This window comes from Marmota flaviventris, chromosome 17 (genome assembly GCF_047511675.1).
Source record: "Marmota flaviventris isolate mMarFla1 chromosome 17, mMarFla1.hap1, whole genome shotgun sequence".
NCBI classification, from domain to species: domain Eukaryota; kingdom Metazoa; phylum Chordata; class Mammalia; order Rodentia; family Sciuridae; genus Marmota; species Marmota flaviventris.
Genome location: NC_092514.1, coordinates 13,419,636 through 13,563,814, shown reverse-complemented (window position 1 = coordinate 13,563,814; position 144,179 = coordinate 13,419,636). Strand labels below are relative to the sequence as shown.

General features: G+C 41.3%; 1 long non-coding RNA gene across 3 annotated transcripts; it reads right to left on the bottom strand.

Moving 5' to 3' along the window:
• Positions 1-61,776: 61,776 nt before the first annotated feature.
• On the bottom strand, positions 61,777-129,801 carry LOC114084573 (uncharacterized). 3 transcript variants are annotated; one of them, XR_011704975.1, is made up of 5 exons: positions 129,712-129,801; positions 124,383-124,553; positions 122,410-122,478; positions 108,733-108,788; positions 61,777-62,014 (listed from the first exon to the last, which is right to left on the bottom strand). It is a non-coding gene; the product is annotated as an uncharacterized lncRNA (long non-coding RNA). The 3 variants fall into 3 exon arrangements; XR_011704976.1 differs by lacking the exon at positions 108,733-108,788 and having other exon boundaries at positions 61,778-62,014; XR_011704977.1 differs by lacking the exons at positions 61,777-62,014; positions 108,733-108,788 and adding an exon at positions 74,272-77,327.
• Positions 129,802-144,179: the final 14,378 nt, after the last annotated feature.

The window sequence follows — 144,179 nt, the reverse complement described above, 5'->3', positions numbered from 1 at the left end:
TTTTCCTGTGGTGCTGCTAAAAGGACTGTAGTGGGGAAATGAAGTCCAGGTCCTCCAGACTTGAAAGACTGAATGCTGTGGTAACCGTCTTTATCTGGACTGTGGCACAGACCCAGCTCCTGCCTTTGGATCTCTGGGTTTGTTCATTGAGATGGCAGTAGCAGAGAAATGCACAGGGTGACAAGAGACTCCTGATGTTTTCACAAAACACAGCCCTAATAATTCTGATGATGTGAGACCTGGTGGTCATGGAAATGATACTAGTCTTGGAGATAAGGAAGAGATTCTCGTTCCCCTGGTGCTGAGAATTAAACACCCGAGAAACATTGAAGCAAGCATAGAAAGCAAGTTTCATTTAAGAAAAAGATAGATACAGAGATAACAGGTTTCTCCAAAGATAAGGGGTCCCAGTGCTGGGTGTCCCTGGGAGTAGGTGTTTCTTGCTCTTTTATAGACCCTAGAATGCACGCCCTTCTCTTTATTCTCCTTGTATGTGCCTAAGGGCAGGAAGGAGCAGCCCAGGAGGTAATCCTTAGCAACTCCTTGGGCAGGAGGTGCTATACTGGTTTCTTTGATAACCAACCCTCAACTTCTCAGCCCCCATCATAACATGTTGAGAAACCATACACTCCTACACTGACTGCTGGACCTTCTGCCCCCTGCCTCAGTTTGTTAAAGAATGCGACATTTCCTGTCCCCTCAGGCTCAGCAGGGCTGCAGGCAGATTGATATTTGGCAAAGAAATCATGTGGGGTGTCAGCACAGTAAGCTCACTTTACAAGTGTCCATGGAGCATTTACAGAAGGACAGTCAGGTAAATGCTCCATGGACACTTGGATCCAGTTTTAATAAGCTGAATGTCAGAATGCAAAATTATCACAGGAAGTGAAGTGAAATATGTCAATATTATTTTCTAATGTTCCCATCAACGTGTGGACAGGTCAAGGTATTGCAGTGAAGTATTTCTGGGCTCTAGGTCCTTCTCTGTCTGTGGAGTCCCCTCTATGCCCACTCACCCTGAAGCTGAGCTGGTGCCTGCTGGTGGTTTCTGGCCCTAGTTCCTCATTCAGGATATGGAGCTGATGCTCCTCCTATTGAGCAACTCTTCAATTACATCCTGTGCAGAGCATGTGAAGACAGTTCCTGGCAGCCGGCAGCAAGCCCCAGGCCTTTCCTGACAGATACTCAGGCTGTTTGTACCTCTTGTGTCCAATTGCTCCCCAGATCTCCTATAGACCCTGTGTCACAGGCTTCTACCCCATGGCAGGAGATGACACTGGGATGCCAGGCTGAATCCAACCTGCCAGCCCAGTCTTGTGGTTGACCATGCTGAGAAACTGATGTGACTCCATTTTTGAGAAACCAGTCTCTACCTCAGAGCAAAACCTGTCCAAAGGATGGGGGCGTGATCCTTGTCCTTGGAAAAACCCACAGAGCACTCCTAGGCAGATAGTCACCCTGCTGAGTTGTTTATCTGCAAGTAACAGGAGAGATCTGTGGCGCCAGGTGTCTCTGACTCAGTTAGGCTAGGTGAGGACCCATAGCAACCCCCTAGCAACCTCCAATCAGCATGAGACAGGGAAAATACCTAGGATGCCAGATGACCCCCCAAGTAGTTTATGGTGGTTGATAACATGTTGAGAAACCATACACTCCTCATGGCCTAAACCAATCAGTTCAAAGGAATCCTCCTCTTGAACTAGCCAATCACCCCTACCCAACTTGTTCCCACAAGTGAATGTGCTAATCAATGTTAAGAGCTGTTGTTTGACTTTCCCTCTGTGTGAAATGATTTGCTGTTTGATGTTGTGACACATAGAGTATCCCCCCAAACCTATAAAATCTCACTAAACAAAGGACCAGGACTCACTCCCAAACCACTCTGTGTGTAAATGTATTTCCCTATTCTGGACATTTCATATATGACCTGCCCTGAGTGATTTCTTTCACTTAGCATCATGTTTCTGAGGTTCTTTTGTTGTACAATAAATTAGTGTTTTATTTCTTTTCATGGATGAATAATTTTCCATTGTGCGGACAGACACATTTTGTGTATTCATTCATTGGTTAATGGACATTTGGGTGAATAATTCTGCTATCTACATTCATCTACACATATTGATTTATGTTTTCACTCCTTTGAGGCATGTAACTAGGAGTGGAGTGGATGAGTTATGTGCTAACTCTAGGTCTGATTTTTCAAGAAACTCCCCAACTGTTGTGGTTTCAATATTAGGTGTCCCCTGAAAGTTCATGTGTGCAGACAATGCAAGACAGTTTAGTATTGGGACCTGACCTGGATGAACTCGTCTTCAAGTGCTGATGTCCCAGGGCTTTGGCTAATTACTACATTTTGTAGTGAGTTGGGCATTGTCCCAGCTCAGGTAGCAAGTTGTGGCTCCAGGTGTAGGTGTCACCCAAGGGGGTTGAGCTACACTCACCTGTTCCTTTGTAATCCTACCCCTTGCCTCATTTGAACAGCTTCTCCCCAATAAAAGGGTTCAGCACGTGCTCCTCTCTATCTTTCTTGCCTGCCTTGCCCCCCTTGTGGGAGCTGCAGCTGAGAAGCGGTCACTGAACCCAAAGAAAAGGTACTTTCTGTGTCTGTGTCTTTATTTATTCCCCAAATTCACTTGGAGTGACCCTGACTGGTTTAGTCGCGAGATGTGACAGTTTAATGGTAAAATAATTGGGTTGTGAGAGCTTTAACCTAATCAGTGCGTTAATTCTCTGATATGGATAAACTGGGTGATAACTGTACACACACAGGGTGTGTCTGGAGGGTGAGACACATAGGGTGTGTCCCTGGAGGCATGCCTTGGGGTCTATATTTTGTCCTCATTGAGTGGAGCTCACTCTCTGCTTCTTGATTATCATGTCTGAGCTGCTTTCCTCACCACCCTCTTCTGCCATGAGGTTCTGCCTCACCTCAAGCCACAAAGAATGGAGCTGGCTGTCTATCGTCTGAATCCATGAGCCCCAAATAAGCTTTTCCTTCTCTAAAATTGTTCTTGTCAGGTTGCAGCAATGGAAACGATGATGAAAACACTGATTGTCTCCCACAGTGAATGCACCACTTTTACATTCCCATCAGCAATGTTAAGTGTTCCGGTTTCTCCATATCCTAAAAACACTTGTTATTTTCTGTTTTTTTTTTTAATATTATGAACTATTTAGTGTGCATGCAGTAAACCTTACTGTTGATTCTTTAAGTCTTTCATCTATTCTGGGTAGAGCTTGGCTGAGGATAAAACCACAACAAGAAAAAAGCAGATAGAACTTGCAGAGAAACATAAAACCCTGGGGATAATTGAGTGTTGGATATAGCCACACCTAAAACTGTCTTCTGGCCTTCTTTGCTATAAAAATGAAGCAACCTCCCCGTGACAACTCTTTTTTAAACTAAATTTTGTTTCATTGCAATATTCCTGATTAATACAAACACTTTTGATAGAATGGGAATGGGGAAAAATCTTTCTCTTGTAAGGGTAAAAGAAATTGAAGTTAAAGTGTAAAAGACCGGGCATTGTAAAGTTTCTAAGCTGCAAGGCCTGAGTTAAAATGTAAAGGACCAGGTATTGATAAGTTCCTATGCTACATGCAAAACCTGAAATTCCTGTAGCTGTTAAGACAATACTCGAACTGCCCAGTAGATATTCCCCCTGATTGCCTGGTTGTTTAATAACTTAAGGGCCCTGTGTGGCCTTGCACGTAGGCATCACAGGGCCTGGACCAATCAGTTTGAATGTGTACCCCGCTTTAGAACTGACCTATCACCCCCGCCCGACCTGTTCCCGCCAATGAATGAACTAATCATGTCTCAGAATTGTTGTTTGATTTTCCCGTGGTGTATGATGATTTGTTAAAGGAGACTGTGATGTATGTAAAGTCCTGCCCTCCCCAAGAAGTGTACTTAAGCAGTGCTCAGCCCCTGCTCTGGGCTCTGGGCTGCTCTCCTTTCTTGAGTGGGCACAGAGCCCCAGCATGCTGGATCAATAAATCCCCTTCTGCCAATTGCATGAGTGGTCTCTTGGTGGTCTCTTTCTCCGACGCTTCGCCGGACCCTTACACTCTTTGCTACTATCTCAAGCAAAAACAAAATATGAGTGAGTAGTGAAATTCTCTGAAGGAGGTACATCGAATCTACTCCTTGGAGGCCCTAAGAAGCAAAGTCAAGGCTTCATTCTTTGGCTTCTCTGGGAGTAACTTCCAATGAAGGAGGAAGGAGAAATGGCCTGAAGGGTGGTAGCAAAGGGCTCTCTACTTAGGACAGTGGCAGAGCAGGTGAAGGAGCAGATCAGTAAGTCCAAAGGACTCCAGCTCAAGATTATGGATTTAGAGTAACCAAGCCAGAGAAATATTGTTTGGGAGAAGGGAGTGTTTGCTGTGATGCTGGATTCTGGCAGGGAGGGACCCCACAGAGTTGAATTGGGGTGCCGCATGGGGAATCCTCACCCTTTGACTAGTCACTTTCCAGTTATGGAAACAAAGTCCTAGCAGGTGGGCTGCTGCTGTGGTTCTGCACAGCGTGGCCAACAGTGCAAGGAGAATAGCTGCAGTGAGAACAATTCCTGCAAAAGGCTCGAAGCCCAGATGTTCACTGAGTCTATCAGAAGAAGGCTGCCACAGGGGGCTGTGTGTGACCTGTCTCAACTTCACTGTGGTTTGGTTTGTTGCCAGGTACAGTGAATACATGGCTCCACTCCATACTCTTAATAGTGCCTGGAGGTAAGAGCATTAGCCTATTCATAGATGAGGAAACTGAGGGTCAGAGAGGAAAAGTGACTTATAAGGTCTATAGCTTAAAAATGGTAATGACAATATGTAATATATATATGTGTAATGATAATGAATGCCATATGTGATGATGATAATACCTATGTAATGTATTTAGAAAATGAAAACAAACATTTGAAAATACTGTAGATTACTGGGCATTAAAGCAGGACCTTGCTGAACACTTGACATGAAATGGCTCATCTACTGTGGCCACCTTATAAAGTAGGCGTTTTGATGTTTCCTGCTGTAGCCCCAGGTCTTGGCATTGTGCCTGACATGTGGAAAGTCCTCAATCAACGTGTAGAGTGAATGAACAGAGATGGAGTTCAAGCAGCAGGATGGCCAGCACAGCTACAGGCAGCTTGATTTGGGCAAGTGATTTTTAAAGTCCAGGAAACATTGACATCCACTCTGCCAAGTTAAAACATGGATAGTGCCTGGTGTTGGTGAGGGTGAGGGACACACATGCTTTTCTACCTTCCTGGTGAGAACATAAATCAGTACATACTTCTGGGAAACAAAATGTAGAAAGGGTGTCACCTTTCAAGTAAGCACACGGCTAGCCATTTGACATGAGGCAATAATTGGGCAATGGTACAGATACAGATTGTATACAATAGTAAAAAGTGGCCATAATTAGGGGTTGGTTTAACAGAACCATGATCCATTCATACCACAATAGCTCCCAAGTATAGCTAATAGAGAATGGTTGTCATCTGTGTGCTGATTAATAACTCACCTGGTCACCACAACCCCCCATGAGGTAGAAGCTGTTAGCATTCCCATTTTATAGATGAGGAAATGGGTGCAGAGAGCTAAATGGACTTGCTTGAGATCACACAGCTGGGGAGACAGGAGAAAGAATTTGGACCCTGGCTGCTGGTTCCCAGTCTGGGCTATTTTGTCCATGGTTCACATGATGATGAATGACATCCACCTAAATTCATCAACCTGGGATCTCGTGCACAATAAACTGTCAAATTAAAAATGGAGTCAAAAATATCAAAGGTGATTATCTACATAATATAAAGGCAGATATATAATTTTTTCTCCTTGTTTTTTTGGTGGCATGTAAATATTTTAATCACAAAAGAAATTGAAGTTCTTTTCATTTAAGGGCAAAAAGGAAAAGGAGAAAAGCTGGAGGATAGAGGAAGGGATCCAATGATAGAAACTTCCAAGGATCCCCTGACTGGGGACCTGGTCTTGGCCTCTGCTGTCTCCCACAGCCAGATTAGCTGCAGTCCCACTCCACCTTGGAGGCCGCATGACCAGGGACTCAAGAGTGAAGAGGCAAAACAGCTTCCTCTGGTGACCTCTTACTCCATGGACTCCATGTATATGTCATTGCTCACCCAACCCCTAAACAGCTGCTGACGTAATGGGGCCACTCCATGCCTTGAACACAACCTTTGCTGCTTTGCCATCCGTAGCTTATTTAAAAGGTGGTAAATTTTTTTCCCTTCCTCTTCTCCCTCTCCCCTTCTTTAATCATGAGGGAAGGAAACAAAATTAACCTTCTTCCTGTCCTAGGCAGAGTTATTTGTTCTTCAGCTCAATGACCACAGGAATGAAGGCTCCAGACTTCAGGGCTGGTACAAGTGGGTCAGAGAAGTAGCTCTCTCTTGAGGCTACAAATAAATTACGAGTGCTGATAGGGTCTTTGTATTCCCTTTTTAAAAGCCAGTTGCTCCCCCTGGCAGTTAGAATCACAGCCTCTGGGACAGGAATCCACTGTATCTCCTTTGTTAACAAAGCAATAAAACTTTTTCATTATTCTCAAAACCTCCTCAATATTGGCTTTACTTCAGGCACTGGGACCAAACTTTCCATGTCACCAACATGAGTGACCATTTTTCAGGTGAAGAAACTGAAAGCTCGGAGAAACAATGGTATCTCTAGGAGGTCATTTCTGCAATGGAGAGGAGAGAGGATGCGGAACCTAGTCCTAGTGTTTGACATCCACGTCTCTGTTTCCTTAATTTCAACAATCATTTGAAAGAGAAGAATCATTCTGTCCCTTTACACCATGAACAACTTCTATTAAACTATAGCAAAGATTCTTTTCCTTCCATTCCCCCAATCCCTGCCCAGTACTTGGGATTGAACCCAGGGCTTCATACTTGCTAGGCAAGTGCTGTACCACTGAGCTATAACTCAACTATTATTGTTTTTATTATTTTAATTTTTTTCAGCCTTTTAACATATTAAGATTTTTATTACCATTGTCTATAGAAATTTAAGACCAGCATCTGTGCTATACTCCTCTCGGGCAGAGGGAGAACACCATACACAAATATTACACACCAAGAACAGTGCCACATTGACAAGACTGTTTCTTTTTCTTTTTTTAAAAAGAGAGAGAGAGAGAGAGAGAGAGAGAGAGAATTTTTAATATTTATTTTATTTTAGTTTTCAGCGGACACAACATCTTTGTTTGTATGTGGTGCTGAGGATTGAACCCAGGCCGCTCGCATGCCAGGCGAGCGTGCTACCGCTTGAGCCACATCCCCAGCCCAAGACTGTTTTTTGTCAATGAATCAGTAAACCAAGCTTGACAAACAAGCCAACTCAAGGTGACTGAGTCCAGTTGAAGGACATACATGAACTTACTACTTGGTGAACATGAGAAATAATATCAAAGTGTTACACAGACTTACATACGTTCATAATTTCCCCCTCAGACTATATATGTAGAGAGACAGGTTCACAGTATGGAAATCTGTACCTTAACAGTACTGTGAGGTTTTAGCAAAGCATACTTTATAGAAACATTTGCCAAATGATGTAACAGTGCATTAACATCCAAGAGTCACATTCAAATACATCAAGAGCATGGTCCAAATACCAGGCTTCATCTTTAAAAAGAAAGGCAATGAGACCCTACCTCTAATCAGGCCTCAAAGTTCAAAGGAACATTTTAAAATTCTCTCTATGGGATTTTCATTATCCTTGCAAGTTTGCTCAAAAATCACTTTAAAATTCTGCTTTGATAGCATAGTTTTTCTTAGAAATAAAATATATTTATAAATTATTATAACTCATATATGTTAATACATGAGTTATTATAATTTATATATAACTCATCAATAAAATATTATTTTTGAGTTATTTAAAGGCATGGATTTTATTATTTCTGCTTTTCTTCCCATTTAATATTAAAAACAAAACTTTTAATCAAATAATTACCAGAAGGTTTCTTATATAACCAAGTAATTATATTCTTCTGATTTTCAAAAAATTATTAGATTAAATCTCAGGATCCTTGGTGTTGCTGAAAAAGGGTTGTGGTCCTTCATATTTTTGAAAATGGTCTTTGGGGGTACCTGCTTTAGGAAACATTCCCCAACTGTAAACCAACCTTTGCTACAAATGAACAGAGATGACTGTTATCATCTCTGTTATAACAGAGATGTTATACACAAACTGATCCCCTCTCACTTGATTGCAATTTGCTCCTATAAGGCATCTGCCTGCTTACTAACTCTGTCACCAACCTTTTCATTAAAGTTCTTAAAGCCACATTCATCCAGACCTAATGCTTAACAAGTATTTTTTCATGGGTATATCCATTGTTATTTATTCTCCTCACCTGAGGGAGGTAACTTAATAGTATTGCTAGAAACAGTGTTCAAACTATAGTGACAATACACTTGTTCTTTTACAAAATTTTTTTTCTTTTAGTTGTCAATGGACTTTTATTTATTTAATTAATTTATTTATATGTGGTGTTGAGAATTGAACCCAGCGCTTCACACATGCTAGGCAAACACTCTACCACTGAGCTATGACCCCAACTCAATGCACTTGTTCTTCACAGGGTTCTTGAGTTTGGGGAAACTATAATATTTACATTATTAAATAACCCTTTTGAAAGTGCACTGAGACCAAAGTTTATTTTTTACAACTTGAAAACAGATTTGAGGTTTGGTTAATTCCTATTTATAAGTTAACATTAAAACACAAATATGTCTATAATTCCATTGGCTGGAAAGGCAGAGGCAGGAGAATGATGAGTAAAAAGCCAGCCTCAGCAAAAGTGAGGCAATAAGCAACTCAGCAAGATCCTGTCTCTAAATGAAATACAAAATAGGGCTGGGGATGTGGCTCAGGGGTTGAATGCCCCTGAGTTCAATATCCTGCACTGCCTCCCCCCAAATAAAACCTACAAACTTGTCAAAACAGTGATGACTGCTGTCTCAAAGGAGAAAGAAAAAGAAATTGGAAATACTAGGCTATTACTGTCTCTGGTTCACAAATCAAGTATTCATCAGAAGACAGGTGTCAACTGATGGCTCACAAGTTTCCCACGATCAAGCCTAACAACAACTCCCTTCCAAGTTTCCATCCGTGAAAGCCCTGAAGCTGATCAGCATAAGCAGTGGAAGTTGCTTCTAAAGAACCAAGGAAATCTCCAGATGATTCTCCTTATCATCCCATTAGTTGAGAAGAAAAGGGCTCTTTTTTTCATATGTAGCCTTGAGATAAAAATAAGGGAAAACAAAAAGGTCAGCTGCCCAAACCAACACAAAAAATTCTGAGGATCTATCAAAAAGTGAGGCTGTTTTTTTTTTCTTTTTCAAAACGAAGACATTTCATACTACATGGAGATATGGACAGCAAGGGGGAACGCCTCCTTTGGCTCTTGCTTGCTGAGTCACATTTAGACTTGAGTATCAATGATGTAGCCATGCTTTCTGCCCTGAAGGTAGCATGAACCATCACCTCCTCTTCCTTGCACCTTCCCCCATTTGTGCCAGTGAGTGGCTAACCATTTCACATAATTACCATTCGATTTTTAAAAACGAGAAAGCTGAATACTGGAAAGTACCCTGCATGTCGAAATGTAGCTACCTTTGTAAGTTTCATCATCAATGGATTTGGGCACTATGACAACTGGTGGATAACAAGGGCTGATTGACATAGCTTAGCCTTCACTCACTGGTAGCTGAAGAATAGGGTTCAAACTCTTGCTCAAGAAGGAAGGAAGGAATGCCAGCCCTCTTGTATCACCTCAAACGTGGACCCGTAGAAGAAAGGTACATCGGAGTCCAAGGGTACATCGGAGTCCAAGGTAGATAATGCCTCAGTGGAACTGGCTATATTTAAACATTCCTCCATTCCAGGACTTTGCAACTAAATAATTGGAAAATCTTTATGTTTTATGGTGATGGTACCCAGAGATCCAACAATTCGCTTGTCGACAGTGAGGATGTTTGAAAGGAGGAGCTGTGAGGAGTCACAGCTGCTCTGCGTTGTCATGAGAGGACAGATGAGGTGATGGCCTGTCAGACACAGGCACCCTTCAATCGCCAGATAGAAGGGCCGGTGCAGCACCACTTTGTCCACCGATTTTTTTTTTTTTAATATATATATAACAGCGGAATGCATTACAATTCTTATGAGCTCCGCATACTCCTTGTTTCCCCAGCGTCTGGGGTCCGATGCCCGCTGAGCCCAGGGCCATGGGACGTTTAACCCGCGGCTGGAGAGAATGACAGGAGCTGGGCTGGCGGGTGGGGGAGCCGCACCCCGCCCCGACCCTTGACCTGTTAGCGAGGCCCGCGGGTTCCGCACTGGCCAGGCCCTGCTGATCCTCCTCATCAACCAGGCCCGGTGCTGGACCACTGGGAGCGCCACCGCCGCCTGGAGTGAGGTCCCGGTTCTTGTTCTCATTTCCTTCCCCGCGAGTCCCGCTACCTGGTCCCACCCCTGCCGACTGGACCCTCAGATCCGCTCCTCCCCTCGGGTAGGCCACGCCCCAAGCCCGAGCCACGTGAGTCCTCTGGCCCCGCCCCACGAAATCCGGGCCTCTCAAGCGCTGCGGTTGCGGTTTTGGGGGTGGAGCTACCGATTTGGTCCTAGAGACGCCGCCTGGGGGTCCGCGGTTTCTTCCTCCCACAGCGGAGGGTGAGTTGGGGCTGGGGCCCGGGCTGGGGCCGGGGCTGGGACTGGGGTTGGGGGCAGGCAGGCGGGCGGGAGCCAGCGGCGAGTGGCGGTGCGGATTGGCGGGCTCTGGCGTTACCGGCAGGTGCACGCGGTGGGAAGCGCCGCGGCTTGAAGGGTCCGGGACCCGCGGGGGAGGCCGCGGGTACCGAGGGAGACTCCAGCCTCGCGCCCCCAGAGAGCCCCTCTCTCTCTCCCTCCTTCCTTCTCGAGTGGGCTGGCGGGGACCGGGACCTACCGCGTGGCCCCGGGGTCCCCGCCCGCTGTAGGCGCCTGGGAGAGACAATTTCTGATTGTGGGACCTGCGGCAGAGCCCTTCAGAAAGCAAGTCCCCAGCCAGCAGGGGATCTCATCTCCCATCCCTAATGTATGCGCAGCCCTGAGTTTTAATTTGCTTGGTCTTGCTAGTCGTGGACGTTTACCTACAAAAGAGTGGTTTTATTCCACTCCATACTCAACCCCGCAGAGGTTGAGGGAGCGCCTAGATGTGCTTTCTAAACTACTGTTCTACTTGTTTTACCCCCGAATATGGTATATTGATGATAAGGATTTATTTTTTTATTTTAATGTTGGCTCAATTTTGGTGATTAGAGTGTGTAAACGAATATGGAAATGTGGAATGGGACTTTGGGGCATTAGGAAGCATGAGCTGTAATTTTTTAAAAAGAATTTAAATACCCAAATAAAAATAATTTACATACATTATTGACCCTCCCCCCCCCACCCCCGCAAAAGAATACCTTTTTTGGCCTTATTCTTTCCCTGCCCTGGTCTGTACCTTTGTTACCCAGCTTTGCTTATATAGTATTGAATATTTATTATGTTAAGAGTATAGTCTCAATTGTACTTGATGACCCCAGTGTGGAACCTTCGCATATATATCCAGAATTTCTGCTCTTAAAAAAAAAAAAATCTTGCAGTTACCATCACTAAGCATAGAGTTTTGTCCTTGTTTCCTTGGGGTAAATTCCAAGAGTTGGAAATACTACATCAAAGTTTTGTATTCCTTCTTTAGCATTTGATAAGAAGTATCTTCTAAACAAGGCATGTTTGCAATACTCATTTTTCAAAATTTGGGTATTTGTCCATTTCTGCTCACTGTAGGTGGAATTCAGCAGGGATGTACAACTAGTGTTGTATACTACCGGTTCCTAGAAATTAAGCCAAGACCAGATTCTGTCTGCTGCTGAGATGCCAAGCAACCTTCATTAAGTTTGTTCATCTGTAAACTTCCCCCATTTCTAAATTGGGCTTAATTCTCCTACCTGCTTCAATGGGTTGTCATAAAAGTTTAGATCAAGTGTTAGAATAGACACTTCAAATGATGACAGAATCCATGAAGTTCCTAATAGTCCATAGTCAGGATTGTGTAAGGCCTGCAGGGAAGCATTTCTACTCTAGCTTCTCAAAGAAACAAAAAACAAACAAACAAAACAGGCTATAGGAAGGGAATTTTCTTAAAAACTTTATTGCAGATAATTTAAACATGGTCCCCACTTATAAGGTAAAGGAGCTAAGAAGATTAAAGACTATACTGAAAGAGCATATATCCCAACCTAGTGTAACATTTGACACACATATGTTCTAGAAATTGTGGAGGTCAGCGATGTGTAAGCTGGTTGTACAGAATTCAGTGTAATGAGGGTTTCTGTGCCATTCTGAATGAAGAGCCATTGTGGAAGAGAGGATGATCACATGAAGACCTGCTTTCTACTGTGCATTTGTCCCCAGATGTCCCTAGATACCTCTCTGAATGGAAATTTTCCACTCAGAATGATTATTTTTTCCTTTTTCTTTTAAATCCCTGGCTAGTCCTTCAGTCCTAGGCTTCCCAGCCCAATAGTAGCCCCCCATTCCAGCTAAGTTGCCCTAGAATAAGGTCCCCCTGGGGTAGCCTGTAGCAACCACACTGTCCTGGGTAGGAGGGGAGAGGTGCGATGGCTCCAGGTTATTCGTTCCGAACTCTGATAAGGAGCAGGGGCCCCAAATGTCTCAGCTTTGCCAGGCAGAGTGGGCTAGAGAGTGGCAGGTCCCTCCAGCTTGAAGCTGCCATTGTTAGTCCTACCCAGTCCTGTCCCTATAAGGGATAGAAGATATCCCACAATGGCATAGGGATTATTTTGATCTGAGGACATTTGAGAAATAGTAAATAAAGGAGGAGAACTTTTTCTCAATTCTCCTTATCTGCATAAAAGCAAAACTTCACAAAAGAATTCACATGTCATAAATGTCTTTCCTAGAGTTTGGGAGTTCCAACCAGGGAGGTTGACTTCTGTCTTGAGGCTACAGAAGAAATCTCACCAAGATAAGAAGTCATACTAATTGTCACAAAACTATATCCTATCCCCGTCCGTTCTCTAGAGGGACTGCTTATCTTTCCTAAAAGTCATTTCTTTTAAGAGTTCTTTGTCGTCTTCCCCTTCCCCTGCTAAGATGGGATATAAGCCCTAAATTTTAACCACTTCTTAATGCCACATTTTCTGAGTTTCTCTCTCTCCTTTTTAAAAATTTGTTTAGTTGTTGATAGAACTTTATTTACTTATATGTGGTGCTGAGAATCGAACCCATGCTAGGCAAGCACTCTTCCACTGAGCTACAACCCCAGCCCTGAGTTCCTGCTTTTTAACACAGGAACTGAGGCCTCAGACATTTTTTAATGTCTAGAAATCAGTTTGGATAGTGCATCATTTTTTAGCTCAGAGTCTGAAAATTGATGCCTATCAAATTTAGTAATAGATATAGGTATATACATACACATACACATACACGTATAAAATAAATATGATAAACAGCAAAGAAAGGGAAGAAAAGCCAAATTTCCCAAGAATTTAGTTGTGGAACACACATACTTTCATCTAGACTTTTAATATCTCTGCCTTGATTTTTGCTTCCTCAGGATGGTGTCACAAAACTCTTATGTGCTCCAGAAAGAGGAGTGGCAAGGAAATGCCATTGCTTCCCAAATCAGGGAGAGTGTATATGCTATGAGAAACAGAGAGTGTGGCTGTGGCTGGCCTTTATCAGGTGCCCTTGCTTCCTCTTCTGCAGGGACCTTCATGGTCCCCAGTAGAGCTGGGCATGAGGGCACCAAGTCTTGGTAGCATGTGCCACTCTCCTCTTCCCAGGGCTGTCCTGTGCCAGGGTGCTAGTGGCCCACTGTGAGACCTTGGGCTTTGGCCATGGGCAGAAGAGGAGGCTATCTCATGGTCTTGAGCAGAGGCCTATGCCGTCTAACTTCACTTGAAGGGCAGGTTTCTCTGCATGGAGCATGGACTTCAGGGATATTCCAGGAGGGTCAGGCCATTATAATCTAATGGGGTGACATCACCCAGATGTAGGGGCAGTTGTGAGATGCAAAAACCATCTGGAAAAGAAGAGAGCTCTAAGAAGTTCTGTCCTGAATTACCCAGAGGAAGAGTGTTGCCAGTAATTGAGCTGGCACAGGTTTTCTGGTGAAGTAGGTTTTTATTTTTGGGAAAAAGAACAGTTCCATTTAGGGTAGGTTAAGTCCTGAGATGCCTTGATACACATTCCAGTGGAACCATCAAGCACCTGTGGGACTTTCAGATCTGAGTTCAGAGGTGCATGGCTGGAGGTAGGAATGTGAGAGTCACCAACATTTATAAAGCCATGAAATCGGATGAGAAGCTCAAGGGATGAGGGGAGACAGGAAAAGACAAATGAAAGTCTTAGGTGGAGGTCAGGCAAAGGGAAACCAGCAGAAGAAACAAGGAAGGCATGGGGAGACCAGAGAGGGGTGTCCTGGAAGTGGTTGCATTAAGCATCTGAAGGGACAGGGGTGAGCAGCTGCAGCAGATTCTGCTGAGGGGCCCAGAAATAGGACTGAGTGTTGACTGGTGCATTTAACCACTTAGAGGCCATCGATCTTGGTGAGAATGTTACAGTTAAAGCTTCGACCCGGGGTTTCATAAACTGACTTCCAGACTACTCACATATAATCGAATCAAGCCTTTATTGAAGCACAGTGGTGGCGACTGACCAGAACATAAAGCTGTTCCCCCGATCAGCCCCGAACAATTGCAAGGGCGCTCCTTATAAGCCTGAAAACCGCAAAAGGGATGTTCGGGGGTCTAGCCAATGCAAGCAAGCCAGGTTACAGAAGCGGGATAGTGCAGTCAAGCGGTGGGAAACCTAACCAATCACAGTTAGCCCAATCACCCCCGTTACAGAAACAGAGCCCCATTACCCTAGTTACAGAAACAATGCCCCGTTAGGTAGTTCTGTGTTCTTAAAGGTTTCTATAGCAAAAGGAAAAGAACATCTTGCCCCAGTCATGACCCTTCTACTTGGCATGGTTGTTTTACAGGATGAAGTCATAAAAGAAAATGGAGTCACATTTGCTTCTATTATCACAAGAAGAGTTTTGGGGACCAAAGCTTCTTTGGAATGTGTTTGGAAGAGAATGAGAATGTCTGAGTCAGAGACAGTGAGGGTAGACACTGCAAAGGGGAGCAAAGAGATGGGGCTTCAGAGAAGGTGGTTATGGATCGTAGTTTTTAATGGAAGAAGGATCTGAATATTTACAAGCTGATGAGTATGAGCCAGGGGAGTGTGACAGATGATGGTGCAAGCAGGGAGGGAGGATTGTTGGAGCAAGATCTTCCAGGCAGCAGGAGTAGGTGGGGAGTAATGTGTAAGAGATTTTTGAGAAATCTCTGAGACCAGTACTATGTCAGAAGACAGCTTCCATGGGAGCCTACCACCAGGAGCATCTGCACCCTGCATTCGGCCTGTGTTATGCCATTAGTCAGAGAGGAACTTTGCACACCAGAAATACTCCAAAATTGACTCTAATCCCCATTGCCACTTTCCTGCTGAACAACACTGGTCTCCAGGGGAAAAAGAAACTAGAGTCATCAATTCAGAGGAAATGTGGGGAGGGCTCATGGAGATATGAGAAGAGAAGACATCACTGGTTTCTGCAACTTGCACCTTAGTCTTGGAACATGGAGACAATAATGTTATTATTTTGGTGTTGGGGATGGAACCCAGGGCCTCAAGCCCGTTAAGCATGCTCTACTAGTGAGCTACACCCCCAGGTCAGGAAGGAAATCTTTAGTCTCACACCCCTCAATGGGATTTTCTGTGCCTGGATTACAGGGATGTGAACACCTGCTTCGTGGAGCTCCTGATTATGGTGTACACATGGAAGACCTCTTGTGCCAAGAGCATCATCGGCGTGATTCCCTGCTTTCCTTACAGCAAATGGTGCAAACTGAGGAAGAGGCTCAGTCATCTCTAAATTATTTGATTCCATGATATACAAAGCTGGTAAGAAAGGCAGATCATTGACAACTAATCGGGAGCTTGGGAGTTTTATTTTTACAGAAAAAATTTCAAAGCATTCTCTTAAGCAAATGAGAATGCTGAACAGAGGAAAAATAGTGCAGTCCATCCTTCTCCACAAGAGAGATGTGCATGACCCCCAGTGATACCTGAAACAGTGAGTGCTACTAAACTCTGTAGGCGCACTGCAGTACTGGGACAGCAGATCTCACAACTGAGATGGCTACTAAGTGACTTCAGGTGGATAACATAGATAGCATAGATACACTGGATAATGGTATGATGTACCTCCTTAGAAGGACAAAACAGGATATCATGAGATTTCATAGTGCTACTCAGAATGATGTGCAGTTTAAAATTTATTAATTGTTTATTTTTGGAATTTTCCATATAATCTTTTTGAACCATGGGTAACTAAAATCACACAAAGCAAAGCCACAGGTAAGGGGTAGAATTTGGGAATTAGAATATTGAGAAATTCTGCAGAGAATTTTGTATCCAACTCCCTCAACATGTGGGTAATGAGAATGACTTTTGTTTTTATTTTTTCCTAAACACTTTTTTCAAATTTATATTGAAATGACAGTATACAATCCCACCAAAGTTGTTTTGAAAGATAACAGTCATTCTGAACCCTCCTATTTCTCTAACACAGCAACTTTTTGTATTTTAGCCTCTTCTATTTCCAGGATAGAGAGACATATTTTGTAACTATATGTATTGTTTTGTGTTATGCTTTCTCAGGTAGCATCCTCAGTATGTTCCCTTGTTTCTAAATGTGCTACATAGTTTTCATTGTGAATGAGTGTTTGTATGTATGCAAACACTCATATATGTCTGTATGTGCATGCTTATAAGGTACATATCACAGAGCATTTGCACAAAGAGAAGGTAGTTAAAAATCTCCATATCACTGCATTTAAAACAAACACGTTAGAATTCATTTTCCAGTGTACTAGACCAAAGAAGACAAAAGTAAAACTCCAGAGACCTCAGCAGCATCTCTCCTTGACAACACTGTGACAGGCACTGAAAAGGGGGGCGGGGGCTCCCCACTGAGTCTTTTGGAAAATTTCCATCCTTCTTTTCCAACGTTCCACAGGCTCACTTTTTTGGGTAAGGATTGCTTTATGAATTTTTTCTATCGAATTTTCCCTACACTTGCTAATGGTCATTTCAGATATTCTTTAAAGATGTAGTGAAGGTTTTTAATTTGCTTCATTTCCAACTTGATACAGTTTCTCTGTTGGCTTTGTTATTAAGGAAACTTCAAGGAGATAGAATCCACTCTAATAGAATTTTTAAGAGACATTTCTATGTTACTGTCATCTTTGTTATTTTAAACTTTGTTAATTAAAAAATATGCATTTCATAGTGCCAAGGAATCTGAACCATAAAAGTGCTAGGGTTTTTTAATAGGAAAGTAATTTTTTCATAGTATCTTATTACATGAATATTTTCATTTACTTTGTACTAATTTCCTGTGGTGCATCTTGTTTTACAGCTATTTATGTGCTTATCTCTGCTTAATTTTGAAGGTCTAACACTCCTCATTAGTATGGTTTTACACTAGAAGGAAATTCCAAGTTTCTTCAATATTCCATGAATAATTTAAGAGCATCTCCCTTACTATTACTGTATATTCAAGAAGAGGTTAGGCAGCTTGAACTTTTTAAAATTTTAATATTCTGGTGAAGGTATAGTTCCATTTCTTTGAGATGTCCCTAAAGAATTAAAATTTGATGTATCCTGCTTAATGATCTGTTGTGTTTTATAAATGCAATTCTGTATATTTTAAATGTCTTAATCAGTAATTCATCTTTTTTTTTTTTTTTGAGAGAGAGAGAGAGAGAGAGAATCTTTAAAAAAAAATTTTTTTTGTAGATGGACACAACACAATGCCTTTATTTTTATGTGGTGCTGAGAATCGAACCCATGACCCACCTGTGCTAGGTAAGCGCTCTACCGCTGAGCCACAATCCCAGCCCAGTAATTCATCTTTTTTAATCATCTCTTAAAATTGCTTTTTATTTTGAACCTCAAGTATGCAGAATTGGACTAGTCATTGATTATAACAAAAAGTTTGTCACATCATTGGTTCATGTGTGGTCTTGGCCCTTTCTAATATCTGCATCTCTATTCTGTCTCTGTTCATCCCTCTATGGTTGTTGACACCCATCATCCTAAATCTGTCACCTGACAAGAAAATAAGAATCAGCTAAGTGCAGTGGCACCCATCTGTAATCCCAGGACTTGGGAGTCTGAGGCAGGTGGATTGCAAATTCAACTCATCTAGACCCTGTCTCAAAATTTTTAAAAAGGGATGGGGGTATAGCTTGGTGGTAAAGCATCCCTGGGTACACACAAAAAAAAGAGTAAGAGAACCATCCCATCCACTGCCTTCTCCCACCCAGGAACCACTGTCCTGAATCTGCTGACATTTTCCCTTTAATTTCCTTTTTAGATAGTTTCAGAGCACATATTTAATGGTAAATTATATATATATGTGTGTGTGTGTGTGTGTGTGTATGTATGTGTATGAATGTCACATTCCTTACTACTAAAACACTCAGGGTCACTCCAGGTGAACTGGGTTGCACAAAATAACTATACAAGAGACAGAGATACCTTTATCTTTGGGGTCCTGTGACGGCTCCTCTGACCTTAAGGATCCGCAGAAAGAGAATGAGCAAGTGCTGAACCCTTTTATTGAAGAGAACCATTCAAATGAGGCAAAGGGTCAGGTTTCAGGGGGTGGAGTCTAGCGTTATGATGTCTGCTGTCAGCAGGTTGACTGACATCTAGGAAGTCCACACCCAAAGACAGAGCAAGAGAAGGGGACACACAAAGGGCTTTTCCATAGAATATTCTATCCCAAACTGGGATAGAAAACACACACACACACACACACACACACACACACACACACACTTGCTAAGAAAAAAACCATAATATTTTGAGTGTTTCACTTGGTGTTATGTAGTAAGTATGTACACAACTGGAATTCATCCCTATTGTTGTACGTGCAGTTATCCATTTGACTACTGAGAAGTGCTCTTTGTGTAGCTGTATCTCAGCTTCTTCATCCTGCATTCATATGAATTGTTTGTCGGCTTTCCCTATCATAATAGCTCTTCTGTGAACACATTCATTGTATCTCCAGTGGTACACAAGCCAGTATATATCTTAGTGAAATTGCAAAATTGCATGGTGTGTGGATGTTTAATTTTTCCAGAGCGGTTAGATCAGTTTATATTCCCACTAATAATGAGATTGATACCCTGGGTCAATGCTTATGCTACCAAATGTTAAAATTCTGGTCAGTTGAATGCCTGTGATATGGTATCCTGCCACTTTGATGGATTGCCGCAGCCTGGCTGCAGCAAAATAACCGGAGGGTGACGAGGAACTTGTGTAGATTGATAGAGCAACAGTGGGAGCCATTTATTGTAGGACAGGAAGGGTATATATACATTCCACACAGCTTATCTTAATTAACATAAACTAGATACAGCAGTCAACCAATAAGGAATCTCCACACTTAATGGCTCGCTGGCATTACTTCACAAACCACTCCCTCTGGGAAAATGCCAGGCGCCATCTTGACTTGTTTACCGACCCTAACAATGGATGGATCTGATGACTAGTGAGGTTGAACATATCTTCAAATATTCTTCCTTTTCATTGAAAATGTGTTATGTCCTTTCTGTCTGTTCTATAGTGATTTCATTTGTGTGGTTCTTACTGAGCTGATTTGTCGGTATTTGTTTCACTTAGATTTGTCAGTTTGTAACTTATCCATCTTTTAGTTGTGTTTGGGGAATGTTGGAAGCAAACGTATTAAGTATTTGTCTCACAAAGTGAAATTCACACAACATAAAATCAACCATTTAAACATAAAAATTCAGTAGCATTTAGTTCATTCACAATGTTGACCAGCCACTATCTGTGTCTAGTCCCACAACTTCTTCATCACCCCAGAACACCCTGAACCCATTAAGTAATGACTCTGCATTCCTCCCACCCCTCTGCCCGCATTGCCTGGCAATCACTAATCTGCTTCCTGTCTCCAGGGATTTGCCTGTTTTAGAGATTTATACAAATGGAATTATAGAATTTATTCTTTTTTTGTGTCCAAATACATTTTTTTATTAGTTGTTCAAAACATTACATAGCTCTTGATATATCATATTTCATACATTTGATTCAAGAGGGTTATGAACTCCCATTTTTCCCCTGTACACAGATTGCAGAATCACATCGGTTACACATCCACGTTTTTACATACTAAAAACATCTGTTGTATTCTGTTGCCTTTCCTATTCTCTACTATCCCCCCACCCCTCCACTCCCCTCCCATCTTCTCTCTCTACCCCATCTACTGTACTTCATTTCTCTCCCTTGTTTTTTCCCCCTTTCCCTTTTATATGTAATTCTGTATAATGATGAGGGTCTCCTTCCATTTCCATGCAATTTCCCTTCTCTCTCCTTTTCCCTCCCACCTCTCGTCCCTGTTTAATGTTAATCTTCTTCTCATGCTCTTCCTCCCTGCTCTGTTCTTAGTTGCTCTCCTTATAGCAAAGATGACATTTGGCATTTGTTTTTTAGGGATTGGCTAGCTTCACTTAGCATAATCTGCTCTAGTGCCATCCATTTCCCTGAAAATGCCATGATTTTGTCATTTTTTAGTGCTGAGTAGTACTCCATTGTGTATAAATGCCACATTTTTTAAATCCATTCATCTATTGAAGGACATCTAGGTTGGTTCCACAGTCTAGCTATTGTGAATTGTGCTGCTATGAACATCGATGTGGCAGTTTCCCTATAGTACGCTCTTTTAAGGTCTTCAGGGAATAGTCCAAGAAGGGCAATAGCTTGGTCAAATGGTGGTTCCATTCCCAGCTTTCCCAGGAATCTCCATACTGCTTTCCAAATTGGCTACACCAATTTGCAGTCTCACCAGCAATGTACAAGTGTACTCTTTTCCCCACATCCTCGCCAGCACTTGTTGTTTGACTTCATAATGGCTGCCAATCTTACTGGAGTGAGATGGTATCTTAGGGTGGTTTTGATTTGCATTTCTCTGACTGCTAGAGATGGTGAGCATTTTTTCATGTACTTGTTGATTGATTGTGTGTCCTCCTCTGAGAAGTGTCTGTTCAGGTCCTTGGCCCATTTGTTGATTGGGTTATTTTTTATCTTATTGTTTAGTTTTTTGAGTTCTTTGTATACTCTGGATATTAGGGCTCTATCTGAAGTGTGAGGAGTAAAAATTTGTTCCCAGGATGTAGGCTCCCTATTTACTTCTCTTATTGTTTCTCTTGCTGAGAAAAAACTTTTTAGTTTAAATAAGTCCCATTTGATGATTCTTGTTATTAACTCTTGTGCTATGGGTGTCCTATTAAGGAACTTGGAGCCCGACCTCACAGTATGTAGATCGGAGCCAACTTTTTCTTCTATCAGATGCAGAGTCTCTGATTTGATATCAAGCTCCTTGATCCATTTTGAGTTAACTTTTGGGCATGGCGAGCGAAAGGGATTCAGTTTCATTTTGTTGCATATGGATTTCCAGTTTTCCCAGCACCATTTGTTGAAGATGCTATCCTTCCTCCATTGCATGCTTTTAGCACCTTTATCAAATATAAGATAGTTGTAATTTTGTGGATTGGTCTCTGTGTCCTCTATTCTGTACCATTGGTCCACCCGCCTGTTTTGGTACCAGTACCATGCTGTTTTTGTTACTATTGCTCTGTAGTATAGTTTGAAGTCTGGTATTGCTATACCGCCTGATTCATACTTCCTGCTTAGAATTGCTTTTGCTATTCTGGGTCTTTTATTTTTCCATATGAATTTCATGATTGTTTTCTCTATTTCTACAAGAAATGCCATTGGGATTTTAATTGGCATTGCATTAAACCTATAGAGAACTTTTGGTAATATCACCATTTTGATGATGTTAGTTTTGCCTATCTATGAACAGGGTATATTTTTCCATCTTCTAAGATCTTCTTCTATTTCTCTCTTTAGGGTTCTGTAGTTTTCATTGTATAAGTCTTTCACCTCTTTTGTTAGGTTGATTCCCAAGTATTTTACTTTTTTTTTTTTTTTTTTGAGGATATTGTGAATGGGGTGTTTTTCCTCATTTCCATTTCAGAAGTTTTGTCGCTGATATACAGAAATGCCTTTGATTTATGCGTGTTGATTTTATATCCTGCCACTTTGCTGAATTCATTTATTAGTTCTAGTAGTTTCTTTGTAGACCCTTTTGGGTCTTCTAGGTATAGAATCATGTCTTCTGCAAATAGTGATAATTTAAGTTCTTCTTTTCCTATTTTTATGCCTTTAATTTCTTTTGTCTGTCTAATTGCTCTGGCCAGTATTTTGAGAACTATGTTGAATAGACGTGGTGAGAGAGGGCATCCCTGTCTTGTTCCAGATTTCAGAGGGAATGCCTTCAGTTTTTCTCCATTTAGAATGATGCTAGCCTGAGGCTTAGCATAGATAGCTTTTACAATGTTGAGGTAAGTTCCTGTTATCCCTAGTTTTTCTGGTGTTTTGAACATAAAGGGATGCTGTACTTTGTCGAATGCTTTTTCTGCGTCTATTGAGATGATCATGTGGTTCTTATCTTTAAGTCTATTGATGTGGTGAATAACATTTATTGATTTCCGTATATTGATCCAGCCTTGCATCCCAGGGATGAATCCTACTTGATCATGGTGCACAATTTTTTTAATATGCTTTTGTATCCGATTCGCCAGAATTTTATTGAGGATTTTTGCATCTATGCTCATTAGAGATATTGGTCTGTAGTTTTCTTTCTTTGAAGTGTCTTTGTCTGGTTTTGGAATCAGTGTGATGTTGGTCTCATAGAATGAATTTGGAAGAGCTCCTTCTTTTTCTATTTCCTGAAATAACTTGAAAAGTATTGGTATTAATTCTTCTTCAAAGGTTTTGTAAAACTCTGCTGTATACCCATCCAGTCCAGGGCTTTTCTTAGTTGGTAGTCTTTTGATGGCTTCTTCTATTTCCTCCTTTGTTATTGGTCTGTTTAAATTGTGTGTATCTTCCTGACTCAATCTGGGCAAATCATATGATTTAAGAAATTTATTGATATCTTCACTATCTTCTATTTTATTGGAATATAGGGTTTCAAAATAATTTCTAAGTATCTTCTGAATTTCTGTAGTGTCTGTTGTGACTTTGCCTTTTTCATCCCGTATGTTAGTAATTTGAGTTCTCTCTCTTCTTCTCTTCGTTAGCATGGCTAAGGGTCTGTGGATCTTATTTATTTTTTCGAAGAACCAACTTTTAGTTTTATCAATTTTTTCAATGGTTTCTTTTGTTTCAATTTGGTTGATTTCTGCTCTGATTTTAATTATTTCTTGCCTTCTGCTACATTTGCTGTTGTTTTGCTCTTCCTTTTCTAGGGTTTTGAGATGAAGTGTGAGCTCATTTATTTGTTGGTTTTTTTCTTTTTTTGAGGAATGAACTCCAGGCAATGAATTTCCCTCTTTAAACTGCTTTCATTGTGTCCCATAGATTCCGATATGTTGTGTCTGTATTTTCATTTCTCTCTAAGAATTTTTTGATTTCCTCCTTTATGTCTTCTGTAACCCATTGATCATTCAGTAACATATTGTTCATTTTCCAGGTGATGCAGGATTTTTCCTTCCTTCTTTTATCATTGATTTCCAGTTTCATTCCATTATGATCATTTAAGATACATGGTATTATCTCCACACCTTTATATTTACTAAGGGTTGCCCTATGGCATAATGTATGGTCTATCTTTGAGAAGGATCCATGTGCTGCTGAGAAGAACGTGTATCCACATGATGATGGTTGATATATTCTATATATGTCAGTTAAGTCTAGGTTATTGATTGTGTTATTGATTTCTATAGTTTCTTTATTCAACTTTTGTCTGGAGGATCTGTCCAATGATGAGAGCGGTGTGTTGAAGTCACCCATAATTATTGTGTTGTGATCTATTTGATTCTTGAACTTGAGGAGAATTTGTTTTATGAACGTTGCAGCACCATTATTTGGTGCATACATATTGATAATTGTTATGTCTTGTTGGTGAATGGTTCCTTTTAACAGTATATAGTGTCCTTCTTTTTCCCTTTTGATTAACTTAGGTTTGAAGTTGATTTTATTCGATATGGGTATAGCCACTCCTGCTTGCTTCCGAGGACCATATGAGTGGTATGATTTTTCCCAACCTTTCACCCTCAGCCTGTGTATGTCTTTTCCTATCATATGAGTCTCCTGAAGGCAGCATATTGTTGGGTCTGTTTTTTTTTAATCCAAGTTACTAGCCTATGTTGCTTGATTGGTGAGTTTAAGCCATTAACATTTAGGGTTACTATTGATATATGGTTTGTACTTCCAGTCATGTTCATTTATTTATTTATTTATTTATTTTAATTTGGCTTGTTTTTCCTCTTTGGTTATTTTTTCCCCCCTTTACTGAGTTACCTCCCACTGTTAGTTTTGGGTGCTGTTTTTCATTTCCTCTTCTTGTAGTGTTTTGCTCAAAATGCTTTGCAGTGCTGGTTTTCTGGCTGTGAATTCTTTAAACTTTTGTTTATTGTGAAATATTTTAATTTCATTGTCAAACCTGAAGCTTAATTTTGCTGGATTCAGTATTCTTGGTTGGAATCCATTATTTTTCAGCGTTTGAAATACGTTGTTCCAGGATCTTCTCGCTTTCAACGTCTGTGATGAAAAATCAGTCGTTAACCTAATTGGTTTACCCCTGAATGTAATCTGCCTCCTTTCTCTTGTAGCTTTTAATATTCTCTCCTTGTTCTGTATGTTGGATATCTTCATAATAATGTGTCTTGGAGTTGGTCTATTATGGTTTTGTATGTTTGGGGTCCTGTAGGCTTCCAGGATTTGGCATTCCATTCCATCTTTCATATCTGGAAAGTTTTCTAAGATTATTTCATTCAACAGATTGTTCATTCATTTGGTTTGGACCTCTATACCTTCCTCTATCACAATGACTCTTAAGTTTGGTTTTTTTATGACATCCCATATCTCTTGGATGTTTTGCGCGTGGTTTCTTACCAGCCTTTCTGCGTTGACTATATTCTTTTTGAGTTGATAAACTTTGTCTTCATTATCTGATGTTCTGACTTCTATTTGATCTAGTCTATTTGTAATATTCTCATTTAAGTTTTTGATTTGGTTTATGGTTTCCTGCATTTCTAGGATTACTGTTTGGTTTTTTAAAAAATCTCTATCTCCTGGTAGAGTTCATTTTTTGCTTTTTGAATCTGCTTATGCAATTCATTTTCAAAGTATTCTTTCATTGTTTGGACTTGCTGTCTAATGACTTCTTTAAGATTCCATTCCATCTGAGTCAGGTATGCCTTGACTTCTTTCCGTGTCCATTTTTCTGATGCCTCTAGGTTCTCCTGTAAATTTAAGTTGTCCTGCATTGTTTGTAATCCTTTTCTCCCTTGTTTTTTCATGGTGTTCATGTTACTTTCCAACTCTGTTTAACTGCTGTGTTTCTGTTTTCTCCTATAAATTTGTTTTGGTTTTGTATATCTCTGTGGTCTCTCCTTTGTGGTGGGAGACTATGCCTAGAGATGTTGGGCTTTATTGTAATTTAAAGCTGATTCATTCGATTCATAAAAGGCTTACGGATTTTGTAGGCATATAGTGATCTGTTGTTTGGTCTAAGGACTTTATGTTTAGGTTAGGTGCTATGATGGTATGAAGGATAGTATGTCTTGGCTGCTTTGGAAGATTTCTCTACTGAAGGGGGATATTAACAGGCGAATGGATCAGGGTATTTGGTAATAGCCAGGTATTTAGGATCCCTCGAAACAATCACCTATTTGCATTTAGAAAATTACACATAATGAAAGTCGTAAATGCTTGGGATGAAAGTTAGGGGGAAGGGGAAGGAAGGAGTCCTTAGAGAGAAAGAGGGAGAAAAACATAGGTAGAATAGAGGAGAATGGAAAGAACAATAAAAATTGAAAAGGGAAAGAAAAAAAAAAAAGATAAATGAAGTCTTAGAGTTCTTCCAGTAGGCAGAGCTGTGCCCTCTGAGACGATCTTCTGCCCTCTATGTGTGCCGGCAGCAATCCCTGTAAGGTGACTCCTCTTCCCCTACTGGGCGTCTCTCCAGTCCTGTTAGTCCAGAGCCGTTTCTCTTCTCCGGCCCCTCCCTCCCTTCCTCCTGCCAGCCAGCCAGACTCCGCTCACCGGAGGCGATCCCCAAGGATCTGGTTACACTTGCAGCCCCACTGCGTGCTCTATTTCCCGAATGACTGAGCACTCTCTCTGTCATTCATCCAGACCCCAGGGTTGTGGAGCGGTGATCTGGGAACCGACAGTTTAATTTGTCTGGACCCCTTTGGTGGCCACGCCCCCAGGAACTGGCGGCTAAGGCCTTGGGTTTCGCAGCTGGTGGTAGGGGGAGTTGGGGTTTGGGAGTCCCCTCTGCTTCCCTCGGCCCCTACAGTCACGCCCACGAAGCTCTGGGGCGAGATTTTTGAGGTTTCCCAGCTGTATGTATCTGGTGGGGGTGGGAGTCACACACCTGCTAAAGCCAATTCCGCTGGGAAGGGATCCCATCCGCCGAACTCTGGTGACGTCAGCTCTCTGCTATGGCGGGCCCCAGACTCCTTGCCGGATTGTCCGATGGGAGGGGTGGGTCTGGCCTGTCTCTGGCGTGTCCCAGTCTTGGATTGAGTTCTGGTTCGCTTTTTCATGAAGGCTTGGTTAGCAACCTCTTCATAGGGTCTCTCCGCTGCACAGTGCTGAACCGCCTCCTACTGTGCTGGTCGCCAGGCAGTGGCTGCGGCCTGGACCTCCACGCCGCGTGCCGAGATTCACCCGTCTGGGGCAAGCTGTCACCTCCAATAATCCCAAATTCCCCAGCAGGTTTCACTTCAGCAGAATTTTGCTGGGAGTGTCTCAGCAGGTAGAATCTGAACGTTCTAATGCGTCTCTCTGTCCACGTGGTTGAGAAGGTACTGAAAGCGCTGCCTCCCCGCCCGCCGCCATGTTGAGTCTCCCCGAATTTATTCTTTTTTTAGGGCTTCTTTCACTTAGCTAGAAGTGTATGATGGTTCTGGTTTCTCAACATTCTTACCAACACTTATTCTCTGGTAATTTTTGGTTATAGCCGTCCTGGTGGGTGTGAAGAGTTATCTCATTCTGATTTTGATTTGCATTTCCTAACAACTAATGACATTGAATAGACCCTTTGTAGATCTTCTTTGTAGATCTTCTTTGGATAAATGTCTGTTGGAATCCTTTGCCCATTTTTTAATTGAGTTGCTTTATTAGTGTGACAGGAAAACACCCCCCAACAGATACAGATAGGTAGGAGGTAGGAGGATAGATAGATACTGAATTCCAGACTCTATTGGTTAGATGATTTTCAAATATTTCCCCCATTTTGCAGATTGTCTCATTTTCTTGATTTGTTCCTTGATGCACAAAAGTTATAATTTTGATAAAATTGATGTAGCTATTTTTTTATTGATCTATTTCTTTTTAGTTGTCAATGGACATTCATTTTATTTAATTATATACGGTGCTGAGAATCGAGCCCAGTGCCTCATACATGCTAGGCAAGCACTCTACCTCTGAGCCACAACTCCAGCCCTTTGACCTGTTTCTTTCTCTTTTTCCCCCAATGCTAGGATTGAGCCCTTTTTGTGTTTGTTTTTTGAGATGAAGCTTCACTATCTGCTTATAACGGTGGTCTCAGCTTCCTAGACTCAAGCAATCGATCCTTTGCCTTGACCTCCCCAGTACTGGGAATATAGTCGTGTGTCCAGGTTCTGCTGTTACTTATGTTTTTGTTGTCATATCTAAAAAAAATACTGTCAAATCCAAGGTCATGAAGGTTTGTCCCGTGTAGGTCTAATACAGTTTGAGTTATTCGTTGTATTATGTATTGAGGGTAGGGGTTCAACCTCATTCTCTTTATGTGGATATCTAATTGTCCAGCACCATTTATTAAAGATTATTCTCCTCCACTGAATAGTGTTAGTACCTTGTGGTCAAAAACCCAATTGACCATAGATAGATGTTTGGTCTGTCTCTGGATTTTTGAGTTGGTCTGTATGTTTATCTTTTGCCAAGACTTCTGTCAGTTTTAAATCAAACTGGGAATCATGAGTTCTCCAGTTTTGTTCTTTTCCAAGATTTTTTGGCTCTTTGAAGCTTGCAACTCCATATAAATTTAAGAATTAGTTTTTCTGTATATGCAAAAAAGGTCTTTAATTTTGATAGGGATTGTATTAAATCTGTAGGTCACTTTGGACAGTATTGCCTTCTTACTATTTAGTCTTTCCATGTATTTAGATATTAATTTTTTCAGTGAACAAGTCTTTCACTGTCTAGCCTAAGCTCAGTTTATTCCTAAATGTATTATTTTTTTGGATATTACTGTAAATAGAATTTTTTTATTGGAGCGTCCATTGGTGGAATATAGGAACACTATTGATATTTGCATATTGCTCTTGTACCCCCACAATTATGCAATGTTATTTTCTAGCTGTAGTAGTTTGTTGTAGGTTTGTGTGTGTTTGTATTCTTAATGTTTTCTGCATGTAAGAACAGGTCACTTTCAAATGGAATTAGTTTGACCTCTTCCTTTCCAATGTGAATTTTTTTCATGCCTGATATTTCTGGGTAGAACTTTCAGTGTTAAACACAAGTAGTGAAAGTATCATCCTTGCTTCAGTCCTGAATTTAAGGGCAAAAGCTTTCACTCTTTCACCATTAAATGTGATGTTGGCTATGGGTTTTTCATAAAGATCCTTCATCATATTGGGTAAATGTTCTTCATTCCCTGGTTTTCTGAGTCTTTCTGTCATGAAAAGGTATTGGATTTGTCAAGTACTTTTTCTGTTTGGAAATAATTGTACGTTTTCCCCCTTTATTAATTCTAGTATTTTGTGTGTGTGTGTGTGTGTGTGTGTGTGTGTGTGTTTTGCTGGGAATCCCTTTATTTTATAATGTTGTGTATTACATTTATTTTTCTCATGTTGAACCACCCTGGCATTACTGGGTAAATCTGACTTGTGTAATTTTATTAGTCATATTTGTTGTTCTTTGACATAAGAGCACTTTTGTGACTTTTTTAAAGAAGCCTTTTAAGTTTTGGTTTATATTGTACTTAGCTATTTTGTTTTAGAAACTATTTGTCTCATGTGAAGTATTTCTCGCTTCAGTAACTTTTCCAAATAACTCCCGTTTACTATACTTAAAAGACAGCAGTTTATAGATCTCAGGAGCTTTTTTTCTGGTAAGAATTTGGACTTCTCTACACTCCAACTATCAGTTTAGGCCCTTATAGTGAAAATGACTCAAGAATATTGGAAAGAGAAAGATCTACAATATCTGTTTATTTAATTTCATGTTATACATAAAAAATTAAAATGCCAATTCAGAAAATAATATAAACTATAATTTCTTCTTTTCCCTCATTTTATTTTATTTGTTTATTTATTTATTTTGGAGATGGGATCTTGCTATGTTTCCCAGGATGGTGTCAAACTGCTAGGCTCAAACAAGTAATCTTCTTGCCTCATCCTCCTTCCTGGGTAACTGGGACCACAGGTGTGCACTACTATCCCTGGCTCTGACTTTTTTTTTTTGTTTGCTTTCTTTTGCACTCTTATGTATAACATACTCAGAAAATGCCTTGGCTCAGTCATCTCAGGTTTTTTTCTTTAGCTGATTTATTTCTACCATTTAACCAGCTACCAACTTTAGACCATAATGACTTCTTCCTCCTAGATTTCTTGTTTCTTTTCATTACAGCTGTTCTTCCTTTATCTGTATGATTTCCTTTCATAACCTTGGAAGAGACAATAGGCCTGTTTTGGTTAGAGTCCTTTTATTTGTTTTACTAATGGTTTCTTTGGTTTTCCTATCTTCTCTGGGGTGGGTTTTTGCTATTTGATGATGTTTGATGAGATAAGGAAATACATGAGAAAAGAATTGTAGAAAAATAAAGAAGTTTGTAAAGTGAAAATGTTTTTTTGCCTTCCTTGCTGAGAGCACAGCATGAATTAGGCTTTCCGTAGATGCACTGATCCATGTGCTTATGACAGTTGCACCTGTGTATCCTTATGTGAATCAAGTTTCACAGTATCTTTATTTTATTTTTATTTGCTGCTGAGTATGGAAAGTGCCTCATACATGGTAGGCGAGTGCTCTACCTCTGAGCCATGAACCCTGCCCAAATCAAGTTTTTGTTCATTTGCAAAGTTTCTCATATGGAGGCATCATACATTGTGCTAGATATTAGTTCTATTGATATTAAAATTGACTGCTGTAATTGTGAGAAAAACAGCAATGGGAGCCAGGCACATGAGGTACCTGCTGTAATCCCAGCAACTTTGGAGACAGAGATAGGAGGATCACAAATTCATGACCAGCATGGGCAACTTAGTGAGACCGTCTCAAAATTAAAAATGAAAAGGGCTGGGAGTAACACAACAGTGAAGCTCCTCTGGGCTCAATCGGCAGTAGTAACAAACAAACACACAAACAAAAAAAACCGAGCAGGGGTGGGGAAGTATATGTCAATGAAAGAACATAATTTAATGAAATGGTTAAATTTTTATGAATGTAGTTTGACAATTCTGCCAAGTTGAAGTCAGGAACAAATTCCAGCTCAGCTTCAAAACAGTTTCTCTTCCGAGCACTTAGACCTTGAAAATGGTACATCTTTGACACTAATCAGGACTAGCACTTATTACTTTAGTTTTCAAACTTAAAATGATTCTAGGTTGGATACCGTGATACATGCCTGTGAACCCAACAATTTGGGAGCCTGAGGCAGGAGAATTGCAAGTTCTAGGTTAACCTTGGCAACTTAGCCTGTTTCACAATACAGAATAGAAAAAGAGGCCGGGGACATCATTCAGTAGTACACCACTCAAGATCCCAGTACACCCCCCCACCCCCAAATAAAAAAGATTCCAAAGCAGCAGCTGATACTTTAATTGGTTTTGTTTGTTTGCTTTTAGTTTTAGATCTCTTTTAAAAAATAGTACAGGACTGGTTGTCCTTTCAGAAAAAAATTGTTTCTCCAGCATTTGGTAACCACAATATTTTGACTCTTTATCTCTGGACCACACTAATTTGGAATTTGACAGTTAAGTTGAATTTGAATTGGGTGACTCTCTCCCTTGTCCTGTGAAACTGCATGTAATTGGAAATTATGAGATGATTTTCTGATATAAAGAAGCTTTTCTTTATAAAAGCTTCTTTATATCAGTTATTTGTTGGCATAGAGATGTAAGCTGATCACTGATTATACTGTTTTTTTTTTTTTTTCTGAAAAGAAATCTGTGTGTCTCACACCTTAGTAATACTTTCTTCCTAGGTAGGCATTCCTTCCATTTCCAAAGGAGACTTTTGTTTTGAACTTCTCTTTTTGCAAAATGTCCAAGGAATCAGAGGACAGTTTTGAGTCTTTAGGAACCTTCTTTTTCACTGACTGTCAGCATGACCTCTTAGAGACATGGTGGTAATCCCCAACCTCTTGTTTATCACAGATCCCAGATTACAGGAATGCAGTCATCATGGCCAAGTCTCTAGTCTCGGCCAAGAGGTAGGTGGGATCTCATACCTGTTCTTGGTTTTGCTTTTAAGGATGTTTCTGATCAAGTCCCAGGCATTCCCAACCAGATGTCAAGGGCACCCCCAGAATCCCTTCTTTCTCTTTCATGTATTGATTTTAAGATTGTCCTGCCAACTCTATTTATTTTCAGTTTCTTCACCCCCCCGCCCCCAATCTCAGCCCTTGACTGCCAGTCATATTTCTTGACCAAAGCCATCCAGGTCTGGGGAATACTAATTAGCACCTCCTTCCCTTCCAGATAGGCAAACACTTGTGGGTCTTTAAATCTGCCATTTAAAATTCTGGTGAATATACCTTGTGGTTGTTTGCTGCCTCTTATTGAAAGAACTAAGTAATTTATTAACAGATATATATCTAGTTGAGAGGCCACTTATTTGTACATTATTAAAGGTAACATTTTAAGAAACTGAAGCTCTCTGAGCTATACAGAGTGGGCAGCCCTGAGTCTGTACAGTGAGTTTTAGCCTTAAGTAACTGATGAGTCAGGGATAGAGTACTTAAAATTGGATTTTGGATGATAGAATTTCATGTGGCATTATTTTCTAGAGAAGCCAGTCAATTGGAGAGGGAAGGAACAAAAGCACAGATAGGAATGAAGTCTTTTTTTCCTTAAAATAGGTCTTCTAAAATGATTTTCCAATTGAATACCTTATCTATGTGGGTCATTGTTGAGTCCTGTGGTATGAAAGAAGGCATAAAGTACCTCCACACTGGGCCCAGGTACTGTTAATATTAAAGAATGAGGAGAATGTCCATAGTAAGCCATGATTTTGTAAATCTTGTAGGTAAGTTGTTTGATATTATTAATTAAGCCTGCCAGTGTGTATGCTTAGTGTATTAAATAAAATAAGTTAGTCTTGGGAAAAAACTGTTATGCAACCCCATTCTTATGGCATACCAACCACAGACAAGCTTGTGTCTCCACCCCACGTGCCTTCTGTAAGCTTTATCATTGGGTCGCTTGTTGTCCATTTGATTAAGTTGCATTTCAGAATATAAGCATTTCAAACAGTTTTTCTAAACATTTGTTCAAAGGCTGCTTTAATTTCTATTTAATTTTCTCTGATTTTCATGCTTTTTAAAAATTAAGATGAAACACAAAATATATTATTGTCCCTTGGCATCTGCAGGGGATTAGTTCCAGGACCCCCTATAAATACCAAAATTTACAGATGCTCAATTCCCTTATATAAAATGGGATAGTATTTGCATAAGACATATGCACTTCCTCTTGTGTTCTTTCAAGTATGTCAAAATTACATACATATGATATTTAATACAATGTAAATGCTATGTAAATTGTTGGTATACTGATAGATGACAAAAGGAAACTACATGTTCAGTACAGCTGTAATTCTTTTCCCCCAAATATTTTTAGCCCCTGGTTGAATCTATGGATGTGGAAGTTGTGGGTACAGAGGGCTGAGAGTAATCATTTTGAAGGTTCCAATTCACTAGCATTTAATGCGTTTATAGTGTTATGCACTATTATGTGTCTAGTGTACATAGTACTGATGAGAGTCAATGTAATTCCCATTTTTTTCTTATGTGTTTTTAGCTATTCTTGTGAGCTGTTAGATAAGAGGTTGTTTTAATTTTTGGTGTTGGGAAACCAAAACTGGGAGAACTTGTGTCCTTAAGACTTGAATGTTTGCTGTGCATTGGGTTCTGGTGTTGGAAGACAGAGTGAAACCTAGTATTCTGCTCCAGAGTCAGGCCAGTGATTGAGGTGACATGCTGTGGCCAGGAACCTAATGAAGCAAGGCACAAGGCAGTGAGGAGGAGGGCATAGGTTAAGAAGAAAAGGGTAGAAAATGATGTACCATGGAAAGACTAGTTCTTTTTTTTTAAAAAAATTTTTATTGTTGGTTGTTCAAAACATTACATAGTTCTTGATATATCATATTTCACACTTTGATTCAAGTGGGTTATGAACTCCCATTTTTACCCCATATACAGATTGCAGAATCACATCAGTTACACATCCATTGATTTACATATTGCCATACTAGTGTCTGTTGTATTCTGCTGCCTTTCCTATCCTCTACTATCCTCCCTCCCCTCCCCTCCCCTCCCCTCTTCTCTCTCTACCCCCTCTACTGTAATTCATTTCTCCCCCTTGTATTTTTTCCCTTTCCCCTCACTTCCTCTTGTATGTAATTTTGTATAACCCTGAGGGTCTCCTTCCATTTCCATGCAATTTCCCTTCTCTCTCCCTTTCCCTCCCACCTCTCATCCCTGTTTAATGTTAATCTTCTTCTCCTGCTCTTCATCCCTACTCTGTTCTTAGTTACTCTCCTTATATCAAAGAAGACATTTGGCATTTGTTTTTTAGGGATTGGCTAGCTTCACTTAGCATAATCTGCTCTAATGCCATCCATTTCCCTGGAAATTCTATGATTTTGTCATTTTTTAATGCAGAGTAATACTCCATTGTGTATAAATGCCACATTTTTTTTATCCATTCGTCTATTGAAGGGCATCTAGATTGGTTCCACAGTCTTGCTATTGTGAATTGTGCTGCTATGAACATCGATGTAGCAGTGTCCCTGTAGCATGCACTTTTTAGGTCTTTAGGGAATAGACCGAGAAGGGGAATAGCTGGGTCAAATGGTGGTTCCATTCCCAGCTTTCCAAGAAATCTCCATACTGCTTTCCAAATTGGCTGCACCAATTTGCAGTCCCACCAGCAATGTACAGGTGTACCCTTTTCCCCACATCCTCGCCAGCACTTGTTGTTGTTTGACTTCCTAATGGCTGCCAATCTTACTGGAGTGAGATGGTATCTTAGGGTGGTTTTGATTTGCATTTCTCTGACTGCTAGAGATGGTGAGCATTTTTTCATGTACTTGTTGATTGATTGTATGTCCTCCTCTGAGAAGTGTCTGTTCAGGTCCTTGGCCCATTTGTTGATTGGGTTATTTTTTATCTTATTGTCTAATTTTTTGAGTTCTTTGTATACTCTGGATATTAGGGCTCTATCTGAAGTGTGAGGGGTAAAGATTTGTTCCCAGGATGTAGGCTCCCTATTTACCTCTATTATTGTTTCTTTTGCTGAGAAAAAACTTTTTAGTTTGAGTAAGTCCCATTTGTTGATTCTAGTTATTAACTCTTGTGCTATGGGTGTCCTATTGAGGAATTTGGAGCCCGACCCCACAGTATGTAGATCGGAGCCAACGTTTTCTTCTATCAGACTCCGTGTCTCTGATTTGATATCAAGCTCCATGATCCATTATGAGTTAACTTTTGTGCATGGCGAGAGAAAGGGATTCAGTTTCATTTTGTTGCATGTGGATTTCCAGTTTTCCCAGCACCATTTGTTGAAGATGCTATCCTTCCTCCATTGCATGCTTTTAGCCCCTTTATCAAATATAAGATAGTTGTAGTTTTGTGGATTGGTTTCTGTGTCCTCTATTCTGTACCATTGGTCCACCCGCCTGTTTTGGTACCAGTACCATGCTGTTTTTGTTACTATTGCTCTGTAGTATAGTTTGAAGTCTGGTATCGCTATACCGCCTGATTCACACTTTCTGCTTAGCATTGTTTTTGCTATTCTGGGTCTTTTGTTTTTCCATATGAATTTCATGATTGCTTTCTTTATTTCTACAAGAAATGCCATTGGGATTTTGATTGGCATTGCATTAAACCTATAGAGAACTTTTGGTAATATCACCATTTTGATGATGTTAGTTTTGCCTATCTATGAACAGGGTATATTTTTCCATCTTCTAAGATCTTCTTCTATTTCTCTCTTTAGGGTTCTGTAGTTTTCATTGTATAAGTCTTTCACCTCTTTTGTTAGGTTGATTCCCAAGTATTTTACTTTTTTTTTTTTTTTGAGGATATTGTGAATGGGGTGTTTTTCCTCATTTCCATTTCAGAAGTTTTGTCGCTGATATACAGAAATGCCTTTGATTTATGCGTGTTGATTTTATATCCTGCCACTTTGCTGAATTCATTTATTAGTTCTAGTAGTTTCTTTGTAGACCCTTTTGGGTCTTCTAGGTATAGAATCATGTCTTCTGCAAATAGTGATAATTTAAGTTCTTCTTTTCCTATTTTTATGCCTTTAATTTCTTTTGTCTGTCTAATTGCTCTGGCCAGTGTTTCGAGAACTATGTTGAACAGAAGTGGTGAGAGAGGGCATCCCTGTCTTGTTCCAGATTTTAGAGGGAATGCCTTCAATTTTTCTCCATTTAGAATGATGCTAGCCTGAGGCTTAGCATAGATTGCTTTTACAATATTGAGGTATGTTCCTGTTATCCCTAGTTTTTCTAGAGTTTTGAACATAAAGTGATGCTGTACTTTGTTGAATGCTTTTTCTGCATCTATCGAGATGATCATATGGTTCTTATTTTTAAGTCTATTGATGTGGTGAATAACATTTATTGATTTCCGTATATTGAACCAGCCTTGCATCCCAGGGATGAATCCTACTTGATCATGGTGCACAATTTTTTTGATATGTTTTTGTATCCGATTCGCCAGAATTTTATTGAGGATTTTTGCATCTATGTTCATTAGAGATATTGGTCTGTAGTTTTCTTTCTTTGAAGTGTCTTTGTCTGGTTTAGGAATCAGGGTGATGTTGGCCTCGTAGAATGAATTTGGAAGTTCTCCCTCTTTTTCTATTTCCTGAAATAGCTTGAAAAGTATTGGTATTAGTTCCTCTTTAAAGGTTTTGTAAAACTCTGCTGTATATCCATCCGGTCCTGGGCTTTTCTTAGTTGGTAGTCCTTTGATGGTTTCTTCTATTTCCTCAATTGATATTGGTCTGTTTAGGTTGTCTATATCCTCCTGACTCAATCTGGGCAGATCATATGACTTAAGAAATTTATCGATGCCTTCACTATCTTCTATTTTATTGGAGTATAAGGATTCCAAATAATTTCTGATTATCTTCTGTATTTCTGAAGTGTCTGTTGTGATATTGCCTTTTTCTTGCCGTATGCTAGTAATTTGAGTTCTCTCTCTTCTTCTCTTCATTAGCATGGCTAAGGGTCTGTCGATTTTATTTATTTTTTCAAAGAACCAACTTTTAGTTTTGTCAATTTTTTCAATTGTTTCTTTTGTTTCGATTTCATTAATTTCAGCTCTGATTTTAATTATTTCTTGCCTTCTACTTCTTTTGCTGTTGTTTTGCTCTTCTTTTTCTAGGATTTTGAGATGAAGTATGAGATCATTTATTTGTTGGTTTTTTCTTTTTTTAAGGAATGAACTCCAAGCAATGAATTTTCCTCTTAGAACTGCTTTCAATGTAAGACTAGTTCTTTAAAGGAGAGCTGGGGTTGGTTACATAGATAACAAACCAATAGAGCAAAGAATATTGTGGGAACAAGGAAGGTCTTTTCATGATGACAAAGGGCTCAATTGTTTACGAATTTGTGAAAATTCTAAACATTATGAAGTGAGAATATAGTTTCAGAATGTACGAAGCAGATCCTGATCCGTGCAAGGAGAAATTGATATGTCCAGATGATCATCAGTGAATCCATTATTCCTCTGACAGTAGTAGATAAAACAGGAAGGAAGTCAGTGAGCTGCAGAGGACTTGAGTGTCCACCAGGGGGCTCTCCTTCATAGTTTAGAACACTCCATTCTGGGACAGGAGAAGATCCATTCTTTGTGAGGACATAAGAGTATAATCTGGGACATAAAACAAGGCTCACACTAATAATGATTAAAGTTTTATAGAATAAGTTCTGTGGCCTTACTGGAATTAAGAATAATTCCAATAGTGTAAGTCTGGAGTCTGTAGGAACTAAACCACACCCTCCTAGATAACCCGTGTGTTAAAGAATTCAAAAAGGAAATCAGAAGGTATTCAAAACTGAATGAAAATGCAAACAAAGCACATCAAAATTTGTAAGAAGCTGTTAAAGTCTATCTAGGGAGAAATCTGTAAAACTAACACTTGTATTAGAAAAAATTTTCCTTACTTTATTTCAGCCATGTTTTATAGTTTCACCACCCCTCATCTCAGCCCTGTGACTGCCAGTTTTTCTCCTGCTTCATTAAATTTATTCCTAGATATTTTTATTCTTTTGAAGTCTGGTGCAGATGGGATTCTTTTCTTAATTTCCATTCAGATTTGTCCATTGATCGTATATAGAAGAGACCATTGATTTTTGTGTGTTGATCTGGTACTCTGAAACCTTGCTGACTTCCTGTGGTAGCTTTGGTAGTGTTTCAGTGGATTCTTTGTAATTTTCTGTATGTAGGATCATATCATTTGCTAATAGAGCCTTACTTCCTCCTTTCTGATTTGGACTCTTCTTATTCTGTGTCTTGCCCAGCTGCTTTGGCCAGCATAGACAATTTAGTGCTGAGGGGCAGTGATTTGAGGGGGTGTCCTTTTGTTATTCTTGCTCTTCAGGGACAGTTTTTGGTCTTCCAGCTTTGAGGGTCCTGTTAACTTCGGGTTTTCCTAGTCACCCTTTATGAGATTGAGGAAAAACCTTCTCTTCCTAGTGTGTTGGGAGTTCTTAATCATGAGACATTAATTTCTTAAAGGCTTTGTTTTCCTTTGTACTATAGAAACTTTGTTGTGTGTATTTTATTGACTAGGGCTGATTCCTAAAGCAAAGTCACCAATCATAGTCATTGACAATTGTTGGAGGAAGGACTGCCATCACTGTGGTGTGGAGACCTCTTCTATTATTATTAAATGTGGTATATACCATTGTGATGCTATTGACTTATTTATTAATTTTGTACATATCAAAGGCCTGGGGAAGATATTGTGGCCAGGTAAGTCTCACATGAGTTAGTACCTTGTGTTAAATGCTTTTGTTGGCCCACAAACTGTAAAAATGGTATTATTTGTTTATTGAAAGAATGGTTAACTTCTTAGTTAAATGTTGTGCAGCTGTTTGTTGGTGATAATATAGCAAATTGTTGTACAAGTTTTGTAGGGTACACAGTTGATTACTGTTTAAAAACATATCAGAGACCTGGGGTGTAGCTCAGGGGCAGAATGTATATTTAGCATTCAGGAGGCCCTGGGTTTCACTCCCACCATCAGTTTCTCTCTCTCTCTCCTGTGCACGCGCACACACGCGCGTGCACGCGCACGCACACGCACACGCACACTCACCTCCCAGAAATCACAGATTGTGTCTCACTTCATAAGACCAATGTGCACAAAGAGTACACCTGCTGCCTGTTGACTTAAAGACGAGAGTGAGCACCTGTGAACTCACTGCACCACTTGAGAGAGCCATGTGGCCAGGTGCCCTGGACGCCTTCCCTGGGCTTTCTCTAGCCTTCTTCACATGGAGGTTGTCACTAGCCTGAGAATTGTCCATTCTTCATTGTTCTTTATAGTCTACGTTGAAAACAGGTTTCTTAGTGCTTTATTATTTTGCTTGGCTTCTTGTCAATATTATCATAAATGATTTCTCTGGGTACTCTTTTGTTCAGCAGTGTTGTTGAGATTTACCTGCTCAATGACATGGAGGTGGACATTATTATTTTTCACTGTTGTATGATCTTCCCTAGTGTAACTGTTACACACCTGATTTTTCTGTTCTCCAGGCATTGAATATAGAGGGTTTTTTAAAAAAATTCCAAATAATGCTGCTTTAAGCAAGATGATTATAGGTTGAGGGCAGCCCTAGAATTCAGAGAGATCCTCAGCAACTGACCAAGACCCTGTCTCAAAATTCAAAAGGAAAAGGACCAGGGATGTAGCTCAATGGTACAGTGCCCCCGGATTCAATCACCAAAACAATAAAATAAAAAAATAATGAACTTAGACCTGTGTGGCATTTACCCTACAAGGAAACTTCATTAGTCCCTTCCAACATTATGTGACCAAAGAGAAATGAGGCTGCACTGATTTGAAAAGTGCAAATTAGGGATGGGGTTGTGGCTCAGTGGTGAAGTGCTTGCCTAGCATGTGTGAGGCACTGGGTTCGATTCTCAGCACCACATACAAATAAATAAAGGTCCATCAACAACTAAAAAAAAAAATTAAAAAAATAAAAGTGCAGACTAGGTATATCACAGTGCTAGAATGATGAGGGATTGCCACAGACTAGGGGGAGGGAGGGAGAGGGAGTGGTTATGGATACCCAATATAGACAAATGTTCCTGAGCAACATAGTGGTGATTAGTGCAGAGTTTTGAGAATGTACTTAATGCCAATAAACTGAATCTTTTTAAAATGAATAAAATCTTCAACTTTAAAAGAAACTAATTTTAACAAAATAGAAACACATAAAATAAAAAGGAAACAAGAATCAGCAGGGCAGGGTAAGTGTAGCTCTGGGATGGGAACAGTTGTAAAGGTGTGCTCCATGCGTGTTGCTGGCTGAGGGGCCACTAGGAGCTGCTGGCCTGGAGCCGCCATTGCAGGTGTTTCTAGCTCCAGCTGTCTCTTAGGTGGTAGAGGTGCTGGAAGTGGAGCAGCCCTCTTCACAAGCACTGGAGGTGGCCCTGCAGCTGCAAGAGAAGTAAAGGTCAAGAAACTATCCATGTTCTTTCCAGGGACAAAATACTTCCCACTGCCTTTCACAGAGGTCCACACAGGAACCCACTCTTGGAAGTGTCCCCAGAATGCATGCAGACAACGCCAGCTCTGCTTCTCATTGTTCCTGCCCTGCCGCGTTTCTGGTAGATCTGCTCTGCATGTTCAGCCCCGTCCCAGCCCCCCATCCCAGACCTTCTCACCTTCGCCTCTTCCATTTGCTCTGGGTTTTCTATCAAGGCCCTGACCTGGTGGCCTTTGTTCTCCATATGGGGGCTTGTCACACTGACTTGGCTGTGGATGTTACCAGGTAGATTTTGAAGTGAGTGCAAGGAGTGAAGAGACCACCCTAAAAGGAAGGGAGGCTGCCGCATGAGAGGCCTGGTCTTTTGTACCATGAAGTCAGTGATCTTGGCACCCCACTGTTCAGAGGAAAAGACTGAGGCTCAGAGAGGTACAGGGCCAGTTCCAGCTCCTCCAGCTAGGTGACCCTGTCACCCTGGGCAGGCTTACCTTCTCAACATTAGGTCCATCTCCTGTTGGGTGTAGAAACTCAAGATGGTGGACATAGAAGAAGGGGAGTCATAGAAGAAGGCTGGCCTCAGAGTCTCCACCAAGCTTCCCAGCAAATATGCCTGGAACACACATACAGTGCTGGTATCACCCACCTCTGTAGCCACCTCTCCTGCCTGGGTAGGACATTGAGGAGACACAGAGTCAGTGCCAAACTGTGACCCACCAGAAGTGTCTGGGGATGGAGTCCAATGCAACATCCAAGCCCATAGGGGCCTGTCCCACAGAGGGACAGGAGAGCCCCAGCAGAACAACCTTGGACAAGTTATCTGTGTCTCTCAAGTCTTCCCCCAGTCTCCGACTGCACATTGGGATCATCCTAGTATCTGCTTCCTAGTGATGTCACCACGCATATGTGAGACAGCACTTAGCAAACCTGCTACCACCGGAGTGTAATGCACAGAAGTAGAGATCAAATATAGGAACAGGTGGGATGTCACATAGAATAGAACTAACAACAGGCCTTGCTTCCTTCCTTGTGACATTGTAAATGTCATGTTCTTTTCCTGTCACATTTCTCATGACTAAAACACTCAGGGGCACTCCAGGTGAACTGGGCTACACAAAATAATCACACACAGAGAGAAATATACCTTTTTCTTTGGGTCCTGTGATGGCTGTTCTGACCTCAGGGGTCCATGGAGAGAGAGAGAGAGAGAGAGAGAGAAAGAAAGAGAAAGAAAGAAAGAAAAAGAACGTGCTGAACTCTTTTACTGGGGAGAAGCCATTCAAATGAGGCAAGGGGTCAGTCAGGTTTCCAGGGGTTGAGTCTAGCTTCATTATGTCTGCTGCCGCAGATTGACTGACATCTAGGAAGGCTACACCCAAAGGCAGAGCAAGAGAAGGGGACAAAGTGAGTTTCCAAGGAACATTCCATCCCAGGCAGGGCAAAGGGGTAGGATTACAAAAGAATAGGTGAGTGTAGCTCAACCCCAGGGGTATGCCTACTCAGAAGACTGGCCTTGCTATCCGAGCAGGGGAAAAGACCAGGTCAAGAGTCATGACACTACAGTGCTAGTCTACATTTATCTTTCAGATCCCCGTGGTGCATCAGGACTGGAAGGCGTGGTAACTCAATGTGGCTCCCCACACTTCCCAGCCTTCTTTTCTCTCTGCATGGTGAGAAGATTGAAATGCAATTAATGAGGATATCCTCATCTCCCTAGGCCTTCCAGTTGTTTCCCATGGTCTTTAGATTCAGACCCATGTGCCCCAGCCAAGCCTGTGTGTGGGACCTTCTGCTTAGCAGCTCCCAGCACCCCTCACCCTGGTATTCACATCTGAGCAGTCTTCTCCCTTTCATGTGACCTGGGTTTAGTGTCTCCCTTGTGACCTTCTGGAACATGACAAATGCGATTTGGAGTCACCTCCAAGATTTATGTATGAAATGAATGTAGCTAACATCTTGCTTTCTCTTTTTTTTTTTTGGTGTTGTTTCCTTTTCCCTGTCTCCCTGGGATCTCTGGTTGTGGGGAAGCTGCTGCTGTCTTGTTGCTCCACAAGGAGAGGCTCTGAGTCTTAGGACTCGTTTATTTTTTCAACGAACCAATTTTGTGTTTCATCAGTTTTTTAAAATTTTCGTCTGTTTCAGTTTCATTGACTTTGGCTCTGCTTTAAATTATTTCCTGTTTTCTGCTTTTTGTGTTGATTTGTACTTCTTTTTCTAAGGCTTTGAGATGTAATGTTAGGTCATTTATTTGGTGACTGTATATGCTTTTAATGAATGAGCTCATTGCAATGAACTTTTTTCTTAGAATTATCTTCACAGTGTCCCAGAGATTTTTTTTTTTAATATTTATTTTTCAGTTTTCGGTGGACACAACATCTTTATTTTATTTTTACGTGGTACTGAGGATCAAACCCAGTGCCCCACGCATGCTAGGTGAGTGCGCTTCCACTTGAGCCACATCCCCAGCCCATGTCCCAGAGATTTTTAAAAATTTTTTTTAATTATTAGTTGTTCAAAACATTACAAAGCTCTTGACATATCATATTTCATACATTTGATTCAAGCGGATTAAGAACTCCCATTTTTACCCAGTATACATATTGCAGAATCACATGGGTTACACATCCACTTTTTTACATACTGCCATACTAGTGTCTGTTGTATTCTGCTGCCTTTCCTATCCTCTACTATCCCCCTCCCCTCCCCTTCCCTCCCCTCCCATCTTCTCTCTCTACCCCATCTACTGTAATTCATTTCTCTCTCTTGTTTTTTTTCCCCTTTCCCCCTCACTTCCTCTTATATGTACTTTTGTATAACAATGAGGGTCTCCTTCCTTTACCATGCAATAGAGATTTTGACATGTTTTGTCACTATTTTCATTTATCTTGAAGTATGTCTTTATTTCACCCCTGATTTCTTCTCTTGTCCATTGGTCATTCAATAGCATATTATTTATTCTCCAAGTGTTAGACTAGTTTCTAATTTTTTATTTTATCATTGATTTATTATTTTATTGCATTATGATCTGATAGAATGCCAGATATTATCTCAGCTTTTTGTATTTGCTAAATATTGCTTTGTGGCCTTAGATATGGTGTATTTTACAAGTGATCCGTGCAGCTGAGAAGAAAGTGTATTCATTCATTGATGGATGAAATATTCTATATATGTCTGTTAAGTCTGACATTGCATATTTTAAAAATATAATTATTATATATTAATTATATATTATTAATTGCATATTTTTATTTCTATAGCTTTTTATTTAATTTTTTTGGAAGATCTATCCAGTGATGAAAGTCATTTTAAAGTCACCCAGTAATCTTGTGTTGTGATCTATTTGGTTCATGAAATTTGGAAGTTTTTTTTGATGTATGAAGATGTCTCATTATTTGAGGTATAAATATGTATGTATATTTACAGTTGTTATTTCTTGTTGATATATAATTTCCTTTAGCAGTATGAAATGCTTCTTTGTCTCTTCTGCTTAACTTTGGCTTCAAGTCCTCTTTACCTGATATGATAGAAAATGCTGATTGTTTTTGAGATCCATGTGAATGATATGTTTTTTCCCATCCTTTTATCTTCAGTCTCTGGATAACTTTGCCTATGAGGTCAGTCTATTGGAGACAGCATACTGTTGAGTGGTGTTTTTTAATCCAATCTGCAAGTCATCGTCATCTGATTGGTGTTTTAGTTCCTTTACATTCACTGTTATTGTTGAGAAATAATTTTTATTCTCAGTCATTTTGATTTATTTCTGGTTTTTAATTTGAATTAGTTTCTCTTTGATTGACTATTCTCTTATTTCGCTTCCTCTCTTTGCAGGTCTTCAGTTTTATCTTTCATTTCTTCTTCAAGAAATGTTACCTAGAGCATGTTTTTTGATTCAGGCTTTGCAGTTGTGAATTCTTTTAACTTTTGTTTATCATGGAAGGTTTTTATTTCATCATCAATTCTGAAGTTCAGTTTTGCTGGGTATAGTATTCTTGGCTGGCTTACATTTTCTTTTAGACGTGGTATATATTAATTACTCCAAGACTTCCTAGCTTTTAGGGTCTGGGTTGAGAAATAAGCTGAAATCTGGATTTATTTCCTTCTAAATGTGATCTGTCATTTTTCTCCAGCAGCCGTTAAAATTATATCCTTAGTCTGTAGGTTGGGCATTTTCATAATAATGTGCCTTAATGTGAGTCTGTTGTAGTTTGTATATATGGGGTCCTGTCAACCTCCTATATTTAATTTTCTATTTCTTTCTCAAGGTTTGGGAAATTTTCTTTAATTATTTCATTGAAAACATTGTGTGTTCCTTTGGTTTGTATCTTTGTGCCCTCATCCCAATAAATCTTATATTTGGTCTTTGTTCATGTTATTTCATATTTCTTTGGAGTTCTCTTCATGGTCTCTTAACATCTTTTCTCCATTGTGTGTTTACCTTTTATCAGGAATTTTAAAAATGCCATGGAATGACGTGAAAGAAAATCTCTAATAAATGTATATTTGGGCATTCAAAGCATGTTTGGAGAGCAGATGTAAAAGAATTTGATAATTTATTTCATTTTTATGTGTGGATATAGTACCACAGTATATAGTGCATAAATATTTACAAAGGTTTTGGTTCACATTTGGAAGTTTCTATTACCATGTTTTCTGGTGACATAAGAGACAGATTAATCTGGTAATATTCTGCCAGATTTCATAGTAAAATTTTATTAGAGCCTGGAATTTTTACGATCTCTTGAGTGCATAATAATGTGTGTAAATAAAGCTACTTCAAAAATGTCAACAAAATTGAAAGTCCTTTATCTGGTTGGATAATGAAAAAGACTCAGATTACTAAAATCAGAAATGAGAATGAGAACATTTACTTCAGTTTTACATTAATAAAAAATGTAACTGGGCATAATGGTGCACATCTATAGTCATGGTTACTCTGGAATCTAAGGCAGGAAGGTAACTTGAGCCCAGGAGTCCATGGTCAGTGTTTTTAATATCACTGAACTGCACACTTAGAAATGGTAATGATGATTAAATTTTATGTTACATGGTTTTCTCACAGTTTACAAAATAAATTTTAAAATAAGAAAATCTTAGTAAGTGAAAGTCTTGGAACATTGAGTTGATTCTGAGAGCTCTGCAGTTTTAGAGTTTTAGATCTCGAGTGTCTAGTTTTAGTATAAGCCTATTCTTCACATTCATAAAAGCTTGGTATCTTGGCAACAGTGCCCCCTTGTCATTGCTGTTATTATCATTATGAAGAAAGATCCACATCTCTTTTGAACTCTGTACTTTGTGGTTGAATTGTTGGGCTTTAACAACATTGGTGTCATCACTTGCCTTCCCACAGCCTCATGAACAGGTAGCTTGATGGGAACCTGGAGAAGCCAGGAGACATGGAAATCAGGGACTGCCTGCAGCCCAGATGTTTGTAATGGGGGGGTTATATATATAAAATCATAACATCTGCAAACAGATGATATGATTTTATATACATAAAGTAGATAAGTAGACTTCCTTTCTTATTTGGACAACTTCTCTTTCATTCTCACCTCGTTTCTGTGGCCAGTACTTCTAATAGTATATAGAACAAAACTGTTGTCTTGTTCATGATCTCACAGGAAATGATTTCACCTTTCAGTATGATGTTGTTTTGAGTTTGTCATCCATTATCTTTATTTGGTTGAGGCACATTTCTCCAATTTTTAATTTTTGAGGGTTTTCATATAAAGGAGTATAGAATTTTATCTAGTGGTTTTTCTGTAATGATTTAAATGGAGCTCTGGTTTTTGTTTTTTATTTCTTTACCTGTACCATATCACTTTGTGTATTTACGCAGGTTGAAACATCTGGATGAATCTCATTTAATGGTGGTGAATGATCACTTTGGTGTGCTATTAGATTAGGTTTGGTAGCATTTTGTTGAATACTTACGCATCTATGTTCATCAGGTATATTGATCTGTACTAGTTTTTTTAGAAGTTTAATTTTTTAAAAATGTTTTTTATAGTAGATGGACACAATACCTTTATTTTATTTTTATATTGTGCTGAGGATCAAACCCAGTGCCTCATACGTGCTAGGCAAGTGCTCTACCAACTGAGCTACAGCCCCAACCCAGGTCTGTAGTAGTGTTTGCTTTTGTAGTGTGTCTGCATGCCTATGGCATCAGCATAGTTCTGTGCTCATGAGATGAGTTTGGAAGGATTCCCTCTTCTTCTGTATTCTAGAAGAATTTGAGAAGAATTGGTGCTCTTTGTTTCATTTTTCTCTTTTTTTCAGACAGAGGGATTGAACCTCGGCCTTAGCCATGCAAGGCCAGCACATTACCACTGAGCTACTGCCCTCGCCCTGAATACTTCTTTAAAGGGTTGTTAGAATTCAGCACAGAAGCCATCTAGTCTTGGCCTCCTCTTTACTAGGAGACTCTTCATTATTTATTCAGTATCTTTACTCACCATTGCACTAAGGTTTTCTATTTCTTCATAATTTCCTCTTGGTAGATTGCATGTGTCAAGGTATGTATCCTGCTAGATATTGAACTTGCTGGCATATGGTAGTGGTCTCTTCACAGGAGTTTCTTATGATTCTCAATATTTCGGTTGTGTCAGTTGCATTTGTCTCCTATTTCATTTGTGATTTCATTTGAGTTTCCTTTTTTTGTTCATGTAGCTAAATGTTTGCTGATTTTTTTCTAAACACCTGCTGTCAATTTTATTGATCTTTTCTATTGTTCCTGTAGTTTTTATTTCATTTATTTCTGCTCTGATATCCATTATTTCCTTTGTTTAATCAACTTTTGGTTTAGTTTGTCCTTTTTCTAGTTCCTTGAAGTGGTGCATTAGCTTTCTGTCATTTTTGATCTATTCCCATGTGGGTGTTCACTGCTATAAACTTCTTTGAACTTCTTTTGCTGCATACTACAGGTTTCGATGGCAGGGCAATGGAACCAGGTAGGAGGCTGAGTGCTGGGCCTGCCCTTCCTTGGTGGATTTCTCAATTGGTGGGGCTTTTGAGGGGAGCTGTAGGTCAGGTGAGGCCAGGGCCTCAAAAAAGAATTATACTGAACTTTCTGATAAAGTTACTATTTTCTGTCTAAGAAACAGCATTCTAAACCCATCTTGGCTGTGCTTTGAACAGCCCAGGCTTTAATATTTTGAATTACTTGAAGGTCAGAATCTAGATCTGTTGTCCAACACCAGCAGAAACTTGAGAATGCCTTCCTCCATTACCAGTGCAGCTGGACCCGGAGTTAAAGGTTCATGTTTTCTTTTGGTCAGTTCTAAGTAGGAGTGTTATTAAAATAAAGACCCTAATGTCTGTGTTAGAAGGTAGGACTTTTAAAATATTCGAATCTATGGAAGTAAAGCTTAATGACAGGAAATAATTTATAAAAACAACATTTACACTGACAAGTATAATAACAAATGGCTGTATCTCTCCCCTTTTTTCTTTTTGAGACAAGGTCTCACTAAGTTCCTCAGGTCTTGCTAAGTTGCCTGGGTTGACTTTGAACTTGTGATCTTTCTATCTCAGCCTCCTGAGTCCATGGTATTACAGGTGTGCACCACCATACCCAACTCTATGACTATATGTTATTGGTACTATTTTCACTGAACAATTTGTTTTAAAGTAAAATGACCTTAAATAATTATGTTTTTTAGAAAAATGAGCATGCTTGGTGAATTTTATCCTTTTTCTGGGGTGTAATAAAAAATCCTAGGAGAAGAGAAATAATATATATTAAATAAGAGAAATGAACATAGATTACCTGATAATTCTGAAAACTGATTAATCAATCTTATTTTGCTATTCTGAAACAAGAAGGTAAAACTATTTGCCTTTCAAAATTTCTTTTGCTTTGGAAGAGATAGTGTATGTTTAAAATGTACAACTTATGTATACGGGGTAAAAATGGGAGTTCATAATCTGCTTGAATCAAATGTATGAAATATGATATGTCAAGAGCTTTGTAATGTTTTGAACAACTAATAATAAAAAAATTTAAAAAATGTACAACTTAATACTCTGTTATCCATGTACATTGTGAAATGATTACACTGTCAGTCTAATTTACATACACATCCCCTCTGATACCTAAACAGTTTTTGTGTGTTATGAAAATTGCAGATGTACACTTTTAGCAATGTTAGTGCACCGTACACCATTCTTAAGTATATTAATTTCTGTACTTATGATCTATTATTGAATTGCACGAGCTCCTTATATAGTTTTGGTGTTAGCCTCCGTCAGATACATGCTTTGCAGATGTGACTCCCACTGTATCTGTGGCCTTCTCATCTTGCTGCTTGTTTTCCTTGCTGTGCAGAAGCTTGTCAGTGTGATGTCCTGTCACTTGGTTTTTCTTGCTTTTCGGCATGTGCTTTCAGAGTCACAGTCATAGTCATTGCTCAGAGCTTTCCTCTAAGGATTTTTATAGTTATAGATTATATTTTAAGTGTCCCATTTATCTATTATTAATTTATTTTTGAATTAATGCATTACAATTTCATATAAAATTGGAATACATTGTGATGTATTCATAAATGTACGCCAATTTTCTTCCCCAGTTCTTCCCCTCTGCCTCTTGTCTTCCCTCACCCTTGATTTCCTGCTTCTACTCTGTTACTCTCCATTCTATTTTTGTGAGATACCCCGCCTTTCCCCCCGTTTTCCTCTGTAGATTCCACTTATGAGAAACCATTTGACCCTTGAGTTTCTGAGACTGGCTTATTTCACTTGGCATGAAGTTCTCCACTTCCATCCATTTACTAGCAAACGACAAAATTTCATTTTTCTTATGGCTGAATAGAACTCCATTGTGTTTATATACCACATTTTCTTTATCCTTTCTTCTATTGGTGGGTACCCAGGCTGGTTCCATAACTTGTCTATTGTGTATTGTGCTAATATATACTTTGTTATGCGTATATCACTTTAGTATGTTGATTTTAAATCTTTGTCATAATTATCAAGGAGTGGGATAGCTGGGCCAAATAGTGGATCCATTTGTAGTCTTTTGAGGAATCACCATACTACTTTCCAAAGTGGTAGTAATAATTTGCAGTCCCATCAACAATGTGTTAGGGTACATTTTCCCCCATATCATCACCAGCAATTATCATTTGTATTCTTGATGATTGTCATTCTTACTGGGGTGAGATGAAATCTCAGTGTGGGTTTTTGTACCAGAGATTAAACCCAGGGGTTCTTAACCATTTAGCCACATATCTACCCTCTTTTTACATTTTTTATTTTGAGACAGGGGCTCACCAAGTTTCTGAGGCTGGTGTTGAACTTCCAATTCTCCTGCCAGCCTGGGAAGCAACTGGGATTATAGGTGTGTGTTCTGCGCCTTGTTTCAATTTAGTTTGATTTGCATCTCCCTGATGGCTATGGATGTTGAACATGTTTTTATATGTATGTTGGCCATTTGAATTTCTCCTTTAGAGAAATCTCCCTTTAGATTCTTTTGCCCATTTATTGGGTTCATTAAGATTGTTTTATTTTCAACATATAACATTTATATAATAATGGTTATTAATTCCCTGTTGGAAGAGTATCTGACAAACATTTTCTCCCATTCTGTAGGCTCTCTTCACACTCTTGTTTTCTTTGCTGTGCAGAATCTTTTTAGTTTGATGCTGTCACACTTATTAATTCTCACTTTTATGTCTTGAGTTTTAGGATCTTATTAAGGAAGTCAGTAATTCTGCCAATGTGTTCGAGTGTTTCCCTGTTTTCTTGATGCAGTTTGGCCTAATTCTGGCCTAATTCCTAGAACTTTGACCCACTTTGGGGTGTTTTTCTTTTTTTTTTTTTTCGTGTTCACGGTAAAAGGGATCTAGTTTCATTCTTCTTTATATAACTATTCAGTTTTCCCTGCAGCATTTGCTAAAGAGGCTGTTGTTTCCCCAGGGTATGCTTTTGGCACCTTTGGCAGGAATCAGATTTATGTGGATTTGCCTCTGTGTCTTTAATCCATTTCTAGTTCACTTTTATGTACTGTGTAAGATACAGGTCCAGCTTCACTTCTTTGCATGTAAATATCCTCTTTTCCCAGCACCATACATGGATGAAAGAGTCCCTTCCCTATTGTAAGTTCTTGGTGCCTTTTCTGTAATTGAATCTGTGTGTGTGGGTTTGTATCTGAGCCCTCTCCTGTGTTCTATATTCATGTGGTATTCTCTATTCTATTCTTTGTGTCAGCTTTCATGTCGGTATCTGACTGGATTGTTAGAGCACTCGTAATCACATACTGTGATGCCTCTTGTTCGTCCTTTTTTATCAGGAGGAGATGACTATTCATGATCTTTTGTGGTCTTATTGAATTAAAGGATTTTCTGTCTATATCAAGTAAGATTGTCATTGCTAGATTGACAGAAATGTCACTGAATCTCTTGTTTTGGGTAAATTGGACATTTTAGCAGTATTTATTTTTCAATCCAAAAGCACACTGTATCTTTCCATCCATGTCTGTGTTCGTTTTCTTTCATCAGTGTTTAATGATTTTCAGTATGCAGATAAATTTTCTTCCTTTGAATACATTTGATTTGGCTCTATTTGTTCCTAAATATTTTATTCCTTTTGGTGCTATCATAAATGAAATATTATTATTATTTTTGATAGGTGATTATTAAGGATATAGAAATGCATCTGATTTTTTTGGGTGGATTTTTATCTCCTGAACCTTCACTAAACTTGTTAATTAGTTCTAATGGTTTTTATTGGAGAATGTTGTAGTGTTTTCTATGAAGAGGACTTGTCCTCTGCCAACAGAGGCAGCCCTTCTTTGTTCCTTACTGGTTTGGATTCCTGTGGTTTCTTTTTCCTCTCAGATTCCTCTGTCTGGGGTCTTCAGCACTACATGGAGCAGACATTGCTGCAGTGTGGGCAGTCTCATCTTGGTCGTGATCTTAAGGAAAAGCTTTCCATTTTTCAGCCACTGCATACGACGTTTGATGTGGCAGATCCTGTGTGATGTTTATTGTCTTGTGGTGCATTCCTTTTTACCTAATTTTTGGAGGATGTCCCTCATGAAAAAGTGTTGATTTTTTTAGAATGATTTTTTTTTCTACTCCTATTGAGATAATATGTTTTTATCTTTCATTCTGTCAGCATGGCTTATGACGTTGAATTATTTATGTGTTTTGCAGCATTCTTGCACCCTGGTATAAATCTCACTTGGTCCTAGTGTTTGATTTAGTGAATGTTCTGTTGAATGTGCTCTACCATTATTTTGTTAAAGATTTTTGTGGCTACAGACATGAAGTATTTGGCCTATACCTATAGGTTTTGCTGTGATTTTTGTAATATTATAGTAACTTTACAGTCTGGCCTATTCAAAGCTCATCCGAGTTGTGTTTAGAATGCTGCTTCTCAGACAGGAAAGAGAAAGCTAAGCATAGCCCCACCATAATTCCTTTCTGTGAACCTGAACTTGCCCTTCCTTGCTGCTCCAGGGATGGACCCACACATTGACCAATCACTGTTGGAGGCCAGGCCTTAGCACTCAGCCTGTCACCTGGTGCCTTTAGTCCTGCACCAAATCCTGTGGGAAAAGCCACAGCAGTTCTCACTTGCATTCATTGCAGATTTACATCATTAATGTGTCCTTTATCAAATGAGGTCCTCTGTAGAGACACCCTGAGCAACCAATGTGTTCATGTAACAGCTTCCTTGACTTCACCTTGTGGCACAGATAGAACCACCTCAGCAGCCGCAGGGTACCTTGGTGGGTGTGGAGCAGATGTGGCCATCCACCCCCTCTACATGGAAGTTACTGAGGGCTCCAGTTCTGGCCATTTCCAACAGTGCTGGCAGGATAAGTACCTCGCTTTGGAAATGCTGGATGAAGGAAGGGACACATGCTAAGGACTTGCCAGATGATTCTGAGGAGTATCCGTGGCCGTATCTCCCAGGGGATCTTCCCAGGCCTCAGTCTCCCTGTATTCTCACCAGGGCTGTTCAGCACCAGCCTTAAAACCTGCCCACTCAATGGGGACAAACAACCTCTCAGTAGTATATGTTGAACATCTTTGACAGTTACTGTGTGCAGTGATTCCCTTTTGAATTGCAGGCATTTTTCCTTTGTCCCATGGTTGACTCATGATGTTCTATGTATCCCTGGGATATTAACCTTTTATCAGTGTAGGTTTTTAAGAGTTTGCTAGTAAGTATCCATGTTGTTTTTGTTTTTCCATCAGGAGTCAGTCATTTATTTCCTTTTTGACTTCTGACCCTTCAGTCAGAAAAAATTACTTTCAATGTTATGAAAGTATTTTCCAAGGTCTACTTTTTGCATATAAACTGAGACCTTCTGGGTGGGTGGTACATAACAATATCCAAAGGACTCAGGAGGCTGAGAAAGGAGGATTCAAACTTGGAGGCCAGTTTCCCCAATGTAGGGAGATCCTCAGGAACTTAGTGAGACTCCATCTCAAAAATAAAAAGGCCTGGGGATGTGGTGTAGTTGCCCTGGGTTCATTCCCTAGTATTAATTAAACAAACAAAAATAAAAATGCAAAACCAAAAATCCGAAGGTGGTGGCAGTAGAGAGACCAAAGAATAGAGACTTCTGGAATATGATTTGGAAGTAGAACTGATACAACTTGCAGATCATTTAGAAGTGTAGAGGTGGCAGTAAGGAGAAAAAAGAAAAAAAAACTAAAAATCTTAGATCTTTGTGGGATATACCATTCAAAGAAAATTCAAGCTTAAACGGTCCCTACGAATATTATGTAATCAAACAGAAGTTGGACTGCAGTGTTGTGAAAAACCCAGAAGAAGCAAATCTCAGGGAGAGACTAATAACTGTTCTCTGGAGACTAGCAGGAGGGAGAAGAGGAGGGAGTGGGTATGGGTACCAGACACAGGACAAGGGATGCAATTAAAGCCAATAAGCTGAATGTTTTTAAGAAATATAGTTTAGGGGCTGGGGATGTGGCTCAAGCAGTAGCGCGCTCGCCTGGCACGCGTGCGGCCCGGGTGCGATCCTCAGCACCACATACAAACAAAGATGTTGTGTCTGCCAAAAACTGAAAAATAAATATTAAAAATTCTCTCTCTCTCTCTCTCTCTCTCTCTCTCTCTCTCTCTCTCTCTCTCAAAAAAAAAAAAAAAGAAATATAATTTACAATTTTAAAGTGACCTAGTTTTAATAAAAATTCAAAAAGGGGAAAAAAAGGAGGAAAGGGGAAGGGCAGCTCTGGGGTGGGAACAGGTTCAAGGGGGCGCGCTCAGTGGGTGGTGCAGAGGTCGGGCCATTAAGAGCCACAGGCCTGAAGCTGCTGTTGAAGATGGTTCTGACCCTGGTGCTCTCTCAGGTGGTGGAGGTGGTAATGGAAGTGGAGCTGGGGTTTCTTATCTTTTCCTTTATCCTAACTTATGTATCTGTACAGACTACTGCATGTATGTTTCTAAGTGCTTTATTATTCTGCTTGGCTTGTTGTTGATAATACCATAAAGGATGTCTCTGTGTACTCTTCTGTTCAGCACTGGTGTTGAGACTCACCTGCCTGATGATGTGGAGCTGGACATTGTTGTTTTTTCCTGCTGGATGTTACAAAGTGAATTCCCTGTTTCAAAGTGAATTTTTCTTTTCTCCAGCCATTGAACTTAAGAGTTCTTTTATTTTTTATTTTCTGTTTCCAAATAACACTGCTTTAAGTTTTAAAAGGTTTAAGTTTAGGCCAAGCTCAGCAATGGAACAAGAGCCTGTCTCAAAATGAAAAAGGGACAAGACCATGGATGTAGCTCAGTGGTAAAATGCCCCTGGTTCAAGCCCAGTAACAAAGAAATAAGAATAAAAACATAAAATTTTGTATGGCATTTGCCCTTCTGAGGAAACATAATTAATCCCTTCCAACGTTATGCAGCCCAGAAGAAATCAGACTGCACTGGTTTGAAAAATGCAGACTTGGCATATCTCAGAACTAGAAGCTGGGGACTAGTGGAAGGAAGGGGAGGCAGTGGTCATGGATACCAATGTTCTGGAACTACATGGTTGTGACTAGTGCACAGTTTAGAGAAGGCACTTGATGCCAAATGACTGAGACTTTTAACAATGAAAACAAATCTTTAATTTAAAATAATAAACACAAACAATAAAAACAAATAAACCAATGGCCGGGGAGAAGAACAGAGGCTCAGGGTTCCTCTCAGGATGCAGTGCTGACTTAATGGCCAGCAGGGGGTGTTGACCTTGATGGTCCACTGCAGGTTCGTCCAGCTCCAGTTCTCTATCAGATGGTGGAGTTGGTGGACCACGAACGGGAGCTTCCACAAGCACCAGAGCTGCTAGAGGAGTAAAGGTCCACAGACTATCCACGTTAGGTCCAGGGACAGAATATTCCCTACTGCCTTTCATACAATTCCACGCACAAACCCAACACCAGGCAGTGTTCCCAGAATGCACACAGAAAATGACAGCTCTGCCTCTCATTGTTCCTGCCCCGCCCCAGTTCCTGTGCAGTATGCTCTGCTTGTCCCTCCCTGTCCCATTGTGACATACTCATACCCCACCTCAGTCCTCCTCACCTTCAGCCTGTTCCTCCATGGGCTCAGGGTTTTCTGTCAAGGCTGGGACCTGGTGTCCTTGGTCCTCCTCCTCGGGGCCTGTGACAGTGAGCTGGCTGTGGACATTACCAAGTGGGTAGTGAGGCAAATGCAAGTGAGAGAGGGAGGAGACCACCCAAGAGGGATGGGGGGGCAGCACTATGAGAGGCCTGGCCTTTCCTACCATGAGGTCAGTGATCTTGGCACCCCACAGTTCAGAGAAGCAGGCTGAAGCTCAGAGAGGCCCAGGGCCAGTTCCAGGACTCACAGCTGTATGTGACCCTGTCACCTTGGGCAGGGCTTACCTTCCCAACATTTGGTACATCTGTTGAGGCCGAGGAGGATGAGTCATAGAGGATGGCGGGCTCCAGGGTCTCCTCCAGGTCCCCCAGGGAGTACGCCTGGAACACATATCCAGTGCTGGTATCATCCCCTCTATAGCCATCTTCTTGGTTGGGACATTGAGGAAACAGACTCAGTGCCAACTGACCCACCAGAAGTGTCTGGGGGTGGAGTCCAGTGCAATAGCAAAAGCACATAGGGGCTTGTCCCACAGAGGGGCAGGAGAGCCCCAGCAGAGCAATGGCTGGCAGAGTTCACAGTGGAATTGCTGAGGGGATAGTTAGAAACACAGCAGCTTCAGGCCAGTTTGTTATCTGAGCAGAGGTGGCAGCTCTGTGCATTAGGAGCTTATCCCCTGAGTCCCACCAGCACACCACCTTCTGGAGATGGAAAAACAGTCTCATCCCAGACAGGAGGGTCCCTGTGTGAGGACACCCAAGACATCATTCTCTGTGGTGCTGTTGAAATGGCTCCAGAACGGAATGAGGTCCAGGTCCCATAGCCCTGAAAGGCTGAATGACTGTGGAACCTGGGTCCCCCTGGAAAGTGGTGAGGTCCTGGGGGCTCAGCTCCTACTTTCCCAGTCTGTGTTCCTTGAGACAGCAAGTACCAGAGAAATGGACCAATTGGCAGGAGCCTTGTGATATTTCAGCTAAACACAGCCCTAGTAATCCTGATGATGTGTAAGACTTGGAGAGAGTGTGGAAGGACCGTCAGGCCATTGCCACCTGGACACCTGGGTGTTGGAGTTACAGTCAGTTGGATGGCAGAGTACAAATCATCAGAGAATGAAAATGAAATAATGTCCACGTTGCTGTTCTGTTGTTGTCACAAATATGGGAACAGTGACCTTGGATGAGTCCAAGAACGAGGCAGGCAGAGAGGGTGGGGAGGATGGGCGAGGATTTGTTGCTCGCGGTCTGGACTCTGTCCCTTCTTCTCCCAGCCCTACTAGGAAGGTGGTCCTGGTGGTGTCTGTGCTGTTATTCACTTTTATTCTGCTCTGTGCCCTGCCTGTAGAGTCCCCTCTGTCCCGCACTCACCCTGAGTGGTACTTGTCCCTGGCTCCTCTGTTGATATGGAGCTGACGCTCCAGCTCCAGCGCTTGTGGATGAGAACCTGTGGAAAGCATGGAAGACAGTGCCTGGAGCTGGCAGGGAACCCCAGCGTCTGCTGGCCTCATTCAGGGTGTTTGTCTCTTGTGATCTTCTGCTTCCCAGACCTCGTATAGACCCTGTGTCACAGGATTCTACCCTGAGAGGACAGGAAATGACACTGGGTGCCCAGGATGTACCCTGGACACTTTCATTCCCCACCTTTAGCCCTGCCCTGGGGTGAACATGACATGACACGAGGCTCACAATCTCCCACCACCTGCTCTTGCCTCAGGTCCCTGTTGCCCCATACTGAGGGGGAAGGCGGTGGGGCTCTGCAGGGCTACTCACAGTGATGTTCTCTCCTGGATGTACCTCACCAGGGCTATCAGGTGTGGACCTTAAGCTACTCCTCCCACTTGCAGGAGTTCCATTTGGAGAAGTACCACCAGCGAGGCATTGGGAGCAGGATCTGAAGCAACATCGCAGTCGTTTCCAAAAGTTCCTTTTTCAGGATGACCAGTGTATGGGGCCTAGGGAAGGGGCTGTGCAGCCATAGGGGGAGCTCTGGCGGCATGGCCTTCTAAAGACTCGGCCTCCACAGGGGAAGCAAGAAAACACGCTTTCACATCCAAAATATTTCACCAAATGAGGAGGCTGTTGCTGGAATATGGGTGCCTGGTTACTGGGTTCCAAGTTGTATTTGGATCCCCAAGGAAGGGAGGCTATTTCTTGGGGCCCCTGGTCTAACCTGTCCTCCAGATAAGCCCATGTTTATCCCTCTGTTGGCTGTCCCCTAGCCCCATGACATTTTCATGTGTTTACACAGCCAATCCCAATACTGGCCCCACATCCCTTGACAGGCCTGGGTGCAGCCAGGGTCCCCAAACTCAAAGTGGATCAAGGACCTATGAATTAGACCAGAGACTCTGCACCTAACATAAGAAAAAGTAGGCCCAAATCTTCATTATGTTGGATTAAGCCCCGACTTAGCAGCACAAGAATGTGGAAAACAACCTAGATGCCCTTCAATAGATGAATGGCTAAAGAAACTGGTATATATACACAATGGAATATTACTCAGCATTAAAAGAGAATAAAATCATGACATCTTCAGGTAAATGGATGGAGTTGGAGAATATCATGCTAAAAGAAGTAAACCAATTCCAAAATTCTAAAAGCTGAATGTTTTCTCTATATGTGGATGCTAATCCATAATGGGGGGGGCAGATCATGGGAGGAATGGAGGAACATTGGATAGAGCAAAGGGGAGGGGGAAAGAGAAGGGATAAGAGGGTAGGAAAGATGATGGAATGAGATGGACATCATTACCCTAAGTACATGTATGAAGACACGAATGGTGTGACTCTCCTTTGTGTACAAACAGAGACATGAAAAATTGTGCTCTATATATGTACTATGAATTGAAATGCATCCTTCTGTCATGTACAACAAATTAGAATAAACAAATAAATTTAAAATAAAAAAGACAAAATAAAAATGAAATGAAAACATTTTGAGTCAAAAATTTGTTGAACACCCCTAACCTCCCACACATCCCAGCTCAGCAACACAGTACACTGCGAAGTGAAGGTTGTCTTTCCTCAGGATCATGGGCTGACTGGGAGCTAGGGCTCACTGGCACTGCCCAGCATGGAGACAGCAATAATCTTACCACATTTCACCAGCCCAGGACAAGCTCCAAATTGAAAATTTGAAGCACTGTTTGTTCTGAATGTGTATATCTCTTTTACATCATCCTAAAGCCCACATCATCCTCTTTGGAACCATTGTTAAGTTAGGACTGTCTGTTCAGCCTCAGTGCAGCTTGGTACCTGAATCCCCTTCTGACTCCTGATTCTCATGCCAGTGACCTGAGCCCCAAGCCAGACTCTTGCGCTGGCCTGGCTGCCTCAGATCAGGAATGAGGCCTGGGCTGCCGCCTCTGTGACTGCCTACCAAGTAGTCCTGCCTTTTCCAAGTCTCTCCTTAAAGGGAATGGAAAGAGTTAGTTCTAGAATGACAATCTATTCATTGTGGATGCCTACTCTGTTTCTGTTCCTATTTTAAAGCCCCTTGCTGTCGCTTGACTGAATTCTTCTGTCTCATCTCAGATGTGCATCTCACAGGACCTTCTTCTGAGTCACTCTATATCCCACGTATACCCCTATCACTACAGTTTTCACTTTATTTTGAATATTTTTGTTTGTTGCACCATTTAATAAATATTTATTGAGTACCTGCTGTGTGCCAACCTTATTTCAGGTGCTAGGAGTTCAAGCAGTGAACAAATCACATTCTAGTTGGTGGGGAAGTTAGGTAGCAAACAAAATAAGTACAACCATGTGTCATTTAATAACACCATGTGTTCTGAGAGCCATCCTTAGGCAGTTCCGTCATCATGTGAGCACCATAGAACACACTCACACTAACCAGGTGGTCTTATCCACTACATGCCTGCACTGCGTGGTCCACACATGGTATGGCCTACTGTTCCCAGGGTCACAGTGAGTGAAGCAATGATGGTTAAGTCCTCACAAGGAAAAATGATATGATCAAAAGACATGGTAAATACATGATGTATGAAGTGGCAGCTGCCGTCACACACATGCTCTTCACAGGAAAGTATACAAGTGGAAGTAATTCACTCTAAAATGGTGATAAAATACTGTAAGTACATGCAGAGTAACATAGCCATTATCATCATCAAGTATCATACATTGTACATAGTTGTAGGTGTTGTACACAAACAAAAAAATTTCAGACAACTGTTTACACCAGTATCACCACAGACATTTGAGTAAGGTATTGTACTATAATGTTACAACAGCCACGTTGTCACCAGGTGGCAGGAATTTCTCAACCACATTATAATATTGTGGAACCACTATCATGTGGATTGTTGTCATATGATACCACTGTAGATGAATAGCACCTCAGAGGGATAAAGAAAAAGGAGGGGCTGGGGTGTGGCTCAGTGGTTAGAGCACTCTCCTAGCATGTGTGAGGCCCTGGGTTCAATCCTCAGCACCACATAAAAACAGATACACAAAATAAAGGTATTGTGTCCAACTACAACTAAAAAATACATATTAAAAAAAAAAGGAAACAGTGATCAGGGTGGCATCATGTGCCATGACATTGAGCAGAACCACCTGCATGGGTATATGCTGCAGGCTGATCCAGGTGGAGGGAGGGAGAGGGCAGAACATGTCCTCAGAAGTTTGTAGGCTATGATGGCGACCTTGTTTCTTCCTCTCAGTAAGCGAGAGACCAGGACATCCAAATTCCAGCCTGCAAGTGGGCAGGGCTGTCAGGGAAACATCAAGTAGCAGGAGGCCCAGAGTCTGTGGTGTAGTGGAAGGTGGAAAGTAACTGGATACAGTGCCCCATGGTGTGGCAAAGAGCAGATGCCCAGCAAATACCTGTTAAACAGCAGAGGAAGAGGCTTCCAGGTGACCTCAAAGGGGAGGTTTTTGGCACTGCTCACTGGTCCTGACCTCCTTTGCCATTAACGTGAGAACAGAACCCCTTGGCAATGGGGTTCCCCATAGAAAGCCCCAGCCTGAAGGTCGTGGTTGCTGCCTGAGTGGAGCCATGGCACCTGTGCACATGGTGGGGACAGAAGAGAAAGTGAAATTTTGGCGGGGAGGGCATTGCGTGCTCACCGCTGTGATCTGTGGCTCACGTGCTGCTGACCTCTAGTAATAGGGGACTTGGAGAAAAGAATGTGGTGAACACACTTTGGAAATTTGGCCAAGGTACACGCGAGGCTGAATCAGGGTAAAGCCCAGAATAGGCTATGGCCCTGCCCAAGGCTTCACAGACTCATCCTGCATTTTAGAATGAAACAAAAACAGACAAGACCTAATCCCCCAAGCCCCATCTGACAGGAACAGAGTGGTTCACGTTATGCTGTACCTCACCTTTGAATATTATTTTTTGTCATATAAACTTCTTGGAAAGGTACTCCATGAGCCAAATAATGAGGAATGACTGTCCTTAAAAATGTCCCCTCTTGATTTTTGCTTATTCCAGGAGTCCCCACAAATGGGAAAGACTGTGACAAAAGTCATTCTCTTTCCTAGTGTCTGTCCCTTTTTCCCCTGCCCCACTCCCAGGGGCCCTAAGGAAAAAAAAATCCTCCATCTACCTCTGATGTGTTTCTACCTCCTGGTTGGATGTACTGAGAATTCCAAAGACAAATCCCTTGTGGCTCTGCCATCCCCGGCATTAGGAGGCAGAGGCCGGAGGAATCCATGAAACAGAGGGACTGAGGTATCCTGTAGGTGGGAGGACTTGATATGTTGTCAGGGTCATTTGCTCCCATGAAAGTTGGGGCTGTATATCTTACTCTCCCATCTCCCATCCATACTGTCCTCTGTGGAAGGAAGTCACTATGTGCTGTCCACAATGTGATGCCCACCAAATATCTGTCCAAAGGTAAAGAGTTCAGAAGAATGATACTCAAGGGCAGAGGATTTACATGAATTATAAGTTAGTATGGTACATTAAAATTGTGGGCTGGGGATGTAGTTCAGTGGTTGACTGCTTGCCTAGCATATGGAAGGTCCTGGTGTCTTAAAAAATTTTAAAATTAATATATCATTTTAAAATCCACATATCATACAATTCACCTTTTTAAATTGTATAAATCAATTTTTAAAAAATGAATTATTCAACCCCCATCATTTTTCATGATTTTCATCTCCCAACAGAAGCCTCATACCTATTAGCAGTCACTCCCCATTTCTTGCCTGGAAATCACTTATCTGTTTTTCATCCCTATGAATTTGCACATAAGTGGAATCATGTAATTGGAATCATGGACACTGCTTATAAATGGAATCATTCAATATGTGAATGTGTGTCTGGCTTCTTTCACTTTGCATCATGTTCCAGGTTCATTCATGTTGGAGTGTGTATCAGTCTCTCATTCCTTTTTATGGTGGAATACTAACCCATTGCATGACTATGGCACATTTTGTCCTTTTATCAATTGTTGGACATCTGGGTTGTTTCCACTTTTTGGCTATCAAAAATAATACTGTTGTGAAACTTCATGCATAGACTTTCTGTGGACATGTGTTCTCCTTTCTCTTGTGTACATGTGTAGTAGTGGAATTGGTAGGTCATATGGTAACTCTACATGTAACTGTTTGAGCAAACACCACAGTGTTTTGCAAAATAGTCACACCATTTTATAATCCCCTTTTGTCTACCCTAGATTGAAATGGGAAGCAAGGACACTTAAAGGCCAACCTGCAAGTGGGTAAGGCTGGCAGGAAGCATCAGGTAGAGGCCAGAAGTCTCTGATACGGTGGAGGGGTGAGAAGTGATGTGACACAGTGCCCTGCATCTGCCTCCATCCCCACAGTGTGGCAGAGAGCAGATGCCCTCCAAATATCTGTCGATCACAAATCTGCAAACCACATGGACAGAATGATGAGTGGTTGCTGGGGTCTATCAGGAGAATGGGGAGGGACTAGATGAGGAGACTGTTCTGGAACTAGACAGTGGGGATGGCTGCACAACGTTGAACATGAACTCAGTTGCACTGAACTGAACATTTCAAAACGAGTAAACTACTCAATTTTATTTAAAATTAATCATAAGCAAATAAAAAATAAACAACTAAAATGAGTAGGAAAATAAGTGAAATGAGTAAGGGAGGTGAAGGCTGCTCTGGGCATAGCAGGTCAAGGTGGAGCTCAGGAGCTGGCCCTGGCTGTGGATCCTCTGGGAGCTCAGACCTGGAGCTGGTGGTGGAGGGGTTTCTGGCAGAGACTCTCCCTCTGGTGTTTAAGGTGGTGATGGAGCCACTGTTGGAGCTTCCACAACTGCTGGAGGTGGCCCTGCAACTGCAAGAGGAGACAAGATCACAAATGTCCATGTTCGTTCCAGGCACAAGATACTGTCCACTGACTTTCAGAGAGAACTCCACACAAAAACTCAGCATGAGGAAGTGTTCCCAGACTGTATCAACCACTGATTGCCCCGTTTCTCATTGTTCCTCCCCCACTGCAGCTTCTAGAAGCTCTGTTCTGTGTGTCCAGCCCCAAACTCCTCCCCACATGCTCACAGGCCCCACCCCAGTCCTATCATCTTCAGAATCTGCCTCAGTGGACTCTGAGTGCTCCAGGAGTTCCAGGAGAAGGTGGTTTTGAGTCCCACAGATGGGCCTGGAGTGTTGAGTTGGCTGATGTCCTGTTGTGTGGACATGAGCCTAGGGGAACGTGGGTGGCAGCAGCATGAGAGGCCCTGCCTTTCCTCCACTCTGCCCTCCCAGGCAACCCTGTATGGCTGCACCTCTGGTCCTCTGGCCCGAGCCTTCTAGAGGCCAGCCCCACCCTGTGTCCACCCCAGTATGACACCCCTGGTCCACAGACAGCTCTGGTAACCAAGAATGGGCAGAAATCCCAATGGGAGAGTCCTTGATCAACACTGACCATCTAACTCTTTTTCAGGGAGCATTGACACACTTTCTGTCTGCTCCCTCCCCAGTGGCATGTCAACTCCATGATGAGAGTGAGGTGGTGTCCACTGCGTGCATTGCACTCACTGTCACAGGGCTGGTGCTCCAGTAAGATCTAATAGAGGAAGGAAGAATGGGAGTCCATCTTGCCAGCCTTCCCCAAGCTAAAGAGCTTATACCAACATGCCGTCCAATTCTCTCTTTACCTCATCTGGGTCATATGCATGACTATCCAGAGGAGGACATTGCAGCTGCTCTAATGTCTAAACTTTACCCTGATATTTAGTGTGACTGTGTGACCTGGAGTAAGAGGGCAGGGGTCATTCCCTGCTCTCTTCATTGGATCATGGTCAGTGCCTCCAAAAGTGTCTGCACATAGTGTGGCTTCATGTGTATTCGTTAAAGGTTGGAATGCTATCACCTACTTCTGAGATGTCTTGAGTGGTCCTGAATCCCTCTGCCAGCCCCCAGGGAATCCAGTTTGGGTACACTGAGAAGCTCATAGAGTGAACCTTGAACGTCCTTTACAATGAAGAAAGCAGCTTAACCCAATAAGGGGGTGAGTGAGGGGTAAGGGAAAAGGTTCCCTGACCGGGGAGGACAATGACGGGAACAGGCACAGCCCCTCCAGCAGATCTTCCCATGGGATCAAGACCTGGTAAGCGCTTTCCATGGAAATCGCACTGAGTCCTCAACAACCCTGAGAATTGACCATCTAGGCACCCCGCTGTCAGAGAACAGACTGAGGATTAGAGAGGTGCAGGGACATTCCCAGGACCCAGAGTGTAGGTGGCCATGTCACACTGTGCCTAGAAAGTGGGGCTCATGTTTTGAACATGAGAGCCTGTTGTATGAAGGTGAAAGTCCAGTAGATGCTGGTGAAGGAGGGGTTTTAGTAGGGGTAGGGGTGGCCGCCCAGGACATCAGGCTCCAGGGCGTCCCTCAGGTTATCCATTATGCCTGCCTGTACCACACAGAGTGTGTGGGGGGGAGTCATCCACCTCTATGGACAACTTTCCCTCTTGGGGCCAGACAGTGGGGAGACAGAGTCATTGGGCAAAATGTGATTCACCAGGAGGGTTGGGGGCCAGAGCTCAAACCAAACTCCAAAGTGGCTTACACCAGAGGACAGGAGACCCCCAACGCAACAGTGGTTCTCAGTGCCATCATCAGCAGTTCCACTCTTTGGGACTGAGGTGGGATCTTCAGAGACCTTCTCATGCCTGAGGATTCCTCACCTTCAGGTCTTAGATTTATTAAGGTAAAAAGCACATGTAAACTTCACTATCTGTCCATTTTTAAAAATTTGTTCTAATTAGTTACACATGGGAGCAGAATGCATTTCGATTCACTGTACACAAATGGAGCACAACTTTTCATTTTTCTGGTTGTACATGATGTAGAGTCGCACCACATGTGCCGCCATATTGTACCTTGGGTAAGGATGTTCATCTCATTCCACCATCTTTCCTTACCCCCATGCCCTCTCGCCTTTCTTCCACTCTTTGCCCAAATGTTCCTCCATTCTCCCCATGCCCCCCAATCCCCTTTTTTGGGTCAGCATCCACTTATCAGAGAGAAAATTCAGCCTTTGGTCTTTTGGGATTGGCTTAATTCACTTAGCATGATAGTCTCCAACTCTATCCATTTACCTGCAAATGTCATAATTCTATTCTCTTTTAATGCTGAGTAATATTCCATTGTGTATATGTACCAGTTTCTTTATCCATTCATCTATTGAAGGTATCTAGGTTGCTTTCACAGTTTAGCAATTGTGAATTGTGCTGCTGTAACACTGAAGTGGCTGTGGCACTGTAGTATGCTGTTTTTAAATCTTTAGGGTATAGACCCAGGAGTGGGATAGCTGGGTCAAATGGTGGTTCCATTTCAAGTTTTCTAAGGAATTTCCAAACTGCTTTCCAGATTGGTTGTACCAATTTGCAGTCCCATCAGCAATGTATGAGTGTGCCCTTTTCCCCACAGCCTCACCAACACTTACTGTTGCTTGTATTATTGATATCTGCCATTCTGACTTGTCATGAGGGGGCAAAATTGTGACATATGCAGTCGAGGGGAGAAATAAAGAATGTCCACATGCTTTTGCCCCTTTCAATGCTTTACTCACTCAAATTACTCAATACAGTATCACTCTGTAGACTCTTAATCAAGAAAACAACAATCCTTAATTCTAGGCACTGCAATAGACATAATCAATTCATAGCAAACAATTCTAGATTAATTAATTCACAGCAAATAATTCTATATTAATTCTAAGCACTGCAAAACACACTTAATCATGACAGGCTAATGACAGACATTCTCTCTGGATGCTAAGTTCAAAAGTCTTAAGCCTTAGGCCTTATGTCCAACAGATGAGCACTCACTCAGACCACAATGATCAGGTCTGGAACCAAGGCAGGCTTTTCCTGATGTGGAGTGGATGACCCCTTGAGAAGAGGGTTGTAGGGAGAAGTTGCAGCTCTCAACAAGGTCCAGACGAGGCGGAGTTTGAGAGCAGTGAGGATCACGCAGAGGCTCAGGAAATGATGACAAGTGATAGGATGTCAGGTCTTCATCAGGCTCTCTAGCTCGAGTGCATCCTTGTTTCGGCTGGCTGAATCCCTATTCATTTGCTTAATTATTTATATTAAATTTTGGGGGCTTTAAACCCCCCTTTTAATCCTTATCAGCTATCACTGGATTTCTTCATGACATCATTTACCCTGGGGTCAGAAACACCTGGTCTGGTCTCCACCCTGATCTTCTCTACTTTCCTCTTATCAGGTGAGGACAGCCTGCCAGGGGCTTCACTCTGTTTATCAGGGTGAGGGGAAGTAACTTGTCTGAGGCCATACTGGAGGGCTCTGTGGGTGTTGCCTGGTGTGACTGCAGGTTTCAAAGTGGAGTTTTAAAAATGGAGTTGCTTAGGCTCAGGCCTAAGGCCATCCTCACATGACTGGAGTGAAATGAAATCTTAAGAGTCATTTTGATTTGCATTTCTCTAACAGCCAGAGATGTTGAATAGTTTTTCATATATTTGTTGATCAATTCTATTTCTTCTTCTGAGAAGTATCTTTTCAGCTCCTTAGCCCATTTATTGATTGTTTTTTTTTTTTTTTTTGGTGTTAGGTTTTTTTTTTTTTTTAGTTCTTTATATATCCCACTATCTGTCCATTTTAATGTATACAATTCAATGGCATCATTGAATTATAAAACCATCACCATCATCTAGTCAAGAACATTCTTGCCACCCCAAATGGAATCCTTGTGCCTATTAAACTGTCATTCCCAGCTGGGTGTATGCCTTTAATCCCAGTGGCTTGGGAGACTGAGGCAGGAGGATTATGAGTTCAAAGCCAGCCTCAAGAACTTAGCAAGGCCCTAAGCAACTGAGAAAAACTCTGTCGCAAAATAAAATATTTTAAAAGGGTAGGGATATGGTGCAGGGGTTAAGCGCCCCTGGGTTCAATCCCTTGTACCAAACAAACCATCAAAAAAAAAAAAACAACTAACAACAACAAAAACCTGTCATTCCCATTCCCTATGCCCAGCCTCTGATACTCACTAGTCTTCTTTCTCTCTCTATGGATTTGCCTATTCTCAATATTTCATATAAATGAAATCAGTCAATATATGGTCTTTTTTGTCTGGCTTCTTTTTTCTGAACATAATGTTTTCTGGGTTCATCCATTTTGTAGCATCTGTACAAATGTCTTCCTTATTGAGCTGAATAATATTTCATTGTGTAAATGTTTAGTTCAACCATTCATCAATTTATGGTGATCTGCAGTGTTTCCATCTTTTGGCTATTGTGAAAAGTGTTGCCAGGAAAATTCATGCAAGATTGTTTGAGCAGCTTTTTTATTTGTTTTAAACAAACATGTATTTTATTTATTTATTTAATTGATTTTATTTTTTTAAATATACAACAGCGGGATGCATTACAATTCTTATTACACATATATACCACAATTGTTCATATCTCTGTATATAAAGTAGGTTGACACTCAATTAGTGTCTTCATACATGTACTTTGGATAATGATGTTCATCACATTCTACCATCCTTGCTAATTCCCTGCCTCCTCCCTTCCCCTCCCACCCATCTTCCCTATCTAGAATTCATCTATTCCTCCCATGCTCCCCCTTCTTTTTTATTTTTTAATTAGTTAAACATGACAATGCAATGATCTTGACATCATACATTTGAATCAAATGGGGTATAATTTCTAATTTTTCTGATTGTACAGGTTGCAGAATCACATTGTTCATACAGTCACCTATATACGTACAGCAATACTAGTGTCTATTTTATTCTGCTGTCCTTCCTATCCCCCCTTCCCCTCCCCTCCCCTCCCATAACTTCTCTCTACCCAATCTAATGTGACACATTTCTTTTTATTTTCTCCCTCACATCATCATACATTTATTCTGTATAATGATGAGGGTCTCCTTCCATCTTCCGTGCAATTCCCCTTCTCTCTCCCTTTCCCTCCCACCTCTCTTCCCTATTGAGTGGTAATCTTCTTCTCATGCTCTTCCTCCCATTTTGAGTCAATACCCCCCCCCTTTATCAGAGAAGACAGTCAGCATTTGTTTTTTAGGGATTGGCTAACTTAACTTAGCATAATCTGCTCTAATGCCATCCATTTCTCTGCAAATGCCATGATCTTGTTATTTTTTAGTGCTGCCATGCTCCCCCTTCTTACCCCACTATAAGTCAGCCTCCTTATATCAGAGGAAACATTTGGCATTTTTTTTTTGATTGGCTAACTTCACTTAGCATTATCTTTTGAACGCCATTCATTTACTTGCAAATGCCATGATTTTATTCTCTTTTATTGCTGAATGAGCAATACACACACACACACAGCGTTTTACAACTCTCCTAGCTAATGTATGAGGGTTCTGATTTCTCCACATCCATGCCAACACTAGTTATCTTATGGTTTTTATTTTTTTAAATTACATCCATCTTAGTGGGTGAGAGGTGATATTTCATTGTGATTTTGATGAGTATTTCTATACAAACTTATGATACTGAACATCCTTTCATGTGTTGTTGGCCATTGTATATCTTCTTTGCAAAATGACCACTACAGTCATTTTCCACTTTTAGTTATTTATCTCGTTTGTTGAGTTATGAGTTTTCAATATCTCTGAATACTAGACCCTGGGAAATATGATTTGCAGTATTTTCACCCGTACTGTAGGTTCTCTAATTTCTTGCACACCGTTCACAGTTTGGTCTTATAACCCTTTCTATATTGGTAAGGTTGGTAGTAATGCTCACTCTTTCTCCTAACAGGCTAGCAAACACCTTGTCAACTTTTGATCCTACTGACAGGAGCTTTAATTCTCTACTTCTTTTACCTCTGCTTTAACTTTTACTACATTCATTCTTCCTCCTGGTTTTGGGTTTAGTTCACTTTCTCTTTTTGAGTTCCTTAATGTGTAAAGTTAAATTGTTGACTTAAGACCGTTCTAAAATAAGGGCTGGAGTTGTGAATACCCCAGCTCTCAATAATTGGTGAAACAGCACGAAGACACGTGGTGTGACTATATGTTGTCTCCAACCAGAGATATGAACCGTAATCATTCTGCTATCATACATGACAAATTGTTAGAGTTAAAAAAAAAAAAGAGTGAAAAAAATTTAAAAAAACCTGGTGGAACAACTAGACAAAATGTCAAAACAGAAATAGAGGACTCGGCACAGACACCGCTGCCGGTGCCCAGAGGTCTCCCAGCCGTGGAAACCTCCGGTTGCCTCCGCGGTAACTGCGCTGAGGAGCCGAGACCTCCTGTCCAATCAGCACCCGGCTGCCTGCTGCTCTCTCTGCTCTGCTCTGATGTCGCATCCTGGATCTTCCCCCCACCCCCCCAGCAACCACTTGCTGCAGCCACAGAAGATACCGCTACCCCAGACCACGTGACTGCGGACGCCCGCTGCTGACCCCAGGAGATGCCTGGTGACGCGGTCCCTACAGCTGCGCCACCTCGGTAGCCGGCCGTGTGCTGCCGCCACCGCTGCTGGCCAGCTGCCTGCTGCAGGGGAGGCTCCAGGTTTGGTACCCCGTGGCTGCACCCATTTTGAGCAGGGCCTGGGGCATGGGTGCCAGCATGTTTACCACCACAGGAGCCTCAGATGTCTAGTTTGTCGATATCCCTGAGGCACAGGTGGTTTCAGAGGTGGATGACACTAGCATGTTATGTGTGTTCCAGGCTCCCTCACTGAGGAGCCTGGTGGAGACCCTGGAGACAGCCTTAGTCTCTGACACCCTCTCTTCCCTGTCCACCATCTCCAGTTTTTCCATCCAACAGGAGATGGACCTAATGTTGGGAAGGTAAGCCCACCCAGGGTGACAAGGTCACATATAGCTGTGAGTCCTGGAACTGGCCCTCTGCCTCTCTGAGCTTCAGCCTGCTTCTCTGAACTGTGGGGTGCCAAGAACACTGACCTCATAGTAGGAAAGGTCAGACCTCTCATACTGCTGCCCCCTTCCCTCCTGGGTGGTCTCCTCACTCCCTCACTTGCCTCACTACCCACTTGGTAATGTCCACAGCCAGGTCATTGTCACAGGTGCTGACATGGAGGACCAAGGCCACCATGTCCCAGACTTGACAGAAAACCCAGAGCCTGTGGAGGAAGAGGCTGAAGGTGAGAAGGACTGAGGTGGGGGTATGAGTATGTAGGAATGGGATGGGGCTTGAGATGCAGAGCATTCCTTCCAGAAACTGGGGCAGGGCAGGCACAATGAGAAGTGGAGCTGTCACTGTCTGCATGCATTCTGGGGACACTGCCAGGGTTGGGCTTGTGTGTGGAACTGTGTGAAAGGCAGTGGGAAATATTTTGTCCCTTGGAAGGAACATGGACAGTTTCTTGACCTTTATTCCTCTTGCAGCTGCAGGGCCACCTCTGGTGCTTGGGGACACTCCTGCTCAAATTCCACCACCTCCACCACCTGAGAGCGAGCTGGAGCTGGAAAGGCCTGTAATGGCAGATCATGACCAAGAACTCCTGCTGGACCCTCAGGCAGCGCCTCTTACTGAGACCAACCCAGAGCCTCCATTCCTCGCTCCTAGTTTTCTTTTCTTCCTTCTTTTTATGTTTTTATTTTTTATGTATGCTTTGCTTCTTTTAAAATGAAACATTCTATTTGTTTTTGAAAAGATTCAGTTAATTGGCATTAAGGGCATTCTCTAAACTGTGCACTAGTCACCACTATGTCGTTCCAGAACATTTTCCTGAATTTGGTGGATACCAAACCACTCCCTCCCCCACCCTCCTGCTAGTCCCCAACAACCCTTCAGCTTTCTAGTCCCGTGATATGCCTAGTCTGCATTTTTCAAACCAGCACAGTCTCATTTCTCCTGGGGCACATAATGTGGAAAGAGACTATTTAATAAAGTTTCTTTAGAACAGTAAATGCCATACAGGTCTAAGTTTTCTTTCTTTCTTTTCATTTTCTTTTCTTCTTCTTCTTTTATTTTTTTTTGTGTGTGTATGCTGGGGGTTGAACCCAGGAGTACTTTACCAATGAGCTACATCCATAGTCATTTTCCTTTTTCATTTTGAGACAGGGTCTCCTCAATTACTGAGGCCGACCTCAAACTTGAACCCTTTTGCTCAAGGCAGTGTTATTTGGAAATAGGAAAAAAACCTCTATGTTCAAATGCTTGGAGAACAAATAAATCATCTGTGTAACAGCTGCACCAGGCAATACCATCCAGCAGGGAATACAACAATGTCCACCTCCTTGTCATTAGGCAAGTAAATCTCCACACCAGTGCCGAACAAAAGAGTATGCAGAGATGTCATTTATGTGATATCAAAAACAAGTCAAACAAATTAATAAAGCACATAGAAACATACATACTCAGACTAGATTGTAAGGATAAGTAAGTTAAGATAAAGGAAAAGGTAAGAAACCCCAGCTCAACTTCCATTACCACCTCCACCACCTGACAGAGCACCAGGGTCAGAAACACCTTCAGTAGCAGCTTCAGGCCTGTGGCTCCTAGTGGCCCCACAGCCAGTACCACCCACTGAGGGCACCATGCACCTGCTCCCACCCCAGAGCTCCCTTTCCCCCTTCTCTTATTTTTTTCTCCTTTTCATTTTATATATATATTTATTTTTTTACAACTAGTTTATTTCATAATTTAAGGTTGTATTTTTTAAAACATTCAGCTTATTGGCTTCAAGTGCATCCCATTGTCCTGTATCTGGTACCCACATCCACTCCCTCCCTCTTTCTCCCGCTAGTCTCCAAGGAACACTCATTACTCTCTCCCTTTGATTTGCTTCTACTGGGTTTTTCACATCAGTGCAGGGTGACTTCTGTTTGGCCACATAATATTGGAAGGGACTGTTTAAGTTTGAATTTTCTTAGAATGGTAGATCCCATATTGGTCTAAAAGGTTTTATTTTTCATTATTTGATTTTTGGTTTGCTCATTTATTTATTATTGATACTAGGGATTGAACCCAGGGATGCTTTACCACTGAGCCACATCCTCCTTTTTCTTTTAATTTTGATATGAAGTCTCACCAAGTTGTTGAGGCTCTCCCTAAGTTGGGGAAACTGACCTCCAATTGGCAATTGTCCTGCCTCATCCTCCCGAGTCACTGGGATACAAGTATGCACTACCTGCAGCAGGCCTATGTTTATATGTAAAAAGTAAAGCTCCTTAGAAAATACTTTCATTACATTGAAGTTGAAAATGTTTTTCTGTGACTGAAGAGTCAGAAGTCACAAAGGAAATAATGACTTCTGGTGGAAAACCAAAAAGAAGATAGACACTTATAAAGACCAACCATAACCAGCAAAGTGTTCCTTTAAAACCCAGGCTGAAAAAAAAACAAAGCCTAGATGGATAAAATATTAGTTATTAGGTGTCCCCCAAAAGCTCATGTGTTAGACAGTGCAAGAAGGTTTAGAGGTAAACTGATGGGGTTAAGATTGCCTTAATCAGTAAATTAGTCACCTGTTAGGTGTGTGTGTGTGTGTGTGTGTGTGTGTGTGTGTGTATGCTGGGGGTTAAACCTAGGGACACTATGGACTGGTAAGGTGTGAATGGAGGAGGTGGGTCAGTGGGGGCTTGCCTTTGGAGTCTATATTGTTGCTTGTATTCTTGATAATTGCCATTCTGACTGGAGTGAGATAAAATAATTTTGATTTACATTTCTCTAATTGATAGAGATGAAAGATTAACATTTTTCCATATATTTGTCCTCCTCTGAGAAGTGTCTGTTCAGGTCCTTGGCCCATTCACTGATTGGGTTATTTGGTTTTTTCGGTGCTTAGCTTTTTGAGTTCTTTATATACCTAGAGATTAGTGCTCTATTTGATGTGTGAGGGGTAAAGATTTGCTCCCAGCATGTAGGCTCTCTGTTCACCTCACAGATTGTTTCTTTTGCTGAGAAGAAACTTGTTAGTTTGAATCCATCCCGTTTATTGATTCTTTTTACCAAAAAACTCCACCAGAAAACTTCTAGAACTAGTAAATGAATTCAGGAAAGTAGCAGGATATAAAATCAACACCCATAAATCAAAGGCATTTCTGTATATCAGTGCCAAATCCTCTGAGAGGGAAATGAGAAAAACTACCCCATTTTCAATATCCTCAAAAAAAAAAATACTTGAGAATCAACTTAACAAAAGAGGTGAAAGATCTATACAATGAAAACTAAAGACCCCTAAAGAAAGAAATCAAAGAAGACCTTAGAAGATGGAAAGCTCTACCTTGCTCTTGGATACACAGAATTAATATTGTCAAAATGACCATACTACCAAAAGCCCTTTACAGATTTAATGCAATTCCAATCAAAATCCCAATGACATTCCTCACAATAGAAAAAGCAATCATGAAATTCATCTGGAAAAATAAAAGACCCAGAATAGCTAAAGCAATCCTTAGCAGGAAGAGTGAAGCAGGTGGCATCCCTATACCAGACCTTAAACTATACTATAGTAACAAAACCAGAATGGTATTGACACCAAAACAGACTGGAAGACCAATGGCACAGAATAGAGGACACAGAGACTAACCCACAAAATTACAATTATATTAGACAAAGGTGCCAAAAACATGCATTGGAAAAAAGATAGCCTCTTCAACAAATGGTGCTGGGAAAACTAGAAATCCATATGCAACAAAATGAAATTAAACCCCTATCTTTCACCATACAAAAAACTCAAAGTGGATCAAGAACCTAGGAATAAAACCAGAGACTCTGCATCTAACAGAAGAAAAAGTAGGGAGGCTGGGGTTTGGCTCAGCAGTAGAGCACTCACCTAGTGCGTGTGAAGCTCTGGGTTTGATCCTCAGCACCACATAAATATAAGTAGATAAAATAAAGATATTGTGTCCAACTACAACTAAAAAATAATTTTTAAAAAATAAAGAAGGAAAAGTAGGCCCTAATCTCCATCACGTGGGATTAGGCCCCAACTTCCTTAATAAGACTCCTATAGCACAAGAATTAAAACCAAGAATCTTCCTTTTTTTTCTCTTGATTGCTCTAGGTGATGTTTTGTCAGTTTTGATGATCTTTTCCAAGAAACAACTTTAGATTTTATGGAAATTCTATCTACAGTATTTTTTGTTCTCTCACTTATCCTCATCTTTAATCTGTTATTTCCTTCCTTCATCTAACTTGGGTTTAGATCATAATTATTTTTCTAGGCTGTTAACATGTAAATTAAGGTATGGAAATTAAATTAAGGCAACAGACAGTTGCCTTGAAGACAATACAGAGTTCAACTTAAACCACAATGAAATATCACTGCACAGCTACTAACATAAAAAATAGTCACCACACCGAAAGCTGTAAAGAGGCAGAGAAGCTGGTTCACTCACATGTTGCTGGTAGGAATTTAAAATAGCATAGCCACTGTGGAAAACAGTGTAGTAGCCTTTTTTAAAAACAAATATCATTTGATGTATATGTCTGAGAATTTATGCAGAGCCATGAGGATATTAATATTCACACCTCTCAAAAATACCCTTTTATTCAATCTTTTCTAGCTTTGTTATTTGTAAGAGCCCAAACTGGAATCAACCCAAATGTCCATTTCTAGATGACTGTACACCCAAACTGTGCTACATCCATAACACAGAAAACTATTCAGCAGTAAAGAGGAATAAAAGCAGATATATGCAATGACCTGCATGAATCTAAGGAAAATTGTCCTGAATGAATTAAAACAAACAATCACAAAAGAATACATACTGAAGGGTCTATTTGATCTATGTAAAATTCATAAAATGATAAAATCATAGAAATGGGAGAAATGGAGGGTGGGGGCAGGATAAAAACATGGTGTGGCTTTTAAGGACAAGGTGTGGGCTGTCTGCAGAGATGGAGATGCTCTGCATCCTGACTGTATCAGTGTCATCCTTGGTAATATTGAACTATGATTTTTCAAGCTATTACCTCTGGGCAAAAGTGAGTAAAAGATACACAGGATCTGTTATTTTTATGCTTATAAATTAAAATGTTTATTTAAAAACAGAAACAACCCAGGGACTGTGGGTGTGACTGTGGGAGAGCCCTTGCTTAGCACACATAAAGCCGTGGGTTAATCCCAGCACCCATTGGCCCAACAGTAGAGTATTTGTTTTTAATGGTATCTCCTAAAGTCAGGTGTTTGCAGTTTTGTGCATATGTGTGATATTTTTTGAAAAATAATTAGGGTGTTATGATTATAGGTGATTTTAAGCTTTTATTTCACATTTTAAAAGATCAGTGCAAGCTTCATTAGTTTTATGTAATGCAAACAGCATTTATTCATTGTGATTCTGCAAAAACAAATAAAAGGCTGAAAACCTAACAGCAGAAAGTAGGAATCCCAACTGGAGGAACTGGAAATCTCATACATTATGAAGTGAAAACTTTACAGGTGAGAATGTAAAGTGATTTGACCACTTTGTAAAACAGATTGAAAATGTCTTTACAAGTTGGATATACAGGGAAAGATACCAGGGTGGGGATGTAGCTCAGTGGTGGAGCAATTTACACACACACACACACACACACACACAGGTCCTGAATTCAATTCTCAGCACTGTTTTTTTTTTTTTTAAGTTGGATATAAGCTATCACATAATCTGAACCAAGTGCAGTAAAACTGTAAATCCATAAAGTGACTTTTGGAGTAATGTACATATGAATGTGTTTCTAATAATTCCTGAAGACTTGGAAACAATGCAGATATCCATTAGCAGATGAAGGTCGGAACAAACCATAAGTATCTACACACTGCCATGTGAGGATGAAAGGTTGACACAAGAATACCATAGACAAATCTGAAAATTATTATGTTGAAAGAGGCTAGATACAAAAAAGAGTATATACCTTATAGTAACATCTATTTTTTAAAAAACTGTAGAGAATGCAAACTAATTAAGATAGTGACAGAAAGCAGATGAGTGACTGCTTGGGTTAGAGGGAGTAGGAATAGCAGACAGAAAGTGACTGCAGAGGACCAGTACAGGTCAAGATGATGAATGCATATGTTCACTTTGATGGTCAGCTTTCCATTACTGCAGCAAACTACCTGAGATAATCATCATGTAAAGAGGAAAAGTTTATTTTGGCTTACAGGTGTGGAGGTTTCAATCCATAGCTGAGTGGACCCTTTGCTTTTAGGGCTGTGGTGAGGCAGTTTATCCTGACAAGAAGAGTTAGGAGAGCAAACCATTTGCCCCCAAGCCCCAATTCCTAAAGGTCCCACCACCTAATTGTGCCTTAGGTAGGAACCAAGCCTGTAAATGGCCCTTTGGGGAACATTTCAGATTCGAATTATAGCATTCACTGTCCTGATGGTGGTGACGATCTTACAGGTGTGCACACATGTGAATGCTTGCCAAGTCGTAGGCTTTAACTGTGTGCAGTTCTTTGTGTGTCGATCTTCTCATGCAGATGTGTTTACACAGGAATAAATCAAATAAAAACTCTCAAACGAAAAACTTTACAAGAGGAAGAGGGGGAATTGTATAAGATGCTGGCAATCTGGGCCCTCTTCCATGCCCAGGTCCAAGACTGGGAAGAGGGACAAACACTAGTGGGCCCTCAGCAGTTTCAGCTCCCTCCTCAAGTGTGTCATCCTCAATGAAAAGGAGCACAGTGAGACACTGGGCAGGCCCACCTGTCCAGCCAGTCACCGCTAGGCCTTCTGGAAAGCACCTGTCCAGCTCAGCACTGCTGGCTCTCCTTCATAAGCATTGCCCAATAAATCTTATGTAAAGATATGAACTTTAGGGGCTGGGGCTGTAGCTCAGTGGTAGAACGCTTGCCTAGCATACGTGAGGCACTGGGTTGGAGCCTCAGTGCCACATAAAAATAAACAAATAAAATAAAGGCATTCTGTCCATCTACAACTACAAAATTTTTTAATTATTTAAAGAAGAAGATATATCTCATCCATCTCCAGGTGTCTTCTTGGGTGTCTCAGCAACCTATTCTGCTGCCCTAGCACAACAGGGCCTCCCAAAACTTCAGATCCTTCTTCACCAGAGTGTGTTTTCTGAGGCATTCTGTAAAGTACTATGTGACTGGGGACCTGCGCTTTTATAACGGAGCCTAACATGACTTATCACAGCAAAGGAAAGTGCACTGCGGCCCCAGAGGCCAGCTGCGGTGCTCCAGGTGGTATTAGTACTGATGACATTTCCACCTCTCTCCCTTATCCTTAAAGGTGGACTGTGTTAGCCTGGGTCCTGGTGATGAAGAACACAGCAGGGGTTGTACGTGGCCACCCATCCTCAAGCTCTCACAGCAAGTATAGAGCATGAATGTCTGCCTGAATTAGTCAGTTTTCTGTTGCTATAACATAATATGTGAGCACTGTCAATCTCACACACACGAGTCCCTGAATTCAATCACCAGCACTGCCATGCGAGGATGAACGGTATAATCTGTTTAGCTCACAGTTTGGGAGGCTGAGAGCCCAAGATTGGACAGCCCCATCTGTTTAGCCTCTCGTGAAGTCCTCCGGGCAGGCAGCATTGCAGGGGTCGGAGCATATTGCAGACGAGATCATAGGACAAGATAGGAAGCCTCCGGAGCTATATATACATACACACACACACACATATATACATGTGTGTGTATATATATATATATATATATATATATATATATATATTAGTTGTACATGGACACACTATCTTTATTTTGTTTATTTATTTATTTTTATGTGGTGCTGAGTATTGAACCTAGGGTCTCACACATGTGAGGCAAGCACTCTACCGCTGAGCCACAACCCCAGCCCAGGCTTGCTCTTTTTATAAGAACCTGTTCTCTGGAAACTAAGAAGTCTCCCACAATACCTTCATTAATCTGTGCCCCCAATAACCTAACCACCTTCTACAAGGTGCCAACTCTTAAAGATCCCAGCACATCTCAATGATCACCATGCTGTGGGCCAAGATTCCAGCACAGAAACTTTTGGTGAGGCCGGGCAGAGGAATGAAGCTGCCACACCAGTGTACTAAAAGACTGTGGCACTGATAAGCCAATTTACTCCAACAGTTTTGTTTCCAAGTTTTCTTTGAAAAAAACAGGAAAAAAAAAAAAGAAACTACAAAAATGTTTTCTTTTTCAGATCGCAGCAGAACGGTGTGGAGAAACACTCTTGGAAGCTCCGTTTTTCTTGAGTTCCATGTCCCATCTCCAGCGCTGACCAGGTTCCTGGGAGCAATAATGACACATAGAACTGTAGTCAGGCCCAGAACCAGGGGTACAGGGCAGGAAGAGGTCTCGGGGTGACCTGGGGCTCCCAGCCTGCTGCCAGTTTCCCTCATGCAGCCTCAGGGAGGCAGAGGAGGGGCTTCTGCCCAAACCAGCTGCAGCCCCTCACGCCCTGAACCCGGGGCAGGAGATAAAGACAAGGCACCCACAGGGAGGACAGGACAGGAGCCTGTGGGCAGAGAAGTCTGCTCTCTATAAGCTCTGCAGACGCAGGTCACTGCTGTGGTGACAGCTGGGAAATTGCACAGGCACCTTGACTCCTTCAAGCCCACCAACTAGGGATCCTGGGAATCCAGTAAACCTGCCCTTTGTTGGTCCACGGGCAAAGAACTGGGATCACTACATATGAACCAGTACTCTCCAACATGGCACATTATTTGGATGGAGGACTTCTTATAATACACCATCTTTACTACCCTGAAATTCATTTCCAAATAAAGAATGGTCACCTGGTCAGTAGATGCCCTCCCCCCCCAAAAAAAAACCCATAAATTTCACATAAACATAGTACCAAGGAGCTAATAAAATCTATGAATGTTAGAACAATGTTTGGAATCACTCAAGCCTGCTTCCTCTCAAAACTCAAATATGGTCAGGGTTGGGAGTTCAAGTGTGAACTCAGCAGGGGAAGAGGCAGGGAGGAACTGGACCAGAACCCTGCCCTGCAAGCTGGTGGAGGAGACGCAAACACCTCTGCACACAGGGAGGTGAGGATTGTAGAAATCAGCACAGGCATCATAGGACAGCAGAAAGGGACCTAATTTGGACTGAGAGAGGGAAAAATACAAGGAAAATTTCACTGAGGAAAGACGACAAACTGAGTCTGGAAGGAGGATTGGAAATATGTCCACCCTACAAGGAGAAGATGAGGACACACAGAGGGGTGGTGGTTAATTTTAGTGTCTGTGTGGCTGGATGAAGGAATACCTAGAGAAGTGGGAAAGCATATCTGTGGGTGTGTGTCCCTGAGGACGCTTCCAGAGGAGATGGCCGGTGAGTCAAAGTGGAAGAGGTGGGGAAGTCCACCCTCCATGTGGGTGGGCACCTGGCAATTGACTGGGGAAGTTCCACCCTCCACGTGGAACCATGCAATTGACTGGGGGCCCAGACAGAGCGGAAACAGAGAAAAAGGTTTTTGTCTCTCTGCTGGAGCCAAACACTCTCCTCCTGCAGCCTTGGACATCAGAACTCTCTGGCTTTGGGATCCCAGGACTTACACCAGCAGAACCGCAGGCTCTCAGGCCTTCACCTCAGACTGAGAATTACATCGCTGTCTTCCCTGGTTTTAACACCTTTGTAGTTGGACTGAGCCACACTACCAGCATCCCAGGGTCTCCAGCCCAAAGACAGCTTGTTGCAGGACACTGTGCCTCCAAAAATCACATGAGCCAATTCCACCAAAAAAACTCTCTCTCTCTTTTTCCCCTCTGTCTGTCTATCTATCTATCCATCCATGCATCCCATGAGTTCTGTCTCTGATTTATACAAAAAGAAATAGCCTCAGAGTGGGGATGTGGCTAAGTGGTTAAGCACCCCTGGTGGCAAAAAAATAAAAATAAAATTTAAAAAGTAAAGGAAGAAAGAAAGAGCCTGAGACAAGCTTAGAAGACTCTGGATGCTCGCATGACAAACAAATGAAGTGATTAATAGCGAACCAGCAGGCCAAGGGCCCTTATGCCATGAAAAGGTCATTTTTTTTTTTTAACATTTTTACTGTAAGTGGACACAATAAACTTATTTTACTTATTTATTTTACACTTTTAGTTGTAGATGGACACAATACATTTAGTTTATTTATTTACTTTACGTGGTGCTGAGGATCAAACCCAGGGCCTCACACGGGCTAGGACAGTTACAATGTTTTCCCGGGTTTCTTGCACAGGAACCCCATTTTTACAAATCTTTTCACCCCACCCCAATCCTTACCAAGTTCTGCAGCCCTTATCTCTCAGCTTGTGCCCAAATTAAACTCCTTTGCTTTAGGTGAGGTCACAGGGTGCTTCACAGGCTCTGGGATTTCCTCAAAGGGCAATAGAGGGCCAAGCATTTGTGTGAATGTCATATACCTGTGTGGAGGCCCAGGCAGAGGCAGCTTTCAGACTGAGACAAGGCACTTGACACTCAGCAGGTAGTAAACACAGGTTGGTGGAGGGACGGACACACTCACATTCCATGAAAGCTGTGAGGGCTCCAGCAGCAACCACCATGTGCATGGCACCCAGGAGAGAAACTCCCACCTGCACCATGTGCAGGTCCAAGACAGCCCCAGCTGGAGCAAAAGAGGTGGCTGAACAAGAACAGGGGCAGCCCCCAACCAAGCAGCTGACACCCCAAACCTGGTCCTGGACCATTGTAGTGGCCTCTTCCCTCTAACAGTTTCCCCAATTTTCTTTTCTGGGAAAATGGATTCCTTCAGGATGCTCTAACCAATGACATAATTCATAAATATGTAAATAGTGTATGGACTCAATGACTTTATTTGTTTTTATGTGGTGCTAGCATCTTACCCAGTGCCTCAAGGCGCTCTACCCTGAGCCATAACTCCAGCCAATATAATTCTTAATGCTAATTAAGCTTCTGTCTCGACCAGTTACCTGGGCCAGAGACTCTCCACCCTTTTCTTTCCACTTAACCACTTTCTCAGGTGTCATCATTCAAGTCGTGACCATATGATATTCCAGAAAGAGGAAAGCAGCCTCTGACCTCCAGCAGCTGGCCTGGGTCTACTCCACAGTGGCCTCATTTTAACTAATTACATCTGCCAAGACATCATTTCCAAATCAGGTCATATTTTGGAACTCCAGGTGGACATGAGATTTTGGCGGAAGCTTGCCAAACCTGTACCAGTGCTCACCAGGAGATTGCTGGACTATACCCCCTGCAGTTCCCCACACCCTGAGCTGGTGCTCACCCTGGGGCCTGCTGCCACCTTTGTGCAACAGTCACTTTGATAACGTGGGAGTGCTGAGTCGGGAAGGATGGAGTGGGAGGTTCTGGGAGGTCTGTTAATCATGTCTGCTGCTCACAATGGTCTTCTGGGTGTTTGCACTGGGATTTCTCCTAGAATCATCTTCCCTTGGAGCCCTTGTAGATCAGCTTTCCAGAGAGGGCCAGGCCCTGACACAGCAAACTACTGCATTTCCGTTTTGCTCTCCTTTTCATTTCAATTTTTTTTTTTTTTTTTTGGTGCTGCAGGTTGAAGCCAGGGCCTGTGCACAGTAGGCAAGTGATCTACCATCAAGCTACACCCCCACACCTTAAGTTGATTTGTGTATTTATTTCTTATTTATTACATTTGTTTATTTATTTATGTTGGAGGTTGAACCCAGCGCCCACACATGCAAATCACATGTTTTACCACAGAGCTACAACCTCAGAACCCAAACGTTGTTTCTACAAATACATAAATAATACAGGTGAATTTTATAAAATTTTAGAAGGGTTTTTTTTCCTTTTCATTGCAAGCATTTAAAAATATACCAGTAATGCACAGTAATTTGTTTAATTTGTTTGTATACTGGGGATCAAACCCAAGGTTTTGTGCATACTAGGTAAGTGCTACACCACTGAGCTACATCCCCAGCCACTGCCTGGTGATTTTTTTAAAAAAATTTTTTTATTAGTTGCTCAAAACATTATAATGGCCCGGTGGTTTTTTTTAAAAGCATTTTTTAAATGTGTGAAATGAAGACAAGCCCAAGGAGGGTTAGGGACATGGTTTAGTGGTAGGGTGCTTTCCTGGCATTAGCTGAGCCCTGGGTTGAATTTCTACCACTGCAAAAAACAAACTTTTTTTTTTTTAAGCCCAAGAAAATAGCACAACTATGATAATCCATTCTCTCCATCTTGAATCCTCTAATTTTTAGCAAGTCATGTGGGCACCTGGAGAGAAACTATAATAATGTCTACTTCCTAGTTTCCTTTGTGATGAGGTGACTGGGTAGGATTAAAGAAAAGTGTCAAATGACAGTTTCTAGGCAATGACTCTAGAGAGAGCTCATAGATATCCTTTGTCCTTTCTTCCTTTTCATTCATTCTGTTACTTATAAATGGGATGCTGTGTTGGAGCAGGAGAGCAAGGCCACACCCTACACACCCTACAGATAGGAGAGAGGAAAAATGTGAAATTAAGCCACCACGGTGGTGCACATCTGGAATCCCAGAGGCTTGGGAGGCTGAGGCAGGAGGATTGCGAGTTCAAAGCCAGGCTCGGCAAAAGTGAGGTGCTAAGCAACTCAGTGAGATCCTGTCTCTAAATAAAATACAAAATAGGGCTGGGGATGTGGCTCAGTGTTTGAGTGCCCCTGAGTTCAATCCCTAGTACCCCCCATCAAAAAACGTGAATTTATTCTGAATCCTGACTGACTACAGAAAGAGCAGAGAAGGCCAGGACTACCCATATTCACATTTTTATGTGAAAACGATATAAATTTCTGTCTTGCTTAAGCCACTTCTATTAATTTTTTGGCTGCTATAACAAATTACATCCATGCAGTGAAGAGAGGCTAATTACACTTTCTGACTCTGGGGAGATGAGACAAAAGGATCTCACATTTGAGGAAGGATGAGAGACCCAGGTATGTGGTGCGTGGCACTGTTTCCATGCCTGTGCCAATGGAAGCACATACATGCTGGGAACACAAGGCCAGGCTGCACCAAGCAGGGCACACCTGCACCTACCTGGGAAAACAGTAACCTGGGATTCTGCAGCACCACCCTGCCCAACACTGCCCAGCCTGGGGAACTATGCAGCAGAAGGCCTATGTGTCCAGAAGGCCTATGTGTCACTTCCTCTCTAACCCTTCACTGGACAAGTGGGAAACTGAGGCCCAGTGTCACATAGGGACTGGCCCAGACACTAGGACAAGGACAGACTCCAGAGGAAAAGGCAGAGTCCTCACTTCCTAGCTCAGGGCTCAGTCATCTCCCATAGTGTTTCCTTTGGATTAAGAACTTCTAGGATCCTGGGGACACCTGCCTGCCTTTGCCATGTGACAGTATTTTTTTCAGCCTCCCAATAGGTACAAAAACAGAGAGGCAAACACGTGGAGATCAGAGAGTAGGTTAGAGAAAATGGAGGCCCCATGAGGTGACATGGAAAAGGAGAAAGAGGCCAGGCATGGTGGTGCACGTCTGTGATACCAGCAGCTCGGGAGGCTGAGGAAGGAGGATCACAAGTTCAAAGTTAACCTCAGCCACGCTGTGACAACCTGCCTCAAAATAAAACACAGGAAACCAGGTTGGTGATGTGGCTTAGGGGTTAAGCGCCCCTGGGATCACTCCCTGAGACCAAAAAACAAAAGAAGAAAGAAGAGACAGACAGCACTTCCATGAAATAAGGGCAGTCCGTCTCCATGTACCCTGACTGGGACACAGAGAATGGAAAGGGGGAAAAGGCCAGAATTTCATTGTTGGGGGTCCCTAAGGTGCCCAGGGATGTGCTTACTCTCAGTCATCCCAAAGAGAACAAGGTAACAAAGTGGGTGGCTCTGGGAGGTGAGGACATCCCCACTAATCGCATTTCAAATCCCTCAAGATGCAGACGGAGAAAGAAGGCCAGGAAGGAAAACAGCATTTTCAAAGTCATGAGGTGGGAGACTAGGCCTGTTCTTGGCTCTACTCTATGTGACAGTTTACCTGTTTCCATATTTTAGCTCTACTTTTGTGCATTATAGACATGTGACAACATGGTTTGTGTCATCTCACACATGCCTGGTGATATTGCTAGGAAGTAGATTCTAGGATGATACCACTGTGCAGGGGAACACTGGTTAAGCCTTAGAGACATGATGACTTGTCCAAAGTCCCATGAGAGGACAGGAGGAGGAGCTGGGTTGAAACCTAGCTGTGTCTCCTCAGAGCTGGGACCCTGGTGCACCCAGGCCTGTCAAGGGATATGGGGCCAGTGTTGGGGTTGGCTGTGTACACACATAAAAAGTCATGGGGCTGGAGGAGAGCCAACAGAGGGACAAACATGGGCTTATCTGGAGGATGGGTTAGGCCAGGAACCCCAAGACATGGCCTCTCCCTTCCTTGGTCATAGAGCCAAACAGAACTTGGAACCCAGTAACCAGGCACCCACATCCTAGCAACAGCCTCCTCCCAGCTCATTTGGTGAAATACTTTGAAAGCCAAAACATGTTTTCCTGTTTCCCCTGTGGAGGCCGACTCCGTAGGAGGCCCCGCCGCCAGAGCTCCCCCTATGGCTGCACGGCCCCTTCCCCAGACCCAATCCACCGGACACCCCAAAGAAGAAACTTTTGGAAACAACTGCGAAGTTGCCTCAGGTGCTGCTGCCTGTGCCTCGCTGATGGTCCTCCTCCAATTGGCACTCCTGAAAGTGGGAGGAGTAGCTTTAGGTCCACACCTGATAGCCCTGGTGAGGTACATCCAGGAGAGAACATCACTGTGAGTAGCCCTGCAGAGTCCCACCACCTTGCTCCTCAGTAGGGGAGAACAGGGACCTGAGGCAGGAAAAGGTGGTGGGAGATTGTGAGCCTCGTGTCCTATCATGGTCACCCCCAGGACAGGGAAAAAGGTGGGGGATGAAAGTGTCCACGGTACGGCCTGGGCACCCAGTATCATTTCCTGTCCTACAGGGTAAAACCTGAGACACAGGGTCTGTATTAGGTCGGGGGAGCAGAAGGCCACAAGAGACACAAACACCCTGAATGGAGGCGAGCAGGGGCTGGGGCTCCCGGCCAGCTACCAGGCACTGTCTTCCATTCTTTCCACAGTTTATCCTCAATAAGCACTGGAGCTGCAGCTTCAGCTCCAACCCCACGTCCACTGAGGAATATCCAGAGCCAAGCACCAATGGGCAGGAGCTTGGCCTCAGGGTCAGTGCGGGACAGGGGGGACTCTACTGGCAGGGCACAGAGCAGAATAAAAGTGAATAAGAGCACAGACACCACCAGGACCACCTTCCTGGTAGGGATGGGAGGTGGAGGGGCAGAGTCCCCACCGTGAGGAATCTGAACAACAAATCCTCACCCATCCTCCTCACCCTCTCTGCCTGCCTCGTTCTTGGACTCATCCAAGGTCACAATTCCCATATTTGTAACAACAACAGAACAGCAACATGGACATTATTTCATTTTCATTCTCTGATGATTTGTACTCTGCCATCCAACTGACTATAACTCCAACACCCAGGTGTCCAGGTGGCAATGGCCTGACGGTCCTTCCACACTCTCTCCAAGTCTTACACATCATCAGGATTACTAGGGCTGCGTTTAGCTGAAATATCACAAGGCTCCTGCCAATTGGTCCACTTCTCTGATACTTGCTGCCTCAAGGAACACACCCCAGACTGTGGAAGCAGGAGCTGGGCCCCCAGGGCCTCACCACTTTCCAGGGGGACCCAGGTTCCACAGTCATTCAGCCTTTCAGGGCTATGGGACCTGGACCTCATTCCGTTCTGGAGCCATTTCAACAGCACCACAGAGAATGATGTTCTGGGTGTCCTCACACAGGGACCCTCCTGTCTGGGATGAGCCCGTTTTCCCATCCTCCAGAAGGTGGTGTGCTGGTGGGACTCAGGGGATAAGCTCCTAATGCACAGAGCTGCCACCTCTGCTCAGATAACAAACTGGCCTGAAGCTGCTGTGTTTCTAACTATCCCCTCAGCAATTCCTCTTTGAACTCTGCCAGCCATTGCCCTGCTGGGGCTCTCCTGCCCCTCTGTGGGACAAGCCCCTATGTGCTTTGGATATTGCACTGGACTCCATCCCCAGACACTTCTGGTGGATCACTTTGGCACTGACTATATGTTTCCTCAATGTCCCAACCAAGAAGGTGGCTACAGAGGGGATGATACCAGCACTGGATATGTGTTCCAGGCGTATTCCCCAGGGGACCTGGAGGAGACCCTGGAGCCCGCCTTCTATGACTCTTTCTCTTCGGCCTCAAACATCTCGAGTTCCTCCATCCAAGAGGAGATGGGCCAAATGTTGGGAAGGTAAGCCCTGCCCAGGGTGACAGGGTCACATACAGCTGTGAGTCCTGATACTGGCCCTGTGACTCTCTGAGCTTCAGCCCTCTCCTCTGAACTGTGGGGTGCCAAGATCACTGACCTCATGGTAGGAAAGGCCAGGCCTCTCATAGTGCTGCCCCCCCCCCATCCCTCTTGGGTGGTCTCCTCACTCCCTCACTTGCATTTGCCTCACTACCCACTTGGTAATGTCCACAGCCAGCTCACTGTCACAGGCCCCGAGGAGGAGGACCAAGGACACCAGGTCCCAGCCTTGACAGAAAACCCTGAGCCCATGGAGGAACAGGCTGAAGGTGAGGAGGACTGAGGTGGGGTATGAGTATGTCACAATGGGACAGGGAGGGACAAGCAGAGCATACTGCACAGGAACTGGGGCGGGGCAGGAACAATGAGAGGCAGAGCTGTCATTTTCTGTGTGCATTCTGGGAACACTGCCTGGTGTTGGGTTTGTGCGTGGAATTGTATGAAAGGCAGTAGGGAATATTCTGTCCCTGGACCTAACGTGGATAGTCTGTGGACCTTTACTCCTCTAGCAGCTCTGGTGCTTGTGGAAGCTCCCGTTCGTGGTCCACCAACTCCACCATCTGATAGAGAACTGGAGCTGGACGAACCTGCAGTGGACCATCAAGGTCAACACCCCCTGCTGGCCATTAAGTCAGCACTGCATCCTGAGAGGAACCCTGAGCCTCTGTTCTTCTCCCCGGCCATTGGTTTATTTGTTTTTATTGTTTGTGTTTATTATTTTAAATTAAAGATTTGTTTTCATTGTTAAAAGTCTCAGTCATTTGGCATCAAGTGCCTTCTCTAAACTGTGCACTAGTCACAACCATGTAGTTCCAGAACATTGGTATCCATGACCACTGCCTCCCCTTCCTTCCACTAGTCCCCAGCTTCTAGTTCTGAGATATGCCAAGTCTGCATTTTTCAAACCAGTGCAGTCTGATTTCTTCTGGGCTGCATAACGTTGGAAGGGATTAATTATGTTTCCTCAGAAGGGCAAATGCCATACAAAATTTTATGTTTTTATTCTTATTTCTTTGTTACTGGGCTTGAACCAGGGGCATTTTACCACTGAGCTACATCCATGGTCTTGTCCCTTTTTCATTTTGAGACAGGCTCTTGTTCCATTGCTGAGCTTGGCCTAAACTTAAACCTTTTAAAACTTAAAGCAGTGTTATTTGGAAACAGAAAATAAAAAATAAAAGAACTCTTAAGTTCAATGGCTGGAGAAAAGAAAAATTCACTTTGAAACAGGGAATTCACTTTGTAACATCCAGCAGGAAAAAACAACAATGTCCAGCTCCACATCATCAGGCAGGTGAGTCTCAACACCAGTGCTGAACAGAAGAGTACACAGAGACATCCTTTATGGTATTATCAACAACAAGCCAAGCAGAATAATAAAGCACTTAGAAACATACATGCAGTAGTCTGTACAGATACATAAGTTAGGATAAAGGAAAAGATAAGAAACCCCAGCTCCACTTCCATTACCACCTCCACCACCTGAGAGAGCACCAGGGTCAGAACCATCTTCAACAGCAGCTTCAGGCCTGTGGCTCTTAATGGCCCGACCTCTGCACCACCCACTGAGCGCGCCCCCTTGAACCTGTTCCCACCCCAGAGCTGCCCTTCCCCTTTCCTCCTTTTTTTCCCCTTTTTGAATTTTTATTAAAACTAGGTCACTTTAAAATTGTAAATTATATTTCTTTTTTTTTTTTTTGAGAGAGAGAGAGAGAGAGAGAGAGAGAGAGAGAGAGAGAGAATTTTTAATATTTATTTTTCAGTTTTTGGCAGACACAACATCTTTGTTTGTATGTGGTGCTGAGGATCGCACCCGGGCCGCACGCGTGCCAGGCGAGCGCGCTACTGCTTGAGCCACATCCCCAGCCCCTAAACTATATTTCTTAAAAACATTCAGCTTATTGGCTTTAATTGCATCCCTTGTCCTGTGTCTGGTACCCATACCCACTCCCTCCTCTTCTCCCTCCTGCTAGTCTCCAGAGAACAGTTATTAGTCTCTCCCTGAGATTTGCTTCTTCTGGGTTTTTCACAACACTGCAGTCCAACTTCTGTTTGATTACATAATATTCGTAGGGACCGTTTAAGCTTGAATTTTCTTTGAATGGTATATCCCACAAAGATCTAAGATTTTTAGTTTTTTTTTCTTTTTTCTCCTTACTGCCACCTCTACACTTCTAAATGATCTGCAAGTTGTATCAGTTCTACTTCCAAATCATATTCCAGAAGTCTCTATTCTTTGGTCTCTCTACTGCCACCACCTTCGGATTTTTGGTTTTGCATTTTTATTTTTGTTTGTTTAATTAATACTAGGGAATGAACCCAGGGCAACTACACCACATCCCCAGGCCTTTTTATTTTTGAGATGGAGTCTCACTAAGTTCCTGAGGATCTCCCTACATTGGGGAAACTGGCCTCCAAGTTTGAATCCTCCTTTCTCAGCCTCCTGAGTCCTTTGGATATTGTTATGTACCACCCACCCAGAAGGTCTCAGTTTATATGCAAAAAGTAGACCTTGGAAAATACTTTCATAACATTGAAAGTAATTTTTTCTGACTGAAGGGTCAGAAGTCAAAAAGGAAATAAATGACTGACTCCTGATGGAAAAACAAAAACAACATGGATACTTACTAGCAAACTCTTAAAAACCTACACTGATAAAAGGTTAATATCCCAGGGATACATAGAACATCATGAGTCAACCATGGGACAAAGGAAAAATGCCTGCAATTCAAAAGGGAATCACTGCACACAGTAACTGTCAAAGATGTTCAACATATACTACTGAGAGGTTGTTTGTCCCCATTGAGTGGGCAGGTTTTAAGGCTGGTGCTGAACAGCCCTGGTGAGAATACAGGGAGACTGAGGCCTGGGAAGATCCCCTGGGAGATACGGCCACGGATACTCCTCAGAATCATCTGGCAAGTCCTTAGCATGTGTCCCTTCCTTCATCCAGCATTTCCAAAGCGAGGTACTTATCCTGCCAGCACTGTTGGAAATGGCCAGAACTGGAGCCCTCAGTAACTTCCATGTAGAGGGGGTGGATGGCCACATCTGCTCCACACCCACCAAGGTACCCTGCGGCTGCTGAGGTGGTTCTATCTGTGCCACAAGGTGAAGTCAAGGAAGCTGTTACATGAACACATTGGTTGCTCAGGGTGTCTCTACAGAGGACCTCATTTGATAAAGGACACATTAATGATGTAAATCTGCAATGAATGCAAGTGAGAACTGCTGTGGCTTTTCCCACAGGATTTGGTGCAGGACTAAAGGCACCAGGTGACAGGCTGAGTGCTAAGGCCTGGCCTCCAACAGTGATTGGTCAATGTGTGGGTCCATCCCTGGAGCAGCAAGGAAGGGCAAGTTCAGGTTCACAGAAAGGAATTATGGTGGGGCTATGCTTAGCTTTCTCTTTCCTGTCTGAGAAGCAGCATTCTAAACACAACTCGGATGAGCTTTGAATAGGCCAGACTGTAAAGTTACTATAATATTACAAAAATCACAGCAAAACCTATAGGTATAGGCCAAATACTTCATGTCTGTAGCCACAAAAATCTTTAACAAAATAATGGTAGAGCACATTCAACAGAACATTCACTAAATCAAACACTAGGACCAAGTGAGATTTATACCAGGGTGCAAGAATGCTGCAAAACACATAAATAATTCAACGTCATAAGCCATGCTGACAGAATGAAAGATAAAAACATATTATCTCAATAGGAGTAGAAAAAAAAATCATTCTAAAAAAATCAACACTTTTTCATGAGGGACATCCTCCAAAAATTAGGTAAAAAGGAATGCACCACAAGACAATAAACATCACACAGGATCTGCCACATCAAACGTCGTATGCAGTGGCTGAAAAATGGAAAGCTTTTCCTTAAGATCACGACCAAGATGAGACTGCCCACACTGCAGCAATGTCTGCTCCATGTAGTGCTGAAGACCCCAGACAGAGGAATCTGAGAGGAAAAAGAAACCACAGGAATCCAAACCAGTAAGGAACAAAGAAGGGCTGCCTCTGTTGGCAGAGGACAAGTCCTCTTCATAGAAAACACTACAACATTCTCCAATAAAAACCATTAGAACTAATTAACAAGTTTAGTGAAGGTTCAGGAGATAAAAATCCACCCAAAAAAATCAGATGCATTTCTATATCCTTAATAATCACCTATCAAAAATAATAATAATATTTCATTTATGATAGCACCAAAAGGAATAAAATATTTAGGAACAAATAGAGCCAAATCAAATGTATTCAAAGGAAGAAAATTTATCTGCATACTGAAAATCATTAAACACTGATGAAAGAAAACGAACACAGACATGGATGGAAAGATACAGTGTGCTTTTGGATTGAAAAATAAATACTGCTAAAATGTCCAATTTACCCAAAACAAGAGATTCAGTGACATTTCTGTCAATCTAGCAATGACAATCTTACTTGATATAGACAGAAAATCCTTTAATTCAATAAGACCACAAAAGATCATGAATAGTCATCTCCTCCTGATAAAAAAGGACGAACAAGAGGCATCACAGTATGTGATTACGAGTGCTCTAACAATCCAGTCAGATACCGACATGAAAGCTGACACAAAGAATAGAATAGAGAATACCACATGAATATAGAACACAGGAGAGGGCTCAGATACAAACCCACACACACAGATTCAATTACAGAAAAGGCACCAAGAACTTACAATAGGGAAGGGACTCTTTCATCCATGTATGGTGCTGGGAAAAGAGGATATTTACATGCAAAGAAGTGAAGCTGGACCTGTATCTTACACAGTACATAAAAGTGAACTAGAAATGGATTAAAGACACAGAGGCAAATCCACATAAATCTGATTCCTGCCAAAGGTGCCAAAAGCATACCCTGGGGAAACAACAGCCTCTTTAGCAAATGCTGCAGGGAAAACTGAATAGTTATATAAAGAAGAATGAAACTAGATCCCTTTTACCGTGAACACGAAAAAAAAAAAAAAGAAAAACACCCCAAAGTGGGTCAAAGTTCTAGGAATTAGGCCAGAATTAGGCCAAACTGCATCAAGAAAACAGGGAAACACTCGAACACATTGGCAGAATTACTGACTTCCTTAATAAGATCCTAAAACTCAAGACATAAAAGTGAGAATTAATAAGTGTGACAGCATCAAACTAAAAAGATTCTGCACAGCAAAGAAAACAAGAGTGTGAAGAGAGCCTACAGAATGGGAGAAAATGTTTGTCAGATACTCTTCCAACAGGGAATTAATAACCATTATTATATAAATGTTATATGTTGAAAATAAAACAATCTTAATGAACCCAATAAATGGGCAAAAGAATCTAAAGGGAGATTTCTCTAAAGGAGAAATTCAAATGGCCAACATACATATAAAAACATGTTCAACATCCATAGCCATCAGGGAGATGCAAATCAAACTAAATTGAAACAAGGCGCAGAACACACACCTATAATCCCAGTTGCTTCCCAGGCTGGCAGGAGAATTGGAAGTTCAACACCAGCCTCAGAAACTTGGTGAGCCCCTGTCTCAAAATAAAAAATGTAAAAAGAGGGTAGATATGTGGCTAAATGGTTAAGAACCCCTGGGTTTAATCTCTGGTACAAAAACCCACACTGAGATTTCATCTCACCCCAGTAAGAATGACAATCATCAAGAATACAAATGATAATTGCTGGTGATGATATGGGGGAAAATGTACCCTAACACATTGTTGATGGGACTGCAAATTATTACTACCACTTTGGAAAGTAGTATGGTGATTCCTCAAAAGACTACAAATGGATCCACTATTTGGCCCAGCTATCCCACTCCTTGATAATTATGACAAAGATTTAAAATCAACATACTAAAGTGATATACGCATAACAAAGTATATATTAGCACAATACACAATAGACAAGTTATGGAACCAGCCTGGGTACCCACCAATAGAAGAAAGGATAAAGAAAATGTGGTATATAAACACAATGGAGTTCTATTCAGCCATAAGAAAAATGAAATTTTGTCGTTTGCTAGTAAATGGATGGAAGTGGAGAACTTCATGCCAAGTGAAATAAGCCAGTCTCAGAAACTCAAGGGTCAAATGGTTTCTCATAAGTGGAATCTACAGAGGAAAACGGGGGGAAAGGCGGGGTATCTCACAAAAATAGAATGGAGAGTAACAGAGTAGAAGCAGGAAATCAAGGGTGAGGGAAGACAAGAGGCAGAGGGGAAGAACTGGGGAAGAAAATTGGCGTACATTTATGAATACATCACAATGTATTCCAATTTTATATGAAATTGTAATGCATTAATTCAAAAATAAATTAATAATAGATAAATGGGACACTTAAAATATAATCTATAACTATAAAAATCCTTAGAGGAAAGCTCTGAGCAATGACTATGACTGTGACTCTGAAAGCACATGCCGAAAAGCAAGAAAAACCAAGTGACAGGACATCACACTGACAAGCTTCTGCACAGCAAGGAAAACAAGCAGCAAGATGAGAAGGCCACAGATACAGTGGGAGTCACATCTGCAAAGCATGTATCTGACGGAGGCTAACACCAAAACTATATAAGGAGCTCGTGCAATTCAATAATAGATCATAAGTACAGAAATTAATATACTTAAGAATGGTGTACGGTGCACTAACATTGCTAAAAGTGTACATCTGCAATTTTCATAACACACAAAAACTGTTTAGGTATCAGAGGGGATGTGTATGTAAATTAGACTGACAGTGTAATCATTTCACAATGTACATGGATAACAGAGTATTAAGTTGTACATTTTTTAAATTTTTTTATTATTAGTTGTTCAAAACATTACAAAGCTCTTGACATATCATATTTCATACATTTGATTCAAGCAGATTATGAACTCCCATTTTTACCCCGTATACATAAGTTGTACATTTTAAACATACACTATCTCTTCCAAAGCAAAAGAAATTTTGAAAGGCAAATAGTTTTACCTTCTTGTTTCAGAATAGCAAAATAAGATTGATTAATCAGTTTTCAGAATTATCAGGTAATCTATGTTCATTTCTCTTATTTAATATATATTATTTCTCTTCTCCTAGGATTTTTTATTACACCCCAGAAAAAGGATAAAATTCACCAAGCATGCTCATTTTTCTAAAAAACATAATTATTTAAGGTCATTTTACTTTAAAACAAATTGTTCAGTGAAAATAGTACCAATAACATATAGTCATAGAGTTGGGTATGGTGGTGCACACCTGTAATACCATGGACTCAGGAGGCTGAGATAGAAAGATCACAAGTTCAAAGTCAACCCAGGCAACTTAGCAAGACCTGAGGAACTTAGTGAGACCTTGTCTCAAAAAGAAAAAAGGGGAGAGATACAGCCATTTGTTATTATACTTGTCAGTGTAAATGTTGTTTTTATAAATTATTTCCTGTCATTAAGCTTTACTTCCATAGATTCGAATATTTTAAAAGTCCTACCTTCTAACACAGACATTAGGGTCTTTATTTTAATAACACTCCTACTTAGAACTGACCAAAAGAAAACATGAACCTTTAACTCCGGGTCCAGCTGCACTGGTAATGGAGGAAGGCATTCTCAAGTTTCTGCTGGTGTTGGACAACAGATCTAGATTCTGACCTTCAAGTAATTCAAAATATTAAAGCCTGGGCTGTTCAAAGCACAGCCAAGATGGGTTTAGAATGCTGTTTCTTAGACAGAAAATAGTAACTTTATCAGAAAGTTCAGTATAATTCTTTTTTGAGGCCCTGGCCTCACCTGACCTACAGCTCCCCTCAAAAGCCCCACCAATTGAGAAATCCACCAAGGAAGGGCAGGCCCAGCACTCAGCCTCCTACCTGGTTCCATTGCCCTGCCATCGAAACCTGTAGTATGCAGCAAAAGAAGTTCAAAGAAGTTTATAGCAGTGAACACCCACATGGGAATAGATCAAAAATGACAGAAAGCTAATGCACCACTTCAAGGAACTAGAAAAAGGACAAACTAAACCAAAAGTTGATTAAACAAAGGAAATAATGGATATCAGAGCAGAAATAAATGAAATAAAAACTACAGGAACAATAGAAAAGATCAATAAAATTGACAGCAGGTGTTTAGAAAAAAATCAGCAAACATTTAGCTACATGAACAAAAAAAGGAAACTCAAATGAAATCACAAATGAAATAGGAGACAAATGCAACTGACACAACCGAAATATTGAGAATCATAAGAAACTCCTGTGAAGAGACCACTACCATATGCCAGCAAGTTCAATATCTAGCAGGATACATACCTTGACACATGCAATCTACCAAGAGGAAATTATGAAGAAATAGAAAACCTTAGTGCAATGGTGAGTAAAGATACTGAATAAATAATGAAGAGTCTCCTAGTAAAGAGGAGGCCAAGACTAGATGGCTTCTGTGCTGAATTCTAACAACCCTTTAAAGAAGTATTCAGGGCGAGGGCAGTAGCTCAGTGGTAATGTGCTGGCCTTGCATGGCTAAGGCCGAGGTTCAATCCCTCTGTCTGAAAAAAAGAGAAAAATGAAACAAAGAGCACCAATTCTTCTCAAATTCTTCTAGAATACAGAAGAAGAGGGAATCCTTCCAAACTCATCTCATGAGCACAGAACTATGCTGATGCCATAGGCATGCAGACACACTACAAAAGCAAACACTACTACAGACCTGGGTTGGGGCTGTAGCTCAGTTGGTAGAGCACTTGCCTAGCACGTATGAGGCACTGGGTTTGATCCTCAGCACAATATAAAAATAAAATAAAGGTATTGTGTCCATCTACTATAAAAAACATTTTTAAAAAATTAAACTTCTAAAAAAACTAGTACAGATCAATATACCTGATGAACATAGATGCGTAAGTATTCAACAAAATGCTACCAAACCTAATCTAATAGCACACCAAAGTGATCATTCACCACCATTAAATGAGATTCATCCAGATGTTTCAACCTGCGTAAATACACAAAGTGATATGGTACAGGTAAAGAAATAAAAAACAAAAACCAGAGCTCCATTTAAATCATTACAGAAAAACCACTAGATAAAATTCTATACTCCTTTATATGAAAACCCTCAAAAATTAAAAATTGGAGAAATGTGCCTCAACCAAATAAAGATAATGGATGACAAACTCAAAACAACATCATACTGAAAGGTGAAATCATTTCCTGTGAGATCATGAACAAGACAACAGTTTTGTTCTATATACTATTAGAAGTACTGGCCACAGAAACGAGGTGAGAATGAAAGAGAAGTTGTCCAAATAAGAAAGGAAGTCTACTTATCTACTTTATGTATATAAAATCATATCATCTGTTTGCAGATGTTATGATTTTATATATATAACCCCCCCATTACAAACATCTGGGCTGCAGGCAGTCCCTGATTTCCATGTCTCCTGGCTTCTCCAGGTTCCCATCAAGCTACCTGTTCATGAGGCTGTGGGAAGGCAAGTGATGACACCAATGTTGTTAAAGCCCAACAATTCAACCACAAAGTACAGAGTTCAAAAGAGATGTGGATCTTTCTTCATAATGATAATAACAGCAATGACAAGGGGGCACTGTTGCCAAGATACCAAGCTTTTATGAATGTGAAGAATAGGCTTATACTAAAACTAGACACTCGAGATCTAAAACTCTAAAACTGCAGAGCTCTCAGAATCAACTCAATGTTCCAAGACTTTCACTTACTAAGATTTTCTTATTTTAAAATTTATTTTGTAAACTGTGAGAAAACCATGTAACATAAAATTTAATCATCATTACCATTTCTAAGTGTGCAGTTCAGTGATATTAAAAACACTGACCATGGACTCCTGGGCTCAAGTTACCTTCCTGCCTTAGATTCCAGAGTAACCATGACTATAGATGTGCACCATTATGCCCAGTTACATTTTTTATTAATGTAAAACTGAAGTAAATGTTCTCATTCTCATTTCTGATTTTAGTAATCTGAGTCTTTTTCATTATCCAACCAGATAAAGGACTTTCAATTTTGTTGACATTTTTGAAGTAGCTTTATTTACACACATTATTATGCACTCAAGAGATCGTAAAAATTCCAGGCTCTAATAAAATTTTACTATGAAATCTGGCAGAATATTACCAGATTAATCTGTCTCTTATGTCACCAGAAAACATGGTAATAGAAACTTCCAAATGTGAACCAAAACCTTTGTAAATATTTATGCACTATATACTGTGGTACTATATCCACACATAAAAATGAAATAAATTATCAAATTCTTTTACATCTGCTCTCCAAACATGCTTTGAATGCCCAAATATACATTTATTAGAGATTTTCTTTCACGTCATTCCATGGCATTTTTAAAATTCCTGATAAAAGGTAAACACACAATGGAGAAAAGATGTTAAGAGACCATGAAGAGAACTCCAAAGAAATATGAAATAACATGAACAAAGACCAAATATAAGATTTATTGGGATGAGGGCACAAAGATACAAACCAAAGGAACACACAATGTTTTCAATGAAATAATTAAAGAAAATTTCCCAAACCTTGAGAAAGAAATAGAAAATTAAATATAGGAGGTTGACAGGACCCCATATATACAAACTACAACAGACTCACATTAAGGCACATTATTATGAAAATGCCCAACCTACAGACTAAGGATATAATTTTAACGGCTGCTGGAGAAAAATGACAGATCACATTTAGAAGGAAATAAATCCAGATTTCAGCTTATTTCTCAACCCAGACCCTAAAAGCTAGGAAGTCTTGGAGTAATTAATATATACCACGTCTAAAAGAAAATGTAAGCCAGCCAAGAATACTATACCCAGCAAAACTGAACTTCAGAATTGATGATGAAATAAAAACCTTCCATGATAAACAAAAGTTAAAAGAATTCACAACTGCAAAGCCTGAATCAAAAAACATGCTCTAGGTAACATTTCTTGAAGAAGAAATGAAAGATAAAACTGAAGACCTGCAAAGAGAGGAAGCGAAATAAGAGAATAGTCAATCAAAGAGAAACTAATTCAAATTAAAAACCAGAAATAAATCAAAATGACTGAGAATAAAAATTATTTCTCAACAATAACAGTGAATGTAAAGGAACTAAAACACCAATCAGATGACGATGACTTGCAGATTGGATTAAAAAACACCACTCAACAGTATGCTGTCTCCAATAGACTGACCTCATAGGCAAAGTTATCCAGAGACTGAAGATAAAAGGATGGGAAAAAACATATCATTCACATGGATCTCAAAAACAATCAGCATTTTCTATCATATCAGGTAAAGAGGACTTGAAGCCAAAGTTAAGCAGAAGAGACAAAGAAGCATTTCATACTGCTAAAGGAAATTATATATCAACAAGAAATAACAACTGTAAATATACATACATATTTATACCTCAAATAATGAGACATCTTCATACATCAAAAAAAACTTCCAAATTTCATGAACCAAATAGATCACAACACAAGATTACTGGGTGACTTTAAAATGACTTTCATCACTGGATAGATCTTCCAAAAAAATTAAATAAAAAGCTATAGAAATAAAAATATGCAATTAATAATATATAATTAATATATAATAATTATATTTTTAAAATATGCAATGTCAGACTTAACAGACATATATAGAATATTTCATCCATCAATGAATGAATACACTTTCTTCTCAGCTGCACGGATCACTTGTAAAATACACCATATCTAAGGCCACAAAGCAATATTTAGCAAATACAAAAAGCTGAGATAATATCTGGCATTCTATCAGATCATAATGCAATAAAATAATAAATCAATGATAAAATAAAAAATTAGAAACTAGTCTAACACTTGGAGAATAAATAATATGCTATTGAATGACCAATGGACAAGAGAAGAAATCAGGGGTGAAATAAAGACATACTTCAAGATAAATGAAAATAGTGACAAAACATGTCAAAATCTCTATTGCATGGTAAAGGAAGGAGACCCTCATTGTTATACAAAAGTACATATAAGAGGAAGTGAGGGGGAAAGGGGAAAAAAAACAAGAGAGAGAAATGAATTACAGTAGATGGGGTAGAGAGAGAAGATGGGAGGGGAGGGAAGGGGAGGGGAGGGGGATAGTAGAGGATAGGAAAGGCAGCAGAATACAACAGACACTAGTATGGCAGTATGTAAAAAAGTGGATGTGTAACCCATGTGATTCTGCAATATGTATACTGGGTAAAAATGGGAGTTCATAATCCGCTTGAATCAAATGTATGAAATATGATATGTCAAGAGCTTTGTAATGTTTTGAACAACTAATAATTAAAAAAAATTTTTAAAAATCTCTGGGACATGGGCTGGGGATGTGGCTCAAGTGGAAGCGCACTCACCTAGCATGCGTGGGGCACTGGGTTTGATCCTCAGTACCACGTAAAAATAAAATAAAGATGTTGTGTCCACCGAAAACTGAAAAATAAATATTAAAAAAAAAAATCTCTGGGACACTGTGAAGATAATTCTAAGAAAAAAGTTCATTGCAATGAGCTCATTCATTAAAAGCATATACAGTCACCAAATAAATGACCTAACATTACATCTCAAAGCCTTAGAAAAAGAAGTACAAATCAACACAAAAAGCAGAAAACAGGAAATAATTTAAAGCAGAGCCAAAGTCAATGAAACTGAAACAGACGAAAATTTTAAAAAACTGATGAAACACAAAATTGGTTCGTTGAAAAAATAAACGAGTCCTAAGACTCAGAGCCTCTCCTTGTGGAGCAACAAGACAGCAGCAGCTTCCCCACAACCAGAGATCCCAGGGAGACAGGGAAAAGGAAACAACACCAAAAAAAAAAAAGAGAAAGCAAGATGTTAGCTACATTCATTTCATACATAAATCTTGGAGGTGACTCCAAATCGCATTTGTCATGTTCCAGAAGGTCACAAGGGAGACACTAAACCCAGGTCACATGAAAGGGAGAAGACTGCTCAGATGTGAATACCAGGGTGAGGGGTGCTGGGAGCTGCTAAGCAGAAGGTCCCACACACAGGCTTGGCTGGGGCACATGGGTCTGAATCTAAAGACCATGGGAAACAACTGGAAGGCCTAGGGAGATGAGGATATCCTCATTAATTGCATTTCAATCTTCTCACCATGCAGAGAGAAAAGAAGGCTGGGAAGTGTGGGGAGCCACATTGAGTTACCACGCCTTCCAGTCCTGATGCACCACGGGGATCTGAAAGATAAATGTAGACTAGCACTGTAGTGTCATGACTCTTGACCTGGTCTTTTCCCCTGCTCGGATAGCAAGGCCAGTCTTCTGAGTAGGCATACCCCTGGGGTTGAGCTACACTCACCTATTCTTTTGTAATCCTACCCCTTTGCCCTGCCTGGGATGGAATGTTCCTTGGAAACTCACTTTGTCCCCTTCTCTTGCTCTGCCTTTGGGTGTAGCCTTCCTAGATGTCAGTCAATCTGCGGCAGCAGACATAATGAAGCTAGACTCAACCCCTGGAAACCTGACTGACCCCTTGCCTCATTTGAATGGCTTCTCCCCAGTAAAAGAGTTCAGCACGTTCTTTTTCTTTCTTTCTTTCTCTTTCTTTCTCTTTCTTTCTCTCTCTCTCTCTCTCTCTCTCTCCATGGACCCCTGAGGTCAGAACAGCCATCACAGGACCCAAAGAAAAAGGTATATTTCTCTCTGTGTGTGATTATTTTGTGTAGCCCAGTTCACCTGGAGTGCCCCTGAGTGTTTTAGTCATGAGAAATGTGACAGGAAAAGAACATGACATTTACAATGTCACAAGGAAGGAAGCAAGGCCTGTTGTTAGTTCTATTCTATGTGACATCCCACCTGTTCCTATATTTGATCTCTACTTCTGTGCATTACACTCCGGTGGTAGCAGGTTTGCTAAGTGCTGTCTCACATATGCGTGGTGACATCACTAGGAAGCAGATACTAGGATGATCCCAATGTGCAGTCGGAGACTGGGGGAAGACTTGAGAGACACAGATAACTTGTCCAAGGTTGTTCTGCTGGGGCTCTCCTGTCCCTCTGTGGGACAGGCCCCTATGGGCTTGGATGTTGCATTGGACTCCATCCCCAGACACTTCTGGTGGGTCACAGTTTGGCACTGACTCTGTGTCTCCTCAATGTCCTACCCAGGCAGGAGAGGTGGCTACAGAGGTGGGTGATACCAGCACTGTATGTGTGTTCCAGGCATATTTGCTGGGAAGCTTGGTGGAGACTCTGAGGCCAGCCTTCTTCTATGACTCCCCTTCTTCTATGTCCACCATCTTGAGTTTCTACACCCAACAGGAGATGGACCTAATGTTGAGAAGGTAAGCCTGCCCAGGGTGACAGGGTCACCTAGCTGGAGGAGCTGGAACTGGCCCTGTACCTCTCTGAGCCTCAGTCTTTTCCTCTGAACAGTGGGGTGCCAAGATCACTGACTTCATGGTACAAAAGACCAGGCCTCTCATGCGGCAGCCTCCCTTCCTTTTAGGGTGGTCTCTTCACTCCTTGCACTCACTTCAAAATCTACCTGGTAACATCCACAGCCAAGTCAGTGTGACAAGCCCCCATATGGAGAACAAAGGCCACCAGGTCAGGGCCTTGATAGAAAACCCAGAGCAAATGGAAGAGGCGAAGGTGAGAAGGTCTGGGATGGGGGGCTGGGACGGGGCTGAACATGCAGAGCAGATCTACCAGAAACGCGGCAGGGCAGGAACAATGAGAAGCAGAGCTGGCGTTGTCTGCATGCATTCTGGGGACACTTCCAAGAGTGGGTTCCTGTGTGGACCTCTGTGAAAGGCAGTGGGAAGTATTTTGTCCCTGGAAAGAACATGGATAGTTTCTTGACCTTTACTTCTCTTGCAGCTGCAGGGCCACCTCCAGTGCTTGTGAAGAGGGCTGCTCCACTTCCAGCACCTCTACCACCTAAGAGACAGCTGGAGCTAGAAACACCTGCAATGGCGGCTCCAGGCCAGCAGCTCCTAGTGGCCCCTCAGCCAGCAACACGCATGGAGCACACCTTTACAACTGTTCCCATCCCAGAGCTACACTTACCCTGCCCTGCTGATTCTTGTTTCCTTTTTATTTTATGTGTTTCTATTTTGTTAAAATTAGTTTCTTTTAAAGTTGAAGATTTTATTCATTTTAAAAAGATTCAGTTTATTGGCATTAAGTACATTCTCAAAACTCTGCACTAATCACCACTATGTTGCTCAGGAACATTTGTCTATATTGGGTATCCATAACCACTCCCTCTCCCTCCCTCCCCCTAGTCTGTGGCAATCCCTCATCATTCTAGCACTGTGATATACCTAGTCTGCACTTTTATTTTTTTAATTTTTTTTTTTAGTTGTTGATGGACCTTTATTTATTTGTATGTGGTGCTGAGAATCGAACCCAGTGCCTCACACATGCTAGGCAAGCACTTCACCACTGAGCCACAACCCCATCCCTAATTTGCACTTTTCAAATCAGTGCAGCCTCATTTCTCTTTGGTCACATAATGTTGGAAGGGACTAATGAAGTTTCCTTGTAGGGTAAATGCCACACAGGTCTAAGTTCATTATTTTTTTATTTTATTGTTTTGGTGATTGAATCCGGGGGCACTGTACCATTGAGCTACATCCCTGGTCCTTTTCCTTTTGAATTTTGAGACAGGGTCTTGGTCAGTTGCTGAGGATCTCTCTGAATTCTAGGGCTGCCCTCAACCTATAATCATCTTGCTTAAAGCAGCATTATTTGGAATTTTTTTAAAAAACCCTCTATATTCAATGCCTGGAGAACAGAAAAATCAGGTGTGTAACAGTTACACTAGGGAAGATCATACAACAGTGAAAAATAATAATGTCCACCTCCATGTCATTGAGCAGGTAAATCTCAACAACACTGCTGAACAAAAGAGTACCCAGAGAAATCATTTATGATAATATTGACAAGAAGCCAAGCAAAATAATAAAGCACTAAGAAACCTGTTTTCAACGTAGACTATAAAGAACAATGAAGAATGGACAATTCTCAGGCTAGTGACAACCTCCATGTGAAGAAGGCTAGAGAAAGCCCAGGGAAGGCGTCCAGGGCACCTGGCCACATGGCTCTCTCAAGTGGTGCAGTGAGTTCACAGGTGCTCACTCTCGTCTTTAAGTCAACAGGCAGCAGGTGTACTCTTTGTGCACATTGGTCTTATGAAGTGAGACACAATCTGTGATTTCTGGGAGGTGAGTGTGCGTGTGCGTGTGCGTGCGCGTGCACGCGCGTGTGTGCGCGTGCACAGGAGAGAGAGAGAGAAACTGATGGTGGGAGTGAAACCCAGGGCCTCCTGAATGCTAAATATACATTCTGCCCCTGAGCTACACCCCAGGTCTCTGATATGTTTTTAAACAGTAATCAACTGTGTACCCTACAAAACTTGTACAACAATTTGCTATATTATCACCAACAAACAGCTGCACAACATTTAACTAAGAAGTTAACCATTCTTTCAATAAACAAATAATACCATTTTTACAGTTTGTGGGCCAACAAAAGCATTTAACACAAGGTACTAACTCATGTGAGACTTACCTGGCCACAATATCTTCCCCAGGCCTTTGATATGTACAAAATTAATAAATAAGTCAATAGCATCACAATGGTATATACCACATTTAATAATAATAGAAGAGGTCTCCACACCACAGTGATGGCAGTCCTTCCTCCAACAATTGTCAATGACTATGATTGGTGACTTTGCTTTAGGAATCAGCCCTAGTCAATAAAATACACACAACAAAGTTTCTATAGTACAAAGGAAAACAAAGCCTTTAAGAAATTAATGTCTCATGATTAAGAACTCCCAACACACTAGGAAGAGAAGGTTTTTCCTCAATCTCATAAAGGGTGACTAGGAAAACCCGAAGTTAACAGGACCCTCAAAGCTGGAAGACCAAAAACTGTCCCTGAAGAGCAAGAATAACAAAAGGACACCCCCTCAAATCACTGCCCCTCAGCACTAAATTGTCTATGCTGGCCAAAGCAGCTGGGCAAGACACAGAATAAGAAGAGTCCAAATCAGAAAGGAGGAAGTAAGGCTCTATTAGCAAATGATATGATCCTACATACAGAAAATTACAAAGAATCCACTGAAACACTACCAAAGCTACCACAGGAAGTCAGCAAGGTTTCAGAGTACCAGATCAACACACAAAAATCAATGGTCTCTTCTATATACGATCAATGGACAAATCTGAATGGAAATTAAGAAAAGAATCCCATCTGCACCAGACTTCAAAAGAATAAAAATATCTAGGAATAAATTTAATGAAGCAGGAGAAAAACTGGCAGTCACAGGGCTGAGATGAGGGGTGGTGAAACTATAAAACATGGCTGAAATAAAGTAAGGAAAATTTTTTCTAATACAAGTGTTAGTTTTACAGATTTCTCCCTAGATAGACTTTAACAGCTTCTTACAAATTTTGATGTGCTTTGTTTGCATTTTCATTCAGTTTTGAATACCTTCTGATTTCCTTCTTGAATTCTTTAACACACGGGTTATCTAGGAGGGTGTGGTTTAGTTCCTACAGACTCCAGACTTACACTATTGGAATTATTCTTAATTCCAGTAAGGCCACAGAACTTATTCTATAAAACTTTAATCATTATTAGTGTGAGCCTTGTTTTATGTCCCAGATTATACTCTTATGTCCTCACAAAGAATGGATCTTCTCCTGTCCCAGAATGGAGTGTTCTAAACTATGAAGGAGAGCCCCCTGGTGGACACTCAAGTCCTCTGCAGCTCACTGACTTCCTTCCTGTTTTATCTACTACTGTCAGAGGAATAATGGATTCACTGATGATCATCTGGACATATCAATTTCTCCTTGCACGGATCAGGATCTGCTTCGTACATTCTGAAACTATATTCTCACTTCATAATGTTTAGAATTTTCACAAATTCGTAAACAATTGAGCCCTTTGTCATCATGAAAAGACCTTCCTTGTTCCCACAATATTCTTTGCTCTATTGGTTTGTTATCTATGTAACCAACCCCAGCTCTCCTTTAAAGAACTAGTCTTACATTGAAAGCAGTTCTAAGAGGAAAATTCATTGCTTGGAGTTCATTCCTTAAAAAAAGAAAAAACCAACAAATAAATGATCTCATACTTCATCTCAAAATCCTAGAAAAAGAAGAGCAAAACAACAGCAAAAGAAGTAGAAGGCAAGAAATAATTAAAATCAGAGCTGAAATTAATGAAATCGAAACAAAAGAAACAATTGAAAAAATTGACAAAACTAAAAGTTGGTTCTTTGAAAAAATAAATAAAATCGACAGACCCTTAGCCATGCTAATGAAGAGAAGAAGAGAGAGAACTCAAATTACTAGCATACGGCAAGAAAAAGGCAATATCACAACAGACACTTCAGAAATACAGAAGATAATCAGAAATTATTTGGAATCCTTATACTCCAATAAAATAGAAGATAGTGAAGGCATCGATAAATTTCTTAAGTCATATGATCTGCCCAGATTGAGTCAGGAGGATATAGACAACCTAAACAGACCAATATCAATTGAGGAAATAGAAGAAACCATCAAAGGACTACCAACTAAGAAAAGCCCAGGACCGGATGGATATACAGCAGAGTTTTACAAAACCTTTAAAGAGGAACTAATACCAATACTTTTCAAGCTATTTCAGGAAATAGAAAAAGAGGGAGAACTTCCAAATTCATTCTACGAGGCCAACATCACCCTGATTCCTAAACCAGACAAAGACACTTCAAAGAAAGAAAACTACAGACCAATATCTCTAATGAACATAGATGCAAAAATCCTCAATAAAATTCTGGCGAATCGGATACAAAAACATATCAAAAAAATTGTGCACCATGATCAAGTAGGATTCATCCCTGGGATGCAAGGCTGGTTCAATATACGGAAATCAATAAATGTTATTCACCACATCAATAGACTTAAAAATAAGAACCATATGATCATCTCGATAGATGCAGAAAAAGCATTCAACAAAGTACAGCATCACTTTATGTTCAAAACTCTAGAAAAACTAGGGATAACAGGAACATACCTCAATATTGTAAAAGCAATCTATGCTAAGCCTCAGGATAGCATCATTCTAAATGGAGAAAAATTGAAGGCATTCCCTCTAAAATCTGGAACAAGACAGGGATGCCCTCTCTCACCACTTCTGTTCAACATAGTTCTCGAAACACTGGCCAGAGCAATTAGACAGACAAAAGAAATTAAAGGCATAAAAATAGGAAAAGAAGAACTTAAATTATCACTATTTGCAGAAGACATGATTCTATACCTAGAAGACCCAAAAGGGTCTACAAAGAAACTACTAGAACTAATAAATGAATTCAGCAAAGTGGCAGGATATAAAATCAACACGCATAAATCAAAGGCATTTCTGTATATCAGCGACAAAACTTCTGAAATGGAAATGAGGAAAAACACCCCATTCACAATATCCTCAAAAAAAAAAAAAAGTAAAATACTTGGGAATCAACCTAACAAAAGAGGTGAAAGACTTATACAATGAAAACTACAGAACCCTAAAGAGAGAAATAGAAGAAGATCTTAGAAGATGGAAAAATATACCCTGTTCATAGATAGGCAAAACTAACATCATCAAAATGGTGATATTACCAAAAGTTCTCTATAGGTTTAATGCAATGCCAATCAAAATCCCAATGGCATTTCTTGTAGAAATAAAGAAAGCAATCATGAAATTCATATGGAAAAACAAAAGACCCAGAATAGCAAAAACAATGCTAAGCAGAAAGTGTGAATCAGGCGGTATAGCGATACCAGACTTCAAACTATACTACAGAGCAAGAGTAACAAAAACAGCATGGTACTGGTACCAAAACAGGCGGGTGGACCAATGGTACAGAACAGAGGACACAGAAACCAATCCACAAAACTACAACTATCTTATATTTGATAAAGGGGCTAAAAGCATGCAATGGAGGAAGGATAGCATCTTCAACAAATGGTGCTGGGAAAACTGGAAATCCACATGCAACAAAATGAAACTGAATCCCTTTCTCTCGCCATGCACAAAAGTTAACTCATAATGGATCATGGAGCTTGATATCAAATCAGAGACACGGAGTCTGATAGAAGAAAACGTTGGCTCCGATCTACATACTGTGGGGTCGGGCTCCAAATTCCTCAATAGGACACCCATAGCACAAGAGTTAATAACTAGAATCAACAAATGGGACTTACTCAAACTAAAAAGTTTTTTCTCAGCAAAAGAAACAATAATAGAGGTAAATAGGGAGCCTACATCCTGGGAACAAATCTTTACCCCTCACACTTCAGATAGAGCCCTAATATCCAGAGTATACAAAGAACTCAAAAAATTAGACAATAAGATAAAAAATAACCCAATCAACAAATGGGCCAAGGACCTGAACAGACACTTCTCAGAGGAGGACATACAATCAATCAACAAGTACATGAAAAAATGCTCACCATCTCTAGCAGTCAGAGAAATGCAAATCAAAACCACCCTAAGATACCATCTCACTCCAGTAAGATTGGCAGCCATTAGGAAGTCAAACAACAACAAGTGCTGGCGAGGATGTGGGGAAAAGGGTACACCTGTACATTGCTGGTGGGACTGCAAATTGGTGCAGCCAATTTGGAAAGCAGTATGGAGATTTCTTGGAAAGCTGGGAATGGAACCACCATTTGACCCAGCTATTCCCCTTCTCGGTCTATTCCCTAAAGACCTAAAAAGTGCATGCTACAGGGACACTGCTACATCGATGTTCATAGCAGCACAATTCACAATAGCAAGACTGTGGAACCAATCTAGATGCCCTTCAATAGACGAATGGATAAAAAAAATGTGGCATTTATACACAATGGAGTATTACTCTGCATTAAAAAATGACAAAATCATAGAATTTCCAGGGAAATGGATGGCATTAGAGCAGATTATGCTAAGTGAAGCTAGCCAATCCCTAAAAAACAAATGCCAAATGTCTTCTTTGATATAAGGAGAGTAACTAAGAACAGAGTAGGGATGAAGAGCAGGAGAAGAAGATTAACATTAAACAGGGATGAGAGGTGGGAGGGAAAGGGAGAGAGAAGGGAAATTGCATGGAAATGGAAGGAGACCCTCAGGGTTATACAAAATTACATACAAGAGGAAGTGAGGGGAAAGGGAAAAAATACAAGGGGGAGAAATGAATTACAGTAGAGGGGGTAGAGAGAGAAGAGGGGAGGGGAGGGGAGGGGAGGGAGGATAGTAGAGGATAGGAAAGGCAGCAGAATACAACAGACACTAGTATGGCAATATGTAAATCAATGGATGTGTAACTGATGTGATTCTGCAATCTGTATATGGGGTAAAAATGGGAGTTCATAACCCACTTGAATCAAAGTGTGAAATATGATATATCAAGAACTATGTAATGTTTTGAACAACCAACAATAAAAATTTTTTTAAAAAAAAAGAACTAGTCTTTCCATGGTACATCATTTTCTACCCTTTTCTTCTTAACCTATGCCCTCCTCCTCACTGCCTTGTGCCTTGCTTCATTAGGTTCCTGGCCACAGCATGTCACCTCAATCACTGGCCTGACTCTGGAGCAGAATACTAGGTTTCACTCTGTCTTCCAACACCAGAACCCAATGCACAGCAAACATTCAAGTCTTAAGGACACAAGTTCTCCCAGTTTTGGTTTCCCAACACCAAAAATTAAAACAACCTCTTATCTAACAGCTCACAAGAATAGCTAAAAACACATAAGAAAAAAATGGGAATTACATTGACTCTCATCAGTACTATGTACACTAGACACATAATAGTGCATAACACTATAAACGCATTAAATGCTAGTGAATTGGAACCTTCAAAATGATTACTCTCAGCCCTCTGTACCCACAACTTCCACATCCATAGATTCAACCAGGGGCTAAAAATATTTGGGGGAAAAGAATTACAGCTGTACTGAACATGTAGTTTCCTTTTGTCATCTATCAGTATACCAACAATTTACATAGCATTTACATTGTATTAAATATCATATGTATGTAATTTTGACATACTTGAAAGAACACAAGAGGAAGTGCATATGTCTTATGCAAATACTATCCCATTTTATATAAGGGAATTGAGCATCTGTAAATTTTGGTATTTATAGGGGGTCCTGGAACTAATCCCCTGCAGATGCCAAGGGACAATAATATATTTTGTGTTTCATCTTAATTTTTAAAAAGCATGAAAATCAGAGAAAATTAAATAGAAATTAAAGCAGCCTTTGAACAAATGTTTAGAAAAACTGTTTGAAATGCTTATATTCTGAAATGCAACTTAATCAAATGGACAACAAGCGACCCAATGATAAAGCTTACAGAAGGCACGTGGGGTGGAGACACAAGCTTGTCTGTGGTTGGTATGCCATAAGAATGGGGTTGCATAACAGTTTTTTCCCAAGACTAACTTATTTTATTTAATACACTAAGCATACACACTGGCAGGCTTAATTAATAATATCAAACAACTTACCTACAAGATTTACAAAATCATGGCTTACTATGGACATTCTCCTCATTCTTTAATATTAACAGTACCTGGGCCCAGTGTGGAGGTACTTTATGCCTTCTTTCATACCACAGGACTCAACAATGACCCACATAGATAAGGTATTCAATTGGAAAATCATTTTAGAAGACCTATTTTAAGGAAAAAAAGACTTCATTCCTATCTGTGCTTTTGTTCCTTCCCTCTCCAATTGACTGGCTTCTCTAGAAAATAATGCCACATGAAATTCTATCATCCAAAATCCAATTTTAAGTACTCTATCCCTGACTCATCAGTTACTTAAGGCTAAAACTCACTGTACAGACTCAGGGCTGCCCACTCTGTATAGCTCAGAGAGCTTCAGTTTCTTAAAATGTTACCTTTAATAATGTACAAATAAGTGGCCTCTCAACTAGATATATATCTGTTAATAAATTACTTAGTTCTTTCAATAAGAGGCAGCAAACAACCACAAGGTATATTCACCAGAATTTTAAATGGCAGATTTAAAGACCCACAAGTGTTTGCCTATCTGGAAGGGAAGGAGGTGCTAATTAGTATTCCCCAGACCTGGATGGCTTTGGTCAAGAAATATGACTGGCAGTCAAGGGCTGAGATGGGGGGGGGGGTGGTGAAGAAACTGAAAATAAATAGAGTTGGCAGGACAATCTTAAAATCAATACATGAAAGAGAAAGAAGGGATTCTGGGGGTGCCCTTGACATCTGGTTGGGAATGCCTGGGACTTGATCAGAAACATCCTTAAAAGCAAAACCAAGAACAGGTATGAGATCCCACCTACCTCTTGGCCGAGACTAGAGACTTGGCCATGATGACTGCATTCCTGTAATCTGGGATCTGTGATAAACAAGAGGTTGGGGATTACCACCATGTCTCTAAGAGGTCATGCTGACAGTCAGTGAAAAAGAAGGTTCCTAAAGACTCAAAACTGTCCTCTGATTCCTTGGACATTTTGCAAAAAGAGAAGTTCAAAACAAAAGTCTCCTTTGGAAATGGAAGGAATGCCTACCTAGGAAGAAAGTATTACTAAGGTGTGAGACACACAGATTTCTTTTCAGAAAAAAAAAAAAAAACAGTATAATCAGTGATCAGCTCACATCTCTATGCCAACAAATAACTGATATAAAGAAGCTTTTATAAAGAAAAGCTTCTTTATATCAGAAAATCATCTCATAATTTCCAATTACATGCAGTTTCACAGGACAAGGGAGAGAGTCACCCAATTCAAATTCAACTTAACTGTCAAATTCCAAATTAGTGTGGTCCAGAGATAAAGAGTCAAAATATTGTGGTTACCAAATGCTGGAGAAACAATTTTTTTCTGAAAGGACAACCAGTCCTGTACTATTTTTTAAAAGAGATCTAAAACTAAAAGCAAACAAACAAAACCAATTAAAGTATCAGCTGCTGCTTTGGAATCTTTTTTATTTGGGGGTGGGGGGGTGTACTGGGATCTTGAGTGGTGTACTACTGAATGATGTCCCCGGCCTCTTTTTCTATTCTGTATTGTGAAACAGGCTAAGTTGCCAAGGTTAACCTAGAACTTGCAATTCTCCTGCCTCAGGCTCCCAAATTGTTGGGTTCACAGGCATGTATCACGGTATCCAACCTAGAATCATTTTAAGTTTGAAAACTAAAGTAATAAGTGCTAGTCCTGATTAGTGTCAAAGATGTACCATTTTCAAGGTCTAAGTGCTCGGAAGAGAAACTGTTTTGAAGCTGAGCTGGAATTTGTTCCTGACTTCAACTTGGCAGAATTGTCAAACTACATTCATAAAAATTTAACCATTTCATTAAATTATGTTCTTTCATTGACATATACTTCCCCACCCCTGCTCGGTTTTTTTTGTTTGTGTGTTTGTTTGTTTGTTTGTTTGTTACTACTGCCGATTGAGCCCAGAGGAGCTTCACTGTTGTGTTACTCCCAGCCCTTTTCATTTTTAATTTTGAGACGGTCTCACTAAGTTGCCCATGCTGGTCATGAATTTGTGATCCTCCTATCTCTGTCTCCAAAGTTGCTGGGATTACAGCAGGTACCTCATGTGCCTGGCTCCCATTGCTGTTTTTCTCACAATTACAGCAGTCAATTTTAATATCAATAGAACTAATATCTAGCACAATGTATGATGCCTCCATATGAGAAACTTTGCAAATGAACAAAAACTTGATTTGGGCAGGGTTCATGGCTCAGAGGTAGAGCACTCGCCTACCATGTATGAGGCACTTTCCATACTCAGCAGCAAATAAAAATAAAATAAAGATACTGTGAAACTTGATTCACATAAGGATACACAGGTGCAACTGTCATAAGCACATGGATCAGTGCATCTACGGAAAGCCTAATTCATGCTGTGCTCTCAGCAAGGAAGGCAAAAAAACATTTTCACTTTACAAACTTCTTTATTTTTCTACAATTCTTTTCTCATGTATTTCCTTATCTCATCAAACATCATCAAATAGCAAAAACCCACCCCAGAGAAGATAGGAAAACCAAAGAAACCATTAGTAAAACAAATAAAAGGACTCTAACCAAAACAGGCTTATTGTCTCTTCCAAGGTTATGAAAGGAAATCATACAGATAAAGGAAGAACAGCTGTAATGAAAAGAAACAAGAAATCTAGGAGGAAGAAGTCATTATGGTCTAAAGTTGGTAGCTGGTTAAATGGTAGAAATAAATCAGCTAAAGAAAAAAACCTGAGATGACTGAGCCAAGGCATTTTCTGAGTATGTTATACATAAGAGTGCAAAAGAAAGCAAACAAAAAAAAAAAGTCAGAGCCAGGGATAGTAGTGCACACCTGTGGTCCCAGTTACCCAGGAAGGAGGATGAGGCAAGAAGATTACTTGTTTGAGCCTAGCAGTTTGACACCATCCTGGGAAACATAGCAAGATCCCATCTCCAAAATAAATAAATAAACAAATAAAATAAAATGAGGGAAAAGAAGAAATTATAGTTTATATTATTTTCTGAATTGGCATTTTAATTTTTTATGTATAACATGAAATTAAATAAACAGATATTGTAGATCTTTCTCTTTCCAATATTCTTGAGTCATTTTCACTATAAGGGCCTAAACTGATAGTTGGAGTGTAGAGAAGTCCAAATTCTTACCAGAAAAAAAGCTCCTGAGATCTATAAACTGCTGTCTTTTAAGTATAGTAAACGGGAGTTATTTGGAAAAGTTACTGAAGCGAGAAATACTTCACATGAGACAAATAGTTTCTAAAACAAAATAGCTAAGTACAATATAAACCAAAACTTAAAAGGCTTCTTTAAAAAAGTCACAAAAGTGCTCTTATGTCAAAGAACAACAAATATGACTAATAAAATTACACAAGTCAGATTTACCCAGTAATGCCAGGGTGGTTCAACATGAGAAAAATAAATGTAATACACAACATTATAAAATAAAGGGATTCCCAGCAAAACACACACACACACACACACACACACACACACACAAAATACTAGAATTAATAAAGGGGGAAAACGTACAATTATTTCCAAACAGAAAAAGTACTTGACAAATCCAATACCTTTTCATGACAGAAAGACTCAGAAAACCAGGGAATGAAGAACATTTACCCAATATGATGAAGGATCTTTATGAAAAACCCATAGCCAACATCACATTTAATGGTGAAAGAGTGAAAGCTTTTGCCCTTAAATTCAGGACTGAAGCAAGGATGATACTTTCACTACTTGTGTTTAACACTGAAAGTTCTACCCAGAAATATCAGGCATGAAAAAAATTCACATTGGAAAGGAAGAGGTCAAACTAATTCCATTTGAAAGTGACCTGTTCTTACATGCAGAAAACATTAAGAATACAAACACACACAAACCTACAACAAACTACTACAGCTAGAAAATAACATTGCATAATTGTGGGGGTACAAGAGCAATATGCAAATATCAATAGTGTTCCTATATTCCACCAATGGACGCTCCAATAAAAAAATTCTATTTACAGTAATATCCAAAAAAATAATACATTTAGGAATAAACTGAGCTTAGGCTAGACAGTGAAAGACTTGTTCACTGAAAAAATTAATATCTAAATACATGGAAAGACTAAATAGTAAGAAGGCAATACTGTCCAAAGTGACCTACAGATTTAATACAATCCCTATCAAAATTAAAGACCTTTTTTGCATATACAGAAAAACTAATTCTTAAATTTATATGGAGTTGCAAGCTTCAAAGAGCCAAAAAATCTTGGAAAAGAACAAAACTGGAGAACTCATGATTCCCAGTTTGATTTAAAACTGACAGAAGTCTTGGCAAAAGATAAACATACAGACCAACTCAAAAATCCAGAGACAGACCAAACATCTATCTATGGTCAATTGGGTTTTTGACCACAAGGTACTAACACTATTCAGTGGTGGAGAATAATCTTTAATAAATGGTGCTGGACAATTAGATATCCACATAAAGAGAATGAGGTTGAACCCCTACCCTCAATACATAATACAACGAATAACTCAAACTGTATTAGACCTACACGGGACAAACCTTCATGACCTTGGATTTGACAGTATTTTTTTTAGATATGACAACAAAAACATAAGTAACAGCAGAACCTGGACACACGACTATATTCCCAGTACTGGGGAGGTCAAGGCAAAGGATCGATTGCTTGAGTCTAGGAAGCTGAGACCACCGTTATAAGCAGATAGTGAAGCTTCATCTCAAAAAACAAACACAAAAAGGGCTCAATCCTAGCATTGGGGGAAAAAGAGAAAGAAACAGGTCAAAGGGCTGGAGTTGTGGCTCAGAGGTAGAGTGCTTGCCTAGCATGTATGAGGCACTGGGCTCGATTCTCAGCACCGTATATAATTAAATAAAATGAATGTCCATTGACAACTAAAAAGAAATAGATCAATAAAAAAATAGCTACATCAATTTTATCAAAATTATAACTTTTGTGCATCAAGGAACAAATCAAGAAAATGAGACAATCTGCAAAATGGGGGAAATATTTGAAAATCATCTAACCAATAGAGTCTGGAATTCAGTATCTATCTATCCTCCTACCTCCTACCTATCTGTATCTGTTGGGGGGTGTTTTCCTGTCACACTAATAAAGCAACTCAATTAAAAAATGGGCAAAGGATTCCAACAGACATTTATCCAAAGAAGATCTACAAAGAAGATCTACAAAGGGTCTATTCAATGTCATTAGTTGTTAGGAAATGCAAATCAAAATCAGAATGAGATAACTCTTCACACCCACCAGGACGGCTATAACCAAAAATTACCAGAGAATAAGTGTTGGTAAGAATGTTGAGAAACCAGAACCATCATACACTTCTAGCTAAGTGAAAGAAGCCCTAAAAAAAGAATAAATTCGGGGAGACTCAACATGGCGGCGGGCGGGGAGGCAGCGCTTTCAGTACCTTCTCAACCACGTGGACAGAGAGACGCATTAGAACGTTCAGATTCTACCTGCTGAGACACTCCCAGCAAAATTCTGCTGAAGTGAAACCTGCTGGGGAATTTGGGATTATTGGAGGTGACAGCTTGCCCCAGACGGGTGAATCTCGGCACGCGGCGTGGAGGTCCAGGCCGCAGCCACTGCCTGGCGACCAGCACAGTAGGAGGCGGTTCAGCACTGTGCAGCGGAGAGACCCTATGAAGAGGTTGCTAACCAAGCCTTCATGAAAAAGCGAACCAGAACTCAATCCAAGACTGGGACACGCCAGAGACAGGCCAGACCCACCCCTCCCATCGGACAATCCGGCAAGGAGTCTGGGGCCCGCCATAGCAGAGAGCTGACGTCACCAGAGTTCGGCGGATGGGATCCCTTCCCAGCGGAATTGGCTTTAGCAGGTGTGTGACTCCCACCCCCACCAGATACATACAGCTGGGAAACCTCAAAAATCTCGCCCCAGAGCTTCGTGGGCGTGACTGTAGGGGCCGAGGGAAGCAGAGGGGACTCCCAAACCCCAACTCCCCCTACCACCAGCTGCGAAACCCAAGGCCTTAGCCGCCAGTTCCTGGGGGCGTGGCCACCAAAGGGGTCCAGACAAATTAAACTGTCGGTTCCCAGATCACCGCTCCACAACCCTGGGGTCTGGATGAATGACAGAGAGAGTGCTCAGTCATTCGGGAAATAGAGCACGCAGTGGGGCTGCAAGTGTAACCAGATCCTTGGGGATCGCCTCCGGTGAGCGGAGTCTGGCTGGCTGGCAGGAGGAAGGGAGGGAGGGGCCGGAGAAGAGAAACGGCTCTGGACTAACAGGACTGGAGAGACGCCCAGTAGGGGAAGAGGAGTCACCTTACAGGGATTGCTGCCGGCACACATAGAGGGCAGAAGATCGTCTCAGAGGGCACAGCTCTGCCTACTGGAAGAACTCTAAGACTTCATTTATCTTTTTTTTTTTTCTTTCCCTTTTCAATTTTTATTGTTCTTTCCATTCTCCTCTATTCTACCTATGTTTTTCTCCCTCTTTCTCTCTAAGGACTCCTTCCTTCCCCTTCCCCCTAACTTTCATCCCAAGCATTTACGACTTTCATTATGTGTAATTTTCTAAATGCAAATAGGTGATTGTTTCGAGGGATCCTAAATACCTGGCTATTACCAAATACCCTGATCCATTCGCCTGTTAATATCCCCCTTCAGTAGAGAAATCTTCCAAAGCAGCCAAGACATACTATCCTTCATACCATCATAGCACCTAACCTAAACATAAAGTCCTTAGACCAAACAACAGATCACTATATGCCTACAAAATCCGTAAGCCTTTTATGAATCGAATGAATCAGCTTTAAATTACAATAAAGCCCAACATCTCTAGGCATAGTCTCCCACCACAAAGGAGAGACCACAGAGATATACAAAACCAAAACAAATTTATAGGAGAAAACAGAAACACAGCAGTTAAACAGAGTTGGAAAGTAACATGAACACCATGAAAAAACAAGGGAGAAAAGGATTACAAACAATGCAGGACAACTTAAATTTACAGGAGAACCTAGAGGCATCAGAAAAATGGACACGGAAAGAAGTCAAGGCATACCTGACTCAGATGGAATGGAATCTTAAAGAAGTCATTAGACAGCAAGTCCAAACAATGAAAGAATACTTTGAAAATGAATTGCATAAGCAGATTCAAAAAGCAAAAAATGAACTCTACCAGGAGATAGAGATTTTTTAAAAAACCAAACAGTAATCCTAGAAATGCAGGAAACCATAAACCAAATCAAAAACTTAAATGAGAATATTACAAATAGACTAGATCAAATAGAAGTCAGAACATCAGATAATGAAGACAAAGTTTATCAACTCAAAAAGAATATAGTCAACGCAGAAAGGCTGGTAAGAAACCACGCGCAAAACATCCAAGAGATATGGGATGTCATAAAAAAATCAAACTTAAGAGTCATTGTGATAGAGGAAGGTATAGAGGTCCAAACCAAATGAATGAACAATCTGTTGAATGAAATAATCTTAGAAAACTTTCCAGATATGAAAGATGGAATGGAATGCCAAATCCTGGAAGCCTACAGGACCCCAAACATACAAAACCATAATAGACCAACTCCAAGACACATTATTATGAAGATATCCAACATACAGAACAAGGAGAGAATATTAAAAGCTACAAGAGAAAGGAGGCAGATTACATTCAGGGGTAAACCAATTAGGTTAACGACTGATTTTTCATCACAGACGTTGAAAGCGAGAAGATCCTGGAACAACGTATTTCAAACGCTGAAAAATAATGGATTCCAACCAAGAATACTAAATCCAGCAAAATTAAGCTTCAGGTTTGACAATGAAATTAAAATATTTCACAATAAACAAAAGTTTAAAGAATTCACAGCCAGAAAACCAGCACTGCAAAGCATTTTGAGCAAAACACTACAAGAAGAGGAAATGAAAAACAGCACCCAAAACTAACAGTGGGAGGTAACTCAGTAAAGGGGGGAAAAAATAACCAAAGAGGAAAAACAAGCCAAATTAAAATAAATAAATAAATAAATAAATAAATAAATGAACATGACTGGAAGTACAAACCATATATCAATAGTAACCCTAAATGTTAATGGCTTAAACTCACCAATCAAGCAACATAGGCTAGTAACTTGGATTAAAAAAAAACAGACCCAACAATATGCTGCCTTCAGGAGACTCATATGATAGGAAAAGACATACACAGGCTGAGGGTGAAAGGTTGGGAAAAATCATACCACTCATATGGTCCTCGGAAGCAAGCAGGAGTGGCTATACCCATATCGAATAAAATCAACTTCAAACCTAAGTTAATCAAAAGGGAAAAAGAAGGACACTATATACTGTTAAAAGGAACCATTCACCAACAAGACATAACAATTATCAATATGTATGCACCAAATAATGGTGCTGCAACGTTCATAAAACAAATTCTCCTCAAGTTCAAGAATCAAATAGATCACAACACAATAATTATGGGTGACTTCAACACACCGCTCTCATCATTGGACAGATCCTCCAGACAAAAGTTGAATAAAGAAACTATAGAAATCAATAACACAATCAATAACCTAGACTTAACTGACATATATAGAATATATCAACCATCATCATGTGGATACACGTTCTTCTCAGCAGCACATGGATCCTTCTCAAAGATAGACCATACATTATGCCATAGGGCAACCCTTAGTAAATATAAAGGTGTGGAGATAATACCATGTATCTTAAATGATCATAATGGAATGAAACTGGAAATCAATGATAAAAGAAGGAAGGAAAAATCCTGCATCACCTGGAAAATGAACAATATGTTACTGAATGATCAATGGGTTACAGAAGACATAAAGGAGGAAATCAAAAAATTCTTAGAGAGAAATGAAAATACAGACACAACATATCGGAATCTATGGGACACAATGAAAGCAGTTTAAAGAGGGAAATTCATTGCCTGGAGTTCATTCCTCAAAAAAAGAAAAAAACCAACAAATAAATGAGCTCACACTTCATCTCAAAACCCTAGAAAAGGAAGAGCAAAACAACAGCAAATGTAGCAGAAGGCAAGAAATAATTAAAATCAGAGCAGAAATCAACCAAATTGAAACAAAAGAAACCATTGAAAAAATTGATAAAACTAAAAGTTGGTTCTTCGAAAAAATAAATAAGATCCACAGACCCTTAGCCATGCTAACGAAGAGAAGAAGAGAGAGAACTCAAATTACTAACATACGGGATGAAAAAGGCAAAGTCACAACAGACACTACAGAAATTCAGAAGATACTTAGAAATTATTTTGAAACCCTATATTCCAATAAAATAGAAGATAGTGAAGATATCAATAAATTTCTTAAATCATATGATTTGCCCAGATTGAGTCAGGAAGATACACACAATTTAAACAGACCAATAACAAAGGAGGAAATAGAAGAAGCCATCAAAAGACTACCAACTAAGAAAAGCCCTGGACTGGATGGGTATACAGCAGAGTTTTACAAAACCTTTGAAGAAGAATTAATACCAATACTTTTCAAGTTATTTCAGGAAATAGAAAAAGAAGGAGCTCTTCCAAATTCATTCTATGAGACCAACATCACACTGATTCCAAAACCAGACAAAGACACTTCAAAGAAAGAAAACTACAGACCAATATCTCTAATGAGCATAGATGCAAAAATCCTCAATAAAATTCTGGCGAATCGGATACAAAAGCATATTAAAAAAATTGTGCACCATGATCAAGTAGGATTCATCCCTGGGATGCAAGGCTGGATCAATATACGGAAATCAATAAATGTTATTCACCACATCAATAGACTTAAAGATAAGAACCACATGATCATCTCAATAGACGCAGAAAAAGCATTCGACAAAGTACAGCATCCCTTTATGTTCAAAACACCAGAAAAACTAGGGATAACAGGAACTTACCTCAACATTGTAAAAGCTATCTATGCTAAGCCTCAGGCTAGCATCATTCTAAATGGAGAAAAACTGAAGGCATTCCCTCTGAAATCTGGAACAAGACAGGGATGCCCTCTCTCACCACGTCTATTCAACATAGTTCTCAAAATACTGGCCAGAGCAATTAGACAGACAAAAGAAATTAAAGGCATAAAAATAGGAAAAGAAGAACTTAAATTATCACTATTTGCAGAAGACATGATTCTATACCTAGAAGACCCAAAAGGGTCTACAAAGAAACTACTAGAACTAATAAATGAATTCAGCAAAGTGGCAGGATATAAAATCAACACGCATAAATCAAAGGCATTTCTGTATATCAGCGACAAAACTTCTGAAATGGAAATGAGGAAAAACACCCCATTCACAATATCCTCAAAAAAAAAAAAAAAAAAAAGTAAAATACTTGGGAATCAACCTAACAAAAGAGGTGAAAGACTTATACAATGAAAACTACAGAACCCTAAAGAGAGAAATAGAAGAAGATCTTAGAAGATGGAAAAATATACCCTGTTCATAGATAGGCAAAACTAACATCATCAAAATGGTGATATTACCAAAAGTTCTCTATAGGTTTAATGCAATGCCAATTAAAATCCCAATGGCATTTCTTGTAGAAATAGAGAAAACAATCATGAAATTCATATGGAAAAATAAAAGACCCAGAATAGCAAAAGCAATTCTAAGCAGGAAGTATGAATCAGGCGGTATAGCAATACCAGACTTCAAACTATACTACAGAGCAATAGTAACAAAAACAGCATGGTACTGGTACCAAAACAGGCGGGTGGACCAATGGTACAGAATAGAGGACACAGAGACCAATCCACAAAATTACAACTATCTTATATTTGATAAAGGTGCTAAAAGCATGCAATGGAGGAAGGATAGCATCTTCAACAAATGGTGCTGGGAAAACTGGAAATCCATATGCAACAAAATGAAACTGAATCCCTTTCGCTCGCCATGCCCAAAAGTTAACTCAAAATGGATCAAGGAGCTTGATATCAAATCAGAGACTCTGCATCTGATAGAAGAAAAAGTTGGCTCCGATCTACATACTGTGAGGTCGGGCTCCAAGTTCCTTAATAGGACACCCATAGCACAAGAGTTAATAACAAGAATCATCAAATGGGACTTATTTAAACTAAAAAGTTTTTTCTCAGCAAGAGAAACAATAAGAGAAGTAAATAGGGAGCCTACATCCTGGGAACAAATTTTTACTCCTCACACTTCAGATAGAGCCCTAATATCCAGAGTATACAAAGAACTCAAAAAACTAAACAATAAGATAAAAAATAACCCAATCAACAAATGGGCCAAGGACCTGAACAGACACTTCTCAGAGGAGGACACACAATCAATCAACAAGTACATGAAAAAATGCTCACCATCTCTAGCAGTCAGAGAAATGCAAATCAAAACCACCCTAAGATACCATCTCACTCCAGTAAGATTGGCAGCCATTATGAAGTCAAACAACAAGTGCTGGCGAGGATGTGGGGAAAAGAGTACACTTGTACATTGCTGGTGAGACTGCAAATTGGTGTAGCCAATTTGGAAAGCAGTATGGAGATTCCTGGGAAAGCTGGGAATGGAACCACCATTTGACCAAGCTATTGCCCTTCTTGGACTATTCCCTGAAGACCTTAAAAGAGCGTACTATAGGGAAACTGCCACATCGATGTTCATAGCAGCACAATTCACAATAGCTAGACTGTGGAACCAACCTAGATGTCCTTCAATAGATGAATGGATTTAAAAAATGTGGCATTTATACACAATGGAGTACTACTCAGCACTAAAAAATGACAAAATCATGGCATTTTCAGGGAAATGGATGGCACTAGAGCAGATTATGCTAAGTGAAGCTAGCCAATCCCTAAAAAACAAATGCCAAATGTCATCTTTGCTATAAGGAGAGCAACTAAGAACAGAGCAGGGAGGAAGAGCATGAGAAGAAGATTAACATTAAACAGGGACGAGAGGTGGGAGGGAAAAGGAGAGAGAAGGGAAATTGCATGGAAATGGAAGGAGACCCTCATCATTATACAGAATTACATATAAAAGGGAAAGGGGGAAAAAACAAGGGAGAGAAATGAAGTACAGTAGATGGGGTAGAGAGAGAAGATGGGAGGGGAGTGGAGGGGTGGGGGGATAGTAGAGAATAGGAAAGGCAACAGAATACAACAGATGTTTTTAGTATGTAAAAACGTGGATGTGTAACCGATGTGATTCTGCAATCTGTGTACAGGGGAAAAATGGGAGTTCATAACCCTCTTGAATCAAATGTATGAAATATGATATATCAAGAGCTATGTAATGTTTTGAACAACTAATAAAAAAATGTATTTGGACACAAAAAAAGAATAAATTCTATAATTCCATTTGTATAAATCTCTAAAACAGGCAAATCCCTGGAGACAGGAAGCAGATTAGTGATTGCCAGGCAATGCGGGCAGAGGGGTGGGAGGAATGCAGAGTCATTACTTAATGGGTTCAGGGTGTTCTGGGGTGATGAAGAAGTTGTGGGACTAGACACAGATAGTGGCTGGTCAACATTGTGAATGAACTAAATGCTACTGAATTTTTATGTTTAAATGGTTGATTTTATGTTGTGTGAATTTCACTTTGTGAGACAAATACTTAATACGTTTGCTTCCAACATTCCCCAAACACAACTAAAAGATGGATAAGTTACAAACTGACAAATCTAAGTGAAACAAATACCGACAAATCAGCTCAGTAAGAACCACACAAATGAAATCACTATAGAACAGACAGAAAGGACATAACACATTTTCAATGAAAAGGAAGAATATTTGAAGATATGTTCAACCTCACTAGTCATCAGATCCATCCATTGTTAGGGTCGGTAAACAAGTCAAGATGGCGCCTGGCATTTTCCCAGAGGGAGTGGTTTGTGAAGTAATGCCAGCGAGCCATTAAGTGTGGAGATTCCTTATTGGTTGACTGCTGTATCTAGTTTATGTTAATTAAGATAAGCTGTGTGGAATGTATATATACCCTTCCTGTCCTACAATAAATGGCTCCCACTGTTGCTCTATCAATCTACACAAGTTCCTCGTCACCCTCCGGTTATTTTGCTGCAGCCAGGCTGCGGCAATCCATCAAAGTGGCAGGATACCATATCACAGGCATTCAACTGACCAGAATTTTAACATTTGGTAGCATAAGCATTGACCCAGGGTATCAATCTCATTATTAGTGGGAATATAAACTGATCTAACCGCTCTGGAAAAATTAAACATCCACACACCATGCAATTTTGCAATTTCACTAAGATATATACTGGCTTGTGTACCACTGGAGATACAATGAATGTGTTCACAGAAGAGCTATTATGATAGGGAAAGCCGACAAACAATTCATATGAATGCAGGATGAAGAAGCTGAGATACAGCTACACAAAGAGCACTTCTCAGTAGTCAAATGGATAACTGCACGTACAACAACAGGGATGAATTCCAGTTGTGTACATACTTACTACATAACACCAAGTGAAACACTCAAAATATTATGGTTTTTTTCTTAGCAAGTGTGTGTGTGTGTGTGTGTGTGTGTGTGTGTGTTTTCTATCCCAGTTTGGGATAGAATATTCTATGGAAAAGCCCTTTGTGTGTCCCCTTCTCTTGCTCTGTCTTTGGGTGTGGACTTCCTAGATGTCAGTCAACCTGCTGACAGCAGACATCATAAAGCTAGACTCCACCCCCTGAAACCTGACCCTTTGCCTCATTTGAATGGTTCTCTTCAATAAAAGGGTTCAGCACTTGCTCATTCTCTTTCTGCGGATCCTTAAGGTCAGAGGAGCCGTCACAGGACCCCAAAGATAAAGGTATCTCTGTCTCTTGTATAGTTATTTTGTGCAACCCAGTTCACCTGGAGTGACCCTGAGTGTTTTAGTAGTAAGGAATGTGACATTCATACACATACATACACACACACACACACACACACACACATATATATATAATTTACCATTAAATATGTGCTCTGAAACTATCTAAAAAGGAAATTAAAGGGAAAATGTCAGCAGATTCAGGACAGTGGTTCCTGGGTGGGAGAAGGCAGTGGATGGGATGGTTCTCTTACTCTTTTTTTTGTGTGTACCCAGGGATGCTTTACCACCAAGCTATACCCCCATCCCTTTTTAAAAATTTTGAGACAGGGTCTAGATGAGTTGAATTTGCAATCCACCTGCCTCAGACTCCCAAGTCCTGGGATTACAGATGGGTGCCACTGCACTTAGCTGATTCTTATTTTCTTGTCAGGTGACAGATTTAGGATGATGGGTGTCAACAACCATAGAGGGATGAACAGAGACAGAATAGAGATGCAGATATTAGAAAGGGCCAAGACCACACATGAACCAATGATGTGACAAACTTTTTGTTATAATCAATGACTAGTCCAATTCTGCATACTTGAGGTTCAAAATAAAAAGCAATTTTAAGAGATGATTAAAAAAGATGAATTACTGGGCTGGGATTGTGGCTCAGCGGTAGAGCGCTTACCTAGCACAGGTGGGTCATGGGTTCGATTCTCAGCACCACATAAAAATAAAGGCATTGTGTTGTGTCCATCTACAAAAAAAAATTTTTTTTTAAAGATTCTCTCTCTCTCTCTCTCTCTCTCAAAAAAAAAAAAAAAAAGATGAATTACTGATTAAGACATTTAAAATATACAGAATTGCATTTATAAAACACAACAGATCATTAAGCAGGATACATCAAATTTTAATTCTTTAGGGACATCTCAAAGAAATGGAACTATACCTTCACCAGAATATTAAAATTTTAAAAAGTTCAAGCTGCCTAACCTCTTCTTGAATATACAGTAATAGTAAGGGAGATGCTCTTAAATTATTCATGGAATATTGAAGAAACTTGGAATTTCCTTCTAGTGTAAAACCATACTAATGAGGAGTGTTAGACCTTCAAAATTAAGCAGAGATAAGCACATAAATAGCTGTAAAACAAGATGCACCACAGGAAATTAGTACAAAGTAAATGAAAATATTCATGTAATAAGATACTATGAAAAAATTACTTTCCTATTAAAAAACCCTAGCACTTTTATGGTTCAGATTCCTTGGCACTATGAAATGCATATTTTTTAATTAACAAAGTTTAAAATAACAAAGATGACAGTAACATAGAAATGTCTCTTAAAAATTCTATTAGAGTGGATTCTATCTCCTTGAAGTTTCCTTAATAACAAAGCCAACAGAGAAACTGTATCAAGTTGGAAATGAAGCAAATTAAAAACCTTCACTACATCTTTAAAGAATATCTGAAATGACCATTAGCAAGTGTAGGGAAAATTCGATAGAAAAAATTCATAAAGCAATCCTTACCCAAAAAAGTGAGCCTGTGGAACGTTGGAAAAGAAGGATGGAAATTTTCCAAAAGACTCAGTGGGGAGCCCCCGCCCCCCTTTTCAGTGCCTGTCACAGTGTTGTCAAGGAGAGATGCTGCTGAGGTCTCTGGAGTTTTACTTTTGTCTTCTTTGGTCTAGTACACTGGAAAATGAATTCTAACGTGTTTGTTTTAAATGCAGTGATATGGAGATTTTTAACTACCTTCTCTTTGTGCAAATGCTCTGTGATATGTACCTTATAAGCATGCACATACAGACATATATGAGTGTTTGCATACATACAAACACTCATTCACAATGAAAACTATGTAGCACATTTAGAAACAAGGGAACATACTGAGGATGCTACCTGAGAAAGCATAACACAAAACAATACATATAGTTACAAAATATGTCTCTCTATCCTGGAAATAGAAGAGGCTAAAATACAAAAAGTTGCTGTGTTAGAGAAATAGGAGGGTTCAGAATGACTGTTATCTTTCAAAACAACTTTGGTGGGATTGTATACTGTCATTTCAATATAAATTTGAAAAAAGTGTTTAGGAAAAAATAAAAACAAAAGTCATTCTCATTACCCACATGTTGAGGGAGTTGGATACAAAATTCTCTGCAGAATTTCTCAATATTCTAATTCCCAAATTCTACCCCTTACCTGTGGCTTTGCTTTGTGTGATTTTAGTTACCCATGGTTCAAAAAGATTATATGGAAAATTCCAAAAATAAACAATTAATAAATTTTAAACTGCACATCATTCTGAGTAGCACTATGAAATCTCATGATATCCTGTTTTGTCCTTCTAAGGAGGTACATCATACCATTATCCAGTGTATCTATGCTATCTATGTTATCCACCTGAAGTCACTTAGTAGCCATCTCAGTTGTGAGATCTGCTGTCCCAGTACTGCAGTGCGCCTACAGAGTTTAGTAGCACTCACTGTTTCAGGTATCACTGGGGGTCATGCACATCTCTCTTGTGGAGAAGGATGGACTGCACTATTTTTCCTCTGTTCAGCATTCTCATTTGCTTAAGAGAATGCTTTGAAATTTTTTCTGTAAAAATAAAACTCCCAAGCTCCCGATTAGTTGTCAATGATCTGCCTTTCTTACCAGCTTTGTATATCATGGAATCAAATAATTTAGAGATGACTGAGCCTCTTCCTCAGTTTGCACCATTTGCTGTAAGGAAAGCAGGGAATCACGCCGATGATGCTCTTGGCACAAGAGGTCTTCCATGTGTACACCATAATCAGGAGCTCCACGAAGCAGGTGTTCACATCCCTGTAATCCAGGCACAGAAAATCCCATTGAGGGGTGTGAGACTAAAGATTTCCTTCCTGACCTGGGGGTGTAGCTCACTAGTAGAGCATGCTTAACGGGCTTGAGGCCCTGGGTTCCATCCCCAACACCAAAATAATAACATTATTGTCTCCATGTTCCAAGACTAAGGTGCAAGTTGCAGAAACCAGTGATGTCTTCTCTTCTCATATCTCCATGAGCCCTCCCCACATTTCCTCTGAATTGATGACTCTAGTTTCTTTTTCCCCTGGAAACCAGTGTTGTTCAGCAGGAAAGAGGCAATGGGGATTAGAGTCAATTTTGGAGTATTTCTGGTGTGCAAAGTTCCTCTCTGACTAATGGCATAACACAGGCCGAATGCAGGGTGCAGATGCTCCTGGTGGTAGGCTCCCATGGAAGCTGTCTTCTGACATAGTACTGGTCTCAGAGATTTCTCAAAAATCTCTTACACATTACTCCCCACCTACTCCTGCTGCCTGGAAGATCTTGCTCCAACAATCCTCCCTCCCTGCTTGCACCATCATCTGTCACACTCCCCTGGCTCATACTCATCAGCTTGTAAATATTCAGATCCTTCTTCCATTAAAAACTACGATCCATAACCACCTTCTCTGAAGCCCCATCTCTTTGCTCCCCTTTGCAGTGTCTACCCTCACTGTCTCTGACTCAGACATTCTCATTCTCTCCCAAACACATTCCAAAGAAGCTTTGGTCCCCAAAACTCTTCTTGTGATAATAGAAGCAAATGTGACTCCATTTTCTTTTATGACTTCATCCTGTAAAACAACCATGCCAAGTAGAAGGGTCATGACTGGGGCAAGATGTTCTTTTCCTTTTGCTATAGAAACCTTTAAGAACACAGAACTACCTAACGGGGCATTGTTTCTGTAACTAGGGTAATGGGGCTCTGTTTCTGTAACTGGGGTGATTGGGCTAACTGTGATTGGTTAGGTTTCCCACCGCTTGACTGCACTATCCCGCTTCTGTAACCTGGCTTGCTTGCATTGGCTAGACCCCCGAACATCCCTTTTGCGGTTTTCAGGCTTATAAGGAGCGCCCTTGCAATTGTTCGGGGCTGATCGGGGGAACAGCTTTATGTTCTGGTCAGTCGCCACCACTGTGCTTCAATAAAGGCTTGATTCGATTATATGTGAGTAGTCTGGAAGTCAGTTTATGAAACCCCGGGTCGAAGCTTTAACTGTAACATTCTCACCAAGATCGATGGCCTCTAAGTGGTTAAATGCACCAGTCAACACTCAGTCCTATTTCTGGGCCCCTCAGCAGAATCTGCTGCAGCTGCTCACCCCTGTCCCTTCAGATGCTTAATGCAACCACTTCCAGGACACCCCTCTCTGGTCTCCCCATGCCTTCCTTGTTTCTTCTGCTGGTTTCCCTTTGCCTGACCTCCACCTAAGACTTTCATTTGTCTTTTCCTGTCTCCCCTCATCCCTTGAGCTTCTCATCCGATTTCATGGCTTTATAAATGTTGGTGACTCTCACATTCCTACCTCCAGCCATGCACCTCTGAACTCAGATCTGAAAGTCCCACAGGTGCTTGATGGTTCCACTGGAATGTGTATCAAGGCATCTCAGGACTTAACCTACCCTAAATGGAACTGTTCTTTTTCCCAAAAATAAAAACCTACTTCACCAGAAAACCTGTGCCAGCTCAATTACTGGCAACACTCTTCCTCTGGGTAATTCAGGACAGAACTTCTTAGAGCTCTCTTCTTTTCCAGATGGTTTTTGCATCTCACAACTGCCCCTACATCTGGGTGATGTCACCCCATTAGATTATAATGGCCTGACCCTCCTGGAATATCCCTGAAGTCCATGCTCCATGCAGAGAAACCTGCCCTTCAAGTGAAGTTAGACGGCATAGGCCTCTGCTCAAGACCATGAGATAGCCTCCTCTTCTGCCCATGGCCAAAGCCCAAGGTCTCACAGTGGGCCACTAGCACCCTGGCACAGGACAGCCCTGGGAAGAGGAGAGTGGCACATGCTACCAAGACTTGGTGCCCTCATGCCCAGCTCTACTGGGGACCATGAAGGTCCCTGCAGAAGAGGAAGCAAGGGCACCTGATAAAGGCCAGCCACAGCCACACTCTCTGTTTCTCATAGCATATACACTCTCCCTGATTTGGGAAGCAATGGCATTTCCTTGCCACTCCTCTTTCTGGAGCACATAAGAGTTTTGTGACACCATCCTGAGGAAGCAAAAATCAAGGCAGAGATATTAAAAGTCTAGATGAAAGTATGTGTGTTCCACAACTAAATTCTTGGGAAATTTGGCTTTTCTTCCCTTTCTTTGCTGTTTATCATATTTATTTTATACGTGTATGTGTATGTGTATGTATATACCTATATCTATTACTAAATTTGATAGGCATCAATTTTCAGACTCTGAGCTAAAAAATGATGCACTATCCAAACTGATTTCTAGACATTAAAAAATGTCTGAGGCCTCAGTTCCTGTGTTAAAAAGCAGGAACTCAGGGCTGGGGTTGTAGCTCAGTGGAAGAGTGCTTGCCTAGCATGGGTTCGATTCTCAGCACCACATATAAGCAAATAAAGTTCTATCAACAACTAAACAAATTTTTAAAAAGGAGAGAGAGAAACTCAGAAAATGTGGCATTAAGAAGTGGTTAAAATTTAGGGCTTATATCCCATCTTAGCAGGGGAAGGGGAAGACGACAAAGAACTCTTAAAAGAAATGACTTTTAGGAAAGATAAGCAGTCCCTCTAGAGAACGGACGGAGGGGATAGGATATAGTTTTGTGACAATTAGTATGACTTCTTATCTTGGTGAGATTTCTTCTGTAGCCTCAAGACAGAAGTCAACCTCCCTGGTTGGAACTCCCAAACTCTAGGAAAGACATTTATGACATGTGAATTATTTTGTGAAGTTTTGCTTTTATGCAGATAAGGAGAATTGAGAAAAAGTTCTCCTCCTTTATTTACTATTTCTCAAATGTCCTCAGATCAAAATAATCCCTATGCCATTGTGGGATATCTTCTATCCCTTATAGGGACAGGACTGGGTAGGACTAACAATGGCAGCTTCAAGCTGGAGGGACCTGCCACTCTCTAGCCCACTCTGCCTGGCAAAGCTGAGACATTTGGGGCCCCTGCTCCTTATCAGAGTTCGGAACGAATAACCTGGAGCCATCGCACCTCTCCCCTCCTACCCAGGACAGTGTGGTTGCTACAGGCTACCCCAGGGGGACCTTATTCTAGGGCAACTTAGCTGGAATGGGGGGCTACTATTGGGCTGGGAAGCCTAGGACTGAAGGACTAGCCAGGGATTTAAAAGAAAAAGGAAAAAATAATCATTCTGAGTGGAAAATTTCCATTCAGAGAGGTATCTAGGGACATCTGGGGACAAATGCACAGTAGAAAGCAGGTCTTCATGTGATCATCCTCTCTTCCACAATGGCTCTTCATTCAGAATGGCACAGAAACCCTCATTACACTGAATTCTGTACAACCAGCTTACACATCGCTGACCTCCACAATTTCTAGAACATATGTGTGTCAAATGTTACACTAGGTTGGGATATATGCTCTTTCAGTATAGTCTTTAATCTTCTTAGCTCCTTTACCTTATAAGTGGGGACCATGTTTAAATTATCTGCAATAAAGTTTTTAAGAAAATTCCCTTCCTATAGCCTGTTTTGTTTGTTTGTTTTTTGTTTCTTTGAGAAGCTAGAGTAGAAATGCTTCCCTGCAGGCCTTACACAATCCTGACTATGGACTATTAGGAACTTCATGGATTCTGTCATCATTTGAAGTGTCTATTCTAACACTTGATCTAAACTTTTATGACAACCCATTGAAGCAGGTAGGAGAATTAAGCCCAATTTAGAAATGGGGGAAGTTTACAGATGAACAAACTTAATGAAGGTTGCTTGGCATCTCAGCAGCAGACAGAATCTGGTCTTGGCTTAATTTCTAGGAACCGGTAGTATACAACACTAGTTGTACATCCCTGCTGAATTCCACCTACAGTGAGCAGAAATGGACAAATACCCAAATTTTGAAAAATGAGTATTGCAAACATGCCTTGTTTAGAAGATACTTCTTATCAAATGCTAAAGAAGGAATACAAAACTTTGATGTAGTATTTCCAACTCTTGGAATTTACCCCAAGGAAACAAGGACAAAACTCTATGCTTAGTGATGGTAACTGCAAGATTTTTTTTTTTTAAGAGCAGAAATTCTGGATATATATGCGAAGGTTCCACACTGGGGTCATCAAGTACAATTGAGACTATACTCTTAACATAATAAATATTCAATACTATAAAAGCAAAGCTGGGTAACAAAGGTACAGACCAGGGCAGGGAAAGAATAAGGCCAAAAAAGGTATTCTTTTGCGGGGGTGGGGGGGGAGGGTCAATAATGTATGTAAATTATTTTTATTTGGGTATTTAAATTCTTTTTAAAAAATTACAGCTCATGCTTCCTAATGCCCCAAAGTCCCATTCCACATTTCCATATTCGTTTACACACTCTAATCACCAAAATTGAGCCAACATTAAAATAAAAAAATAAATCCTTATCATCAATATACCATATTCGGGGGTAAAACAAGTAGAACAGTAGTTTAGAAAGCACATCTAGGCGCTCCCTCAACCTCTGCGGGGTTGAGTATGGAGTGGAATAAAACCACTCTTTTGTAGGTAAACGTCCACGACTAGCAAGACCAAGCAAATTAAAACTCAGGGCTGCGCATACATTAGGGATGGGAGATGAGATCCCCTGCTGGCTGGGGACTTGCTTTCTGAAGGGCTCTGCCGCAGGTCCCACAATCAGAAATTGTCTCTCCCAGGCGCCTACAGCGGGCGGGGACCCCGGGGCCACGCGGTAGGTCCCGGTCCCCGCCAGCCCACTCGAGAAGGAAGGAGGGAGAGAGAGAGGGGCTCTCTGGGGGCGCGAGGCTGGAGTCTCCCTCGGTACCCGCGGCCTCCCCCGCGGGTCCCGGACCCTTCAAGCCGCGGCTCTTCCCACCGCGTGCACCTGCCGGTAACGCCAGAGCCCGCCAATCCGCACCGCCACTCGCCGCTGGCTCCCGCCCGCCTGCCTGCCCCCAACCCCAGTCCCAGCCCCGGCCCCAGCCCGGGCCCCAGCCCCAACTCACCCTCCGCTGTGGGAGGAAGAAACCGCGGACCCCCAGGCGGCGTCTCTAGGACCAAATCGGTAGCTCCACCCCCAAAACCGCAACCGCAGCGCTTGAGAGGCCCGGATTTCGTGGGGCGGGGCCAGAGGACTCACGTGGCTCGGGCTTGGGGCGTGGCCTACCCGAGGGGAGGAGCGGATCTGAGGGTCCAGTCGGCAGGGGTGGGACCAGGTAGCGGGACTCGCGGGGAAGGAAATGAGAACAAGAACCGGGACCTCACTCCAGGCGGCGGTGGCGCTCCCAGTGGTCCAGCACCGGGCCTGGTTGATGAGGAGGATCAGCAGGGCCTGGCCAGTGCGGAACCCGCGGGCCTCGCTAACAGGTCAAGGGTCGGGGCGGGGTGCGGCTCCCCCACCCGCCAGCCCAGCTCCTGTCATTCTCTCCAGCCGCGGGTTAAACGTCCCATGGCCCTGGGCTCAGCGGGCATCGGACCCCAGACGCTGGGGAAACAAGGAGTATGCGGAGCTCATAAGAATTGTAATGCATTCCGCTGTTATATATATATTAAAAAAAAAAAAATCGGTGGACAAAGTGGTGCTGCACCGGCCCTTCTATCTGGCGATTGAAGGGTGCCTGTGTCTGACAGGCCATCACCTCATCTGTCCTCTCATGACAACGCAGAGCAGCTGTGACTCCTCACAGCTCCTCCTTTCAAACATCCTCACTGTCGACAAGCGAATTGTTGGATCTCTGGGTACCATCACCATAAAACATAAAGATTTTCCAATTATTTAGTTGCAAAGTCCTGGAATGGAGGAATGTTTAAATATAGCCAGTTCCACTGAGGCATTATCTACCTTGGACTCCGATGTACCCTTGGACTCCGATGTACCTTTCTTCTACGGGTCCACGTTTGAGGTGATACAAGAGGGCTGGCATTCCTTCCTTCCTTCTTGAGCAAGAGTTTGAACCCTATTCTTCAGCTACCAGTGAGTGAAGGCTAAGCTATGTCAATCAGCCCTTGTTATCCACCAGTTGTCATAGTGCCCAAATCCATTGATGATGAAACTTACAAAGGTAGCTACATTTCGACATGCAGGGTACTTTCCAGTATTCAGCTTTCTCGTTTTTAAAAATCGAATGGTAATTATGTGAAATGGTTAGCCACTCACTGGCACAAATGGGGGAAGGTGCAAGGAAGAGGAGGTGATGGTTCATGCTACCTTCAGGGCAGAAAGCATGGCTACATCATTGATACTCAAGTCTAAATGTGACTCAGCAAGCAAGAGCCAAAGGAGGCGTTCCCCCTTGCTGTCCATATCTCCATGTAGTATGAAATGTCTTCGTTTTGAAAAAGAAAAAAAAAAACAGCCTCACTTTTTGATAGATCCTCAGAATTTTTTGTGTTGGTTTGGGCAGCTGACCTTTTTGTTTTCCCTTATTTTTATCTCAAGGCTACATATGAAAAAAAGAGCCCTTTTCTTCTCAACTAATGGGATGATAAGGAGAATCATCTGGAGATTTCCTTGGTTCTTTAGAAGCAACTTCCACTGCTTATGCTGATCAGCTTCAGGGCTTTCACGGATGGAAACTTGGAAGGGAGTTGTTGTTAGGCTTGATCGTGGGAAACTTGTGAGCCATCAGTTGACACCTGTCTTCTGATGAATACTTGATTTGTGAACCAGAGACAGTAATAGCCTAGTATTTCCAATTTCTTTTTCTTTCTCCTTTGAGACAGCAGTCATCACTGTTTTGACAAGTTTGTAGGTTTTATTTGGGGGGAGGCAGTGCAGGATATTGAACTCAGGGGCATTCAACCCCTGAGCCACATCCCCAGCCCTATTTTGTATTTCATTTAGAGACAGGATCTTGCTGAGTTGCTTATTGCCTCACTTTTGCTGAGGCTGGCTTTTTACTCATCATTCTCCTGCCTCTGCCTTTCCAGCCAATGGAATTATAGACATATTTGTGTTTTAATGTTAACTTATAAATAGGAATTAACCAAACCTCAAATCTGTTTTCAAGTTGTAAAAAATAAACTTTGGTCTCAGTGCACTTTCAAAAGGGTTATTTAATAATGTAAATATTATAGTTTCCCCAAACTCAAGAACCCTGTGAAGAACAAGTGCATTGAGTTGGGGTCATAGCTCAGTGGTAGAGTGTTTGCCTAGCATGTGTGAAGCGCTGGGTTCAATTCTCAACACCACATATAAATAAATTAATTAAATAAATAAAAGTCCATTGACAACTAAAAGAAAAAAAATTTTGTAAAAGAACAAGTGTATTGTCACTATAGTTTGAACACTGTTTCTAGCAATACTATTAAGTTACCTCCCTCAGGTGAGGAGAATAAATAACAATGGATATACCCATGAAAAAATACTTGTTAAGCATTAGGTCTGGATGAATGTGGCTTTAAGAACTTTAATGAAAAGGTTGGTGACAGAGTTAGTAAGCAGGCAGATGCCTTATAGGAGCAAATTGCAATCAAGTGAGAGGGGATCAGTTTGTGTATAACATCTCTGTTATAACAGAGATGATAACAGTCATCTCTGTTCATTTGTAGCAAAGGTTGGTTTACAGTTGGGGAATGTTTCCTAAAGCAGGTACCCCCAAAGACCATTTTCAAAAATATGAAGGACCACAACCCTTTTTCAGCAACACCAAGGATCCTGAGATTTAATCTAATAATTTTTTGAAAATCAGAAGAATATAATTACTTGGTTATATAAGAAACCTTCTGGTAATTATTTGATTAAAAGTTTTGTTTTTAATATTAAATGGGAAGAAAAGCAGAAATAATAAAATCCATGCCTTTAAATAACTCAAAAATAATATTTTATTGATGAGTTATATATAAATTATAATAACTCATGTATTAACATATATGAGTTATAATAATTTATAAATATATTTTATTTCTAAGAAAAACTATGCTATCAAAGCAGAATTTTAAAGTGATTTTTGAGCAAACTTGCAAGGATAATGAAAATCCCATAGAGAGAATTTTAAAATGTTCCTTTGAACTTTGAGGCCTGATTAGAGGTAGGGTCTCATTGCCTTTCTTTTTAAAGATGAAGCCTGGTATTTGGACCATGCTCTTGATGTATTTGAATGTGACTCTTGGATGTTAATGCACTGTTACATCATTTGGCAAATGTTTCTATAAAGTATGCTTTGCTAAAACCTCACAGTACTGTTAAGGTACAGATTTCCATACTGTGAACCTGTCTCTCTACATATATAGTCTGAGGGGGAAATTATGAACGTATGTAAGTCTGTGTAACACTTTGATATTATTTCTCATGTTCACCAAGTAGTAAGTTCATGTATGTCCTTCAACTGGACTCAGTCACCTTGAGTTGGCTTGTTTGTCAAGCTTGGTTTACTGATTCATTGACAAAAAACAGTCTTGGGCTGGGGATGTGGCTCAAGCGGTAGCACGCTCGCCTGGCATGCGAGCGGCCTGGGTTCAATCCTCAGCACCACATACAAACAAAGATGTTGTGTCCGCTGAAAACTAAAATAAAATAAATATTAAAAATTCTCTCTCTCTCTAAAAAAAGAAAAAGAAACAGTCTTGTCAATGTGGCACTGTTCTTGGTGTGTAATATTTGTGTATGGTGTTCTCCCTCTGCCAGAGGAGTATAGCACAGATGCTGGTCTTAAATTTCTATAGACAATGGTAATAAAAATCTTAATATGTTAAAAGGCTGAAAAAAATTAAAATAATAAAAACAATAATAGTTGAGTTATAGCTCAGTGGTACAGCACTTGCCTAGCAAGTATGAAGCCCTGGGTTCAATCCCAAGTACTGGGCAGGGATTGGGGGAATGGAAGGAAAAGAATCTTTGCTATAGTTTAATAGAAGTTGTTCATGGTGTAAAGGGACAGAATGATTCTTCTCTTTCAAATGATTGTTGAAATTAAGGAAACAGAGACGTGGATGTCAAACACTAGGACTAGGTTCCGCATCCTCTCTCCTCTCCATTGCAGAAATGACCTCCTAGAGATACCATTGTTTCTCCAAGCTTTCAGTTTCTTCACCTGAAAAATGGTCACTCATGTTGGTGACATGGAATGTTTGGTCCCAGTGCCTGAAGTAAAGCCAATATTGAGGAGGTTTTGAGAATAATGAAAAAGTTTTATTGCTTTGTTAACAAAGGAGATACAGTGGATTCCTGTCCCAGAGGCTGTGATTCTAACTGCCAGGGGGAGCAACTGGCTTTTAAAAAGGGAATACAAAGACCCTATCAGCACTCGTAATTTATTTGTAGCCTCAAGAGAGAGCTACTTCTCTGACCCACTTGTACCAGCCCTGAAGTCTGGAGCCTTCATTCCTGTGGTCATTGAGCTGAAGAACAAATAACTCTGCCTAGGACAGGAAGAAGGTTAATTTTGCTTCCTTCCCTCATGATTAAAGAAGGGGAGAGGGAGAAGAGGAAGGGAAAAAAATTTACCACCTTTTAAATAAGCTACGGATGGCAAAGCAGCAAAGGTTGTGTTCAAGGCATGGAGTGGCCCCATTACGTCAGCAGCTGTTTAGGGGTTGGGTGAGCAATGACATATACATGGAGTCCATGGAGTAAGAGGTCACCAGAGGAAGCTGTTTTGCCTCTTCACTCTTGAGTCCCTGGTCATGCGGCCTCCAAGGTGGAGTGGGACTGCAGCTAATCTGGCTGTGGGAGACAGCAGAGGCCAAGACCAGGTCCCCAGTCAGGGGATCCTTGGAAGTTTCTATCATTGGATCCCTTCCTCTATCCTCCAGCTTTTCTCCTTTTCCTTTTTGCCCTTAAATGAAAAGAACTTCAATTTCTTTTGTGATTAAAATATTTACATGCCACCAAAAAAAACAAGGAGAAAAAATTATATATCTGCCTTTATATTATGTAGATAATCACCTTTGATATTTTTGACTCCATTTTTAATTTGACAGTTTATTGTGCACGAGATCCCAGGTTGATGAATTTAGGTGGATGTCATTCATCATCATGTGAACCATGGACAAAATAGCCCAGACTGGGAACCAGCAGCCAGGGTCCAAATTCTTTCTCCTGTCTCCCCAGCTGTGTGATCTCAAGCAAGTCCATTTAGCTCTCTGCACCCATTTCCTCATCTATAAAATGGGAATGCTAACAGCTTCTACCTCATGGGGGGTTGTGGTGACCAGGTGAGTTATTAATCAGCACACAGATGACAACCATTCTCTATTAGCTATACTTGGGAGCTATTGTGGTATGAATGGATCATGGTTCTGTTAAACCAACCCCTAATTATGGCCACTTTTTACTATTGTATACAATCTGTATCTGTACCATTGCCCAATTATTGCCTCATGTCAAATGGCTAGCCGTGTGCTTACTTGAAAGGTGACACCCTTTCTACATTTTGTTTCCCAGAAGTATGTACTGATTTATGTTCTCACCAGGAAGGTAGAAAAGCATGTGTGTCCCTCACCCTCACCAACACCAGGCACTATCCATGTTTTAACTTGGCAGAGTGGATGTCAATGTTTCCTGGACTTTAAAAATCACTTGCCCAAATCAAGCTGCCTGTAGCTGTGCTGGCCATCCTGCTGCTTGAACTCCATCTCTGTTCATTCACTCTACACGTTGATTGAGGACTTTCCACATGTCAGGCACAATGCCAAGACCTGGGGCTACAGCAGGAAACATCAAAACGCCTACTTTATAAGGTGGCCACAGTAGATGAGCCATTTCATGTCAAGTGTTCAGCAAGGTCCTGCTTTAATGCCCAGTAATCTACAGTATTTTCAAATGTTTGTTTTCATTTTCTAAATACATTACATAGGTATTATCATCATCACATATGGCATTCATTATCATTACACATATATATATTACATATTGTCATTACCATTTTTAAGCTATAGACCTTATAAGTCACTTTTCCTCTCTGACCCTCAGTTTCCTCATCTATGAATAGGCTAATGCTCTTACCTCCAGGCACTATTAAGAGTATGGAGTGGAGCCATGTATTCACTGTACCTGGCAACAAACCAAACCACAGTGAAGTTGAGACAGGTCACACACAGCCCCCTGTGGCAGCCTTCTTCTGATAGACTCAGTGAACATCTGGGCTTCGAGCCTTTTGCAGGAATTGTTCTCACTGCAGCTATTCTCCTTGCACTGTTGGCCACGCTGTGCAGAACCACAGCAGCAGCCCACCTGCTAGGACTTTGTTTCCATAACTGGAAAGTGACTAGTCAAAGGGTGAGGATTCCCCATGCGGCACCCCAATTCAACTCTGTGGGGTCCCTCCCTGCCAGAATCCAGCATCACAGCAAACACTCCCTTCTCCCAAACAATATTTCTCTGGCTTGGTTACTCTAAATCCATAATCTTGAGCTGGAGTCCTTTGGACTTACTGATCTGCTCCTTCACCTGCTCTGCCACTGTCCTAAGTAGAGAGCCCTTTGCTACCACCCTTCAGGCCATTTCTCCTTCCTCCTTCATTGGAAGTTACTCCCAGAGAAGCCAAAGAATGAAGCCTTGACTTTGCTTCTTAGGGCCTCCAAGGAGTAGATTCGATGTACCTCCTTCAGAGAATTTCACTACTCACTCATATTTTGTTTTTGCTTGAGATAGTAGCAAAGAGTGTAAGGGTCCGGCGAAGCGTCGGAGAAAGAGACCACCAAGAGACCACTCATGCAATTGGCAGAAGGGGATTTATTGATCCAGCATGCTGGGGCTCTGTGCCCACTCAAGAAAGGAGAGCAGCCCAGAGCCCAGAGCAGGGGCTGAGCACTGCTTAAGTACACTTCTTGGGGAGGGCAGGACTTTACATACATCACAGTCTCCTTTAACAAATCATCATACACCACGGGAAAATCAAACAACAATTCTGAGACATGATTAGTTCATTCATTGGCGGGAACAGGTCGGGCGGGGGTGATAGGTCAGTTCTAAAGCGGGGTACACATTCAAACTGATTGGTCCAGGCCCTGTGATGCCTACGTGCAAGGCCACACAGGGCCCTTAAGTTATTAAACAACCAGGCAATCAGGGGGAATATCTACTGGGCAGTTCGAGTATTGTCTTAACAGCTACAGGAATTTCAGGTTTTGCATGTAGCATAGGAACTTATCAATACCTGGTCCTTTACATTTTAACTCAGGCCTTGCAGCTTAGAAACTTTACAATGCCCGGTCTTTTACACTTTAACTTCAATTTCTTTTACCCTTACAAGAGAAAGATTTTTCCCCATTCCCATTCTATCAAAAGTGTTTGTATTAATCAGGAATATTGCAATGAAACAAAATTTAGTTTAAAAAAGAGTTGTCACGGGGAGGTTGCTTCATTTTTATAGCAAAGAAGGCCAGAAGACAGTTTTAGGTGTGGCTATATCCAACACTCAATTATCCCCAGGGTTTTATGTTTCTCTGCAAGTTCTATCTGCTTTTTTCTTGTTGTGGTTTTATCCTCAGCCAAGCTCTACCCAGAATAGATGAAAGACTTAAAGAATCAACAGTAAGGTTTACTGCATGCACACTAAATAGTTCATAATATTAAAAAAAAAAACAGAAAATAACAAGTGTTTTTAGGATATGGAGAAACCGGAACACTTAACATTGCTGATGGGAATGTAAAAGTGGTGCATTCACTGTGGGAGACAATCAGTGTTTTCATCATCGTTTCCATTGCTGCAACCTGACAAGAACAATTTTAGAGAAGGAAAAGCTTATTTGGGGCTCATGGATTCAGACGATAGACAGCCAGCTCCATTCTTTGTGGCTTGAGGTGAGGCAGAACCTCATGGCAGAAGAGGGTGGTGAGGAAAGCAGCTCAGACATGATAATCAAGAAGCAGAGAGTGAGCTCCACTCAATGAGGACAAAATATAGACCCCAAGGCATGCCTCCAGGGACACACCCTATGTGTCTCACCCTCCAGACACACCCTGTGTGTGTACAGTTATCACCCAGTTTATCCATATCAGAGAATTAACGCACTGATTAGGTTAAAGCTCTCACAACCCAATTATTTTACCATTAAACTGTCACATCTCGCGACTAAACCAGTCAGGGTCACTCCAAGTGAATTTGGGGAATAAATAAAGACACAGACACAGAAAGTACCTTTTCTTTGGGTTCAGTGACCGCTTCTCAGCTGCAGCTCCCACAAGGGGGGCAAGGCAGGCAAGAAAGATAGAGAGGAGCACGTGCTGAACCCTTTTATTGGGGAGAAGCTGTTCAAATGAGGCAAGGGGTAGGATTACAAAGGAACAGGTGAGTGTAGCTCAACCCCCTTGGGTGACACCTACACCTGGAGCCACAACTTGCTACCTGAGCTGGGACAATGCCCAACTCACTACAAAATGTAGTAATTAGCCAAAGCCCTGGGACATCAGCACTTGAAGACGAGTTCATCCAGGTCAGGTCCCAATACTAAACTGTCTTGCATTGTCTGCACACATGAACTTTCAGGGGACACCTAATATTGAAACCACAACAGTTGGGGAGTTTCTTGAAAAATCAGACCTAGAGTTAGCACATAACTCATCCACTCCACTCCTAGTTACATGCCTCAAAGGAGTGAAAACATAAATCAATATGTGTAGATGAATGTAGATAGCAGAATTATTCACCCAAATGTCCATTAACCAATGAATGAATACACAAAATGTGTCTGTCCGCACAATGGAAAATTATTCATCCATGAAAAGAAATAAAACACTAATTTATTGTACAACAAAAGAACCTCAGAAACATGATGCTAAGTGAAAGAAATCACTCAGGGCAGGTCATATATGAAATGTCCAGAATAGGGAAATACATTTACACACAGAGTGGTTTGGGAGTGAGTCCTGGTCCTTTGTTTAGTGAGATTTTATAGGTTTGGGGGGATACTCTATGTGTCACAACATCAAACAGCAAATCATTTCACACAGAGGGAAAGTCAAACAACAGCTCTTAACATTGATTAGCACATTCACTTGTGGGAACAAGTTGGGTAGGGGTGATTGGCTAGTTCAAGAGGAGGATTCCTTTGAACTGATTGGTTTAGGCCATGAGGAGTGTATGGTTTCTCAACATGTTATCAACCACCATAAACTACTTGGGGGGTCATCTGGCATCCTAGGTATTTTCCCTGTCTCATGCTGATTGGAGGTTGCTAGGGGGTTGCTATGGGTCCTCACCTAGCCTAACTGAGTCAGAGACACCTGGCACCACAGATCTCTCCTGTTACTTGCAGATAAACAACTCAGCAGGGTGACTATCTGCCTAGGAGTGCTCTGTGGGTTTTTCCAAGGACAAGGATCACACCCCCATCCTTTGGACAGGTTTTGCTCTGAGGTAGAGACTGGTTTCTCAAAAATGGAGTCACATCAGTTTCTCAGCATGGTCAACCACAAGACTGGGCTGGCAGGTTGGATTCAGCCTGGCATCCCAGTGTCATCTCCTGCCATGGGGTAGAAGCCTGTGACACAGGGTCTATAGGAGATCTGGGGAGCAATTGGACACAAGAGGTACAAACAGCCTGAGTATCTGTCAGGAAAGGCCTGGGGCTTGCTGCCGGCTGCCAGGAACTGTCTTCACATGCTCTGCACAGGATGTAATTGAAGAGTTGCTCAATAGGAGGAGCATCAGCTCCATATCCTGAATGAGGAACTAGGGCCAGAAACCACCAGCAGGCACCAGCTCAGCTTCAGGGTGAGTGGGCATAGAGGGGACTCCACAGACAGAGAAGGACCTAGAGCCCAGAAATACTTCACTGCAATACCTTGACCTGTCCACACGTTGATGGGAACATTAGAAAATAATATTGACATATTTCACTTCACTTCCTGTGATAATTTTGCATTCTGACATTCAGCTTATTAAAACTGGATCCAAGTGTCCATGGAGCATTTACCTGACTGTCCTTCTGTAAATGCTCCATGGACACTTGTAAAGTGAGCTTACTGTGCTGACACCCCACATGATTTCTTTGCCAAATATCAATCTGCCTGCAGCCCTGCTGAGCCTGAGGGGACAGGAAATGTCGCATTCTTTAACAAACTGAGGCAGGGGGCAGAAGGTCCAGCAGTCAGTGTAGGAGTGTATGGTTTCTCAACATGTTATGATGGGGGCTGAGAAGTTGAGGGTTGGTTATCAAAGAAACCAGTATAGCACCTCCTGCCCAAGGAGTTGCTAAGGATTACCTCCTGGGCTGCTCCTTCCTGCCCTTAGGCACATACAAGGAGAATAAAGAGAAGGGCGTGCATTCTAGGGTCTATAAAAGAGCAAGAAACACCTACTCCCAGGGACACCCAGCACTGGGACCCCTTATCTTTGGAGAAACCTGTTATCTCTGTATCTATCTTTTTCTTAAATGAAACTTGCTTTCTATGCTTGCTTCAATGTTTCTCGGGTGTTTAATTCTCAGCACCAGGGGAACGAGAATCTCTTCCTGATCTCCAAGACTAGTATCATTTCCATGACCACCAGGTCTCACATCATCAGAATTATTAGGGCTGTGTTTTGTGAAAACATCAGGAGTCTCTTGTCACCCTGTGCATTTCTCTGCTACTGCCATCTCAATGAACAAACCCAGAGATCCAAAGGCAGGAGCTGGGTCTGTGCCACAGTCCAGATAAAGACGGTTACCACAGCATTCAGTCTTTCAGGTCTGGAGGACCTGGACTTCATTTCCCCGCTACAGTCCTTTTAGCAGCACCACAGGAAAAAATGGCCTGGATGTCCTCATTCAGGGACCCTCCCCCCCAGGATAAAACCTGTTTATCACCAGAGTGTGATGTTCTGTCAGGACTCATGGGATAGTGCTCCTAATGCAGGAGTCACCACCTCTTTTCAGCTAACAGAAAAGCCTGAAATGCTACTATATCTAAACTATTCCCTCTGCAATTCCACTTTGAACTCTGAGAACCACTGTTGGGATGGGGGTCTCTTGTCCTCCTCTGGTGCAAGCCACATAGGGCTATGGAGTTTGGTTTGAGCTCCTGGCCCCCAACCCTGTTAGTGGGTCACATTTTACCCAATGACTCTGTCTCCCCACTGTCTGGCCCCAGGAGGGAGAGTTGTCCATAGAGGTGGATGATCCCTCCTACTCTGTGTGATACAGGCAGGCATAATGGATAACCTGGAGGAGGCCCTGATGCCACCCTGCCTAGCACCCTTCATTCACCAGAATCTACTGGATCTTCAGGTCCACACAACAGATTTTCATGTTCACCTGGAGGTTAGCCCCACCTTCCAGGCACAGTGTGACACGGTTCTGGGAATGTCCCTGCACCTCTCTAATTCTCAGTCTGCTCTCTGAACATGGGGTGCCTAGATGGTCAATTCTCAGGGTTGTTGAGGATTCAGTGTGATTTCCATGGAAAGTGCTTACCAGGACTGATCCCATGGGAAGATCTGCTGGAGGGGCTGTGCCTATTCCTATTATTGTCCTCTGCCATCAGGGAAGCTTTTCCCTTACCCCTCACTCACCCCCTTATTCGGTTAAGCTGCTTTCTTCATTGTAAAGAACATTCGAGGTTCACTCTATGGGCTTCTCAGTGTACCCCAAACTGGATTCCCTGGGGTCTGGCAGAGGGATTCAGGACCACTCAAGACATCTCAGAAGTAGGTGATGGCATTCCAACCTTTAACGAATACACATGAAGCCACACTATGGGCAGACACAGGGAGTAATTCCTGCCCTCTTGGACTAGACCAGGTCACACTAGATACCAGGGCACATAATTTCAACATTATAGGAGCCATAACATCTTCTGGCCTCCTCTAGATATGCATGAATATCAGTGGGACAAGCTGACCCAGATGAGGTAAAGAGAACTAGGCGGCATGTCAGTATGTCAGCTAATGGCCTGGGGAAGGCTGGGCAGGACAGACCCCCATTGTTCCCTCATTTATCAGATATTTATGGGGCACCAGCCCTGAGTCAGTGAGTGCAATGCACGCAGCAGACACCACCTCACTCTCATCATTGGATTGAGGGTGGGGCTGTCGGGGAGGGAGAAGAGGGATAGTAGTGTCAAGGTTCTCTGAAAAAGGGTCAGGTGGTCACAGTGTTGATCAAGGACTCTCCCATTGGGGTTTCTGTCAGTCCATCCTTGGTTACAAGAGCTGTCTGTCACACTGGGGTGGACACAGGGTGGGGCTGGCCTCTAGAAGGCTCGGGCCAGAGGACCAGCAGTGCAGCCATGCAGGGTTGCCTGGGAGGGCAGAGTGGAGGAAAGGCCGGGCCTCTCATGCTGCTGCCACCCACGTTCCCCTAGGCTCATGTCCACACAACAGGACATCAGCCAACTCAACATGCCAGGCCCACCTGTGGGACTCAAAACCACCTTCTCCTGGAACTCCTGGAGCACCCAGAGTCCACTGAGGCAGATTCTGAAGATGATAGGACTGGGGTGGGGGCCTGTGAGCATGTGGGGAGGAGTTGGGGCTGGACACACAGAACAGAGCTTCTAGAAGCTGCAGTGGGGGAGGAACAATGAGAAACGGGGCAATTGTTGGTTGGATTCAGTCTGGGAACACTTCCTCATGCTGAGTTTTTGTGTGGAGTTCTCTCTGAAAGTCAGTGGACAGTATCTTGTGCCTGGAACGAACATGGACATTTGTGATCTTGTCTCCTCTTGCAGTTGCAGGGCCACCTCCAGCAGTTGTGGAAGTTCCAACAGTGGCTCCATCACCACCTTAAACACCATAGGGAGAGTCTCTGCCAGAAACCCCTCCACCACCAGCTCCAGGTCTGAGCTCCCAGAGGATCCACAGCCAGGGCCAGCTCCTGTGCTCCACCTTGACCTGCTATGCCCAGAGCAGCCTTCACCTCCCTTACCCATTTCACTTATTTTCCTACTCATTTTAGTTGTTTATTTTTTATTTGCTTATGATTAATTTTAAATAAAATTGAGTGGTTTACTCATTTTGAAAAGTTCAGTTCAGTGCAATTGAGTGCATGTTCAAAGTTGTGCAGCCATCCCCACTGTCTAGTCCCAGAACAGTCTCCTCATCTATCCCTCCCCATTCTCCTGATAGACCCCAGCAACCACTCATCATTCTATCCATGTGGTTTGCAGATCTGAGATCAACAGATATTTGCTGGGCAGCTGCTCTCTGCCACATTATAGGGAAGGAGGCAGATGCAGGGCACTGTGCCATGTCACTTCTCACCCCTCCACCACATCAGAGACTCCTGGCCTCTACCTGATGCTCCTGCCAGCCTTACTCACTTGCAGGTTGGCCTTTAAGTGCCCTTGCCTCCCATTTCAATCAAGGTAAGACACATTGTCTCCATCATGGCCCGTGAGTTCCTGAGGATGTGTTCTGACCTTCCCCTCCTCCACCTGGATCAGCCTGCAGCATATGTCCACTCAGGTGGCTCGGCTCACATGACACCACCGGGATCACTGTTTCATTTTTCTCTAGAGCATCTTTATCCCTTTGAGGTGCTATTTATCTACAGTGATGTGTCACATGACAAGAGTACATAGGAGGGGCTGGGGTTGTGGCTCAGTGGCAGAGCACTTGCCTAGCACGTGTGAGGCCCTGGGTTCCATTCAGTACCACATAAAAGTAAAGGTATTGTGTCCAACTACAACTAAAAGATAAATATTAAATTTTAAAGAAAGAGTACATAGGGTGGTGGTTCCACAATTTTATAACGGGATTGAGAAACTCCTACCACCTGGTGAAAATGTGGCAGTTGTAATAATCTAGTGCAACACCCTGCTCAACTGTCTGCTGGTGTAAACAAACCCATTGCACTGCAGTTTTTAAAGCTGCAAGACATACAACTATATGCAGTGCCTAATATTTGGTGATGGTAATGAATGGCTATGTTACTGCTGCATGTATTTTACTATACTATACTTTTCTTAGCATTCTTTTTTTAACCTTTATTGTACTTATTTATTTTTATGTGATGCTGAGGATCCAACTCAGTGCCTCCCATGTGCAAGGCAAGCGCTCTACCAATGAGCCACAACCCCAGCCCCATGATACGATAATCATTATTTTGGAGTATATTTCTTCCACTTATTAATAAATAAAAACTTTCCTGTAAAGAGTGTTCTGTTTGATGATGGCAGCTGCTTCATATGTCATGTGTTTACCATGTCTTTTGATTACATCATTTCTTTTTTCCTGTGGACTTAATCTTTGTTGCTTTGCTCATTGTGGCTCTGGGAGCAGAAGGCCATATCATGTACAGACCACACGGTGCAGGCATGTAGTGGAAAAAGATCATCAAGTTTGTGTAAGTGTATTCTATGATAATCTCATGATGATGAAATTGCCTAAGGTCACATCTCAGAACTCATCTTGTTATTAAATGATATAACTCTACTTATTTTATTTGCTCCCTGGCTTCCAAACAGGCTTCCCCTGGCCAGTCCCCACCAGCTGGAATATGATTTGTTCACTGATGGAATTCCCAGCACCTGGATTCAGGTCTGGCACATAGCAGGTACTCAATAAACATTTATTTTGAATGGTGCAATAAACAAAAAACTGAAAATGAA